At 48.2% G+C, this 127,352-nt stretch overlaps 9 protein-coding genes, 2 long non-coding RNA genes and 1 pseudogene across 35 annotated transcripts in view; 4 read left to right on the forward strand and 8 right to left on the reverse strand.

Annotated features, from left to right (window-relative positions):
* The window catches only part of LOC120658504 (putative multidrug resistance protein), an 8,220-nt gene extending 6,786 nt beyond the window's left edge, over positions 1–1,434 (reverse strand). The window contains exons 1-4 of one of the 2 annotated variants that reach the window (XR_005668707.1): positions 1,063–1,361; positions 896–950; positions 183–819; positions 1–103 (exon numbers count right to left, since the gene is read on the reverse strand). The exon at positions 1–103 is cut by the window's left edge and continues 438 nt beyond it. Coding sequence is in view for 1 of the 2 variants with exons in the window: in XM_039936752.1 (XP_039792686.1) it covers positions 1–103; positions 183–819; positions 896–950; positions 1,063–1,338 (1,071 nt within the window). In the remaining variant the exon portion in view is untranslated. Of the gene's footprint in view, positions 104–182; positions 820–895; positions 951–1,062 lie in introns of both variants that reach the window. The other variant, XM_039936752.1, reaches the window with a different exon arrangement.
* An 8,925-nt stretch (positions 1,435–10,359) lies between these two features.
* Positions 10,360–11,493, reverse strand: LOC120658658. The gene is made up of 4 exons (XR_005668796.1): positions 11,241–11,493; positions 10,734–11,166; positions 10,591–10,659; positions 10,360–10,509 (listed from the first exon to the last, which is right to left on the reverse strand). It is a non-coding gene; the product is annotated as an uncharacterized LOC120658658 (long non-coding RNA).
* A 2,901-nt stretch (positions 11,494–14,394) lies between these two features.
* LOC120658513 (pentatricopeptide repeat-containing protein At5g02860-like) lies at positions 14,395–20,712 on the forward strand. 11 transcript variants are annotated; one of them, XR_005668715.1, is made up of 6 exons: positions 14,395–16,665; positions 17,626–17,738; positions 17,849–17,954; positions 18,241–18,678; positions 18,794–18,952; positions 20,324–20,712. XR_005668715.1 is itself a non-coding variant. In XM_039936763.1 (1 exon), exon 1 carries the CDS (start codon positions 14,538–14,540, stop codon positions 16,938–16,940), a length of 2,403 nt encoding a protein of 800 aa, XP_039792697.1. In that variant the 5' UTR covers positions 14,395–14,537; the 3' UTR covers positions 16,941–17,177. The 11 variants fall into 11 exon arrangements, 1 of the variants encoding a protein (XP_039792697.1); XR_005668716.1 differs by having other exon boundaries at positions 17,897–17,954; XR_005668718.1 differs by having other exon boundaries at positions 17,916–17,954.
* An 8,997-nt stretch (positions 20,713–29,709) lies between these two features.
* On the reverse strand, positions 29,710–31,720 carry LOC120658609 (classical arabinogalactan protein 9-like). The gene is made up of 2 exons (XM_039936880.1): positions 30,988–31,720; positions 29,710–30,190 (listed from the first exon to the last, which is right to left on the reverse strand). The coding sequence occupies exons 1-2, from the start codon at positions 31,621–31,623 to the stop codon at positions 30,122–30,124; spliced, it is 705 nt and encodes a 234-aa protein (XP_039792814.1). The 5' UTR covers positions 31,624–31,720; the 3' UTR covers positions 29,710–30,121.
* Positions 31,721–56,352: 24,632 nt separating this feature from the next.
* On the reverse strand, positions 56,353–58,521 carry LOC120658543. The gene is made up of 3 exons (XM_039936802.1): positions 57,903–58,521; positions 57,412–57,771; positions 56,353–57,319 (listed from the first exon to the last, which is right to left on the reverse strand). The coding sequence occupies exons 1-3, from the start codon at positions 58,377–58,379 to the stop codon at positions 56,648–56,650; spliced, it is 1,509 nt and encodes a 502-aa protein (XP_039792736.1). The 5' UTR covers positions 58,380–58,521; the 3' UTR covers positions 56,353–56,647.
* Positions 58,522–62,349: 3,828 nt separating this feature from the next.
* Positions 62,350–65,512, forward strand: LOC120658627. Its single transcript, XM_039936900.1, has 3 exons — positions 62,350–62,482; positions 64,688–65,095; positions 65,203–65,512. Exons 1-3 carry the CDS (start codon positions 62,411–62,413, stop codon positions 65,215–65,217), a joined length of 495 nt encoding a protein of 164 aa, XP_039792834.1. The 5' UTR covers positions 62,350–62,410; the 3' UTR covers positions 65,218–65,512.
* A 603-nt stretch (positions 65,513–66,115) lies between these two features.
* On the reverse strand, positions 66,116–69,400 carry LOC120658647. Of its 8 annotated transcripts, none has more exons than XR_005668774.1 (6): positions 68,882–69,400; positions 68,595–68,715; positions 67,937–68,255; positions 67,537–67,624; positions 67,362–67,456; positions 66,116–67,272 (listed from the first exon to the last, which is right to left on the reverse strand). It is a non-coding gene; the product is annotated as an uncharacterized LOC120658647 (long non-coding RNA). The 8 variants fall into 8 exon arrangements; XR_005668770.1 differs by having other exon boundaries at positions 67,937–68,052; positions 68,163–68,715; positions 68,882–69,397; XR_005668772.1 differs by having other exon boundaries at positions 66,116–66,952; positions 67,122–67,272; positions 67,937–68,715; positions 68,882–69,396.
* A 1,641-nt stretch (positions 69,401–71,041) lies between these two features.
* On the forward strand, positions 71,042–76,440 carry LOC120658641 (peamaclein-like). Its single transcript, XM_039936912.1, has 3 exons — positions 71,042–71,269; positions 71,424–72,387; positions 76,110–76,440. The coding sequence occupies exons 1-2, from the start codon at positions 71,191–71,193 to the stop codon at positions 71,633–71,635; spliced, it is 291 nt and encodes a 96-aa protein (XP_039792846.1). The 5' UTR covers positions 71,042–71,190; the 3' UTR covers positions 71,636–72,387; positions 76,110–76,440.
* A 533-nt stretch (positions 76,441–76,973) lies between these two features.
* Positions 76,974–77,985, forward strand: LOC120662911 (annotated as a pseudogene).
* Positions 77,986–78,644: 659 nt separating this feature from the next.
* LOC120658528 (aspartic proteinase CDR1-like) lies at positions 78,645–86,617 on the reverse strand. The gene is made up of 12 exons (XM_039936785.1): positions 86,218–86,617; positions 85,991–86,111; positions 84,059–84,486; positions 83,818–83,974; positions 82,822–82,904; positions 82,619–82,715; positions 82,436–82,508; positions 80,762–80,947; positions 80,060–80,181; positions 79,779–79,880; positions 79,599–79,696; positions 78,645–79,170 (listed from the first exon to the last, which is right to left on the reverse strand). Exons 1-12 carry the CDS (start codon positions 86,463–86,465, stop codon positions 78,999–79,001), a joined length of 1,887 nt encoding a protein of 628 aa, XP_039792719.1. The 5' UTR covers positions 86,466–86,617; the 3' UTR covers positions 78,645–78,998.
* Positions 86,618–87,261: 644 nt separating this feature from the next.
* LOC120658525 (FRIGIDA-like protein 3) lies at positions 87,262–92,078 on the reverse strand. 7 transcript variants are annotated; one of them, XM_039936783.1, is made up of 5 exons: positions 91,701–92,078; positions 91,517–91,590; positions 89,545–90,636; positions 89,190–89,359; positions 87,262–88,236 (listed from the first exon to the last, which is right to left on the reverse strand). In XM_039936783.1, exons 3-5 carry the CDS (start codon positions 90,611–90,613, stop codon positions 87,622–87,624), a joined length of 1,854 nt encoding a protein of 617 aa, XP_039792717.1. In that variant the 5' UTR covers positions 90,614–90,636; positions 91,517–91,590; positions 91,701–92,078; the 3' UTR covers positions 87,262–87,621. The 7 variants fall into 7 exon arrangements, with proteins under 7 accessions (XP_039792717.1, XP_039792715.1, XP_039792716.1 ...); XM_039936781.1 differs by lacking the exon at positions 91,517–91,590 and having other exon boundaries at positions 91,868–92,078; XM_039936782.1 differs by lacking the exon at positions 91,517–91,590 and having other exon boundaries at positions 91,701–92,067.
* A 2,752-nt stretch (positions 92,079–94,830) lies between these two features.
* Positions 94,831–97,343, reverse strand: LOC120658531 (probable indole-3-acetic acid-amido synthetase GH3.8). Its single transcript, XM_039936788.1, has 2 exons — positions 96,786–97,343; positions 94,831–96,683 (listed from the first exon to the last, which is right to left on the reverse strand). The coding sequence occupies exons 1-2, from the start codon at positions 97,238–97,240 to the stop codon at positions 95,297–95,299; spliced, it is 1,842 nt and encodes a 613-aa protein (XP_039792722.1). The 5' UTR covers positions 97,241–97,343; the 3' UTR covers positions 94,831–95,296.
* Between the last annotated feature and the right edge of the window lie 30,009 nt (positions 97,344–127,352).

The raw sequence follows: 127,352 nt of genomic DNA on the forward strand, positions 1-127,352 counted from the left end.
AGAGTCTATCTTCGGCACCCGCCTGATCAACTCCATGATCCTCTCCGCCGCCGAGCTCGCCTCAGTCAGGTACTTGATGTTTGACAACGCCGACCCCAACGCTCTGCGTGGTTCGCGTCAGTGGAGCGTCGGCGAAACAAAATTTACGGCGAGGCATGAACAGAGGTGCGAGTATGACGAACCCGCCTCCGACGACGATGATGACGGAGACGATGTAGACGGTGCCGCCCTTGTAGCCGTGGTACATGACGAGGCGGCTGCCGTACCAAACATTGAAGGCGAAGATGGCGATGCGGATGCCGCCGCTGCCGACGGCGAGGCCCTTGGCGAGCCCCTGCCTGAGTCCGAGCCGCACCGACTCCTCCAGCGCGGCGGAGAACCGCGCCGCGGTGGTCCTCTCCGCGACGAACGAGTATACGGTGCGGACCGAAGACATGGCCTGCTCGGCGATGGCGCCCGGGCGCGCGTACTGCTCCCGCATCCGGCGCGCCAGGCCGGCCTGGACGCGGCCGTACAGGAAGCCGGGGACGATGAGCAGCAGCACGGACGGCAGCGACACCAGCGTGAGCCGCCACAGCAGCGCGAACGCGACGGCGTAGCTGGCCACGAACATGGTGACGTTCATCACGAAGTTGGGAACCTTCTCGCTCAGCGCGTCCTGCACGACGAGCGTGTCGCCGGAGACGGCGGTGACCACCTCCGACGTCGAGCCCACGTTGAGGTCGAAGTACTCAACGTCCTGCCGGAGCACAGCCCTCAGGTACCGTGCTCGCATCCGCGACGACTGCCGCTCCGCCGTCCGCGTCCAGCAATAGGCCTCTGCAAGGAAAACAATCCACGGTGTGAGAGGGCAGCACCCGGAGTAGCTAGCATTCATTTGGCCATGCTCGCTCACCTAGGAACGCCGCGATCAAGTGTGCGGCAGCCAGGAACAGGGTGTTCCTCACGTTCTGATCCAGAGACCAAATGGACGCGTCAGTGTTCTTGTCCATGGCCATCAGGGCATCAGGCCATGGATGTAACATTGTCTAGAACTGGAGGTCGTCAGAGATGTAGTTGTACCTCGTTCATCTTGGAGCTGAACTGCTGGAGGTGATCGGTGCCGCTGCCGGCGTCGTCGAAGACGCGGCTAGTGATGGCCAGCATCACCGGCGTCGACATGCCGTCGCCCATGGCGCCCATCAGGCCCAGCACCATCAGCGCCACGTCCGCCGCATCTGCGTGCACGAACACTGACGCGAACGACCGCAGAACCGAAGCCGCCGCCCTCTGCTCCACCGTCTCCGCCGGGCCGTCGTCTTTAGCCATACCTCCGGACTCCGGCGAGCTATCGGGCATACTCCAGAGCGAGTTTTATCATATCGGGTGGCAACAGTCAGCAGGTGCTAGTCATTGTCGTCTGTGCCAAACGATGTTGGAAACAATTTCTCTGACGTATTGTACTATGACGTTGGGTGGCTGACATGCTGCTGGTGGGACGTCAGAGATAGAAGACTCGCCAGTCACCATTGTTGGTAGTCTAGTCACCCTCCACCTCATCTCTGCTATTTCCCCACATAGGAGGAGCGCACTGATGCCAAATGCGCTTTTTCCAAATCACTGGACCACCATCAGAGAGGGATGCCAAATGTGCCTTTTCCAAATCACTGGGCCACCATTAGGAGGGGTGAAGTGAGAGGGTTAGTTTGGAAACTCAAATCCCCTTAGATCCCTGTTTTTTTCCCTGGGTGAGCAATTCATAAGGATATTATGTGAATAAGATATTTAGTTCTCGATGGGAGATTTTCCTTCCCTGGGTTTATTAGCTGCCCTGCTTTCAAATTAGGCCTAAGCGCTGGAGTGCTTTAGGAAGAAGCTTGTCGTTTAGAAGAGATAAGCGTTGCTGAAAGACACAGAGTGATTGGGCTGCCCTTGCTTTCATGATGTCTTAGGTACAAATAATATGTGCATATATCAGATTCAGAATATGGGCAGTTACCATCACTTTCTGCTTCCTGCGTCCTATGCCTCTGAGCGTGACATATCTATATCATGAAAAGGGACAATACACCAAGGTTAATCTGTGGAACAATCTGATTGGAGGGAGCAAAGTTTGATGATTTCTTTAGCATGATTATAGCAGACAACTGCGGCAAACATAGAGGATAGGATAGCACCGCCGGTCACAGATGTTGAAATGCATCGAAAGCAAAAGTAGAGAGCACGACTAACATGAAGACCCTGCTCACTGTATCTGTGAAACAAAGGTAAGTAAAACCACCTCGAGTGATTGTAAGCAGTTGCCTGACTGTGGGCGAAGGGGCGACGGAAGATGGAATCTTGAAATGGAGATCTTAAGCTGAAAAACTGACACATGGCATGGATGAACAGATGAAGTAGCTACCTGTAGCTACTCCGTGCTGGATGTACATCTATACTATAAGGAACCAAAAGAATTGAAATTACCTCCCACCAAAAATCTTACACACACTCTCTCACACCGGCCCCACTGCTCAGCAAAATTCTCGTCAACCAGAAGCACGACAGGGCGCGGACACAAGGAAGACCAGCGATTCTAAAATGTTTCTGCCTCTTCTCTTTTTTTTTTCTTTCACCGGCGCAAAAACTTACCCGCCCTCGCACACACATGCTTTCCGCCCTCAGGTTTGGTGCCCTTCCATAATCTACGCACGTACACTCCGTCGTGGTTTCCGGATCCTCTTCACACGCGCTTTCCCGTCGGTCTCCGGTACAAACGCATCATTCCAAATCATTCTCCCCATCAACCTTTTCCATCGTGCTCTAATGAAGGATCCATGTTTATCTTCTTCTTCCTGATGCATGCATGTAACGAACATGGCACCATTTATACTATTTCAAGTGATTTTGGTGATCGAATGACAACGCAATCAATGGGACTAATGGTATTGTTAAGAGAACATTTCTAGATCTTAGGGATGAAGTAAAAAGGCCATGCAAAGCAAAACACGAAGAAAGAACTCAAAGAAACGCTAAATTGGACGAGTTCTACTAAAATCAGTAGCACCGGAAGAACCGATGCTATAGGCAGCGGTGCATCCGATGGTTGTCGGATGATCCGACGGCCTGTCTTTTGGCACAAGTCTATGCGCCTCTGGAGATCATGTGAAGATCAAGTGAAGCACCGGTTGAACCGACGGCTTCAAGATAGGCATCAGTGCATTCAACGTACCATGTTCCAGAGACGATGTCAAGCGCGCAGAAGCCAAGTCTTCAGCACCAGTTGAACCGGCGAGGCATCGGAGTATAGCATCGGTGCATTGACGTCAGCAGAAGAGGGAGGCCCAATGGCTAGTCCAATTGTTGTGTATGACCGGTTGAACCGACGCCCTAAGCATCGGTCTAACCGATGGTCCCTGGAGTCGCATCAACTGTGTCAGTGAAGCCAACGGCTACTTCAGTTGCTTAGAGTGACCGGATGAACCGACGCTACCCCAGCCAGAGGCATCGGTTCATCCGATGGTACGCAGATTTCTGCTGACCGTTGGAGCAACGGCTCCACGACTTGGAGGCCTATATATATGGCATCCCCCGGCCATTTGAAGTTTGCTGGAGTTGCTAGAAGTCACACACACCCAAGATCATCTCCAAGCCATATAAGAGCACATTGATCATATCCTTAGCCTTTAGCACTAGCCTTGTAAAGTGTGAGTGCTAGATTAGCTCTTAGTGAGTGAGATTGCAAGGCCTTGAGCCTTTGTGCTGTGGTTCTTTAGTGAACCAAAAGAAGAGCTTGGTGCGCCGGCCCCTTGGAGCTGTGAAGCTTGCCGGCAACGTCATCGACCCTCCGACTTGGTGTGGAGCGGCGACGACACTTTGTGCGGGGGACGTGGAGACCCCCATCCTTTGTGGAAAAGCTCTTTAGTGGAACCCGGGGCCAAGGTGACCGTGATTGTGTTCACGGAAGAGACTTGGTGGCCGAGTAGCAATACTCTTAGTGAGTGCTACAACAACATGGATGTAGGTGTGACTTTGTGGCTAACCGAACCACAGGATAAACACCCGCGTCAAGAGTTTGCTATCTCCTATCCCGCTCATTAAGCTTCCGCATTTCATACTAGCAAATTATATGCCTTTATTTTCATATAGTAGTTTCTTGATAGGAAAGTCTATATGTTGCTAAACTCTTTTGGAATAGGAGTTTCACACTAGAACAATCATAGTTGCACATCTAGATAGCTTGTTTTAGTTTAAGTTTTGTGCAAACTAGTTGGAGCCACAGGTCTAAGTTTTTTAGAGTGCCTAATTCACTCCCTCCCCCTCTTAGGCTAGAGCACCCGAACCTTTCAAGTGGTATCAGAGCCGGGTCTCACTTGTCTTACAAACAAAGCCAATTCTATTGACAAATTTGTGTTTACCGGTTCATTAGATCGGTAGGCTTCACCGCCTAGTGAGTTACCTCTTTTAGGGGAAGAAATGGATTCTCTAGGATCTCCTCCACGTTTCGATGGCACGGGCTTCCAACGATGGAAGATTTTGATTCAATCTCACCTCCAAGCAAAGGGCCTAAATGTTTGGAGAGTAACGAGTAAAGGAACCAAAAGTAATAGTCAACAAGAGAAGCAATATGATGCTATAGCCAAGTGTGCTATTTTAAATTCTCTTGGTGAAAGTGTTTTCAACCGTGTGTTTGCTTGCGAAAATGCTAATGTTTTATGGAAAACTATTAGTGAGAACCATGAAGATACAAAAGATGTTGCAAATGAATAATATCATGTTCACATTGATAAACTTAATAGCTTTAAGCAATTTGATCATGAAAATGCCGAAACTATGTACTCACGGTTGAATATTTTTGTGAATGAGATTAATTCTTTAGATGTGAAGAAAATTGAAGATTTGGAACTCATTCGCAAGATCCTTCACTCACTCCGAAGGCCGGACTATGATTTGGTGACAACAATTCTATATGAGAAAGATCTCACAACACTGACACCAAATCAAGTCCTCAACAAGGTGATCGCTCATGAGCAACACAATGACATCAAGACAAAAGTGTCATCTTCTTCACCAACACATAGTGCACTTGCATGCAAGCAACTCAAGAAGTTGAAGAAGATGGCCATCAAAGGTAGCTCAAGTGATGAGGAAGAAGAGGATGCAAGAAACTCCTCAAGTGATGATAAAGATCCAATGCACCCCAACCTCTACAAGCAAGTAAATAAGATGAACAAATGTTTAAAGGAAATCAACTCAATGGGGTATATGGTCTTCTTCAAAGATGGGCCTCACCATCAACTTATGAAGGTTGAGAAGAAGTTCAAGAAGAACAAGCAAAAGAAGGAGAAGAAGCCCAAGCATGAATCATTTGCCATAATTGATGAATGGGTTAGCGGCGGTGAAGAATCAAGTGCTAGTTCAAGTGATGAATCGAACAAGAAATTCACCACCCGCATCGGATCATCATCAAACACCTGCCTTATGGCCAAAGGTATGGATAGCGATTTAAGTGATGACTCCGTTTCTCCTTCAATTGATGAACTTCTTGACCTTGTTCATGATCACCAAAAAGTCATTAAGAAGCAATCAAAAGAAATAAAAAAACCTTAGTGCTCTCAAAGATCTAAATGCTTCTCTTGCTACAAAATTTGAAGATTTGATGTGCAAATTCAAATTGTTTAGCAAGAAGCATGAAGAGCTCAAATTAAAATTTGAGAGCATTAATGATACTAATGACTCTTTGGAAAAGAAGCAAACTATCCCTTGTGCAATTTCTATTTCTAGGGTAGATGCTTCAACTTCTTGCATTGATTTAATCGATGAATCTTGCTCTAACCCTTGCAATGAGAAATGCAATGAGAATATTGTTGTAGAATCATGTGATGATCTCATTGCCAAGGAGAATGATGAGCTCAAGCAAGAAGTGGAAAGGCTCATTAAGGACTTGTATAGATTGAAAGGCAAAGGCATAGAGAGCAATGTCCAACCTTCTCAAGATAACCGTGTAGACATGGTGAAGAAGCTTGAGAAGGGGTCCACCGTGACTTGCTCAAAGTGCCACAAAGAAGGCCACAAGTCAAACAAGTGCCCTCAACAAGGAAGAAGCTTTCGGATGAGAAGAACAAGAAGAAGCTCACAATTAAGAGTTCTCTCATCTACACCAAGCCCAACTGGAGGAACAAAAGCAAAAGCACCTCCTATGTAATCAAGAAGAAAACCAATGGCAAGGTGGTTGCTCACAAGGTTGGGAAGCAAGATAGGAGTTGGAATCACTCCATTTGAGTGCCCAAGAATGTCATAACCAATATGAAAGGGCCTCAAATGGTGTGTGTTTCAAAGGAGACTTGAAGCCCAAGAATGGCTACAGGGGATTTGGAGGCTTAGCTTACAAGTTGAAATGAAGGTTCAAGATAAAATAAGCTAAGCTCACAACTTGTATATTTGTTGCCCAAGTCCCCCATAAGGTAATGGTAGCTAGATTTCAATTCAAGCATCATATAACTCCATTGCTCTTGCTAGGTTGTTTGCATTGCATCACCTAGTGTTATATATGGTGGGTTGCTTGTGCCATGACTCTAACCCATGAGCAACCTACATGGTTTGATAAGTGTGTAGAAAGCTACATAAGATTACCCTTCATGATACATGGACTTCATGAGGTATGTATTTCATATGTGTACCATGAGCACAAGCTATATGGTAAACTTCCCATTATTGTCAAAAACATTGTGCATATATTTGCTTGGTGATTCAAACACTAAGTGCACACATTTAGGGGGAGTTCATCCTATAGGTTGTGATTTTGAGACTAACGTGTTTTCAAGTTTATCTTTTGTAGTCTCACGTGGAGTTAACACTCTAAGAGAATGTTATTCACGCTCAATATGAACAAACAACTCTATAAGAGTGATTAGATAAATTATGCTTTCATACATATTGAGCCATGCTCTATTAAACTTAAATGCTCATATCTAAGTTCATAGGCTATGTGCTCATATATTTACTCAACCTTGGTGTACCAAATGCTTTTCTTCAAAAAGACTTACAAGTATCATATGCAAGTAACTTTCAAATTGGTACATGCAAGATAAACAAAGGCCCCCGGAGGTATGCAAGGTTCTAAATTACAACAAGTGGTATCATTGTCAATCTCTTATCATACAACATGGCACCATTTATGCCATTTTAAGTGATTTTGGTGATCGAATGACAACGCAATCAATGTGACTAATGGTATTGTTAAGAGAACATTTCTAGATTTTAGGGATGAAGTAAAAAGGCCATGCAAAGCAAAACACGAAGAAAGAACTCAAAGAAACGCTGAATTGGACGAGTTCTACTAAAATCAGTAGCACCGGAAGAACCGATGCTATAGGCAGCGGTGCATCCGATGGTTGTCGGATGATCCGATGGCCTGTCTTTTGGCACAAGTCTGTGCATCTCTGGAGATCATGTGAAGATCAAGTGAAGCACCGGTTGAACCGACGGCTTCAAGATAGTCATCGGTGCATTCAACGTATCATGTTCCAGAGACTATGTCAAGCGCGCAGAAGCCAAGTCTTCAGCACCAGTTGAACCGGCGAGGCATCGGAGTATAGCATCGGTGCATTGACGTCAGCAGAAGAGGGAGGCCCAATGGCTAGTCCAATTGCTGTGTATGACCGGTTGAACCGATGGTCCCTGGAGTCGCAGCAACTGTGTCAGTGAAGCCAACGGCTACTTCAGTTGCTTAGAGTGACCGGATGAACCGACGCTACCCCAGCCAGAGGCATCGGTTCATCCGATGGTACGCAGATTTCTGCTGACCGTTGGAGCAACGGCTCCACGACTTGGAGGCCTATATATATGGCATCCCCGGCCATTTGAAGTTTGCTGGAGTTGCTAGAAGTCACACACACACCCAAGATCATCTCCAAGCCATACAAGAGCCCATTGATCATATCCTTAGCCTTTAGCACTAGTCCTTGTAAAGTGTGAGTGCTAGATTAGCTCTTAGTGAGTGAGATTGCAAGGCCTTGAGCCTTTGTGCTGTGGTTCTTTAGTGAACCAAAAGAAGAGCTTGGTGCGCCGGCCCCTTGGAGCTGTGAAGCTCGCCGGCAACGTCATCGACCCTCCGACTTGGTGTGGAGCGGCGACGACACAACGTGGATGTAGGTGTGCCTTTGTGGCTAACCGAACCACGGGATAAACACCCGCGTCAAGAGTTTGCTATCTCCTATCCCGCTCATTAAGGTTCCGCATTTCATACTACCAAATTGTATGTCTTTACTTTCATAGAGTAGTTTATTGATAGGAAAGTCTATATGTTGCTAAACTCTTTTGGGATAGGGGTTTCACACTAGAACAACCATAGTTGCACATCTAGATAGTTTGTTTTAGTTTAAATTTTGTGCAAACTAGTTGGAGCCATAGGTCTAAGTTTTTTAGAGTGCCTAATTCACCTCCTCCCCCTCTTAGGCTAGAGCACCCGATCCTTTCAATGCACCTTCAGTTCGCCCATCTAAGAGAGATCACGACGCTCCTGCCCTTGACGATGCCGCTCGAAGCTTCGGCCTCATCGTCGACGACCCTCCTCCTCGCTGTCTGACCACAAAAACGGTACCCCAGTGAACTACTCGTCCTCCCTGTCTCTTTCCCCACACGAATCCCTTGCCGTGCCGTCGGGAACGGCCGCGCCGCTGCGCTGGCCTACCTGCACCGCCGGTGCCCACGCCGCGCGCCGGCTCCGCCCGGCCCCGCAGGCTGCCGCGCCTCCTCGCCCCGCCGCCGGCTGGCCTCGTCGCCGGCGAAAACTAGCACGCTACACGAATCGCTTGCCGTGTTGTCGGGAACGGCTGCGCCAGCGCACCAGCTTACCTGCACCGCCGGTGCACACGCCGCGCGCCGCCCCTGCACCCCGCCGACTCTGCCCGGACGTGCTGGCTGCCACGCCACCCCCGCCCCGCCGCCGGCCAGCCTCGCCGCCTCGCCGGCAAAAAAACGGTGCACTACGCCGCCGACCATGGCCATGGCGTGCGTGTGCTGGCTGGCCTGGCCCGGATATTATTTTTCTTTCCTCCTAATTATATGATCATTTGCTAATACTACTCTACCATATAATAGATATCGAGTTACTGATTCTTTTTATGTTATTGTCTCATTAGAATAAATTAGAGGAGTTTAAAAGTTTTTAATATGAAATTTGTTAGTTATTTTTTTGCGACAAATTACTACTTATCATGTAGGGAACTTCTATGAAGATTATTAAGTCTCATAATTAAGTTAACATGGAGATACGTAACAACTGACTGAAACAATTAAGAACGGACCAGTGTCTATAGCAGAACCTAAGTAAAATATAAGGTAAATATAAGTAAACATGGAGTTACTGATTTTGCAGTTAGGATTCTTTTTTAAAAAACTTGGTGACAAGTTAGGGGGTAAAATGGACTTTTCTCTCTCTTTTTAACATGTGCGTGCCGCACGTGCGTCTCTGCTAGTGTACCTAAAGGAAAAGTACAAATAAGCGAGACTTTTGTATGTATGGAAAGTATATTACAACTAAAAAAGATAAACAAAGAAAATGATATCTATACTATTTAACTTTTTTTAGAGGAATCTACGATTTAACTGACATTCCTTTTTTTTGTTCATCTATAGGAGTATTTTCTTTTTTTTTTGAGAAACGTATAGGAGTAGTAGTTTTTTTTGTTAAATGAGTCACTGGCCCGCCCCATAGGCCCATACCAACCCACTAGAGCACCATTCATTTACACTATTGGGCCTGTAAGCTGCCTTGAGAGAGATCACCGGCGTCTTTTTCATTTTTATATTTTTCAAAAACATTTTTTACATAAATATATTTTCGATTTCACAATTTACAGTTTTATACCCCTGCCGTCCGTCAGGGGGTGGCATGGACTTATGTGTAAATAAAAAAATTTATTTGCGCGGATGCCCTTGGCGGGAGCCTGCCGCCCCTCCACTGGGCGGCAGGGGGGCGGCAGGCTCCCCCTCCCCGCAAAATTACAGCAGTGGGCCATTAGATGTGATTTTAGATATTTTGGATAAAAAAACCATTAGTAAAGTACATGAATATGAAAAGTATAAGTTATCAATTCATACACATACGCAAATGAGAACGAAATAGGTGATACATAAGAATGAAATAAGTATAACATGACGATATGTCCATAACAAAAATACAGAAACAGCTAGAAGCACATCCTAACCACCCCGGCCACCCCGGCCATGTCGACCTCTTTTACGCTGAGCGTGGACATGGTCTGTAGAGTACGTGTGTCGCTCTGGAGGCCCTACGTCTCTACCTGGACGTCCGCTGGCCACAGGTGTCTGGAAGGTAGGATCGGCCTGCTGGTTAGGTGTAGAAAATAACCGACTCCAATCTTCGAAGTTCGCCTCAAAGGTATCCTGTGTGGGCCCTATACAGTAGCAATTAAGATATCTTAATCATCGTCTTATAAGTCATATATTTGGGTACATATTCATCATACGTACCTGTTGGTGATGGATACGAAGAATGACCCATATCAGGAAGCTGGTGGTGCGATCCTGTAAACCGTTCAAATTATTTAAAATATTCATAGAAATAAGAAGCACATGATAAATTCGGGTTACAGATTAGGTATTTACCTTGCGTTCCTTCTGCTGTCGCCGTAGGGTAATACGAATAAGGTCCAGCATCATATAATTGTTGTGATCCTATATGTAAATACAAAAGGAATTAGACTTCATACCACAATTAATTGAAATTAAGATATGGACTATATGTCTACCGAAAGATCGTGGTGGTGCCTGTGTTGGTTGAAATGACATCCCTGCAGCTGGTGCCATGGTACTAAACTGAGTCCCTCCGTGAGGTTGATAAGGTGGGTTTGCATCACATGTATGGACTGAGAATTAATTGTTGGCTTTAAAGTAGAAAGTCAGTAAGTATCCTCACGTACCTGGATAATGCTGCTGAGACCAATAAAGTGCTTGGGAAGGCTGCTGCTGTGTGGGACCACAAGGAAACGAGATCGAGGCTTGAGACGAACCGTACGAGTCATCGTACGATGTCCGGCCACCAAAGGCTTCAAGCATGGAATGGGCTCTTTGTGAAACTCGGGTCCAGGCCGACTCTTGCTCATTCCTGTCCATCATATATCCCGCTCGAATCCTCATCAAATTCGCCCTGGCATCTATGTCCATCAACCTGCACATTTCAAACTGCAAGCAAGAAAAAGAAAGACATTAACACTGTAATCCAAAGTATTTGAAAAGCGATGATAACTTTGACTCACCGCCCCAGCTAATGCCTCATCCCTATGTCGTGCGTAGCCATCCTGTGGTGTCGCAACATGCGGCTGTGGTTGCATGTCAGCATATATCAAGCGGCAACGAGTCTGAGGCTGGTACCAGCTCAGGTACGCCCTGTACGAAGCCTCCGTGTGTGCAGGGGTCGCAAGCGCCACGTTCTCCTCTGCCTGGTCCCAGCCATCGACCCAAGGCTGCACCCTTGTCACCCACATTTTGGAGAAGGGTTGACCAGTCCTCGACAAATTAAATATTAAAAACAATTTAGTCAAATATGATTAGTTAACTATACAATGCATAGTCACTGAAATGACATATGAATTGTTACATGTGGTCATGGCGTTCGACCCGATCCAATGCTGACGGCACAAGATACAACTGCCTTTGATCGAACTGTCTCCTGACTCTATCCGGGCAGTGAGCCTCAATGTAAACGTCGTACACCACCAACGCAGTAGTTGTCATCCAAAAGGCCTGGTCCTGAAAGCAAACCAAAGATATCCCGATCGGTGCACGAGTGTTTATAGCCAACTCGGAGTAGGGCTCCCACACGACGTCTTCATGTGTCAACCGATCAAAATCAGCCACAAATTCAGGATAGGCCCGACGAGACTATACGTGGGTCTAACTCTTCTTCACAAAATTAACAATAATATGTGCCAATAAGAAATACAAAGAGGGTCAAACAAAGCAACAGAATTGCTAACAAAATAGTACGAGTAGCAGTCATTTCCGTACCTGACGAGCGTACCAGAGAGTCCCCATGGTGGGCCTATCGTCCTCGGTGTCACCGTACATATCCAGCTCATACGGTGAGTGGTCGACAATCGGGCGACCAATTGCTATCCTCTCGTACGACCAAAGCTGTAGCAGAATCGGACATCCTGTAAGAATTGCATTGTGCTTATTTTGCACCGATGCCTTGCAGAGGCCACGGTACGTGGCTGCAAGTACCACTGATCCCCAACTGTATTGAGGCATTTCCTCCACATCTGCCTCTGTGATCTCCTGTGCGTAAGGCACAAGCACCCTATCCACATAGGCCCCGTGTGATTTGTTGAACATTATGTATCCAAACAACCACAACAGGTATACTTCAAGGGATCGAGTGACGCTATCCTCATCAGCATTATGTGCCAAATTGTCAGGCTGCATAGAAAAGATGAACATTTATGAGTACGAGATCAATTATAAAATAAAACCATAACTGCACTAGTCAAAAGCATAACTCTAACATTAATCGTAACAAAACAAGGTATGTACCTAGAACTGCAGGATCCATGACTTGGCAGGCCCTATTGCTTTTGGGTGCTCCTCTACATCAATCGTGATGTCAATATTTGCAAAACGCTCTTCTAGATCGTCCAACCACGTAGGCAGGACAACGCGAGGCCCTACGGCATCCCCACTGATAGGAAGACCCAGCAGCATCGCAACGTCCTGTAGGGTCGGTGTCATCTCCCCACAAGGGAGGTGGAAGGTGTGTGTCTCAGGCCTCCATCTATCAACCAGAGCTGTCAGTAGGGACCTGTCCAGCTTTACTGAACCACTCTCAGCAAGACGACCTATAATAAGAAGACCAGCCTCACTCAACCTGAAAAATAGAACGATCAAAGGTAAGTACATTATGTACGAAACGTATACGAAACAAACGTATTCTTAGAAACATAATCCGACGACATATCACCTGGGCACCCATCGTGGGTCAACAGGAATAAACTTCCGCTGGTGGACGTGGACGCAGCATGTTAAGTTTCACGCGCTGAACCACTGAAAGGAAGGACCGGTGCGACGAGTCTATGACTCCGTCAAGTAGAGCTGGCGTATCTTCGGCCATACCTAACACACAAAAAATATAAGTTTTCTGTATTTTCTACAATTTATTTGAAATTTTCATATAATTTTTCTAGCATTTTCATGCATTTCCTACAATTTTTGTATAATTAATTTTTATAAATATATTTTTCTAACATTTTCTACATTTTTTCTGCATTTTTTACAATTTATCTAAAATTTTCATAAACTTTTCTAGCATTTCCTATAATTTTTGTACAATACATTTTTATAAATATATTTTTCTAACATTTTCTACAATTTTTATGCATTTTCTACACTTTATCTTAAATTTTCATAAACTTTTCTAACATTTTCTAGCATTTCCTACAATTTTTGTACAATATATTTTTCTAATATTTTCTAAATTTTTCTGCATTTTATACCATTTATCAGAATGTTGGTAATCAATACCACAAAATTGGTTGGTAAACCTAATTAGTTTTTCGAAAAACTAATCTTAATTCTACCTAAATAATATTAAAAACATTACCTAAATCGCTAAAATATCATTACTGCTGCATACACTAATTATAGAATTAAACATAAAAAAATTATATTGAGAAAGTTGACAAATATTTATTACCTGCGGTTCAGATCCAAAATCTGGTAGGGCTTCGCCGTTACAATTTCCTCCCTCACCCCTCCTCTCTCCCTCACCCTCTCTGGATGTCGTGGGAAGCAAATGAGGGGGAGGGGGAGAGAAGCCTTTTATACAGTGTGGGGAGCCTGCCGTAGACCTGGGCATCCTCCGGGCCGGGTCGGGTTCGGGTCGGGCCAAAAAAAGCCCGGTGTTTTTTCTAGCGGCCCGTGCCCGACCCGACCCGGTGGCCGGGTCGTAAAATTGAGCCCGCACCCGACCCGACAGCCAGTCGGGTCGGGTCGGGTTCGGGTCGGGTCGGGCCGGGCCTATGTAAAATGTCGGGTTCCTTCGGGTTTTTCGGGTTTCGGGTCAAAATTTTTAGCCCATGCCCGGCCCGTCAGTCATACCGGGTCAAAAAATTTGACCCGAGCCCGCCCATCAAACTCTTCGGGTCGGGTCGGGTCGGGCTATTTTCGGGCGGGTTGGGTCGGGTCCGTCGGGTCGGGCAGCCCATGCCCAGGTCTAGCCTGCCGCCCCCCTGCCGCCCGGTAGAGGGGCGGCAGACTCCCGCCAAGGGTCTCTGCGCAAATAATTTTTTATTTACATATAAGTCCCTACTGGATATAAAACTGTAAATTGTGAAATCGAAAATATATTTTTATAAAAAAATGTTTTTGAAAAGTATAAAAATGAAAAAGACGCGAGATCACCGGCCGTCCGGCCCAGCACTCCCCACAGGCCCTGAATCCGCGTCGTCTGGCAGGCACATCCAATCCTCGTCTCCACCACGAGCGGCCGCGCCGGTGCCACCGCCACCACTCCGGCCGCGGATAACCCCTAAACCCCGGCGGTTCCCGCCCGCCTCGCCATGGCCGAAACGCTCGCCCTCCCGCTCCCCCTCCGCGCACCGGCGCCGCCGCCGCGCCCTACTATCCCCAACCCCATCATCACCCACCGCCAGCCCCACACACCCTCCTCCTCCCCTCCTCGCCTCTTCTCCCCGACCTCCCTCCTCTCCACCTCCCGCCCCAACCCAGCCTCCTCCTCCCGCAAGCCGCGTCTCGGCCGCCCACTCGACCCCTCCCGCGGTGGGACCGGCGGCGATGACCACCCGTGGCACCTGCCGCCGTCCCTCACCCTACCCGCCCGCCGCGCGCTCGTCGCACTCCTAGCCGACCCGGCGGAACACGCCTCCCCGCGCGACATCCTCGCCGCGCTCTCAGAGACCGATCTCTCCGCCGTCCTGAACGCGCTCGCCTCCCGCGGGGGGCACCCCAGCGTCGCGCTCGCCGCGGTCCGTGCCGCGCGGGACCTCCACGGTGACCGCGCCCTCCACCACCCGCGCGTGCTCCCCGCCGCCGTGCGCGTGCTCGCGCGCGCCGGCCGCCTCGCCGAGGCCTCCGCTCTCCTCGACGCCGCGCTGGCGCCCGACGCCAGCGCATACACGGCGCTCGTGTCCGCGTTCTCCCGTGCCGGCCGGTTCCGGGACGCGGTCAACGTGTTCCGGCGCATGGTGGATAGAGGCGTGCGACCGGCTCTCGTCACCTACAACGTCGTGCTTCATGTCTACTCCAAGATGACTGTCCCGTGGAAGGAGGTTGTGGCGCTCGTCGACTCCATGAAGGAGGACGGTGTTGCGATGGACAGGTATACTTACAACACGCTCATCAGCTGTTGCCGTCGTAGGGGGCTTTACAGGGAGGCTGCACAGTTGTTTGATGAGATGAGGGCTGCTGGGTTCAAACCTGACAAGGTCACGTTCAATTCCCTGCTCGATGTGTACGGTAAGGCGCGGAGGCATGAGGATGCAGTTGAGGTGCTCAAGGAGATGGAGAATGCAGGCTGTCCACCCAGTGTGGTGACATACAATTCACTCATCTCAGCATATGTGAAGGATGGGTTGTTGAAAGAGGCTATGGAGCTGAAAACGGAGATGGAGTTGAAGGGGATGAAACCTGATGTGGTTACATACACAACATTGATCTCTGGCCTTGACAGGATTGGCAAAATTGATGTAGCCGTTGGTACATACAATGAAATGGTGAGGAATGGGTGTAGCCCAAACTTGTGCACGTACAATGCATTGATCAAGATGCATGGGGTGAGGGGGAAGTTCATAGAGATGATGGCCATCTTTGACGAGCTCAAGTCTGCTGGGTATGTGCCGGATGTTGTCACGTGGAACACACTCTTGGCTGTGTTCGGGCAGAATGGTCTAGACTCTGAGGTTTCTGGGGTGTTCAAGGAGATGAAGAAAGCTGGATATATCCCTGAGACAGACACATATGTTTCACTGATTAGCTCGTATAGCCGATGCGGTTTGTTTGACCAAGCAATGGAAATATACAAGAGGATGATGGAAGCTGGTATTTATCCAGACATTTCGACCTATAATGCTGTTCTATCTGCATTGGCTCGGGGTGGTCGCTGGGAACAGGCAGAGATGTTGTTTGCTGAAATGGAGGATAGGGATTGTAAGCCAAATGAGCTAAGCTATTCTTCACTGCTTCATGCATATGCTAATGCAAAGAAGTTGGACAAAATGAAATCTCTGTCAGAAGATATATATGCAGAGAGGATTGAACCACACAACTGGCTAGTAAAAACATTGGTCTTGGTCAACAACAAAGTTAATAATTTATCTGAGACAGAAAAGGCATTCGAGGAACTAAGGAGGAGGCGTTGCTCCCTGGATATTAATGTTCTTAATGCTATGGTATCCATATATGGGAAAAATAGGATGGTCAAGAAGGTGGAGGAGGTCCTTTCTCTCATGAAGGAGAATTCTATCAACCACAGTGCTGCAACCTATAATAGCCTGATGCATATGTATTCCTGTTTAGGTGATTGTGAAAAGTGTGAAACAATCCTCACTGAGATCAAGTCAAGTGGCATGCACCCTGATCGATACTCGTATAACACTGTGATATATGCATATGGAAGAAAAGGACAGATGAAAGAAGCCTCTAGGTTGTTCTCTGAGATGAAATGTTCAGGTGTGAAACCAGATATTGTAACATACAATATTTTCATCAAGAGCTATGTCGCCAACGCAATGTTTGAAGAAGCTATTGATTTAGTACGCTATATGATTGCCCAAGGTTGCAGGCCCAATGAGAGAACTTGCAACTCAATATTGCAGGGCTATTGTAGACATGGAAGGATGGTAGAGGCCAAATCATTCCTTACCAACCTCCCTAAACTTTATCCTGGAATATCTAAACAAGAAAAACAGAAACTGTTAGAACTGTTGGCAAAACACAGTTCGTAAGATGGTTGTTGAGAATGAAACCATTTTTGGTATTCCTGAGGATGATAAGTAGATAGCACTAATTTCTTTTTTGTCCTTATTGGCATGTACATCAGAGTGGATTGTACAGATTACATGTATTATGAAGAAGAATCAAAAGAACCTGTTGAAATACATATAGTTCCTCTGCTAACTTTGCAGGGGAACTCATGTTGTAGAACCTTCATACTGGATAACCACCTTGCTTTTGTAACTGCATCTGCCATTTTGGATCTGATCTGTTGGAAGTTTTGCCTATGAACAATTTGTTACATGCACACATTTGTTGTCTTAAGTTTATACTTAAATAGCACTTCTATTTTTTTAGGTTATATGGTTCTAATTTTAATAGGATGTGTGTTCATTAACTGTTTTTGTAAGTTTATCTCTCTGGTTCTCTTTGCTGAAAATTTGAATTGTGTTTGCATTCTCACATACTTAAACTGGTACATCTTGTTTTCTATTTTGGTAAAGTTACTTTTAGAAGTTCTGCACATTTTTAGTCAATGTATGGATGTGAGGGACTGTACCACTTATAAGCCTTGAGTTGACTTGCTTTGTTATAGATCTGTATTTTCATTTGTGGGATTCTCTGAACTGTTATTAGTAGATCTGCAGGATCGTCTTATCAGCAACTTGTGGTTTTTCTCTTTATATTTCAATGCAGGTGAATGTTGATGCAGACTAGTTTGAAGAAGTTATTCCAAAGGCGTGTACGATGTGTCTACTGCACAGCTTTATTTGTCGGTACAAGAAGTCATGAACCTGTGCTAAGTCATGGTCAGACTCCTCAACATTTTTGTTTGTCTGATTTGCTAAATTATTTTTTCCATCGAAGTCCACAATTTCTTTTTTGTTGTTTTGATCCTTACATTTGAATTCTGGAAAAGGTTTTCTTCGATATTTATCCTGTGCTGAGGAAGCTCTTGTGATGACAGTTTATATCCTTACTGCCAGCTGATGGCCTGATGCAAGTCTGCCTACAGTGAAACCTGAGTGAGACCTCGGCATTAGATGCCATATTGCAAAATAACATAGTATACTTCTCTTGGATGTTACATGTACATTCACTTACCATACTGTTCTAATATAGGGAGGGATAATCCACTTTAGCCCAAAATTATCCCACATGTTTGGATGCATGAGGGATAATTTGGGGCTAAAAGGTGAGGGCTAAAGATTATCCCATGTATCCAAACAGGCCCCTAGCACGCTTCTTTCCATATGGTTCTTTGATTCTTTCCCTGTTAACTGACCACATATTATATATGTTTGATTTCAGGCTGCAGGCGGGGCGGGCTGTAAAACGAGCCCACTTAACCGCCCCGCAAAAACAGCTGTTGCGGTCGACGCGGCCCAGCTGCAAAATTTTTGTGGCCTAATAGTGGACAGCCATCCGAAGCCTGTGGACAAAAGTGCCAAGCCCGCAAGACCCGCAAACAACCCGCAGCTGCTCCTCCTCTCGTCCTCCCTCACGTAACCTAGTGGCGGCCACCGCCACCACAACCATCGATCTCCAGTTCTCCACCCACCCGCACCAACTTGCTGTGCTACTGCGCCCTGAGTGGACGTGCGCCTCGGCCTCCCTGCCGCCGCCCTGCGCGAGGCGGGCGAGGCCACTGGCGTGGAGGAGGGAGAAGGCCACCATTAGGAAGCCCAACGACTTACAGCAGCACTGGGAAACTCGTTGGGGCATCCGAAGCCCATCGACCTGCAGTATGTATGTTGTAATACATGTAGTTTTTCTTCTATATGAATTCCATATATAAGTTCCATCATCAGTTCTATCTGAATTCCAAATTTTGAGCATCATGGTGGTGTTGTTTCATCGTTAGGAGGTTCGCCGACTTGCTGGGGCACCCGATGGAGGCAGCAGACGGAGCCGACCTGTTCGGCTTCCATTCCTCCATGGTGGTGCCAGAGGATGGGGATGATGGGGAGGAGGAGGGCTCTGACGAGGAGGACCGGCGGCCGACCGGGAGCACCGAAGTCAGGTAATGAGGATTAAAATTTCAGTACCTCTATAACTACTTGTTTTACTGAATGTCTTACCGAATCCCTCAAGTAAAGCTAATGCTACACCACCAGTGTAACGAAATGTGAAAGAAATGATTTCTGAGCATGGCTACCATTTATGGTCAACATGAAATGTAAGTTCAGTCTTCCTGATAACTGAAGTACTCTGTAAGGGACCTCACCATGAATCAGCTGATCCATTTAGCGGAGGCATTTTATATTAGTAATCGAACAAGTGGTACATTGATGCAAAATCATTTTGTTTAAGTGTCAAGCTTTTCAGTACTTCTGTAGCTACTTTTCAGTACCTCTGTAACTACTTTTCTGTAATTTGTTTATATACTGAAAATCAGTTGCCTCATGTCTGCAACTAGCGCTTGTCAATTCCAGTCATAGAGCACTTGTCAAGCTTTATGATGCGTAATTCTATCCAAGCTTCTTAGGCTCTCTTCCTACTAAACTAAGCTTAAAGCTTATTGTTTACATATTTTTAATTTGTACCTCAAAGCTCACAGGCACAAGGTCTGAACCTAAAAGAAGACATTGACTATCTCTGTTCTGTAGTGTTTGTGATCACTAATTCTGAAGCCAGAAATTGTTGGGCTATTTAAATTGAAATGCCACTTTAGTTCAATTCATTTCAAGCCACAAAAATTCCCAGCTCATGCAATTTTGAAAACAAAGTGCTTCTTTGAAAATTGTTGGGTTGTTTAAATTGAAATGCCGCTTTACTTCAATTCTTAAAATGGTCTCGTTGTTTAAGTTTGTTCCACAATTCAGTTGTGCTCATATAAAGGATTGTTTCAGTGAGATCCCAACACAGCACCTGATCAAACCTTGTAGTTGTTGTTTCTGTAATTCTAGTCATAGAGCACTTGTCAATGCTTGTGGTCACTAATTCTGTGCATAGGTTCTATCAATGACTGTTATTCTATCAATGATTGTTCTGAAATCAGAGCTCTAAACTCTAAATAACTATGATCAGATGTACATAATTGTAGAATTTCATCTACAGATAGGTTCATTTTGATTGAGGTGGACTTTGACTCAGAAATGATTGAGGTGCTGACATCGTAAAGGTTCATTTTGATTGAACTTGATCTGTTGCCTTTGCGGTTCTTTGAATGTTTACTTAATTTTTCAACATGGAAAGAGAATGACTTAGGTGCTGCTGTTTGGTAGGCTGGCTGTAGAGCACTTTTGTTGTTTCCCATTGACCTTGATTAATTTTCTGAGATACCATCTATCTTATTTTGATGCATTTCCTACATGCATGTAGATAAACTATTGTTGTGCTTTGAGATTTTATTAAATGGAATACTGAAACCTGATGGTGTTAGTATTTACAGATGCAAATTGACACAAGCTGACCATTGCCCTCGGTGGTGAAGTATCGAAAGCTGCGATGGAGCAGACTCTCTCTCTCTCTCTCTCTCGCTCTCGCTCTCGCTCTCTCTCTCTCGCTCTCTCTCTCGCTCGCTCTCTCTCTCTCTCTCGCTCTCTCTCGCTGCGATCACATTCGCTGCGATCACATTCTCTGCTCTTGTTTGATGTACATGGGATCAGTTTGCTCTTGTTTGGTGCCACTGGGATTAGCCTGCTCTGCTTTGATAATTTTCTTATTGCCTATCTCATTTGACCTGTTTTGTAAAATAAGGAGAGATAACAGTTCCGTTAAGCATATGCTCATGATATGTGACAACTGACACTAGTATTAGCTTGCTCAGTTTTGGTGATATTTCTATATTTTTATGATTTTTTGGAAGCATTACATAATATTTTTTCTATTGGGCATGCAAGTGAAGCGTTGAGGGAAAATGAAAGCTAGCTAAGCATGCCTTGTATATCGTATTCATTGCAGCCACCTACGACGTGTGTGTAGAGAGGTATGATTAGGGTAAACACCAATATAAGAAGACCCTTTGTCATGATGTCAGCAAACTGATGCAAAGAAGGTACATGAAGAACCCGGACTTCTCCCAAAGCAACATTCTCACGCACAAAGTGAATGTCAATCTCAATATGCTTCGTCCGTCGATGATGAATTGGATTGGCAGTCATATAAACTGCACTGACATTATCACAATAGACGATCGTAGCCTTTGAGAGAGGAATGTGAAGCTCCTGAAGCAACTGACGTATCTAGCAACATTCTACAACAACATGCGAGAGACAGTAGTCTGTTGCTTCGAAGACCAGGAGACTAGAGTGTCACCAAGATATACACAGTAGCCAGAAGTGGAACGTCGAGAGTCGGGACAGCCAGCTCAGTCTGCATCAGAGTAGGCTGAGGGAGTCAACAGCGCCAACACCAATCTGGACCAGAGGACAGGGTACTCTTGACATAGCGCAGGATTCGCTTGACAAGAGCAAGATGTGGCTCTCGAGGATCATGCATAAACAAGCAGACTTGCTGAACAGCATAGGCAAGATCAAGCCGAGTGAGGGTCAGATACTGAAGAGCACCAGCTATACTCTTGTATTCAGAGGGATCAGCAACAGGAGGTCCATCTGATGCAGAAAGCTGGGACTTACAATCAACTGGGGTCGTGGTGGAATGGCAATCACTCATACCAGAGCGTTGTAAGAGATCCAATGCATACTGTCGCTGTGACAAGAATAGACCATCAGAAGACAGAGTAACTGAAATCCCCAGAAAGTGATGAAGAACACCAAGATCAGTCATAGCAAACTAAGAATTCAGTCGACCAATAATAGAGTGAAGCAGGGCATTGAAGAAGCTGTGAGTACTATGTCATCCACATACAGCAGAAGATAGGTCATCTGAGAGCCATCCTTGTAGACAAACAAGGAAGTGTCGGATATTAAAGAAACAAAACCTAGCTGTCGAATGTATGTGGAGCAGAAGATAGGCCATCTGAGAGCCATCCTTGTAGACAAACAAGGAAGTGTCGGATATTAAAGAAACAAAGCCTAGCTGTCGAATGTATGTGGCGAAACGCTGGTACCAAGCACGAGGAGCCTGTTTCAGACCATATAGCGACTTCTGTAACAAACAGACATGATCAGGATGTGCAGGATCAACAAAACCAGGAGGCTGCTGGCAGTATACTGTCCTAATAGTTGCAGGCTTCACCACAGAACTGAAAGTCTCGTCATAATCAACTCCATGTTGCTGTGAAAACCCTCGGACAACCCAGCGGGCCTTATGGCGAGCAAGAGAACCATCAAAATGATATTTATGCTTAAAGATCCACTTGACTGTAACCACATTAGCCCCTGATGGGCGAGGAACAAGACGCCAGGTTCCATTATCCATGAGTGCTTGATATTCATCCGCCATAGCAGCCCGCCAATTGGAATCAACAAGCGCGCTCCGATAATTGGATGGAATCAGAGAAGCAACAAGATGTGCAGCGGACAAATTCTTATAGCTCTTGGGCTGAATGGTACCTGTCTGAAGGCGAGTCAGACGCCGCAAAGCAGGAGGCGGCGAAGAACTGCACATAGGTGGCTGCGGAACCACACTGAAGGAACCAGCTGATGACTGCCACACATTAGCAGACCGCACAGGAACAGGTCCATTTACGGGGCGCCTCACTGGAGGTGGAGACGGCAGGCGATGAGGCGGATCAGCAGCCTGAACGGGCAGCTGTGGTCGTCGAATGTAGACCTGACCAAATCGGCCAGATGGAACAACAGGCTGCTGGTGAGGCCGACGAGTGTAGACCACGCCAAAACAACCAGGCGGATCAGCAGGGGGAGCAGGCTGCTGCGGACCAGCAGATGACCCGCTCGGTCGCGAAGAGTCTGGTGGGGGTACTGAACCACGCCCACCAGTACTGGAGTCGCTCGGAGAAGAGGCCAGTGGGGGTACAGGACCGCACCCACCGGCACTAGCGGCACCAGATGTCGACGAAGAAGACAGCTGCTCAACATCCAAAGATGGAGCGACCGTCGCCCGAACCGCTGCATTGTTAGTAGAGCAAGGCACAAATATATCCAAATCGTTGTCTTGTAGAAAGTCAAAAGAAGAAAACAGGACGGGATCATCGCGAGCAAACGGAAACGAAAACTCATCAAACACAACATGGCGAGAGATGATAATGCGATGAGTCGAGAGGTCAAGACAACGATAGCCTTTATGTGCCGAAGGATAGCCCAAAAACACACAAGCAGCAGACCGGGGGGCTAACTTATGAGGGGAGGTCGCTTGGAGGTTAGGGTAACAGAGGCACCCAAAAACCTTCAAGTGATCATAGGTGGGAGGGCTGCCATGAAGACGCACGTACGGAATCTCACCGGAGATGGAGGTGGATGGGCGCCTGTTCAGAAGATAGGTCGCTACAGATAATGCCTCGGCCCAATACTGTGGCGGCATGGAGGCATGCATTAGCAGAGTACGCACAGAATTATTTAGAGTACGAAGGATACGCTCAGCTTTGCCGTTTTGAGGAGACGTATAAGGGCAAGAATCACGAAAAAGAATGCCACGTGATGCAAGAAAGGTAGTGGTAGGAGTATTAATGAATTCTTTGCCATTATCAGTCTGGAAACATTTTACCGGCAAGCTAAACTGTGTCTGCGCATAAGAAATAAACTGGACAATATGCTCATAAACATCAGACTTATGATGAGGGGGGAAGGTCCAACAATAATGAGTAAAATCATCCAGAATCACTAAATAATATCTGTAACCCAAAACACTAGGAACAGGAGACGTCCAAACATCACAGTGCACTAACTCAAAAGGTGAAGATGTCCGAGAGGTAGAGGTACTAAAAGGGAGACGCGTGTGTTTGCCTAGCTGACAGGCATGACATAGGGAACAGTCTGCTTTAGTACAAGTGATGTGCTTATTCTGGCGAAGCGAAGCAACAACAGCTAGAGTAGGATGACCAAGACGCTGATGCCACAGGGAAGTAGAGGCTGCAAGGAGGGTGTGGGCAGTGGCGGGCGCTGCAGCAGTGATGGTCTAGAGGTCGCCATCACTATTGTAGCAAAGAATCACGCGTCGCGTCCTGAGGTCCTTCACAGAAAAACCAAAGGCATCAAATTATATTGAACAACTATTGTCGCGAGTGAATTGACGAACGAAAAGAAGGTTGTGAACTATGGAGGGAACGACAAGGACATTGTTCAAAACGAATTGGGAAGCTGTGGTGGGAAGGGTAGACTGACCACGAGACATGACAGGAATACGAGTGCCATTGCCTACAACAATATAAGAATGTGGTGAAGGGGTACGGGAGAGCAGTATACCTTCAGAATAGTGCATATGAGTAGTAGCGCCGGTGTCCAAGACCCACGGAGACGAGCCTTGTATAGACATCTGCTGAAGAGCAGCGATGAGGCCAGCCTGATCCCAAGAGGGCGCCGAAGGCTGGGAGAACTGGGATGGGGGCAAAGGCGGAGTGCACCCGCGGGGCAGAGCCGAGCAGGCCTTGCCCGCCCTAGCTGCCCCGCCCAGAGGGCCCAGCGCACGCGCCAGCACCCTGGTGGCCGGCCTGCCATCCCCCCATGTGCGACCCATGGGTTGAAGCAGAACTATGGGCCCGCAAGGGACGGAGGGCGTGCCTGCTGTGCCTGCTGCTGGGTGCCGCCGCCGTTGCGCCTGTTCTTCCTAGGGCGCCGAGGCTGCTGCTGCTACTGTGTGCCGGAAGTAGTCGAAGAAGATCGGCAGGCAGAACCGCAGCCAGTAGAAGGCGAAGAGGCGACCAGGGCAGTGGCAGCAGCGACCTGGGCTTCATTAGCCAGGCGCAGCTCTTTCAGGGCAAGCTGATCGAGGTCTGTGGTGAACGTCATGTCCTTCTACCCGGCGATGAAGTCGGCAGTGGCGCTGAATCGCCGGTTGATGCCGCGCAGGAGGTTGAGGACGAGGGTAGCCTCTGAAACAAGTTGTCCAACGTCGCGAAGCGCATTGGCGGTGACCTTCATCTTCTTGGCATAGTCTTCAACAGAGAGGTCGCCCCGAGTCATGGAGTGGAATTCATGACTTAGGTAGATGGAGCGGGACGCCTTCTTCGCCTGAAAGTGGTTTTCAATGGCGACCCAAAGCTGGCGCGCCGTCTGATGGGGCGCCATGGTGAAGTCGAGGACGGACTCGGAGACGGAGCCGTACAACCATATTCGAACGCAGCAGTCGTTTGGGCCCATGTGTCATCAACGTGTTTGGGAGCAAGGGTCCCGTCAATATGCTTGAGAAGCCCAAACTTGCCGCACATAGCATGGAAGAAGGCGCTCCACTTGGTGTAGTTGGGGGAACGAAGCTCCAGGGTGATGGGGATGTGAGCCTTCACGTTGATGGTCGCGAAGGGACTGATCACGTAAGCCATGGCTGGAGACGAAGCAGCGGAGGAAGGAGGAAGAGGAGCTGCTGTCCCCGGTCATCAACAGATTAGATCTGTTGGGACGAGGGGGCAGCCCTATGAAGGAGCGCCTGGTGGTGTGGCGGGGGCCCAAGGTAGGGCGCAGGGAAGAAGGGGAGGCGCCCTAGGGCTAGGGCGCAGGAGGAGGAGGTGTGGCGCCAATGGGGGGAGTCCCCTGGTCAGCGGCTAGGGCAGCGGAAGGGAGGGGAGGGGGCGCATGGCAGGGCAGGAGGGAGCCCGGACTCGTGATACCATGTAGAGAGGTATGATTAGGGTAAACACCACACACCCAAGGAGGGGGTAACCTCTTGTATATACAGGCCGTATAGGTTTGGAGTACAAGTAAAGTCAGTTACAAGACAAATACAAGTCAAATGCACCTATATACATCTAATAGTGCGGATGCCGTCGGCCACCTGCCAACCACTGAGTCTTTGCGGGACATGTGGGATTAACAATTTATCCCGCAAAGCCCACAAACGATAGTTGCCTGAATGGTTAAGACCATATTTAGTCCGTGGAAATTTTTAGATTTGGGTACTGTAGCACTTTTGTTGTTATTTAATATTTAATGTCCAATCATGGACTAATTAGACTTAAAAAATTTGTCTCGTCATTTACAGTTGAACTGTGTAATTAGTTATTTTTTAACTGCATTTAATACTTTATGCATGAGTTTGAAGATTTGATGTGACGAGTACTGTAGAAATTTTTTTGGAAACTAAACAGGGCCCTGGGCAGCTGCAAACCCGCAAAAAATCATTTGGGGCGAGCTTTGTGGGTTTGCGGTTGGCCACAACCCGCCCCGCCTGCACTTTAAGTTTGATTGATGTCCAAGTACAAATTATATCACTGGCATCTATCTGTATATCACCATAATAATAATTAGTTGCAATCTCCTAAATCATGGGCTGGACTCTGAATATTGAATAAAATAGGCCTCATGTGCTCCAAAATAGGCTGCAATGTTGCAGTCTTCCACTCTGCCTGCTCAGTTGTGCAGTAACTTTATAATGACCATAGCATCAGTAAGAAAAAGTTGATATATTTAGGCCCTGTTTAGTTCTAAAATTTTTTCCTAAGTATCCATCACATCGAATATTTGGACACATGCATGGAACATTAAATGCAGTTGAAAAAAAACTAATTACACAGTTCAACTGTAAATGACGAGACGAATTTTTTAAGTCTAATTAGTCCATGATTGGACATTAATTGCCAAATAACCACAAAAGTGCTACAGTACTCAAATCCAAAAAATTTCGCGAACTAAACTGGTCACAGAGGCCTTTGTTTGAACTTTTCAGTTAGGCCCCGTTCACTTCCCAAAAATTTTTCTACAGTACCCGTCACATCGAATTTTCGGACACATACATGAAACATTAAATGTAGTTAAAAAAATAACTAATTACACAGTCTAACTGATTAGCACGAGATGAATCTTTTGAGTCTAAATAATTTATGATTAGATATTATTTATCAAGTAACAACGAAATGTGCTACGGTAACTTTTCATCACCTTCTCGCGAACTGAACGGGGCCTTACATTCATGAGGTTCACAGAGGACGTCTGCTTTTGTGACAGGTCACTATAATTCACACAACAGTGTCTCGGTTACAGTAAGGTGATACAACTCAGTTAATTGTACTGGATCATGTGTTCCTGACTTTTGCAATAGTGTGCAATCAATACCAATCAGCCTTGCGTGCACCTTCAACTAAAGGCAACCGATTTCTCCGGCCCGTAAACCGTACACATGATCTATGGGAGTGCTCTACAGCTTTCGCGAGGAAGATAACTGATTTCTTCAGCTGGTAAGTTTTTCCCAACGCCATTGCCGCGCATGTTGATACTTCAGTTGGCCTTGCAAGGTGTGCTAACTTTGCGCAACGCACCCGAATTTGCTCCTGGGTTCACTCAGATCCTCCCGCAGCGCCGGCTGTCGCTTGCGTGCTGGCTTGGCCTGCCCCTGCTGGTGAGTGCCTAGTAATGGTAGGTTGTCAAGAGGCATCTTTGCCGCCTCAGATGATGGTGGTTGCCATCAGGCGTGGGATGGATGCGCTTAAATCCCATCATGGTGTTGAGCATCTACGCTAAACCATGATGGGATCTACTGTTCCAACCCAACTTTTTGCGGTGTCTTTTACTCCAGGAATTTTCAGAAAGCATCAATGTAACTTCGTCGCCAACTTTCAGAGAACAAATACCGGTAGATGATACTAAAATGTTGTTATTTAGGGGGCACCATCACAAACCCCATACGCCATACTGAAACTTCTGAAGTAAACAGCGACTGACTTCTCTGGCAATAAGCTGTTTTGCTCCATCCGGGTAGGGTAGGTTCTGAATTCTGATGGGTGTGGATCTACATCTCGTTCCGACAAAAATATTCCAGAAAGTGAGCGCCACATATATTCTCCCTTTTCCGGGGGCAAGTTGCAGCAACTGCAAATCCCTTTTAGGCACCGTTTAGTTCCAAAAACAAAAAAATTTTGGATGTCAAATCGACACTTTGACCAAATGTCGGGAGGGTTTTTCGGACACTAATTAAAAAACTAATTTCAGAACTCACTTGGAAACCGCGAGACGAATCTTTTAAGGATTTTGACCGCATCATTAGCACATGTGGGTTACTGTAGCACTTATAGCTAATCATGTACTAATTATACTCGAAAGATTCGTCTCGTCGTGTACATCATAACTGTGTAATTAGTTTTATTATTTAATTACATTTAGTACTTCATACATGTGTTCAAAGAGAATGTGAAAATTTTTGGGTGAAAATTTTCGGGAACTAAACGCACCCTTATTTCGCGCGGATTGACAATAATTGCTCCGGAGGATTTGTTTAACGTGGTACCGACACCGGTGGCTCCGAGGAAGGAGCCATCAATGATTCGCACGCCCCTCCCGTGAAAAAGGGTTTTCTTTGGTTTTTTTTCTAGAATAGGCTAGAACGTATTTTGACAATTAATTACGGTATCAAATAAAATCAGTTTATAAAACTAACTTCAGAACTCTTATGTTAGGAACCCTAAAGATTCTAATGATCCTTTGATCGCGTGATTTAAGAATGGTTACTGTAGCATCACTGTAGGTAATCATCGATTAATTACTGTTATTAGATTCGTCGCGAAAAGTTACACTCATCTCCGAAGAGATTTTGCAAATAGACTTTATTTAGTACTCTATGTATGTGAGATTCTTCTCTCGAAAAACATGCATGTTAGTAACTCTACAATGAAGGCGCCCCAAACAGGGACAAGGAATGCGCCGGCTGGAGACCGCGACATCACTACGGCTCGGCACAGCGCCGGCCGCCGGGCGCGCTGGAGGACTGAATTGGGGAGGAACCAGCCTGGAACCATCGATGTTGTTGCATTCTCGGGCAGGCTGGACCGGGACGGCGGCTTGCGTCCGGCGCAGGCAGGGGGGTCCCGGGGTTCGTGGTACGGTTCACGGGCGGATTCACCGGGATCCGCGGCGCCAGAGCGTCCGCGCGGTAAGATCTGGCGGTAACCTTTCCAGATCTGTGTGCGTTCAACAGCTTACCTTTCGAGTAAAAAAATGGACGCGTGAATGCAATCAGTGTCAACTATGGTAGCCAGTCGGTTTCCACGGCCAACGGCGACGGAGCAAAATGCGGTACAACAGCTCTCACCGTAAACTGATACCAGCGTTCGGTTGGTTGCGCGTAGCAGTAGGTGAGGCAAAAAGGCTCCGCTCGAGAGCGCTACTAGGGTAGTGCGGTGTGGCGGCGGCGGCGGAAGCGTCGTGGTGACCACCCTCGGCGCTGGCCCGTGGCTCACGCCATCCTACTCGTATGATTGGTACGGCTACGGCGCGCGGAGACTTGGAATCTACGTCTGTTGCCGTGTCACCAGCTATGTCACTTTTGTGTCTTCATGCCGTTCCAATTCCCAAATTTCTCAATCCGCCCGCCGTCGTGTACATGCAGCCATGCAGATGTGACCTAAGCGACCACGTTGAACTGCTGAAGCACCGCACACTTCTCATCTCAATGGCTTGATATTTGCACGAGCAACCGTAGCTAGCGTACACCGACAAATGGCAATGTAGTAGCTGGCCCGTCGCAATTCACACGCGCTGTAGATATCAAGAGGATTGGCTGGCAGGTGTCGCTGCGGGCAAAAACACAGCAGGCGGCCAGCTGCGTCCCGGAAAGCATTTGGCCGCAACCACACCTCTCGCCATCACGACGCCATTGACACCGCTTGTCCCTTGCAAAAACCGCAGATTCATTGAGGGCAAGCGAGCATCTCGACATTATATAAGCAGCAGTGTTTCGTCCGAGCAGGGAAGGCCAATCGACAGACGCGTACGCGTCCCAGCGAACAGATCGGGCCAGCAGGGCGCCGGTTCACTCCAGGACAGGGACCATGGGTGAGAGGAGACAGATCTATGATGAAATTAAACAAGGGCGGAATCATACAATGACAACGATATATAATAAAGATATAAATAAATCATCTCAATGGGGTAGCACCGGAGCAGCAGCAGCTGCTGCAGTACAGAAAAAAGAAGAAGAAGAAGAAGGAATCCGAGGTACGTGAGTGGAACGACACACAGCAGAGGCGTGTGGTCCCGCCCAGCCTGTTAGAGAGAAAAAAATGGACAGGAACACGGCGCGGAAACGGGGTGGCACGCGAGCTCCGGCCAGGCGTCGAGTCGAGCCGTCCGGCACGGCGGCGGCATAATTCTGTCGTTGTGGGCGTGTGGCGTGGCGCGTCGTCCCGGCGGCCGGAGGCGGACCCGGCCGTGCCGCTCGCGCGCGCGCGCGTTCGGCGTCCGTGTCTCTAGGCGAGGAGGGCGGCGAGGCCCAGCACGGCCGCCATGATGCCGCCTGCCACGGTCCTTCCAGCAGCCTACACATCCACCACGAACGGACGAGGGCATTGATCGGTCAGCCACGTAGCAGTGTGAAAAAAAATTACAGACCGTAATGCTCTCGCACTCTCGCAGTGGCTACTGTACATGAGTCTCGTGATCTGTCATGGTAACAGTCTGTACACTACTGTACAAACTACAGACTGACAGACTGTAAATGTGTATCTGACTTCTAATTAGTTACACGACTTTTGATTAGTAGTAAATATGACAGTCTACTGACGATTACTAGTCTGAGCAGAGGCTTCGATAATGCCCGGTTGTTTAGCAGTAATAGTACAGTACCACAAAAGCACTGTGCAAATTGCATTTTAATACTACAACGTACTAGTACTATCTATACTACAGTATGTGACGCAATACTTAAATGGCGGACGACTAATCTTGTGTGTCTCGGCATTCAAATGCCCCGCCATTAACAATGCCCGTGACACGGCTGGAAGCACATGCGTGCTGGCCGACATGTCGGTGCCATCTGGATCTAGTCGGTTAGGTGCTGCTGCTCTTACTAAACAATCAATTGTCAAATCAGTGGCCTTTATCGCAATAAGAATCCATAAATTACTTCACTGTCAGATGTGATCGCCACCACTACTCGCTTTGTTTCTACTCTGAAATCTGACTGCAGCAGCCAGCAGGCCAGTGATTAACTGATAATGGCAAGCAAACAATGGTAGTAAAGGCTAACGGTAAGATGAAGCGAGAGGATTTGTCAGGTCGGTTTTATTACGAGAGGGCGGAATGGATTGCTGTTGAGGTTCAGAGAGCAACTTACCGCGGTATCGGCGGCGACGCCGTCGCCGGCCGGGCCGGGTGCGTCGGCCTCGCTGGCCGCGGGTGCCTTAGCCTTGGAGTGCTTGGAGCTGGTGGGGGCCTCGGCGACGGGGGCTGGGGCTGGGGCCTTGCTCTTCTTCTTCTTGCTCTTGGAGGAGGATGACTTCTTCTTCTTCTTCTTGGACGGGGCGGGGGCGGGGACCTCGGCGGGCTTAGTGGGCGCGGCGGCGGGGGTGTCCGCGGCGGGGGCGGGGGGCGTGGCAGCAGGGGGCAGCTCGGCCACCGGTGGGGTGGCAGGCGGGGTGGCCTTGGCCTTGGGAGCCGGGGCGGGGGTGGCCGCCTTGGGGGAGGACTTGGGCGGCGCCACGGCGGGGGCAGGCGTGGTGGTAGTGGGCGGGGCCGCGGCGGGCGCGGGGGTGGCCGGGGTGGTGGGCGGCGCGGCGGCCGGGGCCGGGGTGGCAGGGGAGGTGGTGGGCGGAGCTGCGGCGGGCGCGGGCGTCTTCTTGGACGGGGCCGGCGGGGTGGTGGCGGCGGCCGGCGCGGTGGCCGGGGCGGGGGTGGCGGACTTCTGCGCCACGGCGGAGTGCGCGGCCAGGAGGCAGAGCAGCGCGAGGCAGAGAGCGCCGGCGCGCGCCATTGCGGGAGGCGTTGGTGTGCGGCGGTTTGCTCGGCTCCTGCGCGCTGCGGTTGCTGCTGCCTTCTGGTCGCGGCGGTGGGAGTGGCAGGGAGCTGGCGCAGAGATGGATAAATAGCAGCAGGCACAGGCAGCGGCAGGGAAGGAAAGCGAAGCCGAACGGCAATGCACAACTGGCGGTGGGCCAGCGGGGCCATGTGGAGGGTGGGTCGCCCGCGCCGGTTGGTGGTGGCACGCCTTCACGTGGTCGATGGGCCGATGAGTTGTGTTCGTGCTGTGCAGGGACGGCGCGACCGGCACCAGTCGGGACGCGCGGCCCAGAGAGAGAAGCGGAGGGGGCTGAGCCCATTGGCCGTTGGGTCGTGTGAATGTGAGAGATTTTTTACGGTTTTACCACTGGTGTGGACTTGGATACTGGGCTGGGTCATGATAGAACGACAGCTTCATCTTTTTATTAGATGGGCTGGCCCAGGACTGTGACCCTCGAACTTCTGGGGTATCATACCTGACGCTGAGTTTCTGACTGAGCTTCCTGGTCCGCATGACCGGCACCGACACAAATCGTCGGCAGTTGGCGAGTCCGCTTAAAGTTATATGATAATCAAATGGATCTGCTAGTGACAGAACATACGATTGGTGACGCTGCTTTTCTTAATCATCGATCCCCAGCGATTGTCCTGGCTGTCTGAACTCTGAAAGCCGAATGCTCCTCCGTTCGCACATGCCTGGACTATTCTTCAGCTATTCTGCTGTTCTGAACAGCCTGCTCCCAAAACAAAGCTCAGTTTTTTTTTAGGAAAAACAAAGCTCAGGTGAAGACCACTTAAAAACTGGTCCTGGACTCATGTATTTGGGCCGCTCAGATTGAGTGCACATTGATCCCACTAATACCTAACCCATTGGGCCTATGCATATCGACTACACTAGAGACCTGTTGGCTACTCGATCAAACCAGAGCGTGAAAAAAGTTCGACACGTTGAAGTGAAACACTGACAAAGGCCGCGACACAATCTTCGGCTGTGTTTAGATTCTGCAAAATTGGCACTGTATCGAATTGTAGCATTTTTTATTTTTTTGGTAAATATTATCCTACCATGGTGTAACTATATTTAAAATATTCGTCTTGAAATGTACATCTAAATTGTGAAATTAGTTATTTTGTTTACCTACATTTCATACTCCATGCGTCTTTTGGTACATTTAATGATTCGATGTGATAGGAATATTGGAAATTTTGGAGGAAGTTGGGGAAACTGAACACAGTCTTTGCTGAAGAGTCCTGCTATAATACGTCGAAATGGTGAAAACTGAAAAGGAGGTCGATGGGACAACAAACGTGACAGAAAACTTGAGCACTCGCGTCTGCACAACAGACGGGAGACGGCTGCACCTGCCCAGCCGCACAGGACCCGCTAAAGCAAAGGGTACTACCCCTACAGTCGCAGTGCCGTCATTTCTTCAGCTCTACTGAATTTGAGGCTTTGCCAGAGCCTGGAGAACACTCTGTTAAGTTCCCGAAAAGTCCATTTCGATTTTATTTGGCAATTATTGTCGAATTATGGAGTAATTAGTCTTAAAAGATTTGTCTCGTCATTTACAACTAAATTATGCAATTAGTTATATTTTTTAACTATATTTAATACTCTATATATATATCGTAAAATTTGATGTGACGTGCATCAACGAAATTTTTTGAGAACTTTTCGTACAACTAAACACGAGCCTGGAGAGCATGGGAAAATGTAGCCGCGCTTCCACGTCCTTTGACATCAAAAGCTGACCGGCCCAAGGTTGAAACAGACAGGCAAGGCAAGCTGGTCGATCTCTGAAAAAGTGGACCAAACTTTGTTAACTACTGTAAACATGAACATGACCTGAAATCGTGGCTTCGGAAATGGCTGTACCTGTACTATTGTTTGTTCGTTTGTTTGTTTTGCTAAGCAGACATCCTACCTAAAGAAGCTTTGTTAGAAAGGCTAAAGCTAGGCGCTAAAACTTGTGTGCGGTGTACTAAAGCCACTTTGGATCAGGATGCGCCCTTCCTGAAATCCGGCTTTGTTCTAATCAAACCGGAGGTGTAGCTACAGGAAAGATCACAAAAGATAAAGGGGCTCCTGCTGATCCGGTGAAGCTTCTGCTGCTTTTTCTTTGTCCTCGAAGATGGCCTGCTTCCAACAGAACAGACATAGGCCAACCTGTGAAGCAATGTCTTCAATTCAGATCTGCTAACACAAGGCTAAAGGTGCATGATCGCCATGGCAGATCGGTTAATAGTGCTACACACAACATAACGGAGGCCTTTTACTGGCTTTGGAAGATGATGCCAGAATTGATTTAAATCTGGCACTTAGATTCCAATTTTTGCTAACCTCTAATAATTAGCTGTACTTCTTGGTACATGTCTAAGGATGGTAAAAAAAACTTTTAACACAAGGCAAGAGAATATATACTGAACATATCTTTCTATTATTTTGTTCTGTAGATAAACTAATCGCGTAGCAGAAACAATGGAGCTGCTAATAATGCATCCGTTCAGAACCTCTAGGGCCAAGATCATTTGGACCATGGGCCATGGCACCGCTGTGGCTAGCCTAGTAGAAAGGTGACACAAAAAAAATTAGATTCCTTCCATCTGGGTGCCTCGATACACGCGAAGCAAATCAATGAAAATACTGTATATTTCGTATGAAAAAAAAATCTGCGACCTTGCTCCTTGTCAATATTACTATGTCGGATGGCACCGATTGGGTCCAAACGAAACAATGTGCATCAGAGTTTACGCGACATGAGGTGATGGATGGCACGGCACCGGCAGCAACCTTGAGAAAATGGCCAGGGCTGTGTTCACTTCCCCCAACTTTCTTCAAAATTTCCAAAATTCCCACCACATTGAATCATTAAATATATCAAAAGACACATACATGGAGTATGAAATATAGGTAAACAAAATAATTAATTTCACAGTTTAGATGTACATTTCGAGATAAATCTTTTGAGCCTAGTTACCTCATGGTAATAATATTTACCACAAATAAACAAAAAATGCTACAGTTTGCTACAGTGCCAAATTTACAGGATTTTGCAGGATATAAACACAGCCCAGATTCACGATGTACCATGTATTCTGCAGGATATTTTGCTGCATTTCCTGACGCGGCACTGCACATTTGCACAGGCCATCTTACTATTACTAATTGGCTCCAAAGGAACCTCCACATGAAGCAACATAGGATCCTAGGTTGATACTCTAAAAAAATAGAAAAATCCTATAAATTCGCACAAAAATCAGAAACATCTGGCCATCAATCTAACAACTCTAATTATAATAACCATCGGATCTATTATTTTCTATTAAATTACTCACCTCTGCCATTATGAAAATAGACTAAAGTAACCCCTAAACATGTATCTAAATTACCAATATCTGCCATTTAAAAAAAAATCAAAAATAACCACCTAATTTTTGTGTAAATTACCCACATATGCCATTATAAAAATAATACAAATACTCCCCTAAATTTGCCTACAAATTATCCAATTATATCTTTATTATTACAAGTTAAATTACTCATGAATCTGAATCTAAATTATACAATTATAACAATATATTAAAGTGCACCAATATAAAATTCTAAATTACTATTTCTATTATTATTAATATTATTATTTATATAAAAATGTTACCCATGATATATGTCATCATATATTCATGTATGATAGAAGAGATAAAAATACCAATTCACAAATAAATAGTTCAAATAAATATATATTGAATACATGTGGAGGTGTTGTAACATCCCAGTTTTCATTATGATTAAGGGGGAGTGTTGAAATTTATAATGCAAATTTCTAGAAGGTTCTATAAAAATAAGGATAAACCATGGCGTAATTTTGCTCACCATGACAAGGTTCTAGAATGTTCCACAAGAATCATAAGAAGACAAGAAGGTTGGATATTTTCTTGCCATGGTAAAATTTAGAATTTTCTAGAATTAGATATTTATAGGGAACTTAGATATTTGTAGGGAACTTCTTAGAGTGTGACAAGTGTCACTCATCCAAGAGGGTATGGGTGCCTATATAAGGAGGGTGCCACCCCTTGCCATGCCATACTACTCCACTCCATACCACACACATCCAAGGGCATGGTAGAAGTGAGCATAGGTAGATTGTGCTAGGTGTGTGTTCCTTTGTTGCTTCAATAAGGTAAGCGTCTTTATAAGTGTTAGTCTCCCGGTTAAATTTAAGTACTTAGTGTATAAGTTGTGATCCATCGAAGGTTGGCTCTGCCACCCGGGATCACAAAAGGGTTTGGGCTTCATCGAATGTTGGCTCTGCCACTCGGAAGCCAGCTTCATCTGTTGGTAGGCTCTGCCTCCCGGAAGCAAAAGGCGGCTCTGCCGTCAAAATGACCCGGTACACTAAGTAACTAGAAGCTGACCGACTCTGAAGTGAGTTGGTGTAGATCCTCAACTTAGTAGGGCCATCTCAAATTCCAAAATAAAACTTATGTTGCAATTAAACTAGTAACGTAAAATAATACTAACATCGTATGATGTATTACATAATTACTAGGCAAACTATTTTATAATCTTGCCTTTTGATAGTACATTCGTTCGCTCCTAGTAACCAGCATACGCATGCTTGCACCTCCGACAAAAGTCATATCGTCTTCATAAAAGCCTCTCGAGTCACCGTACCATGCCATAATTCCCAGACAATCATGACAGCACCTACCTCCTTTGCCATAACTTCATCATTCCCTGGAAGCCACAGAGTACCCACACTATTGACCATGAAAAGACCGTCATGGCAGCGCCCACCTCACTAAAAATCGGGGTCGCCACGCACAGTGCCGGCCGAGATTTTTTCCGCCGAACCGCCTCACCCGCTCGCCCTCGCTCACGCACGCGCGACACGCTGGCCCCACGACTGGACCGCGCACTGCCGCCGGCACCACACCGTGCCGCCCACCCCCACGTCCCCACCTCGCCCACGTCGCTGCAGCGCCCTCGCCGGCTTTGCCGCCTCGACGCCCGCGCCTTCAGCGCTGCCACTATTCGCGTTGACGACGAGCTGCCACAGCCCACGCCGTCGTCGTCCTTGCGTAACACCGCTGCTGCTCTCCTCGCCTATAAAAGGAGCAAGGCCGTGACGAGCCCCGTCACCAGCCCAAGCACACCGAGCCACTTCGCTCCGCTAGCTGAACCACTCCTCCCGAGCCCAGCTCACTCACGAAACGAAGCTCCAACAATTGATCCTCTTCCTCGAGCTGTTCCGCGCCAAGGTGAGATGGCAGGCAGCTCCCCCGACCATTAACTCCACTAATAAAGGCCCAAAACACCCCCAGGCCGTGAGCACTTAATCCAAATCATTCTACCAATCAATACTATAAACTCAAAATCTCCTTCATATCAACTCCTTTTCACGTAACTCTTTTTCCTCCTATTTTCATCTCCATTTGAGCTTATTGCTTGCTTGTGTTTGTTGCCGGTTGTGCCGTTCTCGCCCGTAGATCACGGAGTGACCAAGGAGGAGCCCGCCAAGGAACCAGAAGACCCGTACCACGAGCAGGAAGCCGCCGACGACGACGCGTACGCAAGCGAAGGCAAGTTTCATCGACCCCTACGTGAGCGGTTGCATCCATGTGAGGACGGATAGCTATAGCCTGGGTCTAGGATCGATTACATATACCAGTACTTGAGTGATTGAGTGTGCTCATGCATGCATCTGAGTAGTCATGCATATCCAGAACTGAGAATAGGATACGAAGGGATCTGGCTAAGACCAGGGCAGCTGGGTATGCTGGAGCCGGCGCTACCGTGGTGGTAGACTGGCAGGTGAGTGCTACCGTGGTGGTAGGCTCGAGTTGACATGTTGAGGGATGGTTGCTATCCCTGGTGAACCATAAGGACCGAGTTGTTTTGACATCTCACCTAGCTTACTTTAGTACGACCACAGGTTCCGGTATGGGCCGGACTTAGCCTAATCCCACTGGTTAGCCTGACGGTCGCAGGGATGGTTTACGGGTATAGACCATTGGGGTCAGGGCCCGAGGGTTTGTGCGGCCGGGCTGGGGCGTGACCATGGCTGGGTGTCGGCTATGTCGGTTGTCCGTTCGGACAGCCGAGCGTGTGGGTACAGTGTACGACCTCTGCAGAGTGTATAATCCATTCGAATGGTCCGTGTCCACGGTATGGACAGGCTACGGTGTGGTCATGACAACTAGTGAGCTACCTATTGTGGGTTGTGTCGGGAAAGAGTTGCATACCATTAGTTGCATTGTTAGTAGAATGTGCTTATTATGTGTCGTGCATGTCAGTCCCCTCCCGTAGGGTGAGGTGGAGCTTGCTGAGTACTTTTGTACTCACCCCTGTTGATTTTTCTCCAGAGGATCCTGACTTTGTGCCAGAAGACTACGAGTAGATCGTGTCCACACCCAAGCTGATCGAGTGGAGCCGTGATGGATGAAGAGCTAGTCCTGCATGTCGCTATGCTAGTTGTTATCCTATGGTTGTTCTGTGTAGCTTTGTGTTGTCACTTTACTCCTCATGTACGTGTTAAATAAAGCTCTGTATGACTCTGGACTCCACTTGATGTAATATGTATTATGCCGGAGACTTTATTCGGTAATTAATACATGGTTTAGCCTTGATCTTCGGGTCGGGGCGCTTCAGGTGGTATCAGAGCCATGCTTGGCTGTAAGACGCGAACCGGTAGTAAACGATGACCGTAGGAGCCCTAGGATGGTAAATCCTTGAAAGTATATTACTCCTTAAATTTTATCCTTGTTATGCTAACCCTACCCTTGAAAATCAGATGGCATATGACTGGACCACCACCTACTGTATCAACGAAGATGGATTCCCCAGGGTGCTTTATGCTGCCACGGTGCGACTTGGTATTCCGGAACGACCGGAGTACGTGGGTCGCGAGTTCGTGGAGCATGGCACCGAAAGTTGTGAGGTCACTATCCATATTGGTGCCAGTGATAAGTACTTGGAGATGCAACCCTGGAGCGTCACCGCCACTGGAGCCCGTATGCCTGACACCATTCAACTTGCAACTCGTAAGGCGCTGCGGTACCTGTGCCAGATGTTTGAATGGCACTTGGGTTCCACTCCCATGAAGTACTTTCCACCGCTGGACCGTAGCCGTCCTGCCTGGGCGGCGAGGATCCGCAACCTGGAGAGCCCCGCAGGGACAGAGAAGAACCCCACAGTTGTCGCTATGTCTGGCTATTTGCTTAGCCTCGATGATTTGTGCGACCAACTGCATCAGCGTGTGAGAGATTTAAACCAGCGTGCTGAGGAAGCGGAGTCCCAGTTGGCGTAAGGCTAAACTGGCCGTAGCCCAGGCAGAAGCCCGAGCAGCCGAAGCTGAAAGCCGCCTTGCCATGGCTGAAGAGAACCTTAGGGAGCAGGCAGATCGTCACAGTCAGCTCCTTAGGGGTGTCTACCTAGTGGACCGTGCCAAGCGCAAGGAACGCCATCCCAGGACTGCCGCGGAGCTGCCAATCCTAGAGGGAATTCCGCTATGTTCCTCGTCCCAACCACGCAGGAGGATTTGTGAATCAGTGCCGCCCACGCCTCCCGCATCTCCCCGAGATCCCGGAAACAGTGACCCCGAAGACCGTGTTGTAGGGCTCAGTAGTCGAGTCGTCCCGGCCGACCCTTAAAAGTCGAGCCGCATTATTGTAATCCGTCGTGTCATGTATCCCTGCTTGTTTGAATGAATGCTTGTGTGGTGCTTGAATGATTTGTTTGTGTGCATTGTACGGTACAAAATATTTTATATATACAAATATACCCCAGCATTATACTAGGGGAGTCACCTAATCTTGCCCTCCTTGACCGTAGATGTCTCGTCGCTCGAGCCGAGTCCAGGCACTCCATGCTCAGGAAGACGGTGACGAGGTCAACCCGAGAAACCAAGCCCCTCTGAATGTAGCCCCGGAAGCACCAGAAAATGGACAACTACCGCCGCTACCTCCCCGTGCCCCAGCACCCATTGACATGGCAGCCCTACTGCAGCAGCAGAACCAACTCCTTCAAGTTCTTGTGACCACTCTCACAGCTCAAGCTCAAGGCAATCTTGGCAACAATAGACCTGCAATGCAACATAATGGCAATGGCAGCAGAATTGCAGATTTCAACCGCTTGCAGCCACCTAAATTTGGAGGATCTGATAACCCGATCGAGGCAGATGATTGGCTGCGAGAAATTGAAATGAAGCTTGAAGTGGTCCACGCAGATGATAGAGACAAGGTTTTGCTTGCAGCACAACAGTTAAAGGGACCAGCCCTTGCTTGGTGGCAGAGTTACCAGTATATAAATGAAAACGCTAATGAGATGGTATGGGCTGACTTTGTCAAGATCTTCAGGGAACATCACATTCCCAGCAGTGTTATGAAGCTCAAGAGGGATGAGTTCAGAAAGCATCGTCAAGGTGGTATGACTGTGACAGAGTATCTTCATAAGTTCACAGAGTTGTCTCGTTATGCACCAGAGGATATCAATGATGACGGGAAGAAGCAAGAAGCCTTTCTTGGTGGGCTTAACCCTGAAATCAGGACCTTGGTTGAAGTCACCACCCACAGTGACTTTAATGCTATGGTCAACAGGGCCATCACCATTGAGAGAAACAGGAAGGCAGAGCTCAGTGAGCGCAAACGTCGGTTTGAAGGCAAGAAGCCCCAGCAGTTGGAGAAGTTCCAAAGGACCCAGTATCCTGGCTCACTCGGGCCCAAGGAGCCAGGGTGCCTTTTCATTCAAAGCGTAGCCCGGTTCTTTCCAGAAGCCCACTCAGTCAGCTCCTGCTATGAAGACCCAGAGTACCTTCCGCACCCAACAAACTGGCGGAAGTCAAGTAACCAATGTGAAGACCTGTTTCCACTGCCGCGAAGTCGGACACTACAAGGCAAACTGTCCGTATCTCAATCAGCCCGCCCCTTCTATTTTCTCCAACTCTGTTCAAGGACCAAAGCAGCCGACTGGAGCCAACCATGCAACACCAGCTAAGAGCCAGCAACAGTCCTTCGGCAAGGCAAAAGTGAATCATGTGAATGCTGAAGAAGCAGAGGATGCACCAGGAGTGATTCTCGGTGAGTTTCTGGTCCAATCAGCTCTAGCCTCAGTGCTTTTTGATTCTGGAGCATCGCATTCCTTTATATCCTCCCATTTTGTGGAAAAGCATGATATACCTACTATAGCCCTTATGAGGCCACTAATAACCCGTTCCCCTGGAGGTCATATACCTTGCCACTTAGGTGTCTTAGATATCCCTATAAACCTAAGTGGGGTAGTATTCCTTGCTGACCTAGTAGTCCTTACTTCCAAAGGGATAGATGTCATACTCGGTATGGACTGGCTCACCAAGCACCGCGGAAACATAGCCTGTGCTGAGAGAGCAGTGACAGTCACCAACCGCCAAGGGTTAACAGTCACATGCCAAATCCAGCCTAACCTGTCAGACTCCATGGTGAACCACATCCAAGCAGAATCCCCAGAGGAGGTGCCAGTAGTTCGGGAGTTCGCAGATGTGTTCCCAGATGAATTACCCGGTATGCCTCCAGAAAGAGATGTAGAGTTCACTATTGACTTAGTCCCTGGAACCAAGCCTATAGCAAAGAATGCCTATCGGTTAGCAGCCCCAGAGCTTGCCGAGTTGAAGAAGCAGCTTGAAGAGCTTCAACAAAAGGGATTTATTAGACCCGCTGCTTCTCCTTGGGGAGCCCCAGTGCTCTTTGTGAAGAAGAAAGATGGAAGCATGAGACTTTGTGTGGACTACCGTGATCTGAATGCAGTCACCATCAAGAACAAGTACCCTCTGCCTCGGATTGATGACCTGTTTGATCAGCTGAAGGGAGCTAAGTTCTTTTCCAAGATAGATCTAAGGTCAGGTTATCATCAACTCAGAGTGCGACAAGAGGACATCTCCAAGACAGCCTTCAGGACCCGTTATGGCCAGTATGAGTTCACTGTAATGCCTTTTGGTCTGACTAATGCCCCTGCCTTTTTCATGACCCTCATGAATAAGGTGTTTATGGAGGAGTTAGATCGGTTTGTCGTGGTATTCATAGATGACATACTGGTCTACTCTAAGAGTGCTAAGGAGCATGGACAACATCTCAGAATTGTGCTGGGAAAGCTCAGAAAACACCAGTTGTATGCCAAGTTTAGCAAGTGTGAATTCTGGCTGCAGAGAGTCAGCTTTCTGGGTCATGTCTTAACAGCTGAAGGTGTTGAAGTGGACCCAGAAAAGGTCAAAGCAGTATCAGAATGGAAGCAACCAACCTCAGCCTCGGAGATCAGGAGTTTCTTGGGATTAGCCGGCTATTACCGGAGATTCATCGAAGGTTTCTCTAAGATAGCCCGGCCTATGACCGAGTTGCTCCGGAAGGACACGAAGTTTGTCTGGTCTGAAGCTTGTGAGAGAAGTTTTCAAGAGTTGAAGAGGCGACTAACTTCTGCCCTAGTGCTAGTTTTGCCAGATAATCAGAAGAGCTTTGTCGTTTATTGCGACGCTTCCCGACAAGGATTGGGTTGTGTGCTTATGCAAGAAGGAAGTGTTGTAGCTTATGCCTCAAGACAGTTGAGAGCACATGAGCAGAACTACCCCACCCATGACTTGGAATTAGCCGCAGTGGTGCATTCCCTCAAGATTTGGAGACATTATCTGATTGGGAATAAGTGTGAAATCTACACGGATCACAAGAGCCTGAAGTACATTTTCACCCAGTCAGACCTCAACCTTAGACAGAGAAGATGGTTGGAGTTGATCAAAGACTATGATTTAGAAATTCATTACCACCCTGGAAAGGCTAATGTGGTGGCTGATGCGCTCAGTCGTAAAGCATATTGCCATCACTTAGTCACACAAGCCCCAGAGCTGAGTGAAGAAATGAGGAAGTTGAACCTAAGGGTTGTACGCCACTCTTGCAACTATAACCTTAGTGTCCATCCCATTCTGGATGATCAGATAAAGGAAGCTCAAATGGAGGATAAAAGATTGGTATGGATTAAAGGTCGCAACAGTGAAGGCAAAGCCCCAGATTTCAGAGTAGATAAAGATGGAGTCTTGTGGTTCAAGAAGAGATTATGTGTGCCTAAGCAAGGTCATTTCCGCAGGACCATCTTGGATGAAGCCCATAATTCAGCCTATTCCATTCACCCCGGCACTACGAAAATGTACCTGGACCTTAAGGAGAAGTATTGGTGGAATGGTATGAAGGGGGATATCGCTCGATTCGTCGCTCATTGTGATGTGTGCAAAAGAGTCAAGGCAGAGCATCAGAAGCCTAGTGGATTACTCCAGCCGTTGCCGATCCCAGTATGGAAGTGGGATGAAGTTAGTATGGATTTTATCACCGGTCTACCAAGAACCCAGAACGGTCATGACTCAGTTTGGGTGATTGTTGACCGACTCACTAAAGTGGCACACTTCATCCCAGTGCGTACCATTTATGGAGGTGATAGATTAGCCAAATTATATATTGAGCGTATTGTGAAGCTGCATGGAGTACCTAAGAGGATTGTGTCAGATAGAGGCACCCAGTTCACTTCGAGATTCTGGAGCAGGTTACACGAAGCACTTGGTACAAAGTTGGACTTCAGTTCAGCCTATCATCCTCAGACTGATGGCCAGACCGAAAGAGTTAATCAGATCCTTGAAGACATGCTAAGAGCCAGTGTTCTTACTTATGGCAAAAATTGGGAAGACAGTTTGTCATATGCAGAGTTCTCTTACAACAATAGCTACTAGTCAAGCTTAAAGATGTCGCCGTTTGAAGCCCTCTACGGGAGGAAGTGTCGCACACCTCTCATCTGGACCGAAGTCGGTGACCGCATTATTGAGGGCCCAGATTTTATTAAAGAAGCAGAAGACAAGATAGCAGAAATCAGAGAGAATCTAAAGGCAGCTCAATCCCGCCAGAAAAGTTATGCCGATAAAAGAAGACGTACTCTCAGCTTCGAAGTTGGAGACTATGTGTACCTTAAAGTTTTCCCCAATTCCCGGCACACGCAGATTCCAGGTACGAGGAAAGTTGGCTCCACGTTACATTGGACCTTTCCCAATTATCAAGAAAGTGGGAGCGGTAGCCTATAAGCTTCAGTTGCCAGCAGAGATGTCAGATGTACACGATGTATTCCATGTGTCCCAACTCAGAAAGTGCCTGCGAGTACCAGAAGAACAAGTGGCCCCAGAGACAATCGACCTGCAGGATGATCTCAGATATTACGAGGTACCAGTAAAAATTCTGGACACTGTGACGAGAAGAACCCGCAACTCAGAAGTCAGGATTTGCCGAGTTCAGTGGAGCAGGCATTCGGAAGCAGAAGCAACTTGGGAGAGAGAAGACGCGCTCCGAGCCGAGTTTCCCAGTCTCTTTAGTGGTGAAGCTGAATCTCGGGGACGAGATTCAACCTAAGTGGGGTAGGTTTGTAACATCCCAGTTTTCATCATGATTAAGGGGGAGTGTTGAAATTTATAATGCAAATTTCTAGAAGGTTCTATAAAAATAAGGATAAACCATGGCGTAATTTTGCTCACCATGACAAGGTTCTAGAATGTTCCACAAGAATCATAAGAAGACAAGAAGGTTAGGATATTTTCATTGCCATGGTAAAATTTAGAATTTTCTAGAATTAGATATTTATAGGGAACTTAGATATTTGTAGGGAACTTCTTAGAGTGTGACAAGTGTCACTCATCCAAGAGGGTATGGGTGCCTATATAAGGAGGGTGCCACCCCTTGCCATGCCATACTACTCCACTCCATCCCACACACATCCAAGGGCATGGTAGAAGTGAGCATAGGTAGATTGTGCTAGGTGTGTGTTCCTTTGTTGCTTCAATAAGGTAAGCGTTTTTATAAGTGTTAGTCTCCCGGTTAAATTTAAGTACTTAGTGTATAAGTTGTGATCCATCGAAGGTTGGCTCTGCCACCCGGGATCACAAAAGGGTTTGGGCTTCATCGAAGGTTGGCTCTGCCACCCGGAAGCCAGCTTCATCTGTTGGTAGGCTCTGCCTCCCGGAAGCAAAAGGCGGCTCTGCCGTCAAAATGACCTGGTACACTAAGTAACTAGAAGCTGACCGACTCTGAAGTGAGTTGGTGTAGATCCTCAACTTAGTAGGGTCATCTCAAATTCCAAAATAAAACTTATGTTGCAATTAAACTAGTAACGTAAAATAATACTAACATCGTATGAGGTATTACATAATTACTAGGCAAACTATTTTATAATCTTGCCTTTTGATAGTACATTCGTTCGCTCTAGTAACCAGCATACGCATGCTTGCACCTCCGACAAAAATCATATCGTCTTCATAAAAGCCTCTCGAGTCACCGTATCATGCCACAATTCCCAGACAATCATGACAGCACCTACCTCCTTTGTCATAACTTCATCATTCCCTGGAAGCCACAGAGTACCCACACTATTGACCTTGAAAAGACCGTCATGGCAGCACCCACCTCACTAAAAATCGGGGTCGCCACGCACAGTGCCGGCCGAGATTTTTTTCGCCGAACCGCCTCACCCGCTCGCCCTCGCTCGCGCACGCGCGACACGCCGGCCCCACGACGGGACCGCGCACTGCCGCCGGCACCACACCATGCCGCCCACCCCCACGTCCCCACCTCGCCCACGCCGCTGCAGCGCCCCCGCCGGCTTTGCCGCCTCGACGCCCGCGCCTTCAGCGCTGCCACTATTCGCGTTGACGACGAGCTGCCACAGCCCACGCCGTCGTCGTCCTTGCGTAACACCGCTGCTGCTCTCCTCGCCTATAAAAGGAGCAAGGCCGTGACGAGCCCCGTCACCAGCCCAAGCACACCGAACCACTTCGCTCTGCTAGCTGAACCACTCCTCCCGAGCCCAACTCACTCACGAAACGAAGCTCCAACAATTGATCCTCTTCCTCGAGCTGTTCCGCGCCAAGGTGAGATGGCAGGCAGCTCCCCCGACCATTAACTCCACTAATAAAGGCCCAAAACACCCCCATGCCGTGAGCACTTAATCCAAATCATTCTACCAATCAATACTATAAACTCAAAATCTCCTTCATATCAACTCCTTTTCACGTAACTCTTTTTCCTCCTATTTTCATCTCCATTTGAGCTTATTGCTTGCTTGTGTTTGTTGCCGGTTGTGCCGTTCTCGCCCGTAGATCACGGAGTGACCAAGGAGGAGCCCGCCAAGGAGCCAGAAGACCCGTACCACGAGCAGGAAGCCGCCGACGACGACGCGTACGCAAGCGAAGGCAAGTTTCATCGACCCCTACATGAGCGGTTGCATCCATGTGAGGACGGATAGCTGTAGTCTGGGTCTAGGATCGATTACATATACCAGTACTTGAGTGATTGAGTGTGCTCATGCATGCATCTGAGTAGTCATGCATATCCAGAACTGAGAATAGGATACGAAGGGATCTGGCTAAGACCAGGGCAGCTGGGTATGCTGGAGCCGGCGCTACCGTAGTGGTAGACTGGCAGGTGAGTGCTACCGTGGTGGTAGGCTCGAGTTGACATGTTGAGGGATGGTTGCTGCCCTGGTGAACCATAAGGACCGAGTTGTTTTGACATCTCACATAGCTTACTTTAGTACGACCACAGGTTCCGGTATGGGCCGGACTTAGCCTAATCCCACTGGTTAGCCTGACGGTCGCAGGGATGGTTTACGGGTATAGACCATTGGGGTCAGGGCCCGAGGGTTTGTGCGGCCGGGCTGGGGCGTGACCACGGCTGGGTGTCGGCTATGTCGGTTGTCCGTTCGGACAGCCGAGCGTGTGGGTACAGTGTACGACCTCTGCAGAGTGTATAATCCATTCGAATGGTCCGTGTCCACGGTATGGACAGGCTACGGTGTGGTCATGACAACTAGTGAGCTACCTATTGTGGGTTGTGTCGGGAAAGAGTTGCATACCATTAGTTGCATTGTTAGTAGAATGTGCTTATTATGTGTCGTGCATGTCAGTCCCCTCCCGTAGGGTGAGGTGGAGCTTGCTGAGTACTTTTGTACTCACCCCTGTTGATTTTTCTCCAGAGGATCCTGACTTTGTGCCAGAAGACTACGAGTAGATCGTGTCCACACCCAAGCTGATCGAGTGGAGCCGTGATGGATGAAGAGCTAGTCCTGCATGTCGCTATGCTAGTTGTTATCCTATGGTTGTTCTGTGTAGCTTTGTGTTGTCACTTTACTCCTCATGTACGTGTTAAATAAAGCTCTGTATGACTCTGGACTCCACTTGATGTAACATGTATTATGCCGGAGACTTTATTCGGTAATTAATACATGGTTTAGCCTTGATCTTCGGGTCGGGGCGCTTCAGGTGTGATGCAAAATAAAATCTATTGTAACTACATAATGATAAATATATATTTTAGAGTATGTGTTAGAATATTTAATAGATAAAAAGAATATGAGATAGACAATTATAATTATTGACTTCATTCTTATTTTTATTTTAATTATCCCGTGCGGGAGCCCGGGTTAATAGACTAGTGGATAAACAAAACAAATGGTGTGTTTAGTTGGTGAAAAAGTTTGGGTTTTGGTACTGTAGCATATTTCGTTGTTACTTGATAAATAATGTCTAATTATGGACTAATTAGATTTAAAAGATTCAGCTCGTGATAATCAGTTAGACTGTGTAATTAATTATTTTTTTTCAACTACACGTGATACTTCATGCATGTGTCTAAAAATTCGATGTGACGGATACTATAGAAACTTTTTTGGAACTAAACGCCCCCAAAGGCAGCTGCAGATTTGTAGCCTTTTAGGAACTAGACAACATGTCGGAGCTCAGATTAGGCACGCTGATCAAAATGGGCAAGGGTGCAAGACGACCGTATGATTGCAGCAAGCAGGATTAGCATGCGTTGGACCGTCATTATACAGGCAGTTGCCTGTCCTTTTCACTGTGTGAGTCCCGCCTAAATTAATCCGGTTTAAGTGCGCTAACCATTACCGAAACGGCAACTAGGATTAATACAAACTTAAAACGGAGTAATCCGGCAGTGCTGTAGGGTAAAATCCCGATTAAACCACTTGAAACAGGATCGACAAAGCAGTTCAGAGAACGTAATATTCCGCAAAATTTACAATACAGAGTATGAAACTAAATTATTATTACAAATTGAATTTAAATTTATAAAAGTGCACCAGAGTTCAAATGTGGCGGAAAATGAACGATAGTCTAGTAACGAGCAAGACGTCATGATGAAGCCCGTATATGACATCAACCACATCCTCAGATGTACCACCTGAAAAACAAAGCCACAAGTAAGGCTGAGTATACTAATACTCAGCAAGGCTTACCCGACTAAGGGTATACATAGTCTGTTATCTAGACATGCAAGGCTTTTGGTTTGAGGGGTTTGTTTTGCCGAAAAACAATAAGAGTATATCCTTAATTTCAGTTTTTAGCTTTCAGGTTCTAGTTCATTTAACCATTCTAAATGAGTATCTATCCAATAGCATACATGATAAAAATAATTATCTTTCATCATCCAACCAGCCATATTTATCATCATCATCATCTTCCACTTCTTACTATATATGATAAAAGAGTTAAGCAGTCTCATTGTCCGTGAGCGGCGGAACGATTCGAATCGATTTTGTTAACCTGGCCAGGCAGATCTAAACACAAGTCACGTGGTTACTCTCAGAGTCACACATGCAACTTTTCCCTTCAATTTCCGCTTCATGGAACAAGCCCACCGCCCTCGACTACAGAGCCCGGCTCTGCACCCGTCATCCCAGATGAGACCAAAGTCAAAACAGTGGGGAGGTATGTTCCGGCCTCGGTTCAATCCACTACTTAAGCTTACCGATTACCATATTCTCGGCATGTGTCTAGTACGTTCAAACGCTTAACCACCACTACCACACACTGCGGCCTTAGCATTTTCTTCACTAAACAGACGGGGTCTCATCCAGAAACATAGTACCCTAACCCCGCCCGTAGACCTTATATTCTGCAGTATGTAGTAGAGAACCTATCATCTCGCGAGCGGCAGGAAACCACTCGACTTTTACTGGTCCTAATTAGCACGGCATCTACTCGCACTTAACTTCTAGTAAACAGTACCTGGGTGCCTAGGATCATGCACCTAAGGTTCCAGTCAACTCTTGTAAACGTAAATGCACAGATACATAATAGGAACATAATAAGTTGCATAAATTTAAAATAGATAGGACATGCTCCGGGACTTGCCTGGAATTAACACCAGATTGTAGAGATTTTGATAAGGATTCCAAAAAGTCTTCATTTTCTATTTTAGGACTTTTCTACGATTTTTAGTTGAATTTCCAAGTTTACTGCAAAAATTTAAAAACAAAACTAATATTATGTTTAGGCCCCTGTGTTTTGCAGAAGGACCCCTAAAAAGAATTGGGAACTCGTGTTTTGGACCTTGGCCGGGAAACAGGGGAGGGGCGGAATGGGCCGGCCGGCTCGGCCGAGCTATGCTCGCCGGCGGCGAGGGGAAATAGGGGCAGGGGCACGAGGAGATCGGGGCAAACCTGCTGATGGCTTTGGAGCTAGAGAGGGTGGTCGGACGGGGGCCGGCCATGGAGCTCTGCTCCAGGCGGCGGCGGCGGGCGGCGGCGTCGCCGCTCCGACGGGCAAGGGGTGGCGGGATTGGGCCAAGGAGGACCAGCGAGCCAAGAGGGACCCGTTTCCAGGGGTGGCTCGGGTCGAGAGAGGACGGAGGAGGGGTCTCCACGGCGGGCTAGGGGCGGCGGCAACCTTGGCGGCAGCGGGAGGTGTTCCGGCAGCCTGGGCGGTGAGGGACCGGGTTGGTGGGCTTTAGGAGGAGGAAGGGAAGGTGGCTGAGTGGCTGGCGTGGTTGAGAGAGAGGCGGAGCAAGGAACTCGACGGGGAGGCGGCCATGGCGGAGGCGGCGGCGCCTCTGGGCGACGGGGAGAGAAGCTCGGCTCTGGAAAAGGCGAAGCTGAGAGAAGAAATCGGACTTGGCTCCCGAATGGATTGGGACGGCTTGAGCGGCGGCGAGATGCTAGACGAGGCGACGCGTGTGGCTCTAACGTCTAGAGCGACGACGGCGAGACGACGGCGTTCGGCGGCGTGTCGCACGGAGGGGCGCCGGGGGCGCGCGGCAGCCGCACGAGGTGCCAGGGATGCCGGTGTGGGGGGCAAACCGGGGGCGGGGAAGGCGGTTTCGGCTGGGGGCGCGACGCGTCGGCGGCCAGTGGCCGCACCGGCGGCGAACGACATCTTCACGGTGAGAAACAGAGAGGAAGGAGAGAGGGAGATGGAGGTGAGGGCAGTTCTGTAAATAACTCGAAGTTCCAAATTCCAGTTTGTAAACTAAATTTTTCTCCCTATTCCAAAGGTCAAATGAAAAACTTTTGAATATCAAACTTACTTAAAATTTCGAGATCTACAACTTTCGTTTTAGGCACTTTTTCATTTGAGGCGTCTTTTGAAAGATAAAATTTGAAGCTTGAGTGCATTTGAAAATGTCCTATACACTTTGAAATCTAAATTTTTCTCCCATTTTCGTGTGGCAACTCGAAAAACTTTGAACACGAAAGTTGTTCGTCATTTAAAACTCTATAACTTTAGTTTTTGGCAAAAGTTCATTTGAGCAACGATTTAAAATTCATTTTTAAAACCCATTTGTTTCAATTTGAAAGATATTTTAAGTATTTATAAACTTTGATTTGAAGAACTCGTCATTTCATGTGTAAAATTTCATTTAATGATGCATGATTTGATGCTAATAACTCTAGATTAGCTAATTAAATATCTGGGCTGTCACATTCACCACCTTGTACTCCTACTCTGCAAGACTACTAGCCGTGCAGGATCGAGTGTGCATTGCCATCGATTGGCGGCAAGGCGGCACACGAGGGGACTGAAAGGGGAGGGGGCGTGGCAATTGAATACAAGAGACAGGAGTTGGTGCTGTTACGTTTGCCCTGGAAATGGAGACCAATCAATGAGCTGGCCCAGGCAAGGAAAGGCGCACCAAGCGCCAAGCGTGGTTAGGGTTCGTAGTTTTTTTTTTGGAAAAAGGAATGATATGCATGCTGCTCTTTGTGTGTTTTGTGCTTAGGATTTCTGTTTAGCAAAAGAGCCTACAAATTAGTCAAAAGATGTTTGCACTAGACAAGTAGTTTGATACTCTACCAAATACTCCACTGGGAGAGCGAGTGGACGGCAGCCTGGAACAAGCACTTCCGGCTTTGCTCGCAGCAGCAGCACCCAAGTGGCCATGTCAAACCTTCGCTTTCCCGTCTCGCAAGTCAACTCCGGCATCAAAAGGGAGGTTTGACACAGACTGCTTCCACTTGACCCATGAGACTCACATTTCGCTTCAGCTGTGAGGTCCCTCAAAAAACTACTACTGTGCAAGCTGACCCTGCCGAGGAATACTGAAATACTCCGAGATGCACGTACTGGTTCAGCCTGCAGCTGACAATGTGACCGACCCATTCCACGTGCCGGAACAGTTTCATGTGCTGCTGTCGTGAACCTCGGCAACCTGCATTGCAAGTTGTGCATGAAAATTTTTTTAGAAGAAAGCAACTTGCAATTTCCCTGAACCGGTCTTATATTTTGCACCTGAGATTGCATTATTTGAGCTTGAGATGCATTTGACACCTGTGTAACCACAGTGCTGGATTTGTTCGTTCCGGGAACGCAAAAACATTGCCAAAATTGGTGGTAGAAAAAGTCGCATCAGACACTGTAGTACACTGTAGTACTTTTCGTTTGTTTGTGTTAAATATTATCCTACCATGATCTAACTAGACTCAAAAGATTCGTCTCGCAACGTACATCAAAACTATGTAATTAGTTTTTTTATTTAACTACATTTAGTACTACATGCATGAATTATTTGCTATATTTAATGTTTCGATGTGATTTCGATGTGATGGAAAGTTTGAAAAGTTTGGAGAAGTTTAGCAATCTAAACACACGCCAGGTGAAACCGTGGCGAAATTCACCGATCCAGGTCGCGCGAGACAGACAGGGCAGCATCATCATGCGAGTCACCAATCCGGGCAGCGCGCGCGCGTCCCGAGGCCACAATAATTCGCTCTGCGCCGAGCGGACGGGGCAACCCCAGCAGCTGACTTCCTGTAGTCGCCGCAGACTCGCAGTGGCGTGGCTAGGGCTCTCAGCGGCTGCTTCCCGGCGTCTTCGCTTCCCCCTTGTCTCTGGCTCTCTGCCTGTCCCAAACTCCCAACGCTGGAACACTCGAACACTGGAACAGTCGAACAGATGCCCAGCCGTTTGGCCGCTCCATAACCACGAGGAGAAATGAAAACCTGAATCTCTATGGCGGATGCAAAGGACTACATCCAAAACCTTTTTTTTCAGACAAAAACACGCATGAACTGCACTAAGGCTATCCGCACTGGGGGATGGTAAACCGTCCTCCAGTGCACGATAGCGTGCCGTTTCGCTGCACCGGCGTCCTCTAAGACCTATGGTACCATTGCGGACGAAAGCAGATCCGGGATTCCAAGCGTGCATGGAGGACGTCCGCGCATACGCGGGTGTAACAGCCATGGGAACATTGGCGGGCCGGGACTGTAGCTCGGTGCTGGAGCGGCAGCGTGCGCGGCGACTGGCGGCGACGAGTAGAGAGGATAGGGAGAACGAGAACGGCAGTGACGAGCTGTATCCGCCGCCGGCAAGTGTGGAGGTCGAGCCCGCTGCGCCCGGCGAGGAGCCGCTGCCCGGCGAGCCGACGTCAGGACGAATCCGGCCGCCACAACAGGTCACCGCGCCGGATCCGAATTCTTGGCCCCGCGCAGCCGGAGCGCGACTGGGAGGCACGGCGAGGGGGCTCCGCGCGTGGCGCGGCGGCCGGCGGGCCCAGGGAGAGCGCCGCGGCGCCTCGCGGTCGGGGGACTCGGAGCCCGGCAGGCCGAGGCGAAGCGTGAGGCGCGGCGCCGGCGAGGAGGAGGAGGTCGGCGTCGGTTGTCCGCGCCCACCTCTGCCCCCCCCCCCCGGCGCGGCCCTCCGCGTCCGCAGCCGCCCCGCGCAGGGCCTCCGCCGCCGCCGCCGCCCCGCTGGTTCTCGGTGCTCGGAAGGGTGAAGAGGAGGTTCGATCCAGCCAGCGGCGCGGAAGGGAGCTCCACCAGGACGGAGGAGGGAGGAGAGCCGCGGATCCGCGCGGAGCTGGCCGCCGGCGAGCTCGGGAAGGGAGGATGCGCCGCCATGGTGAGTGGCGCCGCCGCGAGGAAGGATCTGGTCGCCGCCATGGGAGAGGAGGGAGGAGGGACGCTCGCCGCGGTTGTAGCGAAAATGGCCTCTCATGCCATATTTCAATATAATGTTTTGGCGATTGATGACACACACAACACTTGGACTAATATGATTGTTAAGATGAACATTCTCAGGCTTTTAGGTTCAAGTGATGACAAAGAGAAGATAGGCGTACCTAGGCCCGAAGGGCCGCCCCTACGGTGGTTCCGCTTCGGTCCAAAGGATAAGAATTGAAGAGACCGTGAAGAAATCTAAGTCAAAAAAATCAAGACAGAGATACTTTAGTATCACCGGTTGAACCGACGCTGAGAAAATCACATACGTCGGTGCATTGACTTGGAGCACACCAGGAATTTTGGTTTCACCGGTTGAACCGACGTTAGGGAAGTTGAATACGTCGGTGCAATGGATCCAGAAGCTGAGGCAAGATCTATACACCGGATGAACCGACGATTAGGTCTTGGTGAACGTCGGTGCAGTTGTCCAGAGAGTTGGTTTTTTAGAGTTCACAGGACAAGTACACTCACCGGTTAAACCGACGCAGCATCGGTTGATTGCTCGTACACGTAATGGCTAGTTTTTTAGGCGGACAGTTTAGTATCACCGGTTGAACCGACGATGGCTATTGGAGGTGCGTCGGATTAACCGGCGTTAAGTATTTTTCTAGCAGCTTTTCTCCAACGGCTATATTTGTTTGTGCTGCCTATATATACCCCCAAGGCCGGGTCATTTGTGTGTGCTGGAGTTGCTGAAGCCTACTACACTTGAAGAACACCTCCAACCACCTTAGAGCTTCATTATACATCATATAGGCTTAAGCACACTTGTGAGAGTGCTTAGTGCTTGATTAGGCTTAGTACTTGAGAGAACTAGCTTGAGTGAAAGTCTTGCTGCGGCAAGCATCTTGTGTACTCGTCGTGTGACCCTCCGACTTGGTGTGGAGAGGCAACGACACTTTGTGCGGGGAAGAAGACCCCTCTTGGTGAGAAGCTCCGATAGTGAAGATGGTGCCGTGGGTGACGCTTCGAGAGAGACGGTGGCGGTGGCCTTGTCTTGGTGACTTGGGGTCACTTAGCCTTTGCTTGCCGGGAGCCTTGGTGGCGAACGCAAGACGGTGATCAAGCGGAGAGACTCGGCATCACACTTGTTTGTGTTGGACAAGTGGCCGTGGACGTAGGGAGGGACTTGGTGTCCTAACCGAACCACGTTAAATCGTGTCTTGGTGTCTTCACATGAGTTTGCATATTCTCTCCTTTACCTCTTTATTTATCGTATTACGTTTCCACATTTACTCTATCTTGCGTACCTTTACTTTCCTAGTTAGTTTGATTAGGATTGGCTATAGGTTGCAAGTCTTTTAGAGGTAAGTAGAGTAGTATAGATAAACCTTAGTCATAACTAGCATGTGTAGGACATGTTAGGTTTATCTCATGCAAATAGATTGAGCCCTAGGATAGAAAGCGATTAGCGACCCTATTCACCTCCTCCCCTCTAGAATCGGACACCCCCGGTGATCCTTACAGCCGTCTCCTCTCGGCCGCGCGCCATGGGAGCAGGAGGCCGGAGACACGTGTGTCGCATCCCCGGCCGCGTGCTCGGCTTGCTCGCCCGGCCGCGCACCGCGGGCTCCGCTCGGCCGCGCGCCGCGGCCTACGCCAGACCGCGTGCCCGGCTTCCTCGCCCGGCCGCACGCCATGGGAGCAGGAGGCCGGACCCTGCGCGTCGCAGAGGAGACCCTGGCGGAGAAGGCAGAGGAGAGAACGGAAAGGGAGGGCGACGTGTGAAATTAAAAAAAGAGAGAGAAACCTGACGCTTGGGTCTCGCACTAGGTAATTGGTATAGAGGGAGATATAGAGTATGGATGAATGTGAAAAAACTGGAGATAGAGTAGAGAATCTTGGTGACCGGGATAGAATATTTCTTTTAGAGGAAGAATATAGAGGAACATGAGTGCAGATAGCCTAAGGGGTTGTTTGGTTTGAGGGGCTAAATTTTAGTCCGTGTCACATTAAAGAGAATTTTTGTATTAAGAAATATTAAATAAAGATTAATTATAAAACTAACTGCATAAATCTAGACTAAACTGCGGGACGAATCTAATGAGATATATTATTTTATGATTAGCGAATGGTTACTGCAGCATCACTGTAGCAAATTATGGATTAATTTAGCACATTAAATTCGTCTCGCGAATTAGCACTCAGCTGTCAAAAAAATTATAAACAGATTTTATTTAATACTCGAAAATAGTAAGATTTTTTTTTGATGAAATAGGGACTTAAAAAAGACTGTGGAACCAAGCAAGTCTAATAGTGTGTGGTGCAGTGCAGGTCGGGTCGCCCTCGCGGTCCTTGGTCCAGAAAGGTGAAAATAAAGGCCGGCACGGTGGATGCCGTTGCCACCTGCGATGCCAGTTTCGGAGCTGTTTAGAAACTGGGACTTCAAAAAAGTCATAGGGACTTTTTAGTATTTAAAAGTATTAAATAAATATTAATTATAAAACTAACTGCAGAACTCTGGGGCTAAACTGCGAGACGAATCTAATGAGGTATCTTAATCTATGATTAGCGAATGGTTACTGTAGCATCACTGTAGCAAATCATCGATTAATTAGGCTCATTAGATTCGTCTCGCGAAAAAAGCACTCAGCTGTCAAAAAACATTTATAAACAGATTTTATTTAATACTATAAAATAGTAAGATTCCTTTTGATGTGATAGGGACTTTTGAAAAAAATTTCAAAAGTCCCCGAGCCAAACAAACCCGAATCACGTCGTCATGCCATGGTCTGAAACTGGGCCCTCCCTGCTCTGAGTAACTGTGTTGACTGGTTGGTCCAGCCAGGAGGTCCTGAATGTGATGGGAGGGGAGAGCAAGGCCGTGTTTGGTAAACTGTCCCATCAAATTTTTAAAAAAACAAACGTCCGCATGGAGTGTTAAATGTAGTCTATTTGTAAAATCTTTTTGGGGATGGATGTAATTTTTTGAGATGAATCTAATGACGGTAATTAACTGATGATTTGCTACAATGATGCTACAGTACCATCCTCTAATCGCGCGGTCGAAGGCCTCATTAGATTCGTCTCGCGATTTACACAGAGAATTGTGGAGGTGGTTTTGTAATTAAACTTCATTTAATACTCTAAAATAGTGATCAAAGACTAAAAAGTTTTGGCGGAATTTTTTACAGCCTCAACCAAACACGGCCCAGATTCGCTGCTGGGTCGGGCATGAGCAAGCTGAAACGGAGGGAGACCGCCAGCGCCAGGACAAGCGCGTTGGCGATCAGTGTGATCCGCTCCCAACTCCCAAGCATCCAATGCTGCTAGGTGCTTTGTGCTAATGGGTTAGTAGCTTGCAAGCAAGATCCAAACCTGTTGTCTTCGTACAAGTAAACCCGGGAGAGCCCGTCTCCCCTCTTTTGGAGAGGTTCGCAGAGGCCGGCGCAAAGCACAGATTGAGCATTAGTACGAGGAATCAGGTATCAGCTGTCAAAGTGCCAATTGTGAAGAGACCTCGATCGACGATCGGTACAGGCTACAGAGCTAAAACTTCTGCATTCTGAGGATAAAAGATTCATCCAGACCGGCCAGGGCTGGGATCGTTTATGCTCCTATTTACAGAAATCTAAACCAGCTCTAGATGCAACAGGTTAGTGATCTGATGGACTGGTTGATGATTGGGCTGCGGAAAATTAAACTCTAGTATGAACAGATTGGACTCGGTTCAATTCTCTAGCGCTGCTGCTGCTGCTGCTAACTAAATGCATGCGATTCTTCACACTTCCACTCTCCACATGATCTTCTCGCCGCGGCCGCCGGCGCCGGCAACGCTGGCATTGGCGCTGTGGGGGTGGGGGTGGGCGTGGGCGCGCTCCATGGCGGCCACGCGCGAGGGGTGCACGGCGCCGATTCTGGCGCGCTCGCCGTGGGACTGGGACGGCAGCTCGCAGGCCTCGCCGACGGAGCCCGACCGGATGTCGGCGGGCGGGATGAAGCAGTCCATGGACAGTCCGGGGACGTTGAAGGCCACCTCCTCGATGCTCCAGGCCTCCTCCATCCGCGTCTTGGTGTGGCTCATGGCGGCCTCGCCGAACCGGAACAGTGTGACGGCGGAGCGGCCCGAGTGCGCGATCATGATGCCCTCCACGGGGCGGTAGTCCTCCAGGGCGGAGCTGATGGTGGTCTCCCAGTACACGGCGTCCCCGCCGGCGTGCGGCTGGATGCGGGTGAGGTGCGAGTCCTCGATCTGCACGAGCAGGCCCGTGCGCTGGCTGAAGTAGCCGAACAGAACGTGGCGGATGATCTCCGCCGGCCCTTCGCTGCGGAGCTTCAGCGTCTGCGGGTCGGCGGTCAGCTTCAGGATGAAGCAGTCCTCGCCGTTCACCTTCTTCTCGCCCACGCACCGCGCCTCCGCGAACAGCCCAGCCGTGGTGAGCGGATCCAGGCCCTGCATTGCAAGTTGGAAAAGGAAATGGGATCGTGAGGTGATTTGCTCGAGGCGGAGAAAGAGGAAGTGCGGTTTGGAAGAAATGCTGGGACCTGGAGGACGCGGCGGAGGGGGCGAACGGGGCCCTTGGCGGCGTGCGCGCCGAGCCAGGGGGTGTGGCGCCAGACGAGACGGCCGTTGGAGCCGGCGTGGACCTTGCTGCCGCCGACGGCGAGCTCGACGTACCACATGTCGGGGGCCATCTGCCAGAGCACGAAGCCGCCCTGCTCGACGGCGGCGGCGCCGCGGCCGGTGGGCCCGCGGTTCTTGACAACGCGCGTCGCCGTCTCGAACTCGGACGCCACCATCCGGACCTTGCCCATGGCGTACGCGTTCCGCACCGACTGCAGCAGCTTGTAGCCGCCCGACGCCGCCGTGTACTGGTGCAGGATGTACTGCGCGGACGACGACTCCTGCCATTGCATTTTCTCAGGGTGGTGAGCCAAGAGTGCCAGATGCACGGACCCAGACCGCATCTCGTGGGAGCGACGCCATAGCCAGCGAATGGAGGGGAGGGAGAACGGGAGTGAAGAAGCGGGCGTACAATGGGGGTTCCCTTGATGGAGAGGAGGGGCAGCGGTTCGGCCGGCTTGGACGGGATGGGCGCGAGCGGCGCGCCCATGACGCCGAGGAGGAGCCGGAGGTCGGACCGCCGGAAGGAGGCGCCTGATCCGCCGGGGCCGGTAGCGGCGGAGGCCATGGACGGCGTGCGCGTGAGGTGGCCGCGCACCCAGTTCCCGAACCCCTCCCGGCGGCCGGATTCCTCGGCGTCGGGGTCGCCGGCGGCGAGGCGCTCGGCGTCGGGCCCCTCGATGAGCGGCGCGAGCGCCTCCCCGCCGGGGCGCAGGCTGCCGGAGCGCGCAATGAGCTGCTCCCCGAGGTACTGCTGCAGCACCTTCTCCGGCGGCGACGCGCTGCGCGCCGGAGCCGGGGACTTCCCCCTCGACCGCGCCGGCGACAGCCCCCGCACCACCTCCTCCTTGAGCACCGCGAAGAATCCCTGCTTCCTCTCCTTCTCCATACCCCGCAATGCCGCCGCCGGGACCAAGATTAGGGGGAGGAGCGGTAATGTAGAGAGGTGATTTGGTTTGCTTCACGAGGAGGGCATGGGGAGTGCGGCGAGGAGTGGAGTAGAAGAGGGGGGGGGGGGGGGGGGGGGGGGGGGGGGGGGGTTGGTGCTCACCGCGCGGTTGCGTTGGAGTGAAAGGGAGGAGGGGGAGGGGACGGAGGAAAAGATAAAGCCGTGGAGGGGAGGAGAGTTGGGGGAAACCGTTTGACGTGAGAGCGCAGGTGGGGGAAAGGAAAAGATCAAAAGAGCGCGAGATGGGATGTCGGGAGGCGGGGAGAGAGAAGAACACCTCCGAGCTCCCGTGCTTTTCGTCGTGTCGACGGTGGTGCCGTGCCGGTTCATGAACTTGAACAATGGCGGAGGAGGCTGCCGAAGCTCAAGCGAAAGAAAAAGGTCTCGCATTTCGATCCGATGATGCTCCGGCTTTTGTTTCTCACACACGGATTTGAAAAAGGAAATGGCTTGGGATTTGGAAAGGGAGGGCACGGTTGGAACCCAAAAAAACCGGGTTAATTTCCAGCAGCGTGTATCGTCGAAATTTGCACCTCGCGGTTTCCAGCTTGTCGTGTCCAAATTTGTACCTCGCGAATCGCGCGCTTTGCCAAGTTTAAGCTTCTGTGATTGAAATTTCTTCCTCGGAAATCTCGCGCTCGCGAGGTTCACGTAGTACATGCGTGTGGCGCCACGCCAAGGGGTGGAGGGAGTAGGTGAATGTGAAGGGCATTTGGTTTTTGGACCTTATTAGCGCTAGTGATGGTATAAACCTGTAGGATTTGTGTCAATCTGTTTGGCAAATGGCACTCATCAACATGATTTGGGGGCATCATGCGCCGTACTACTTGCACTGTTCCCCGAGAGCAGAGAAAAATGGCCGCCACTTCCTGTTCAATAATGTCCGAACTGGAGATATTCAAAACGACGACTATACTTGCAATGCTTTTAATAAAGCAGCGGTAGTAGCAACCAACCAATATTCCTGATATATTATAACCCTAGAATTTCGAACAGCTTTACCAACACCTTTCGCTCTCAAATCATGGCCTGATCGCCCAGCTCGGCACACAGGGGCTGTGTTTAGATTCATGTAAAAGATGGGAGAAAGTCACATCGAACATTATAGCACATTGTAGCATTTTTCGTTTGTTTGTGGTAAATATTGTCCTACCATGACCTATCTAGGCTCAAAAGATCCGTCTCGCAACATACATCAAAACTATGCAATTAGTTTTTTTATTTACCTATATTTAATATTTCATGTATGGGTCATTTAATATATTTAATGTTTGGATGTGACGGAGATGTGATGGAAAGTTTGGATTTAAGAGGGGTTTGGGATCTAAACACGCCGCGGCGGGCCCCTCCGCCCTGATCCACCGTGCAACTATCGCTTTCCCCGGCCCCACAGAGCTCGCGACAGCGCCACCACCCGCCCTCCCCAACCCCAGCACGGCGCCGAACGGGGCGGGGCGGGCGCCCGACCCGAACCAGGGATGGCGGCAACCCGCGCGGCCGCTCTGGTGGCGCCAACCAACGGGCACACCGCACACCCCCGCCCCTCGCATCGGCGGCGAAGATGCCAAAAGCGCCGCGCGGGCCACGTGCCCGAGGGGGGCGCGCGGCCGAGCCCGTCCGGTTGGCCTCGCCGCGGCCCGCCGCGCACGGCAGGAGAGCCGAGCCGGGGGCGCTGCCGTTACGCTGTCGCCTGTCGCTCGCGCGCCGGGGCCGCGGGCACGTCCACGTGCTCGCGCCGCGCGGGCAGCGCGGCGTCCCTGAGACCCTGACCTCCCCCCTCACTTCCAAGAGGGTGGCCAGTGCCAGTCCAGGCCGGCGCGGCGCGGTGGTGCTCGGCTGCTCGCTCGGCTGCCAGTGGTGGCGTGACCGTGTGATACATGCCGGGATGATGACGTGGGCGCGGGGGGCTTTGACCTGCCTGTTAGGCTGTCGGTCGGCTGTCGCCGGCTCGCCGCGGCGTTTGTCCTGCGCTGCCGCTGCGGCGCCTTGACCGGGGGCTCGGCGCGGCCGCCGCGCGGGGGGCCGCGGCACGTGAGCGGCATCAAGATCGTGTCGCGCCCCGCGATCACGGGAGGCCGTCGCTGTTTTATTAATTGCGCTTTGTGTGGTTTGAAGTCTCGTAAATAAGAGAAACCACCAGGCCAATCCCTTGTTTAGATGTAAAATTTAAAATTCTAAAACTATCACATCGAATGACAATCTTATATGCATAGAATATTAAATTTAAATGAAATAAAAAACTAATTACATAATTTGCTTGTAAATTACGAGACGAATCTAATGAGTCTAATTAGATCATGATTAGACATTAAATTGCTACAGTAAACATATGCCAATGATGAATTAAGTAGGTTCATTAGATTCGTCTCGCGATTTACAGCTCATCCATGCAAAAAGTTTTGTAAATAGACTTCATTTAGTACTCCATGCATGTGTCCCAATATTTGATGTGACTTTTTTTTACGTTTACAGGGTTTACGGGTAAAAATCTAAACAGAGCCTTTGTTTGTTTGTTTGTTGTGCTCGGGTGTTTGGAGAGTTAGCCCGTTAGGTTTCTGGCGTGTCGCGGGGCGGCATGTGTGACTGGGAGCGGCGGAGTGTTGCTCGGGATGATCTATTCAGATTGTGACGATCCATGCAAACGCTTGTTCGTAAAAAAATACTGTGCTATTTCGACACAGACAGATGAAAGTTGCGGCCACAAGGAGTTACCAGTGCCGAAATCTATAAGCATTTAAAGGCGAAAAGGCAAATATCATCGAGATGAGGTCCTGAACAGTGAAAAACAAACGTGCAACAATTTCGCAAGGAAAAACCTATAATGGAAATCGAGAACAGATTCTGGCATTCTGCCTAGTGGTTAATGGGCCTGAGTTTTCACAATGGCATCATGGGCTGTAGGCCCACTCCATGGCTACCCCCACAAAGCCTACTGCACACTCTTCTTCTGCCACCCTCAACAACATCACTGAATGAAGGTGAGCTTAGCAAGAGCCCAGGATGAAATCGCTCCTAGGCCCACTATTCGTGGTATGCAGCCTAACGACGGCCCACGAGTTGGACCTCGTAGCCCAGATCGCACAACGACTTGAAAAGCTCGATGTGCGCCGCCGCGCTGGGCTGAATGCGTTGGCTGGCCTCTTGAGGACTCCGTTACCGAGGCAAATTTCTCGACGACGAGCGGGGGCGAATACACGGGCACGACTTGGCCCCAACGACCGGGGTATGCGAGCGAGAGCCTTGGCGCTTGCCGGCTTGGCCGGAGCTCGACGAGGTGGCCACGAACGCGGCCCTGCGGTGAACCGTTGGAGGGAGAGCTAGCGCGGCGTCGTAGCCGGCGCGCACCGCATTTCTCCGACCACCGGCGCGGGCGCGTCCATGCCCGTCTCCTTATGACCTTGTGCATGCTGCTGTTGTCGTGTTCCATTTTCAAACAGGAGGATGCCGCGGCAAAGCTGCACTAGTTAGGGCTGCAGCTAGTACTGGCTACTCCAGAGAGTCCAGATTGCAAAGTGCAAAGCATTGCTCCTTTTCTTTTCCGCTTTACTGCCCGCGTTCAAAATGACCAGATCGCACCAGGACAAATGGAGTGGAGTTTTCCCTAAAAAAAATGAAGTGGGGCGGCACGGTTGCCTGACAAATCAGCACGATTTGCGACAGAGAGGAAAGATGTTAAAAAGTTAAAACCACGCACAACATTAATTAAGGTGTTGCTACATGTTACATGAGATAACATTCTGTTTAATTAACAAGTTGCTCTAGGTGAAATCTCCGTGCGGCACGTGTCAGCGCGAAATGAAACATCGACACCAGACGAACAATGAAACCACGACCACGCATGGACCATGGCCACGAAAAGCCTATAAAAGGCCCTTCCGCTCCATTGAGGTCTACCCATCTCTTGCATAGAGCCAAGGAGTCAGTTTGAGTCTGCAAGCAGAGCAGAGTAGTAGTGTGGGTCTCATGCTAAGATGAGCGCCACCATCGTCGGTGCTGCACGCAAGATGGAGGGTCACCAGGCGAAGGAGGAGAAGGACGCCGCAGTTAGTTTCTCGGATCACCTCTGCCTTCTTCCTTCCTCGGCTTCTTGTTCTTCAATCATCTATTATATTATTAAAGTAATGTTAAAAGAAGCCACCACGTTCGTCGAGAGGGTCTAAAAATTCCCACGTTAATCTTAAAAAAAGAAAGATTTGCACCGTTGGATTTTATAAGGATCTAACGGTTCAATATAACTCAAGAGTCCATATTAAATACGATTAAAAATAGCTAATTTCGGATTTAAAATATTAAGAAAAATTAGGACATGACAAATAATTCTTGCCGAATTTGATTAGTAAATAGCTTAATTTGAAATTTAAAAATAAGGAAATTAGGACTTAACCAAAGATACTAAATAGGCAAATTTGAAATTATAAAATTATAAAAAAATAGCATTAGCACTCGATAAAAATGATATTAGCCGAATAGCTAAATTAAATATTTAAAATATAAAAAATTGGCATCGAATATGACTAATAAATAGAAAAATGCAAGAATTAGAATACAAAAAATTATTGTTGATGTGTATAGTTATTAAGAAGCATATTAAGAAGGAAAATAGCTAAATAAATAGTATAGGTCAAATGCAATAATAAATACCCAAATTTGAGTTTCATGCCAAATAAAGTTAATAAATACTCCAATTTAATGGAGATCTACATAGTATTTGTGTATAGGATTTACACCATTCGATTTAATGAAGATCTAGCCATCTAAATTGGCAGAGTCCATGTCTAATTTAGTGAAGATGCAATATTCTAAACTACCCAAAAGTGTTTGTATCCAACTAAAGTTAAATATAGAGGTCGCATGACATAAAAACTCATGTTACCATCTATGTCTTGCATTAACCCTCTTTAAAGATACAAAAAAAATGACAGCAGCATAAGCGTGACAGCGCGACCATAGTTGTATTGTGTTTGTACTATAGAAAGAGATAATTGCTTTCAAAAATCTTCGGAACGCCCTGCACTACGGCGCCACCATAGTCTTAGCCCTAGATTCCAAATCACAACTTTTCGAGTCTCAAGAACGTCCTGCAGTACATACAGATGCATGAAGCACACTAGATTCTACTCAAAATCATTGCTGAACTCAATCAATCCATTTCTTCTAGAGCAACCAAACATCAAGATAGGGATGAAAAAAATAATGACAATGCGTAGAGTTTCAGATATTGCAATCTATTGCAAGACCATCAGCACCTTTATGATTGTCAGTGTGGGCCAATGAATATGCATGCCAATCAATGTGAGAGAAATATCCACCGAAGAATCAATGCTTTCTCCAAACAAGGATTATCATCATAAATGTTGCATATTCCTGAAAAACTTTAGTTATACAAACTAATCTGATGGTGGTCAACGAAGATTCATGATTATGTGGGCATACAAATAGTTCCATACAAGTAATAATCGCTGGGATGAAGAGTAAAGCATTGGGAAAAATCAGAGACTTAGTCGTGTGAGGAATCAAATAGCATAAATAATTCTTAACTTTGTTATCCCTGTCTAATCTTCTATAAATACATGAAAAAACACTAGGCACGGAACACAAATGTGATTTATACCTCTAAAAAAGTATAGAGAAAGAGAATAGAAAAGGATAAAGAAGCAACAACGTTGAATGGGTAAGGAAACTAGAAAAAGGAGAATAGAAAAGGCAGGCAGGCATAAATGTTGCATATTGCTGAAGACCTTCAGTTATACAAACTAATCTGATGGTGGTCAACAAAGATTCACGATTCTGTGGGCATATAAATACAGATATGTACAATATGCATCCATATTCAAGGTGACCCAAAATTAAATTCAGTCCTCAAATTAAGATTTTGCAGGTTAAAAGTACTAAAATATGCAACTATAATGTATAACAAAGCAACATAAAAATAGAATCTGTTCCACTAAAAGATCCCAAAGTTAGATATATACCATCGTGATCTACATGTCATTGACTCATGTGAGCCCCACATGTCAATGATCTAAAATTTAATGATTGATATGAATTCCTATGCATAGAAAGTTGCAGATAGTATTCAACAAGACCAAACGAGAGATAAATAAATTACCAAATACATCTCTTCTGCCAATGTAAAAAAATTTTAAAATAAAAAAAAAAAAAAATAGCTACCCGCGCTATTAGCGCGGGCCACCTTCTAGTTGCCACTAACTTCCCTGTTTCTCTCTGCTACGAGTTTCCCCACTCAGGAGAAGAAGCTCCTCAGCGCAGTGAGGAACTACAGCATCTTCCTCTACGTCGTCTTCGTGTTCTCCACGCTCGCGCTGAGGGTGGCGGCGAAGGCCGCGCCGGCCGCCGTCGCCTCCGCCCAGTGCTTCCTCGCCGGCGGCTACGGCCTCACCGTCACCGTCGCCTCCTTCGCCGCGGCGACGCTGCTCCTGCAGGCCCTGCTCGCGCGCGTCCTCAGGCCCTCCACGAGTGCGCGGCTGACCCCTCTTGCCGCGTGGTCCCTCGCCGCCGTCACTTGGTGCTGCATCACGTCCATCTTCCACAACTGCCTCACCTTCGGCGACGAGAACCTGGGCGGCTACGGCGAGTGGGCGGCCGCCGCCGGCGCCTCCGTCGCGAACCTCGCCATGTCCGCACGCACCGTCAGGGTGAGTCGCGTGCGATCCGTTCACTCCTCAGACTTGGGCTTCATCGATTTTCTTGTGTGCTGCTGCCACTAACACTGCACAACATGGTGTCATTTTCTTATTTCCAGCGTCACCTCGCTTGAGGAGGAAGAGGAGGAGGATGCTTCGCCGGGAGAACAGGGCACTTGCAGAGGGGGCATGCCTGCAGGCTGCAGTATCTTCGTTTAACTATCATGTTTTTCTCTTTTCGTAGTGTTAGAAGCTGGCGAGCTGCTAGGTCGCAGAAGTGGCCCTGTCAATGGCCGTGTGGTGCCTTTGCCTGTCTACTGTGACAGTGTGGTAGGGATTTTCTTTGCATGGTTGGAACCTGAGTCTGTTCTCGATTACTGGGATGCTGTAGGGATTTTCGTAATGTTGGAGAAAAACTTGTGATGGGAGAACAAGGCGTCCTGATTATCTGTGTCTGGTCTCTTGTTATTTGGAATGCATCGATCGCGTTCTTGCATTGCAGGCCTGCTATTCTGAGATGATCCTGCTCGTTGCCATTCTTTTTCGTTCTTCCTTCTGCTTCTCTCTGTCCCCCCACCTGATGCGTTGGGTGAGCCACGCTACAGGAAAGGACACCGCTGCAAGGCTGCAACTGCAAGCATGGCCCGGGGACCGGGGCCTAGCTAGTACTCCTACTTGCTACTCCAGAGTTCAGACTGCAGCCAACTTTTTCTTTCATCTTTAACTGCCTGAGAAACCTGTGCCATTGGCCCATTGGCTCAAAGTTGCTCGAGGTGCAATATCCGTGCGCCACGTGTCCTTGCAACAGCGCAAAACAAACCATCGCCGCAGACGATTAGCCAAACAACGACTACAGTTTTTGTTTCATGGAATCAGGAGGGCTAGGCTATCGTCCTCATCTCGCGCTGCATCCGTCTCTTCTTCTTCAGACTAGTAAGTTGGCCCGTGCTAACGCCACGGATAAAATAAACAAACATATTTAAGTGTAGCATCACGTAATTCTACTCAGAGAGAATTCATATAGAGCTGTGATAAGATCAGGAGCCCGAGCAAATAGCTTGCATCTCTTCTCTTACAAATCCATCTATACAATTCCACACATTGACTGTGTTTTAGTTTAGATGTGAATGAGATATGTTGATAAATTAACTGGAACTAACATCACATGCATGGAAGAAATATGCATTTTCACCAAATCTGCATTTTATTCTACTTTAGTAGTTGAAAGCTACAAAAACAGCAACTGAAATTCCTAAAATCTCGTATCCGCCGCCCATGAACTTCAAACACACCAAGAGCACCATTGACTAATGCAAAAGCAAAACTTTCACATTTTTCATCAGAATTTTCTGCACCAGCCACCTCTGCAAACAAGAATAGATTCTGTCATCTAACATTATAGAGTTCAGAATTTCTCTTCAATAAGACAGTTTCAAAAAAAAAAAGGATTAAGGCAATCTATTCTGTTTATATAATTTTGCTAGTTGAAAACTGCACTTGATGATCGCTCCTTGGAGGTTGACGACTGCTTTGATGATGCATTTTGACCTGGCCGAGGTGCAGCTGGCAGTGTCCATTCTAACACTGTAAAAGGAAGCGCCAAGGACCTAAGCAACAATTGTCGTAAAGTCCACTGACCGAACGCCTTCACTATGCCCACTGACCAACCATGGTTCAGTGCCAGTTTTATCCCATAATCTTCCTTTGTGAGCCCACCAGTTTCATCCTGATAAAGAGTTTAAACTGACCTGGTAAGTTCTATGTATTTTTTACACGTAGCTCTAACGTTAACAATAACTACTTAATACATATCTCATCAGTATTCCCCATCTAAGGGTACACGCCTCTCACTGCAAAACATTGCCTTGCCTGAAAGTGATTCAAAAATGGTCAAACAAAAGTATGCAGATCCTGCTTCATGGTGAAGAAAAATACTATGTAAGTGGTTTCATATTAACGCCACTTTGATGGATCAGACCCTTCACGCGGGAAGATAATTGCTAAAACTGGCATTATCAGCCTGTACTTAGAAGCTAACCTGCACAACAATAAGCATGAAATAATTCGATTGCTTCATATGATGTGAACTTATCTAGAGAGGTGCTGATCTCAGAGTAAATATAGGGCACCTAACAACTCTCCCTGAACACAACAATTGCAGCAGCTTTTACTTTAATCGCAGAACCAACCTAAGAAAAGCAAACAATGGTTCATCACTAATATTCTAGATTAGAAAACCTCTATTTGTACCCAATGAAAGATACGGAGTAGTATTTACCGCTGCTGATGCCACAGATTCCTCATGGGGCATCGGGTGACCAACATGCCACATTACTTTCTTGAATTTAAGTGGCTGGTTATACACAGTCTAGTCTAGAAGATTTAGAACTGATTAGACAAATAATTTGGATGGTTCTACTAAAGTTTATTCTTATAAATAGGTAGAGACATACTTCTGCACATATTCTGCCCACAGTACTCACCGCATCAACAGGATAGAGCCCTCATCGTGTCTCTGCGCTGAGCAAAATACCATCAGTTCTGGAATTTGAACAACGTGAAAAATAAGCAAGGCATTCATTAAGTGGCCAAAATGTAGTAAATGTTAACTGATCATATAGCACATCATTTCAACATCAGTGGCCAAAATAGAATATCTAGAATGCTAGGATTTTAACAAAATAGTGGCCAAAATATATCATATTCTAATAAAGTGAAAAGCTAGGATTAAGACATGATTGTATATCAAATTAAAAGATTTGGATGAGATCATAGAAGCTCTCAAGCTCAAGATGTTCTGAATACACTATCACAAACAATGAAACCTGACAGGGAAGGGAACTCTAATAATACCTTTAGTGATGATGGCCGCAGCTAAAATCTTAAAGACACAGATTATGAATTCATAATTTTTGCTATCCTCGGCTTCTTCATGACCATGTTATTTTATGCACTGATAAATTGGTTCCCTACCAGATTGCCAAAACAATGTCAGGTTCTTAGTGCCCTAATAAATAAAACTAAATTGTACATAAATAAGTTGCATGACGATATAGGTCATTGAAGTAGGGCATCTGACCTCGAATTTATTGGCAAATAATCTGGTCATGTAATCTATTTTTTTTATCAGTCCTTTATTTGAGTTCGTTTACTTCTGTGAATTAAAATTCACCTGACACGCAACAAGTATTGGCCATCAGCAATTATCAATAGAACATGGTAATGGCCACCACTTTGCTCCCCAATGGTCATAGCCATCTCAATAATTGGTGCTAATGTGTGTAAACTACATCCATGGAAGGAGAATTTCGCTGATAATGGAAAATAAATCATTAGCATCGCTAAGCGAGGCATTGCACTGAACTATTGCATTAAGCAATAAAACAAACAAATAGTCCATAAGACCATAAGCGCTAACTTGTCCACTCATTGCTCTTTGTGAAACCAATGCCGACAATAAGATTCAACGATTCAAGCCCAGCTTGAGCTAGGGCATCAGTCTGAATTTGACCTGTGTGCATGACCCATTTAACCCGCCATCACAATCTGAATTTGCGCTGCATCAAATCGGCTGATCCACGACAGAGCATTTTAATCTCCTTTGACATTTCAATTCATTGTAGATTGAGGAACTGCAGAGGAGGAGAAATCAATCATGGTCTCCAAACTTGGGTGCAAGATGGGAAAATGCTTGGACTTCCGACATCTAGACAAGGCCTCAGCGAGCCAGCAGTGAGTTCAAATCGATCTGATTCACCGCAGTTCAAATCGATCCGAGTTCAAATCGTAGTTACATACCTAAATGCTCACGCTCGGCACGAGCCCCCGCAGGAGCATTTTGTCGAACGCCTACTCGATGGCGTCCAACGATCTCGTACGCTTCGGCGGCCATCCCCTCCCGTAGGAGCGCGACGCTGCGGTCTCGCGGGCCCCCAGGGCGCGGCTAACTGGCGGGTCGCCGTCGGGCCCCTAGGGCGCGGCCGCCGGGCGGGCAGCCGCCGGTGCCCTCGGGCAAGGCCTCGGGACGGTTCGCCGCCGGTCCCCTGGGCGCGGCCACGGGGCGGGCCGCCGCCGGCGCCCTCGAGCGCGTCCTCGGGGCGGTTCGCCGCCGGCCCCCTGGGCGCGGCCTCGGGGCGGGCAGCCGCCGGTGCCCTCGGGCGCGGCCTCGGGGCGGTTCGCCGCCGGCCCCTGGGCGCGGCCTCGGGGCGGGGCGCAACCGGCACCTGGGGCGCGGCCGCCGGGTGGACCGCTTCCGATAGCACGGGCGCCGGATCTTGGGGAGAGAAAAGAGAGAAGAGAGGGGAGAAAAAATGCTACCTGTTGGACAGATCGGCGGGAGGCGGACGCGCGCCTATGCGCGAGCGGGGCAACGGGCTGAAGGGGTGGGATGATCCCACGCAGATCAGCGTTGGATGGGATGAGCCACTCATCAGGAGTGTATCAGCCATTGATTTTGAATGAGTTGCTTTCCTGTGTACAGTTTGTTGGGTGCAACTCAGGTTTTGGATCTCAGCGGCGGACACAAATGTGGGTGGCCCAAGCCAAATTTAATGGGTGCTTTAGGGGATTGATTGATGATTGATTGATCGATGGCGACAACGAAGTACTGCAGTAGTGGATGAAAACAGAAGGAAATGGGCGGGGAAACCGCTCAACTATTTCCGTTTTCGTTTTTATTACGGGAAACATGAACGAGAGTGGAATAGTCGGGTACGAGAGCGAAAACGAGATATTACGGTTACGGAAAACAGGCGGGAACCGGAAAATCTACCAGAATGCATTATTATTTAATCATCATTCACTTTTTATGAATATAACACTAGACACTCATTTACACAAATTATTTTTCAAAAATATGATCAATGTTTATTGTTTCTTACGTGAAGCACATATATTAATGTTGATGAACATGTATTGATGTTGAAGAATATGAGAGGATATATGGTGTGTCTATTATTTTTTCCGGATTTTATAAATACGGGACAGGATGGTCCTGGCTAAAAACGGAATCCCGCAAATTCAGGCGGGATACATTCTTTCCCGCTTCTCATCTCATTTTCGTATTTTTCCGTAAATACGAAAGCGGACAGGATAAATATAGAAATATGGACAGAACGGGACGAGATTTTTTTCGTCTGTTTTCATCCATGGTACTCTAGTCTAGGTAAGGCGGCCGCTTATTTCATATCTGCCGGCGATTTCGACGCTATTATCTGCGCCATCAGTACATGGTTTTGCCGCGTTGGAGACTTGGAGCCGGAGCTGCGGACGGTGCGCGTTTGGCACCGAGCTCCCAGCCTGCCGCCGGCGCCGGCGAGGATGCAGTCATGCTGGGCTCAATAGCCTTTTTTTTTCTTGGGCTAATAGCTATGGAATACGGACGGTGAATGGGCCACGTTGATCGCTTGGTCCGTGTGGCGGACCCAATAACCATGGATTCGGCTCTATCCACCTGCTGGGCTGAAGCCTCTACATCACGCATCTACAAGGGCCGCAAAGTGACTACTGCCCCATTTAGCCTTAACGTGCAGTAGTGGCAGTAGCGCAATTCACCTCCAGCAACGGCGCCGCCCCTGCTGAGTGCTGAACAACTCTTTCTCGTTTGCACATCAACAATGGCCGTAGTGACTAGTGAGTGGATATGCACTCATGCACTGCAGCACGGGACCTAGGAAACGAAGAAAAGGTGGTGCAGTGGCACATGAGCTAGGGTCCCTCGTGACTGCCTGTGGCTGGGCATGCCGACCAATACACCTGTGACTGAGACCTGTTCCTGTTCGTCCGCTAGCGCTAGGGCCACAGGCGCAGCGTGCGTTTTGGCGTTCATGGCCGTCCCAGTCCATCAAGAATTCCTGTAGCTCACACCGGGCTTCGAGACAGGTGGTGGTGCATTGAAACCGCGTGCGTACACGGTGGCCCGTGGCCTCGGAACCTTCGTTTTCACAGCGCGGTTATAATAAATCGGGCCCATCCAGGACTCGTGTGCGCTGTGCCATCCTCCTCGCCACTTCACTCTCTCTAGTGTCTAGTGTAGCTTTGCAGTGGTGGTTGGTTGGTTCTGTGTCTTGAGCCGTGCTGAAGATCTCGACGAGCAAAGGGGAGAAGAGATGAAGGGGATCCCTGTGGCTCTCCTGCTCCTCGCCCTGGTCGCCGCCTCCTCGCTCCATGATCTCGCCGCGGTTGCAGGTAATTGAACAACACGTCGTCCCGGGCGTCTTGCTTCGTTCGTTTCCGCTTGCATGATTCCGCAGAGCTTGCAGCGAGGAGCGAGCAAAGTTGCAGGACGATCGAGATCGGCGTCGGTGTATCCCCCTTAACCTGTGTAACCTTGTGGGCGCAAACAGCTCCGGCGCCGCCCCGGACGGTGTGTGCGACGGCAAGTGCCGGAGCCGGTGCTCGCTGAAGAAGGCCGGGCGGTGCATGGGGCTCTGCATGATGTGCTGCGGCAAGTGCGGTAGCTGCGTGCCGTCGGGACCCTACGCCAGCAAGGACGAGTGCCCCTGCTATAGGGACATGAAGTCGCCCAAGAGCCAGCGCCCCAAGTGCCCCTAGGAACTTAGGAAGGAGCTCCCCTCACCGCCGTCGATCTGTGGTTCTGTTCGTGTATCCAGAGAAGTAGTGTGCTGCAATAAACAATGCTAGATCTGTAGTGCTGTATGTCCTGTGAGATCTGAGGTCCCAGAGATCCCAAGCACAATCTATCTCTTCTGTTCCCCGCGAAATTGCCTGTCACAGATCGATGTCCAGGATCGCCTGCCCGTGGGGCACCGTTTGGTCCCCGCGCTTGGCGGCGATCCGCGGAGGGCACCGGCAGCACAACCGCGGGAGCATGGGGGAAACTACGGGCCGGCCGTGCGGATGGCACCGGGCCAATCGTTCACGTGGGGTGGACCGTGCTGGACGGGACGTGTTCGTAGTTTGTGTGACACGCCCAGGTTATTTGCGAACTAAACAATGGAGCGAGCGGTCGCCAAGGATTCCGCACCGCCGGTGTTGGCTGCTCCCTCCCGTACGGCCCCGAGCCGCAGCGCGGCGCCATTCGCCACCTCCGCCTCCCCTAGCCGCCGCTGCGGGGTTCCTGCTCGTCCTTCCCTCCTCGAGGATCCAAACCCTAACAAAGGGGCGCGATCGATGGGGAACGGAAGTGGGCGGCCTCTGGGCCATCGCCTCGTCGCCGTGGCGCAGCTGTAGAACCGCAGGGACTACGCGTTGCGCCTCCGCATGGTGCTGTGGCTGCGGTGCGGCTGGAGGACCACGGCGACGGGCCGTGACGACTCCCCCGCCTTGCCGTGACGTCTCCACTGGTACGGTTTGCCGTTCTGGAACCCGATGTTTGTTTGGTGCTAGAATTATTGTCCTCAAACTATGGTGGTGATTTCGTTGCGGGCTTATGTCGATAGGGCCGGATGTTTGGCTCCGAATTGAGTTAATTTGTTGTCTACGACGTGATTTGTGTATCCTGCTGTTGCACTTGGCAGCTAAATCGGATGTGTGATCTTAGGTTCAAATTAGTCAGGACCGCATCAGGGTTTCTGTTAGGTGGTATGCTTGGCACACTCACCTGCCTTATGATTATACTTGTATATTAGCCTTGAAATATACGTAGAATATATGGATAATGAAGGGTAAATGGAGAAGTGAAACAAATCTCGGAATTCTGACTATTAAACTGGAAGGAAAAGACACTTTGAAATGTTTTAAGCCAAAAATTGAACCTGGGATGGATGAATGAACCCTTCCAAAAGCCCAACCCAGTGTGCTGAGCAACGACCACCTGTTTTATGCCGGTTTATACTGATATATGCTCCGTTTCAGATGTTTGGGCCTTTATTGTAACTTCTGTGTGGCTGAATAATATCTGAAAGAAATTGAGGTTTGCTAGTTAGATTGTCTTATATAGTAGATTTTTCAATTGAAGTTGGTATTCTAGGTGCTAAATTTGTCCATTTATAACTTCTTTCCTTGGTTTTAGGAGATATACTTGGACCAAGACTTCCTGTTGTGTGATTCAAATGTTTGGTCAGCACATTTAGATGGAGCATTTTCTTTGCTTTCATAATTACTGCAGCTCTCCAATGTATTATACTTCTGTAAGATTAACTAAAAAAAGTTTGGCCTTAAATTGCTAATGGTGAATTGTAAGAAACCATTTATTCACTAGTAGTATTTTTGCTTGTGGTTAATTGTTGGAAGGTATCATGTAGGCAATTCTATTTCAAAATTGCTCTCACATGCCATGTTTACATTCTTATTTACCTCTACTGCGATGTGCAAAGTGTGTTTAAGAACGTTCATGAATGTTGCTATTGATTTTGGTTGGCAGATTGCATATGCATAGTCTCATTGTAAACTACATGATAAGGTATATTTCGTTTTATGGAAACTTCCATGTAAGATGCACCCAAATAACACTTCTGGTCTCCTCATTTCCCCTTTTGTTTCCCTTCTTTTTTGTTTCCACTTCTGTTATGGCTCATTAAGTTACTGCTTACCACGCACCTACCATGTTGTTCTTTCATCAGTACATTCTTATCTGCTATGGGATGCCAACTTCTTAATAAAAGGGGTGATAGAGGAATCTTATTGGGTGTTTTATGGTTAAGACTATCCTGCCTAGTTTAAGGATTGAAGCTTTTGTGTTGTTCAAAAGATAGTCGACCTTTGCTTAACTAGATAAATTTTTGGGAACTCAAGGAAAGTCGATGGCTGGTAATTTTTCATGTCCATCCAATACTGCAATATTTTATTGGCTGATGATATAATTTTTTCTGGTCCATGAGCACACTGATGGTGATATCCTGTTTGACTCTCATTTACGTGGTAGGTCAATTTAGGTGGTGCATGCGTATGGTGGGGGGTTGTGTTCTGATCTGACTCCTGGCAAATGGTAGCTTGAATCAGTACAACAACATAGCCTTTTTTCTCAAGCAAGTTGGGGTAGGCTAGAGATGAAATCCGAAAGAAATAAGTTCAAGGTTCAGGCACATTGATAGCTAGTCTCCAAGCGCTCCTATCCAAAGCTTGAATCAGTAGTAATTGAATTTAAATGATATGGGCAGCAAGAGGAAAGAGCAGTGGCATAGTCACTTGAATTGGTACTTTTGATCTAATCTCTTCTTGCCACAAATTGACTAGAAGATTACAGATCTGGAATGTTTCTTTCTAATAACACTTGATAAACAGCTACTAACTAACTAGGTACCAACGCTCCATTTTCTGATTCCTGTTGTTCTGGGACGGGACGAATTGGGTTGCCTTATGATCTGTTACTTTAGATTTTTGGTATGTTCAACACTTCAAATGACTTAGTTTGGAGTCCTTGATTACTTTGCATTTCATGATGCATTTTGATTTGCTCTTGGTGCCTAAGTTCTTACAATGAGTAGCTAGGAGATTCTCTGGTTTCTATAGAAGTTCATGGATATGGCTGATAAGGTGGCAACCATAGCATAATCCTTGGATACTCTTGCTGGTATCCCTAGGATCATCATTGGCCATCATTACATGTCGCACCTCGAATTTAAAGCATGGCATGTCATGGATGGTAAACAACAAATCCAACAAGCTTAAGATACCGAGTGCTGACTCGCATCTTAATCTCTAATGAATGGTTGCAATGGATGGTGTGCCATCCTTTTAGGATGTACACAGTGAAGACTCGCCAGCTCAAGCATATTTTTTTTTTGAAAGCACTTAGATGCTTATACCATAGGATTTGTTCATTGTGATAACAAACATGAGGGCAGATATGTATGTCTTAGTGCCTCATCTTTCAGTTTTTTTATTGTTAAGGATAGTGGTTCACCAAGACACGAACTAAAGCTCTCTTTACCCAGTTTTTGATCTATTGCCCTCCTCTAACATACTGTTTGACCCTCCTTTGCATAGTTGTTATCCTATTATGAATTTCTTGCTGAAAGATTCAGCAATGTTCTGGCTTTATATATTTAGTCACTAAAGGGCTTGATAAAACAAGTTACAACGGTTGCAGGACAAGGCTTTATGAGTGATAGCAGGGGGTGTGAGGTGAGAGAGTCTTGATCATTTGTCACACCCACTGCGCTTCACTTTCTGAACTAATAACAAGCTCAACAGCTTTTTTCAGCATAAAGGTTATAGGACAATACCACAAGGGTGAAAACATCTTGAACCGCTGTTTTTAAAAAAAATGATTTTTTTGGAATTTTCACCTATGATAATATAGAATGGGGAGGGGGGGGTACTCAGCGCTTGCCTTTTCTTTCTCTTCTTGCCCGTTAATACATTTATCTGCAAAAACTACCTTTTGTTTCATGGTATTTTTCATCTTAGAGAAGGCAACAGAAAATCATCATGAGGATTGAATTTTTGTGGAGGGAAAAGGGTTCAGATTGTGGTAGTTGAGTTGAATGTCCTCCTTTGATACAAACCTACGAGTTCCCAGGTATTCTGAATTCTTTACTCTGTGACAATGTGGAAGAACCACTTTTAGCATAGCTACTTGGATGGGGTTACTCTGATCCACATATAGCTATGGTTGATCTGTGCACATTCCCTTTGTTCTGAACCGTGGGTTTTTAGGAAAAGAAATCATCTTTGCTCCTCTAGCAGCATTGAAAAAACATTAGTTATGATATCAGTATTATGCAACATTGGCTTTGATTGAATCTGTACTAGGTTGGAAATGCTGTGCCTCCATTATGATATCAGTATTGCACATTATTCATTATATTATGAAGTGCCTCCATAGCACATTGCCATGATATTCTAAGTTTTAATAGCACATATTCACTGAAGTTTTTTTCATCCCTAGTTCATTGAAGTTCTAAGATTCCGCCATCAGTAAATATGGATTCCCTGCTATTCTGAATTTCTAATAGCCCTCTACAATCTCAAATCAGTGCTTAATTAATCAATAATGTTGAGAACTTGAGATACAAGTTTGTTCTGGTGGCCAATAACATAACTTTCCCTCTTGCATGTTTTGTTGTAATTTGATTTGCTCCATTCTATGTCTTTAACTCTGTTTTCCTCTCTGGATTTGCAGGAACCTAATGGTGGAGTTGAAAGAAGTGGTCGTTGGTGGTTCTTTGTTTTCACTGTCATATGCAAGGTTGGGTACTATTTGGTTACCTCATTTATTTCAGCATGTAATCTTTTGTGTAATGGGCCTTTCTATTTGTTCTGGTTGCATGAGGTGTTTTTTTTTTGCATGCTAGATTTAGGAGTCATTACACTTCAACTTAGTTTCATTTTTTCTTAGGAGGATGAGTTTGATTAGTTAGTACGAGGTCAAAAGTGAGTGTCGCTTCTGATGTACATGAACCGGTAACTGTGATGCGTACAGGTAAGGCTTCTAATAAGTCGGTTATAACTTTCGTGCTAGTTTTTTTTAACCCAGCACTTCGCCTATAGCGGTTTCGTACTAGGCTTCTAATACAACCTGTCTATCAAAGCCCAATTCGTCAGACCAACAAGGACTAGAACCTGTCCGAGTTTTGAGCCTACAGAGGTAGAGGTAGACGTAACGTAAGCCGAGGGACGAGTTAAAAACAAAAAAACATAAGCCGAGAGAAGAAAAAAAAACTTACAATTGGCATAAACACAGCCCACGAAGCCCATTTAGGCCAGGCTATTGGGCCATAGATGGGCTAAACAGGGCCTAGTTTTGGCCCTTTAATGCTAAAATTTGTTCGAATGGGCTCCGTTTGGCCCATTAATGCTTTTATGGGCTTCATGTATTCAAAAGCACTATCTGGACCTCCTGAAAGCCCATCAAAGTCTAACCATGTAATCTTCAGAAGGGCCGACGTGGGCCTAGTATGGTCATTGGAATATTAATGGGCTCCATGCGGCCTAAGAAAGCACTAACAGGCTATATCAAACAGTCGTGAGCCTTTGTTAGTTCAACATGAACCAGGGCATCGACGATCTGACGTCTGCACGCACATCTAACATGAACCAGCTAAGGTTTATCGACACATTACATCGGTACCATACATGGTATGATAAACCTCTAAATAGCGGTAATGTGTCGGTTGCGGTGTGTGAGCAAATCGAAGAGGAGCTGGGCGGCATGATGGCACAGAGACTGAGACCATAACGCGTCCTACGCCCGCTGCGACGTCACGGACGAGGCCCAGATCGCGGCCGCGGTGGACCTCGCCGTGGCGCGCGACCTCGCGGACTTCGACCGCGTCATGTCCGCCAACGCGCGGTCGGCGGTGGCCTGCCTCAAGCACGCCGCGCGCGTCATGGTCCCCCGGGGCAGCGGCTGCGTCCTCTGCACGGGGAGCACCACGGGTATGCTCGGCGGCGTCGCGGCGCTGCCCTACAGCCTGTCCAAGGCCACGGTCATGAGCGTGGTGCGCATGGCGGCGGACGAGCTGGCGCGCTCGGGCGTTCGCGTGAACGCCATCTCCCCGCACGCCATCGCGACACCGCTGCTGGTCCGATCGCTCGCCAGGCAGCACCCTGGCGTCCCCGACGAGCAGCTGAAGCGGCTGGTGGAGACGGGCATGAGCGAGCTCCGCGGCGCGGTGCTGGAGCTGGAGGACGTGGCGAGGGCGGCCGTGTACCTGGCGTCCGACGAGGCCAAGTTCGTGACCGGGCACAACCTCGTCATCGACGGCGGGTTCACGGTCGGGAAGCGGATCGGCGTGCCGGCGGCGAGATGAGACGCCGGCTAACCCTTCTGATGGGATAAGTCAATGTCATCCGTGTATCGGTGAATGGACAAGCTGGTTGGTTCTATGCGAACGGATGTACCTATCAATGCTGTCGCTATCATTAGCCTGGGAGTTCAAAACAAAAACTGGCTACATACCATCAAACAAGTCAACAATTCACTAGACATAGTCGAGACTTGGAGATGATCAATGGATATTTTAGTTGAACAATGGATGAAATTGACTTGTTCCTTGTTGAATGGAGAATCGCCTGTAGCTGATGCATTTGACTAGCATCTCTTGCGTCAGTTAAAATCTTGAAAAGAATTGCACGTCACAACTTTCAAACCCATTCCCAGTTGCAATTGAAGAATGAAAATAAGCCGAGACTAAAGGAAACCAATGCCAATTTGCATGCCCCAGAAAATTCAGTTATCAGAGCACACTCGTATCAATGAAACAGCCATGGTCTCCACACTACCAAAAGAAACCGAAGAGGTTACAGTACAATTAATAGAGATGTGCAAAATGACACGCAAAAACTAGAAAGTTCCTAATAAATCATGTCGACCTCAAACTACCTGCAAGTACATGGGGACAGATTTTTGATCGGCTCTGCACTTAAGCAGGCAGAAGCGAATGCGAACGAGATGATTTGCCTTGACAGATGACGGACATCATTCTCAACCACCAGAGCTACACGAAACGAAATGAGCACCAGCCACATCTCTGGCATGCTTTTTACTCCTGCCAAACCTTATCCTAGCAAGGCTGGGCACCAGATCCTTTCCCAAAAAGGCAAATCGGGTTCATTTGCCAAACCTACGAGGGTCAGCAACCTGGGGTGGCATCGATTTTCTTCCTAACTAGCAGATCAAGAATAGCCAATGGAACCAAAAAAATAATGCACCGAATCTTTGAAGAAGCCAGATACCCTCAGCACTTATCAAATAGATATTACATTGTTCCGTTCCACGGGTGTGCTTGTCCCTTCTCTACCCTACTTAATCTACATTACATGAACAAAACCTTCTTCTACCATAAGCACAAGAGGAAGCTCTTGATCTGAATCACTACAGTTTATGAACAACACCTTGAATCGAGAAGTCATGTAATCATATTGTGCTTCTTCTGTAAGCTTGTAGCTTGTGTTACATACAAAGAGGGCTACTCCAGCAGCAGATGCGTGCCGCTGTGATATGTAACCCCACACGACGGTATCTCTACCAAAGAATTGTCTATATGTTGCTCCGCCAAACAGCTTTGGATCATAGCGGCTGGAGTTCTTGCTCAGGAGCCACTGAGTCAACAGGTCTGTAGGCAGTTTGACCACTAAATTTCTTTCTCCAAACAAGTACTACTAAGAAGGCTGACAAAGTGAACAGAACAACTAATAAAATCCCAAGCAGTATGGAGACTACATGTTCTTGAAACCATGACCTGCACCAAAACAAATCGGAAGTTAAATGTAACTTCTAGCTTTTCAAAAAAAAATGTAAGTTCTTACTGAAATCCAATTCAAGCGAATAAGATGGATAGCTGCAGCAGAATTTACTTAAAGAGAACTATCGATTTACACACTACCATGAAGTTACCTCAACGAACATTTCTTTTGGTGCTGCAGAGGGAAGGGGTGTAAATATAACAGAACATGAGAAATACTGAGACAATGGTGTGCTTCTTTGTGGACTTTTAATCTTTTCAAAGCATATGTATAGCTGATTCTAGATCAGGGGAAACTGTGTTTTTTTCTCTAAAAGATATAACACTTTCCTCCATTTTCTGGAGGAAGAGATGCCCCAAACAGAAAATATAGATGCTATCAGACATGATGCGAACACTGCAACTTATAATAGACACTTCCTCACCTTCTGGTTAAAGGTTGCACATTCCACTCGAGCAACTGATAACTGCCAAGATTTTCAGGCAATTGAACATGATGCTGAGTTAACCGGTAGATGATACCCTGGCATAAATCAACACAACAAATTAATCCGTGAAAAAAAAGTGATGCTGAAGTAGTTCTAGTAGGTTCGAGTGGATGCTACCATTGCTGTTGTGTTAGACATAGCATTATCAGGTCCTGCTGGGAAAATACCCCATCTGATCAGAGTAGAGTTTCCTTGGCTTGTAACATTCATAACTCGAACCTGTCAAATTAAAGATCAACTTCAGCCAAATCACCATGAAACAATCTCCAAACAGCTACGGCATTGGCACAAACTGAAGTAGATGAAATTATGATACCAAGACATTCACCCTTGACAGAAAAAGAACTGCGCGCATAACTAGCACAACCAAATAGTCACATACTATACTTCATCCTTACCTGACGGGAGTCAATTTCCAATTCTTTAGCTATCAGCTCGGACAGCTCATGGAGATGAGGTTTCAGATTTGGGTAAGTAACATTAATGGACATATCAATGGTTATGAGACCAACATCAAATTCTGCAAGTGGAAGATAAAAAGGTATGATAAATCATGTCAATCAGTGCAGTAAGGAAAAATAATGGGTATTGGGACAGTCCATCGCTCCTATCTAAAAAAATGATATTGATTTCAAATACGTAATGTACAATAGAAACAAAGCAAACTATTATTGCAAAAAAAGTGCAACTACAAATCTCAGAAAAAAATGCTTAGCTTTAGCTCGCAATAATCAGCCTGGTTATTAACAAAATTGCTAGGCATATGAAATGAGACTTAGAACTAGATTATTAAGCAAGAAAGCAAAGAGTGATGAGTGTGCCAAGCCAAAGATCTAATTAGATAAACAAAATTGAGAAACATGGATAGAGTCCTGGTTCGAAGAACCTTTCAGAGAGGCCAATTGATTGTCTGCTTCATTTCATACAAAAACTAAAGCCCTATCAAGCTCATATTCAGAAGCACGAAACAGCTGGCAACAAAGCAGCCAAAAGGAAAATTACATCACCTAATACTTACAATTGCACTAATATTCATTTTTTGTTATCCATCATATGATACACATGATTGAATAGGAAATATAAAATAATTAGGCACAAACCTGGTAAACCACTAGGGGCAGGAGCAGGTGACATATCAGCTTGTGAACCTGTATCACTTGAAGGTGCTGGTGAAGAAGCACCGCCGATATGGAGCCTCTCCCACAATTCCGAACAGTTAGTTTTCCAAAAGCCAATCTTTTCATTGTGACGGTCATAGGTCACAAGTGTATTACGAACTATGATACCTGCCATTAAGCTCACTACTTTAGCTACTTACAATTGCCAAGTATCCAAATGCATACAAATAATGTGATGTTGTCATGATCCTGTAATTTCCATAGATTATTTTACTATGGCATTTGAATGAATCAAGAATTCAAGATCTTTATCATTTTAGACAGTAGTCATATCAAGGGGTAATATACAATACATCAATAAACAAACAGCTAAATTAAAATGTATTATGCACGCAACCAAAAGAAACTTTAGAGCTTTTCTTTGCCATTATGGAAGAAGAAACTAAAGTTTTATGCCCTACACTGTTTTAGTTTTCAACGTGCAGCTTCCATTACAGAGAAAGTCACATCTGTAGGCTCAAGTTTTGCCTGACAACTCCATAAACATATGGCTCCAAGTTATCTACAATTCTGAACTAATGTCCTGCTTATTTCCTTTTAACAAAAATATTTGTTTACGCTTTTCATAATGAAGACTAAGCTTGTTCATCTATGCTGGTCCGGTTTTGTGCTAAAACAATCATGCTTTTGTAAGTGCAATGTACACTACTGGATTGAATGATGGCCCAGAGCTACTTCTCTGAAAAAATTAGCAAATATTCGGGATAGGGTCGGGGTGGCACCAATTGAAGAGAAACTTACCCAACATCGGTTGAGATGGTTTGGACGTGTCCAACGGAGGGCTCCTAAGGCGCCGGTGTGTAGTGGGGTTCTAAAGCGGGTCGATAATGTAAAGAGGAGTAGAGGTAGACCTAAACTGACTTGGGACAAGTCAGTTAAGAGAGACCTTAAGAAGTGGAATATCTCTAAAGAGATAGCTTTGGATAGGAGCGCTTGGAGACTAGCTATCAACGTGCCTGAACCGTGACCTTTGTTTCTTTTGGGTTCCATCTCTAACCTACCCCAACTTTGTGGACAATGAAACACAAACATCAGATTTTATCATTTTAATTAATCACTCATCTCATGAAAGTTTGAATAGATCAAGTAAATAGTAAACACAAATAGCTCAGATATAAGGGGAGTATTCTAAACATTTCTTCCCAAGCCATATTTAGTTTTCTAATGAAGTTTCCAGCAAATGAAAGTGTATAAGCAGGTCAGAGTACAGCTGTTCATAGATTCACTCAGCCTATGCTACTAATACTTTTTATGTGAGATAAGATTAGAAAGTGCTGTATAAGGATGGCAGACAATATTCGGGTGTAATGCTACAGAACAAATATAGTAAGCTTGTGCACTTTATAAGTCAATACACATAAAGGTCTAAAAATTTTTCAGTACACATGAAAAGTATAAAAAAAAGTCAATGCACATAAAAAGAGAGAGCCCAGACTGTATGAGAAAAGACATTATGAAGTTGTAGAATAGATAAACACTCGAGATGGCGAATATGCCAGCACATGTTAAGAGAAGTAAAGCAAATGGCAGTAATAAGAAATGTTACAAGATCATAACACAAATTGCTTAACACTCTATGAAAGTTGAGTGTCTAACCTCCTAGTAGTGTTGTTGGATCTTTCCCATTTTGGAATACACCCAAACAATAGGCCCCATCAACTTTGGAGTGCTTCATTTCAGAAATGAAGGGAACATGAGTAGAAAGCATAGACAGGCAAATTAAATAAAATCTATCTCAATTCATTTAGATAGATCTAACATCTAAGTAATTTCTCATACCCGAAATAAATAATTTTCTGGTGTAAGTGAGAGCTTCTGTCCATTTCCAAATACCATGTCAACAGCTGGAAATACCTCATGTAGTTGTGAGACGTTCCTGGAAGTAAGACAATAAATATATAAGTTATGCACAAACAATATGGAGAGTGTTATAAGAACATTGAGAATGAGAAACAAATTCATGATAATGATGTGAAAGTCACCTTCCAGCACCTGCAAAGCAGATATCCTTGTAATTTGGATCAGGGCCACGGATTTTCTTGAGAGAATGGACTTTGCTAGTCACCTATTAATTGAGCACATAAAATCATTCAGCATAGTTTATATCAGCATAACCACCACCAGTTCATTTTAAGTAAAATACACCAGCGGTCCTTGAACTTGTCCTGCAGTGTTCTCTAGGACCCTAAACTCTTAAATTGCAGATCTGGGTCCTTGAAACTTGTTATGCATATCATTTAAGGTCCAAATAAATATAATCAGTGAACATGCAATCCAGAACCAACTGATGGTGGACCACGCAAGCAAGTATATGTAGATTATTGAGATTTGGGCCTCCAGTGGCACAATTAAGAGATTTGGACCTCAAGTGGCACAAATAACAAGTTCAATGGCTCAGATTTGCATTCCAAGACTTAAGGGACTTAGATGACACAAGGCAAGTTTGAGGACTGGTACATGTTTCTCTTTTTAGAAGAATAAAGTAGGATGAAACAAAATCATTTATCTTTCATGCAATGCCATGCGAAAACAAACAAAACAAAATATATGCAGGTGAAGCAGTAACCTTGTAGGTCGTAATCCAGAAGCACATTTATAAAGCAACAAGCAAGAGAATAAAGAGGGCAAAAGGTGCACTGGTTAGTTAATAGACGTTAAAAAGCCGATGGTGCTTAAGTAGTAGTAGAATTTTATCTAGGGAAGTATACACTTATTTAGGAGTCAAGAGTCACAAAGTTCATTTATGCAGGGTAGAAAAGTTAAAATGATGACAAGTGTTATTTTAGTCCACAAAAACTACTGTTCACTTATGAAGCTAGACATGACCTATCTTTTTTACATGGTAAATTGCAAAGCACAATCACAAGCAATAGATTCCACATGTAGGGGACCACATGAAGGAAAAATGACTAGAAAAGAACAAAGATCCAACAAAATCAATTCAGGAAACAAATGGAGGTGGATGGCAAATATCTTACAGCATCTTTAAAAGACACAAAAGCTTGCTCTGGCAAATAAGCATATGTGGTTCCACTATCCAAAACAGTCCCGTGTTTGCTGTCAAAGACCCTTGGGTCTACCCGCAATGCCTTTCCACCAACATGTATTTCCCTTAACTCAATGTTGTAATACGGGCTGTCGTCATTTAGAGATAAGCAAGTAAAAATACATCCCACGAAAGGAAAATTATCTGCTGCCGTATACAAAACTATATATTACCTGCGGACAGGGTCCGAACGTGAGAAAACCATGTCAGAAGGAGAAGGCATTCCACCAAGGACCATAGCACCACCACCAACATCCATTCCACCATAGCACAAAGAGAACGAATCACTTATAACACCCTTATCAACAAGCTGATCCATTATGCTAAGTTGACCACGACCCAGCCCCATTATACCATCAGCATGCTGGCTGAACAAATCTCCAGTTTCAGAATTTTCACAGCCAAAAACAGCACGCTGTGGCTTAAGTTCACTCTCTCTACCAAAAGACACAATGTCCTCACCAAGAACCCCACTGCTGGAGCTCATTTCAGCATACTGCCTCTCGTAAGTGCACTGATTTTTGTCATTGTCACAAGTACAGTCGACATTGCATTTTACTGGTGAATATGTACTGGAGAGATCAGGTTGAAATCTTGGATCCTACATCAACCAAACTTCAGATTATCTTACCGTAGATGAATTAATCTCTACGCAATTAAAAATATACAAACAAGGAGACTAGATAATAACAGCAATCTCCAAGATAAATAGCTGGAGCAACTCAAGGGCTACCGCACTTTAGGGAGCTAGCATACTTAGCAATGCACGGCAGCACCCTCGAAAGTGCATAAAAATTTTGATAAAAAAATATGAATAGATTGATGTCATCATTAACGATCATGCTCAAATTTTGCATGATGGTAGATGATGACATGATCTATCCACTCATAATTCTTATTGACTTTTGATGCACCTTTAGGGCCGCTACCGTGTGTTGGTAGCACGCTAGCACCAAGGCTCGGGGTATTACAAGCCATCAATGCAATTACAAAGTTGCATCAAGAAGATTTCGGGAAGCTACAAAAGAAAAATCTATCATCTAAGTACTAGCAATATTGATAAAGGAAAGTCCAATTTGTTCAAGGATAAGAATGTAGTGCCCTCAGGTTTCACTTACGATAATATATCGTGCTGAAATGACACACAAATGTAAGGCCCCGGACCAATGTACTGGCTTGCCAACATTATTACATAGTGGGCAAGTCAAGTATATTTAGTAGTCAGTTTATATTATCGTTTTTCTTTCAAAAATATATGATAATTGACATGATATCAAACATCAATGGGAGGTTTCTAAGATACTCTACAATATAAAACTATATCTCATGGCTAACAATGAAGAAGACGGTGCAAAAGAAGTCTGAACATGTACTAGAAAATATGATGTAAGATATTTTCCTTTGTGCAGTGATGCATTAATTCTATGTATTTGATAATGATATGATCTGCCTACCCCAACTTGCTTGGGAAAAAAGGCTATGTTGTTGTTGTTGTTGTTGTTTTATATGATCTCTCAAATTTTGAAATGGTGAAGCAAGTTAATGGATCTACTAAGTACTAACACAAAGGTATGACAAAACCAAACACTTGTTGGCAATATACACAGGACCCACTTGACATGGAGCGAAAGATAAGCAATTGGCTGACAATTGTTAATGATAAAAGCAAGGCCAATGGCTGGCAATTCAATGCTATAAGTTGCTACCAAGATTGACGTGGTGCATGTCGGGACGTGTGGAACATAGATTATGCATTTCAGGAATTGACCATTAAGAAAAGCATATAAAGTCTAGCCTGCAGGTTGAAGCCACACCCTCAGTCCATACTACTACAATTTATCAACAACCCATGACTAAATGGGAACTCCCTAGTTTACCTATATATCGATGTTCATCAAGTAAAACTAGAGTTCCTATATATCGATGTTCATCAAGTAGCCTCACAAACCCATCTAATTCACATAATCATGAATTAGATAAGTTCACTAGTTCAGCTTCACAAGTTGGTTTCACAAATACATGTGTGCTACCATCCTAATCAATAATAACATCACATGCAGCTCCAAGCTAATAGCTGAGCAGAAAGCAAAAGAATCCAGCCCCACCTGGTGATTGCCGCACTGCTCGCAGGAGGCGCAGGGCACGTACGTGACGGTGCTCCCGGAGTCAACGATCAGCGCGAACTCCTGCGGGGGCGTCCCGATATACAGCCTCGTCGTGTAGTACCTGAACCAGAACGACAGCACGCACCGAGCTCCGCGCCTCAGATCCAACATAGCATCCAAAGAATTGGGCGAAACCAAGAGCATTAAAAAAACCGAGCTGTACCGACCCGTTGGTGAGGAGATCGTCGTGGAGGCGCATGCGCGCGTTGGGGTGCGCCCCTTCGCCTAGCCCGCGCCGCAACGAGCCGGCGAGCCGGTTAGCGTTGGGGTAGGAGCGCGTGAGCGGGAGGAACAGCGGTGGCCCCGGCGCGGGCCGACCGGGGGATCCGGCGGCGGCCGCGGACGCGGCGGCCAGGAGGAGGACGGCGGCGAGGACCTGGAGCGAGCCGGGCCGAGGCCGGCCGCGACTCGCCATGGAGCGGCCTCGTCGCGCGGGGAATGGGGAGGAGAGCTGGAGAGGGGAGGGTGGGGGAGGTCGTCGCGCCGAGGGGGCCGAGGCCGGGTCCAGGCGACGACTTGTTAGAAGAAGAGGGAGGGTGGAGGGGCAATCCGGTAAATGCACGGCGCCTTCCCGGGGCCGCCCCGATCGGCACGTCGGATATATTTCGCTTACCGCTGGAGATGGCCGCGTAGATCCACACCGGCACACCGCAGCTGCGGGTTCAAGTTTTGGACCGACAGGTGGGGATCACTGGTCCTAGGGCCCACGTGTCTGAGTCTCCCGCATCGGATTGGATAGCGCGGGTAACTGTGTAATGACGGGTCTCCTCTTTTCTACTAGTCGCTGTTGGAGTGAACAGTAGATATTGGATTGGAACTGTGGAACGAGGGGGCGTTGACGAGCTGGGCAGTTCTTTGATAATTACGAGATGAGCAGTTGAGCTTGAACACGACACGATCTCACGAATGAAAAATCCAAGGGGGAGCCGGAGACTGGAGGGCGATGTCTGCGGGTCTACATTGGACGGAGGCTAAACTCGGGGTACGGCACAGTGCACACGGTTCAGCGAAATTATGCACAAATTTTGTCCAGATCGGAGAAAATTGTCAGTCTCAGATGGGTCTCTTTATTCTTAGGAAAGACAAATGTTACTGTATCATGCTTTTCGTGACAAAAAATCGTAGGCATGTCGGATTAGCAACTCCAAGCTACGCCTGCTGCAATCTGCAAGTTGAGAATATTATTTTCGTAAAGACTGTCTGCAAAGTGCTTAGACAATTTTGCACTCAATGGACCTTTTGGCTTTTGCAACTAAAACGCAAAACCAGCAAAATATTATCCCAGGAGACTGGGTGACGATGACAGAAGATACAAAACACTCGACAAGTCAGGAATACAGCACGAAGGAAAAAACTGAGTGCAGCGTGCAAGGGACATGTAGCAGGACATGAGTGCGCTTAGAATTTGATCGCCGCCTCACAGGCTTTGAGCGAAACTCTACATCAGTTACACCTAAAACCCACTGCAATGGACGAGGAACAGAATAAGTTACATCCCAGTTTGACGGAAAGTCGGGTTGCCATATCCTGGTATCCTGCATCACCGGGAGGGCATTTTGAGAGAAGTCAATCTATGGCTGCTGGGTAGGGCGATAACCAGATCCTAAATAGTTTGCGTAGCTTCTGGAGGCAGACGGCCCTGAAGCGCCCGAGTAACCTGTATATCCGCTTGCACCTGGCAGCGCTCCTGGGCCACCGTATGCAACTTTATAGGGACTTGAATTGTATGATGCTGCCACTGACCCTGGGGTGTACTGAAATGGTTTGGGGGCACTGAATGGTTCACCGTAAGAAGAAAATGCCCCCGCATCATATGCAGTGGGTGGTGGAGTGTAGTGGTACCGGTCAGCAGCTCCATATCTTTCAGGAAGAGGAGCCATTGGCGCAGGAGTACGGGAGGGCATTGGAGCAGGAGCACGCTGCCAGTTACTGACTGGAAATGGAGGTCTGCGAGCAGCTGAACCAACAGGACCAGCTGGTCTCCGAGGAAATGAAGTGCCAGGGCCTCGAGGCTTCTTTGAGAAAGCACGCCCAGCATCAGATGATGGCCTTTTCTCACTCTTAGGCTTCAGCTCAGAAACACGCTTTTGGAGAGGGCCAAGTGAATACTCCTTCTGAAGCTTATACTCTTCGATGCACTTTATTACGGCCCTCAAAGCAAGTAGCTCCTTGGTCTTAGGGTCATCCTGAAAAATGGATTAAGCAAGCTGGACAGTCAGCTAAACAATATACTCTAACAAACAAAAGTAAAAAAAAAAAACAGAGGACCAAAAGGTGAACATGAAATTATCCAGGCACACAAAACAATATTTAAAAAAGAGTTATACGAATCAGCACTAATACAGTGTGGTTGTTATCCCACAATTGATAGGTGGAGGCGTGGAGCATATGTGCCGACAAAATGCAAGTGCGGTACCAACATTCACAGATAGAAAGTTCTTGAGGTAAAGTTCTCAAATCTCAGTTTGACAAACTTACCAACCATGACTTCCCAGTTTGAATTGTTTTACCAGTAATAGGAATCGATTTTTATCCAGATTTTTGTTCTCTCGCTATTTGTCAACAGATGCTCTCTTATTCAAATCATTAACCTAGACAGGATTTCCTTTTTTCTAACTGGTTCTCTATATTACATGGTGCAAAACCAAAATTATTCAGAAAATCTAAACAAAAGTTGATTATACGTTCAAGGGGTTCCCAAATCAAACAAAATAAAGAAAATAAAGAATTTAATAACCTGAAGTTTTTATTTTACAGTATGTTAGAGAATAATGTATGCCTGTATGGGCTGTGCTTGGGTTGGCCCGTCAGGGCTCATGGCGCCTGGCCACACCATCCATGCTGGATGTATGTCCCGGCCCTAGGTTAGGTGCATCCGGTGCTCCCTTTGTGTACATGGCAAGGATCCCTTGATTGGTGGTATTCTATAAACCATTAGGGTTCAACAGGCTATTGCCCCTTGGAATGCATCTACAATCCCTGGCCATACTCTCTTTCACGGTATTCAAAAAATGCTGAAAATCTGCATTTAAACCATCCTAAAAGCATTCACCACAGAATCAATTCTGCCAATGAAGCAGACTATGCCTATTCATAAGCATTTGATAGTCTCATCAACTCGAAGGATGATAAAACAAACCTTTGAAGAGGTTGCACTGGCATCCCCATTATTGTCAAATGTATCTTTCAATTCATCTACATATGTCTTTAACAGAGATGCAGGGGGAAAGGTCTCCGAAAGCCCAAAAGCTTGTATGAAATGAACTGCATCAATTTGCCTGTGCCTGTTAACCAATTCTTCAATGATACCTGCAAAGATACAAAGTCAATAGAACAATTAAAACACCGACTTCATGCAGAAAATCAATGCTTTGCACAGAACAGTAATGAAATTTCAGTTCCCTAGATGGTCGTGGGGCTTAGCGATATGAACAACAGCAGCCTAGCAAATTAAGGGATGAGAACACCTTGTGGCATTCTGTGTGGATACCAACCTGGTATTCTCTCATTAAGACCAAGAGAGCGACAGGTCACAGCAGTCTGCTTGCGACGAGAGACAGCAACTACGATCTTGCATAGTTCATCTTCGTCAAGCACCGAATCAACATTAAAAGTTGTAAGAAGCTGCAGGAGTGCCTGTGCTTCCAATGAATAGCCATTAGAAGCATCTAGGTCAACCTCAGCTAACTTACTCTTCCACTCTTCGGCAATTGCCTTGGCTTGCTCCTTAATTTCAGAGCTCCAAGAGTCATTGCCACCTTGCTCTTTAGCCCCTAGTGCAGGTGATATAGCTTCCATTAAAACAATACAGCTCCTGCGCTGAACCTCAAGGGCATTTTGTTTATTCCCAGGCGAATCGGTTTGGTCTGGTGGGAAGAAACCCTCCAGGGAATCAAGCACAAGGCGGGCAGGGTCAGTTGCACATCTTAGTGCAACAGGAAGTTCATCACGAAGACTAGCGAGTTTTTTACAATTTTCTGAAAGGAATTTCAGAAGGCCTTTGGTGTCCATCTGCTCACATAGTTCCTTCAATACAGGACGAGGCTTAACCTCAACAGGTGAAGCTTCAGATGGGTCGCCTGACCCACTAGCAGGGGTATTCGCCTCTGAAGCATGAGATGCATTGTTGCCATTGGTTGAGGTACTTACCTTTTTGTCTTTGCTTCCACTGGCATCAAGTATCTCAGCAAGCTCCACCTTATATTTTTGGCGCACTTCAGCTAGAGAAGAGACAGCAGCATCTCTTAGCTCCTGAAGCTGGTTCACAGAAACTCGCTCTTTTGCAGAAACATTAGCCTCTTTTTCTGCAATCAGCCTACCAGCTTCGGTTTTCTTTTCTTCTAATGCCTTCTGCTTCTCTACTAGTTCATCAAACTTGCTTCTGTACGACTTATCAACATTGAGGAAATATTCTTTGATATCACCCCAATTCATGCCATTCTGCAACTGCAGAGATGCTTCAGTGTGGGATTTCAACTTGCCAAATACTTCAGCAAGCTGTTCCAGCATAGACATTGTAGACTCAGAACCACCAGAATTGTTCAAAGTAGCTTCTGTGGCCATTTTGCAACAAAACCAATAATTGCCTGGAGAGACACATGATAATATATTGTGAGTTTGAGAACAGGAAGTGACTGAGAACACATACATATTGTTAACACAACATGACAAGCAAAAGGTCAAGTAAAGAGTAAAAAACAAAAGGTGGAAAGCTTTAGTACAAATAATGTAACCAGAACATGGAATTTTCGTTCTAGCTTTGCCTGCTAATCTGTTGGAGAAAAACACAAACTTGACAGTATCCGCAGTCAAAGAAAATGATATGATATCCCCATATTATTAATATATTATACTGGTGAGTGTTTTCCCTCATTTTGACAGCGAAGTATAGAATACCTACCTTACAGGCTGGCATGTGTAATCTAGAAATTCCTCTTTTATATAAAAAAATTGGTGTTATTGCACCATTAATTTGCCATCCACTGTTAAAAACGAAGGGCATGAGATTGATGCTGATTGCTAAAAAAGGGCCAAACTATGTTCTCTCCTTCCAGTTCATGTACAATTTCAATTTCTACTTAGTCATTATACCTATTTTTTTCACGTATAGCCAACCGGATTGTACAAAAGAACTAGACTGGCTGATCAGGGATTAATTCTGGGTTGGATTGAGTGAAACGTTATAATTATCCTATGCAAAAATAACACAGAAACAACTTTGTAATTAGATTTTGTAGAAGTACTGATAACAGCAAAGTGGCATCTGTTCAGCCAACCCACCATGTAGCCGTCACACAAAAATCAGCCTTGAAACTGGATTTCTGATTTTTGAGCATATATTTTGAAACATATGGTTCCATACAGACAAACTCAAAAATCCAATGCATCCTTCTGTATGATTACAAAATGCAAAGCTGTCCCCAACGATTCATCAAAATATTAAGCACCTAATCAACAGTTCAGTACCAGTAAATGAGAGTAAATGACTAGATCAGTCAATGAGACCATTACTACTCTTTCCCGGATGATATGCAGGAGAGCTGTGCATCAATATATTAAGAAAAAAATTAGAGCTTTACACCCACCGCCATAAACCTAGAAAATTAGTACTCCTGCAGATAAAACAGTGGAGATGAGACAGATAACATACCAGGCAGCGCGACGGGGTGCCAGTAGCCTGCGAGGAGAGAGAGGCATAGAGATAGACTGATAGAGCGGCGGCACTACTGCTCGAGGGGGGAGAGGGGGGAGGGGAGCTGTCCGCCTGCCTGCTGCCACGAGCGAGGTGGGGGAGAGATGGATGGATGAAGGGGGTACCTGCAGGCGCCGCCGCGCCGTAGACGGATGAAGGGGAAGGCCGGTGAAGCCCTCGGCGGTCGCGCTCGCGCCGCCAAGCCCTCTGCCACTCGCCGTCGCCCGCGTGCCGCTGCTAGGGTTAGCCGGTACGGAGAGGCCGAGGCTCGACGAGAAGGGACGGCGTTGGTCGATCGACTGGGGCGGGATCGGGAGTTGGCTGCGAGTTCTGGGCTGCCTGTCGACCGAGTCACGCAAGCCTCGTTTTTCTTTGCTGGTCAGGAACGCCGACTACTAGGAAGTCTCGGTTTTCTCTGCTGTTTACGGCCTACTAGACGTTCCCGAAGCCGCTCGGCCCATGTAATGCAGCCCATAGAACAAATAGGCCTCGTGTCTTCCTAAAAAACAGGCCTCGTGGAATGGCCCAGTAGAACGCCCATGTCCACCTAGAATTTCATTCATTCATGTGGAAGGATAGAATAGAAAGTGAGAAACGACGACAAAACACGTGTTACAAGGCCGTCGGGTCCAGCTGGCTTCCACGACGGCAGGACCAGAAATGCTGGAGGCCATTTTTCGATTCGCGTGGGAGGGAAACAGGGAGCGTCAGAGCCCGAGACGAGGAAGCAGGGCGCTCCAGTCTCCGGCAGACCGGCAGCAGGGCGCGGGCGCGGCGAGGGAGCTCGATCGCCTCGCCCGCCCGGCGCCGGCCCCTCCTCGTGCGTCGGCTCGCTCCCCCCGCCTTGCTCCGCGGATGAGCACGGTTGACCGGCCGGTGGTACAGCGGCAGCGGCACGTGGGCCTTTTTCGCTCTTCGGGAGCAGCGGCGCCTGCGAGCACGCGCTCCTGTGTCCTGCCGAGCTAGCACACCGGCTAGCCCAAACGCCAAACCGCTCCCCGGCTGCTCAACGGCAGAAGAACGCCGGGTTTCATCGCTGCCGTTGATTGGCCATCGGTTAGCATTAGCTGTCTTAAAATTTTTGACCCGTTCCCAGGAGATGATCATGCACTCACTGATGCGCACTGCAGTGCAGAGCACAGTATCGCGTGCACGTTTTGGACACTCACTCGTGCGGCCATGCAAACGGAGTCAACGCAGGCTCACAGTCACAGGAGGCACGGTCACAGGCATATTATCCAGATAGCAACCCGTCAGCTGCGACTGCGAGCACCCTGCATCCACATTCCCCGCGTTTGGCTTTCTGCGCCGTGAATGGAACCAATAATCCGGACGATCTGGACGGATGCACAGCTTGTCTGCTTCTCCGACCCCGACATTCCGCACGCCTCCCGGCCGCGGCAGTACGGGGTACTCTGCGCCGCACGATGCAGCAGCTCAGCTCAGATATCGCTTGGCAAGACGACAAGCACGGGACGAGGACGAGAAGGGCATGGGTCAACGGTCAAAGGCGGCAGCGGCGCGGCTGCCACGCGGCCCGGCCGTCGCGGTCGTGCGATATCCGTCACGAGCCCCGACGACCTCCTGCACAGTGTCTGCGGAGCCCCAGCGCCAGTGCCGAACTTGGCCGCGGCCGCACGCAACGGAAACGACGCACGCCTATCATGCCTTACCGGCAATACAAAACGGCACGGTCCGCGCGACGACGCGCCCTGGGGTGGCGCGGCGGGCGCAGGAAAAGCGGCGCGCGGGACTCCGGCCGGGAGACCCGCATCTGTGTCCCGGCCGGGCGGCGATTCCGACGGCCACCGAGCTCCCAGCCGTCTTCTCCTCTCGTCGGTCGTCCGCCGCTCCCCGGACGGGTCGAAAGGCAGCCAGGCAGGCGGGCGCGCGTGGACCTGCCGCTATCGCGGACGCTGGCCACTCGCAGTCGGACGCGGCCAAAGCCCGCGATTCGCGCGTGATCCGCACTGCGTTCCGCAGGGTTGACCTGACCCCCAACTTGTGTGCCCTGCCCTTTTGACAACTTGTGCTGACTGCTGAGGGAGCTGAATACTTCCACGCTTCGCACATCACATTGCACTACTGCAGCTGTGCAGGCAGGCAGGGCGAGGTCCTTCAAAACGCTCAAGCCGGAGGCGTGTCCGGCAGTGGGCACGACACGACAGATATCCTATCCGCCGGCCAAGACCGAGCTCCTCCCCCTTTGTCAACGAAGCGAAATTGACAAGTTGAAGGTCCTGTCACGGATCATGCAGCCCAATTGTAAAGAGCTCGACCGGACACGTAGGGGTGCTGGGGGCTCCAGCCTCTCTACTGGCCGGCAGCCCATGGAGTTTATGTGCACTATCATCTTATCTTCCATGCAAATAATAGTGATTAGCCCCTCTAAATATAATATCAAGGTTGCTCAGCCCTCTAGCAGTTCAGCCTGGCTCCGCCATTGGATGAACCCAATGCTCGCAGGCTGTCGCAGGCCTTTCGGAGAGGGGAGGGGAAACCGATCTCGCTTTTTGACTCGTGGAAAGTGGGCACGAGGAGCAGAGGTGCAAGTCCTGCAGCAGGAACAGCACCGTGCAGCCACAGGGAAAGTGTGCCGGTCCGTCTCTGCAGCGAGCGACGACCAGACGACCGAGCGGCGTGCCGGATCGTGCACCGGTCCGGCCACCATGACGAGGCACCTCGCACTCTCTCCATTGGAAAAAAATGCCCTGATTAGTTTAATCACGCGTCAACGTCGCGGAAGGGAGCATTCGGCCAGACACTTCGCGTCAGGCTCCCAACCACTCGAAAGACGGCCATCAGTCGCGCCGCTTCTGAAGCGGAACGGAGGTGGTTGAGCGATGGCAATAGCCAATAGGCATAGGCGAGCACTGCCCCAACGCCTGCCTGTGTTTGCCCTGGAGGCCTTGACTGAATCCGCGTTGCCTGAAGTGGAATGTCTGAAGGCTGAAGCCCCCATGGTAATTCCGTTCCGTTACCACAGCCACAGGCGTAGTAGAGCAGTGGCATGCACTGCATCCACGGCTGTATGTAGTGTGTTGTACTATGATACTATAATGAGCCAATGATGGGGGCAGTTTTTACCATAGTGAAGCACCTGACTGAATCGCGTTGCCTGAAATGGAATGTCTGAAAGCTGTAGGGCTCGCCAGTGGACAGCAAAGTGGCAAGCTCTCGTGGACGGTTTTGGTAATCGGGGGATTGCAGGAGGATCTTGTGCACAACTCGTACAGATTTGGAGGAACGTTTAAACTAGCCGCATACTGCACTCGTACGGATAACAGTACCACTACTAGAAGAATCCGCGACTCTTGCAGGCATCGACTACTCGCTTCAGCTGGTCAGCTCAGCCACCTCTCTTCACATCACATCCAAGTTACCCTCACGCCACTAACTGACAGTACTAAAAAATTCTAAAATTAACAAATATTTAGGTGCAGCACGGACATGCTACCTCTGCCACCGAGCAATGCCAACCAAGGACATCGGATGCAGCAGATGGTTCCAGTCTAATTAAGCGCGCCGGAGAGTCCCAGCTCCTCGCCGCCGGTCTAGTCGTCGTTGCGCTGGCCGGGGGTCCAGTGCGGCAGCGCGGGGCTGAAGTGGCTGGACACGACGCGCGAGTCCAGCAGCTCGATGATGGGCGGGAACGTCACGCAGCGGGGCACCTTGTACTGGTTGATGGAGGCGCCGCGGGAGATGGCGTAGTCCATGAGCTCCTCGAAGGTGCCCGGCCGGACCACCCGGATCTCCAGCGGCCCGATGGAGCCGTCCGCCACGCGGCTCTGCCGGTACACCGAGTTGAGCGCCTCCTCCATCTGGAGGCAGCATTGGTCCAGCGTCTCCCTGTCCACCGCCTCGCCGTCGGCGGAGGCGGAGATCTTGGCGAGCAGCAGCTCCCAGTAGATGACGTAGTGGCCGGGGATGCTCTTGGTGTAGGCCTGGCTGGTGTACTCCACCACGGTGGCGCCGTGCGGGCGGAGCAGCGCGGACGCGCGCTCCACGGCGCGCTGCAGCTCCGCCTCGTCCGTCTTGTCCGACTCGATGGAGAGCAGCACGTTCTTGCGGCGCACGAACCGGAACTGCGGCGCCGAGTTGTGGAACCCGGTCACCTGGAGGACGTCGCCGACGCGGTACCGGTTCAGCCCGGCGTAGGTGGAGATCACCAGCTCGTACTCGCGCCCGAGCTCCACGCGGGCGAGGTCCACCAGCTGGCTCGCGTCGCCGCCCGACGCGGCGGCGTCCATGGGCAGGAACTCGAAGTAGCACATGTTGGGCATCAGGGTGTAGGACACCTCCGAGGGGTCGCACATGGGCCGGAGGTTCAGGCCGAAGTAGCACTCCGACGACGCGTACATGGTGCACGCCATGGGAAGCCCGCCGCTGTAGTACTTGAGCGTCGGGATGTACTGTGCCATGGCGCCGGTGACGATGACGTCGAGATACTTGGTGCTGGGCCAAATGCGGGTGATGATGCCCGCCCAGTCGCCGCTGGAGCACTCGGCGCGGATCACCGCGGCGAGCTCGGGGTCCGGGCGGAGGATGCCCGCGACGGCCTCGCGCACCGACGGGTCGGTGACGCGCGGGGTGAGCGCGCCGGTCTCGACGTCCGCGGCGAGCTGCTCCCAGTTGAGCTGCAGGAAACGGATGGCGCGGAGGAGACCGGACGCGAACACGGCGCCGACGCGCAGCACGTCGTGGCGCTGGACGAGGCCGCACACCATCTGCGCGTACATGCTCTGGAACGCGTCGGCGCAGAGGATGGCCGCCGTGGGGCTCGTGTAGTTGTTGTAGGCATCGAACGGGCGGTTCTTGAAGTGGTTGCTCTTGTAGTAGCTGGTCAGCACCGGCCGCGCCGCGAGGCCGCCCGGCGTCCTGGTCTCCGACTTGACGAAGAGGAAATGGAGAGCCTTCCCCTTGTCCATCCCAGGCACATACCTGCACGCAAATCATTGAACGCCATGGCCGCCGTTAATAACTTCACCGCGCACGTGTATGCTGTCGAGCCAATAACTGCTGGTACCGGAGAAGAAAACTTACAGGTTCATGACGGGCATCTGGAGGCTGTAGAGGAGCTGGCGGCGGTTGAGCTCATCCTCGATGGTGGGCATGAGCTTGCGCTCGCCGGCGGACGTGCCGGAGCTGGTGAGGAACTCGGAGACGGGGTGTCCGGACAGGATGGGCGAGCGGTCGCCGTCGGCAATGCGCCGGATGTACGGCTGCAGGTCCTCGTACGTCGCCATCGGCACCTTGGCGCGGAAGGTGGCGCGGTCGGTGGCGCCGGCGAGGCCGCAATTGGTGAGGTACTCGGTGTCGGCGTTGCGGGCGAGGATCTCCGCCAGGACGCGCTCCTGCACGGCGTCCACGTCGGAGGTCATCTCCTCGATGAACCGGAGCTTGTCGGCGTCGCCCTCCTTCACCGGCGCCGGGGCTGGCGAGGCCGGGCTGCGGAGCGCCGCGCCGGTGGTCGTGGACACTTCGGCCATCACCGCCATAGCTGCTGCGTGGAGTGGAACTTGTGGGGGTCGTCTGGACTCTCGATGAGGGAGGGATCGGAGGGGAAGGACAGAAGATGTTTTCTGCTGCTTGGTTGGTTGTGTGCTTGGGTCGGAATGGCGGGGGCATGGCGAGGTATTTATAGTGGGAGGCGAGCTCGGCGAGCTGGGGCGGGCGAGGCCGCGAGGGGCGAGGGGCATGGTCACGCGTGGAGCAGTCGGACGGGGAGAAGGGAAGGACACGGGGTGACGTCGGGGCTGTCGCTCCACGGCGCGCAGCGGCGGGCCCCGGTGTCCCGCCTGGGGTGGACAACCGCCCGGCAAGGTGGGCCGTGGCCGGACGGCCACGTCGGAGCCGGAGCGGCCGCTGTGATGAGGCCACGGAAGCGTGGCCGCTGGGCCCTGGCCGTGTCGACTCAGCTCGCCGTGGTCTCCCGACCGATGCAAATTTCCCTACGACTTGGCCGTGGATTTTGGCAATTTGGCGCATGCACAGCCGTGGCACACTTGGTGATTGATCTATCGTCCAATGATCCCGTCCGTTACGAGTCGTTATCAAGCTACCGGGCAGAGACGCAAGCGCCCGGATTTGGTGAGAGTCCAGAGCCGGGCGAGTTGCTGAATCGAACGCGCCATCTTTTCTAGTTTCCTCAGCTCGTCGCCGAATCGAATGCAAAATCCCCGTTGCCTGCCTGCCGGCCGGCTCGCTCGAACATGCGATGTCGTCGAGCGGGGCGAGCCCAGCACGCCCTTATCCGCGACGACTTTTGCAGGCGCCAGCCTTTGTCGTGCCGCATTGAGCACGACACGGCGGCGCGGAATTCCGTGCCGTGCTCAGCTCCGCCGATCGCCGAGCTGGGAGGGAGCGCGCGCCAGCTGGAGGCCGCCGCACGCCAAGCCGGCGCGGCTGGTTCGGGAAGCGCGAGGCTCGGCTTCCCCTCCCGGGGGGCGCACCGATGGCGACGCCCGGGCGTCACGACGCGGCGCATCGCCGGCTCCGGCGCGGCTGGGCGGTTACGTTGCGCGCGGGCGCCGCTAGCCTGCCGAGGTGTGGTTGTGGTGCATTGAATGGATCGCCGCGGTTGGGGAGGTTCGCGGGCGGAGACCGGTGGGGCTGGGCCTGCGGTCTCGACGAGACTGGCTCGACTCGGTTACGGCTGGCGGCCACGTGAAGGGTAGCCGGCGGCAGCAAGTTGGAACATGCTCGTCGCCGCTCGCCAGGGGGTCCGTCGATCCGGTCCACGGCCGGGACAGACGATTCCTGCCTGGGTGGACGGCGTGGCAATCACCGGCTCACGACCTCCCACAGCGCGCGCCGAGGCGCTGGGAGCAATAAGATAGAGGTGGAAATTCTATCCCGGGCTGCGAGCGAGAAGCGTGCGGAGATCCGGCCGGGATACGGTTCGCGTCCGACGAAACTTCGGATCACCGGCCGCGGCCGCGAAATTTTATTGCAGCACGCGGGGCGGAGGCCGCCGCCGCTCGTGGTCGCCGGCGCCCGGCGTACGTGGCTCGTGCGTGCGCGCGGGCTGGCCGCGATCGTGCGCGTACGGTGTACCTTGTGCCGCCCAGGCATGCGGTTGCCGCCCGTATCGTTGGTTGGTCGGGGGCGGCGGGACTGGCGGCCGTGCCAGCCTTGGGGGGCGGTGGCGACGCGAGGCGGCCGCCGCGTGTGTTGGTTGCGCGGCCGCGTAGTGAGCTAGCACATCACCGTTCGAGCGGCCAGGCCTGGCCACCGCGCGCCGCGGCTGCCAGGCGGCCACGGCGCTGCCAGCCTGCCAGGCCGTGTGCGTGCGTGGCGACTAGCGAGGCGGGCAGCCAAGCCAAGGGCGCAGGGTCCGTCAAAATCCGCACCGGTTGTTTGGACGCGCGGTTAGGAAAAGGAGAGCCGGGGAAGAGTACAGCGAAGCTTCGCTTTTGCGCGACAGGGGGACGTGAAAAAGGCTGGGGTTTTCCGTCACGTGAACCGGAAGGGAACAAGACACTTGTTCGGCATCTTGTCCGCACGCCCGTGCCGAGAATTTCTAGGGGCGGGCACCCCGTACGCGATCGCGGCAGTCGATTTGCCGGTCGTCGCCGTCGTCGATTGCCGGCCGGCCGGGGGGGTGGCCCTGGCCTCTGTAAAAAGCGTGTGTGAACTGTAAAGCCCATGACCTTTGCTGTGTCTTGGCATGGTGGTTGGGTGGCGAGCTTACCGGCTACCTTGGACTTGGGTGACTGCCTGCAAGCGTGCGGAGCACTGGAGCTGTTAATTTTTCCTTTTTACAAGTAGGATCATCTCTGCAAGTAGTAGTATAAAACGAAACGTAATCCACGCATCAGCAACGAAGCCACGCTTGCTGATGCGATTCGATCCGGCTCCTGTGTTTGGAGCGTATCGTACCAGATGCTTACATAGATTAACGTGCGGGAGCTAGAAAATTAGTTGGAAGCAAACAAGAAAGCCGTAGAGAGACAAATCTATGATATGAACTCTCAATTTCTTTTCCATTTTTCTATACCTGGAATATATAGCCTCCCTACATATAGACAATGGTAAAGGTAGCCATCTTTCTACTATCACGTGGTGGCTTTCCACTTCATAAAGAATCCGGTGCCCCTATACACGCATCCATGTTTGCTGTTAGCATATTACTTGCTCTATGTATCATGCATCCAGAATCCAGATGAAGGTCAGCACCGAAAGCTGTTTTAAGTTGTTGGCATGCAAATCGAGTAACTTCCACCGCAGTTCTTCTATCAAACCGGTGTCAGACCGTGATTATTGACCGATGAGTGGTGAAGAAGTTTCTGTCCAGCTTCCTTAATTTTCCTTAGAAAGGGAATCTACTGATTTCATTCGGTAGAGATCGAAAGGAATCAGCTACGGCATTCGAAGGCACAACTATGTTTGTTGTTTTTTTTTTCGAAAGACAAGCCGGCAAGATTTGCCAGGTTTTGTATTAATATGGTAGAGATACGTTTGTTGATTCGATCGAATTGAATCTGTCAAATTTCACAAAAAAAATAATGAAAATCTGTCAAAAGATCGAGCTCGTATATCCTGCATGACGACGCGTGTCCGTATGCGAGTATTCAGCCGGCGCACTTGCACAGCAAAAATATACGCAGGCAAAAACAAACGGCTGCTGCGACACTGGAGTAGTTATTACCGCGCCTCGCAAGAGGAAGTTAAAATTAAACAGTTAAAAAATTCTAGTGTTAACATTGCATTTGATCGTCGATGCTCTTTTAAAATTTTTGAAGTTAGGAATGGCCTGTGCTTCCCCCTCCGTGTGGGCCTGTTGTAGCTTTGAACCCGTTTTTCTTTTGTAGTTAAACAGCCCGGTAGTTGGTGCTTTGTTTAAACTCTTTTTCCAAGTTCGTACTGGTTCTCTGTTTGAGCTCGAATGTTGCTCAGCCTCTGGTAGTCCAGATTGAAGCAGGTTAGGCTGGGGTGTGAGAGGTTTCCCCCTCTCTTTCTTTTCCGTCCTTTTTTTGTGCTCTGTTGGGGTGTACCAAACTTCTATATTTCCGTTGCTAAATGGAAATGGGTAAAGTCTCGATCTGAGAAAAGAAAAGGAATGGCGTGTGGTAGCATTATTATATACTTCAAGTAAAGCAAATTAGACACCGAACAGCATGCAAGTCTCCGTCTTGACCGACCAGCAAGTCTATCGTTGGGCAAAGTAGCATGTACAGACACAAACTACACAAACAAGGACTGTAAAATCACTTCCACGAATGTGTCGCATACGGCGGCCGTTCAAAGATTTACAGTAGTAGACAAAAAAAAGGTGAAGAAGTCCCATCCACTTGGCTAGGTTTCAGAATGGTCGAACGTAGCTACACGCGGACACGTGTCCCCCAGTAGACGGTTTATGTTTATTGCGGTCTGAATTATGGGGATTTGATTTGAGTTGGAGGTACTTGGATCCCAAAATTCCCTCCGGCTAAATACGATGCACATTTATAAAAATATAGTCCATGCTTATAAGCAATTAATGTAATCGTTTAAATTGCGAGCACATATATTCACTGCATAGAAATTAATATAGTTGTCTTCTACCAACCAGTACTAGCTCCAATCCGATTTCTGGGACGAAAGACCGTTCGTGGTTCGCCGCAGCAGCATCGGGTTCATATCCGTTCATTGGTGTGTCATGCTGGCTATAATAAGATGATGAAGCATGCATTCGATAAAATTAAAGCGAGTGAAAGTTATTTTTTTATAGAAAAGAGGAACTACCTAAAGGATATGGTCGTTTAGTGGAAGACTATTTGGTCCCTACATACTTACCATTTTTTATTGCATCATCGTCGATCGGATCATCACTAATTTCGCTCGCTACAAAGAGATTACAAACACATCGTTACGGTCTGAACATCGTGCCATCGGTCAGTCTCGTTCTTTCTCGTGGTAAGTGCCATCGAGAAGTAGCAATTATTACACTGAACTTTCTCCTCATGTAAGATTGACCCCAACAGAGGGCAAATGCATTTTTGCCTCTCCAAACCGCACTGTTCACTCTACGCAACGCCTCCAACAGAGCACGCATACCCGAGAGGCAGTTTGCGTTCGAGGAGAGAGGCGATGTAAAATTGTGTCGCCTCTCTCCTCGAAGGCATACGAGCCCGCAGGGCCAGGCGAGCTCCTGCGGCGGCGCGGCGCGCGATCGCCGTGCCCACCATCGCCGTCCAGCCGCACGACCCCGACCGCCTCCGCCCCCTTCATCCTGCCCGGCATCTCCCGCTCCACCTCCGCCCCTTCCTCCTGCCCGCGCCCTCCCGTCCTCCCACCGCCCACTCTCCGGCTCCGGCGCCTCCGCTCTCCCCTTCACCGTCGCAGCCGCCGCGTGCTCTGCCCGGTTCCGGACGTTGTCGGCCTGCGCGAGCCCTCCGTCGTGCCGGACTTCCTCGCGGGGCTCGAGGCGGCCGGTTGGGTGGCTGTGCGCATGGGGAGCGGCCGGAGCGGCGCGGCGTACCCGGAGCTACTCCGCCGGCCGCCGGCCCCTCCACGGCGGCGGAGGGAGGAGCAGCCTGGGCCGCCTCTCCCGCGCGCTGGCCGGCGGATCGAGCTTCCTCCGCCAGCCCGTCCTCTCGCCGCATTCCTCCCTCTCCAGGCCGACGGAGGAGCAGAGGGGCGAGTGGATCCGGCGGCGGCGGCACGTCGATCCGGGGAGGGGTGGCGGCCGCGAGCAGGAATAGGGGAGGGGCTGCGGCGGGAGAAGGGGACGGCGACGCGGGCCTGCTCTGCGGCGGCGGCAGCCGGGGCCGTTTACCACAGCCACCTCGTCTTCGAGCGGCTCTGACGGGCCATGCGCGACGACGCCACGCTCGCCGCGTCCGCCTCGGCCTCCTGGCGCCGCAACAAGGTGAGCAGCGCCGCCCCGTGGGCAGGCGAGCTCCGCGCGTGCCGCACTATGCGCAGGAGCAGAGGACGCCGAGGAGTAGGGGAGGCTGTGTCTTCCTCCTCTCCGGCGGATCCCGGCGACTGCGCGGCCCCTTCCCCTGCTGTCGGTGTTTACCGCCAAGCCTGCTCAGGGATACCCTTAGCAGTAGGGTTTGTAGGTAGGGATCGACGGCTCTGGAACTCGATGATGCAAGGAACACAAAGATTTAGACAGGTTCAGACCGCGAGTTGCATAATACCCTACGTCCTGTGTGGTGGTTTGTATTGCCTTAGGTGTAGATGTGTTTCGAGGGGGTCCCTGCCCACCCTTATATATCCGGGGGGACAGGGTTACATGGAAAGTCCTAACTGAGTACAGTTGGAGTTCTTCTACAACACGATCGGGTAGTTTCCTTGTACTGCAGCTAGTACTACGCCTATTCGGGTAGTTACAAAGAGGTAAGGTACATCCATAAGCTATCCCTTACTCTAGAACATTCTATGCCTGTGAGCAGTCCTGTTGTCCCGGGTCTGACAAGCCCCCGAGCTTTTCGTAGCCGAGTCCTGCAGGCGTCGAGTACTTGGACGGCGTCTTCGAGTACTTCAAGTAGTTAGAACATCCTTGTTGCTTCTGGGTCTTCCTTCTGATGCGCCGAGAAGTCCTCCAAGTACTCGTAGTTGCTCCGAGGCTGTGAAGTGCTCAAGCCCCGAAATCTTGATCATATATGATGCGCGAAGTACTCGCGCTTCATATGGAGTAGCCCCCGAGCCTTAGGTTGAATTGCAGAATCAGGCCGAGGGTCACTTCAGTCTTTTTTCCTTCATTATTTTTCAAAAAATTTGAAAAATAAATCTCTGATGCACATATTCCGCAGCCCCCGAGTCTTGAATTTAAATTCCTCCATTTAGATTTAAGAATCAATGTAAACTCGTGGCAAAAACTGAAAACTTTCCTAAGAAGGAAAGAATCCGTTGGCATCCCAAATATTCACAAAATTGCCCTTGAAGACCGTATAAAGCCGATTGAAAACTTCCAAGGGTTTTACCCCTTGAACTCCTGGTCGCCGTCAAACTCAGATTCACATTTGCCTCTTCTCAGTCAAAATCCAAAAGCCACTATCGTAGCCCCCGAGCTAAAACTCGTGACTGTGAGATGGCTCCCAAGAAGAACAAGTCCAAGATTGAAGAGGGAACGATCGCCAACATGTCCACAGGTTGGCGTAAAAGCAAGATGTCTAAATCACTGGTCCGGGAGTTGGAGAGTATGGGTCTCCTCCAAGAGCAGGGCGTAAGCCAGTGGCGCGCTGGTGAAGGAGAAGATTACCCCATGGAAGGTACCCTTGAGACCATTATGTTTCGCGATTTTGTAGAACGTGGTCTCACTCTTCCCGTGTCAGAATTTTTCTATAGACTTCTTCAGTTTTGGGGAATTCAGTTACACCATCTCACTCCCCAATTCATCTTGCATCTTTCAATTTTTACTCATTTCTGTGAGGCATTTCTTGGAATTCTCCCACATTTCCACCTTTTCCAACATTTCTTCTTCCTTGTTCCAATCCCTAATGCCACAAATCCCGCCGTCGTCGGGGGATGTGAATTGGTACTCCGCCCTGAGAACTAAGGCGAGTACTTGGTTTATGATCCGGCGGGTCAAGGAGCCGAATGGAAGAAATTCTGGTTCCATATTGGGAACTTTGAATCCCCACTTCCAGAAAGGACTGCTGGTGCCCCCAAGTCTAGGAGAGTTGGTCGAGTAGAGGACCTGGTGGCAAGCAAGTTGAAACCATTCTTCGTGCGATTGCCATTATTAAGAAAAACGGGGTCACTGGAGATCATGTGGTCTTCTCATTTATCAGTCGCCGGACGTAGCCTCTCCAGCTGCGAAAACATCCTGCCTTTAGATATGAAGGTACGCAGGATCCCACTAGGATGTCCTCAGAACCAATGGCTCAGTCTGAAGTAATAAAGAGATGCTGCAAAGTACTCGATAACTTCGACAAGTCTTTGACGCTTCCAACAATCTTCTCGGCACAAAATCCTCCCGAGAATGCCTGGGTACGTGCTTTGGATACCATGTCGAGTACTTGTAGTCAACCATTTTTGATCTTCTGACTAAGTATTAGCTTCTTTCTACAGAAGAATTATAAATCCTGGTATTGTATGCCTCCGACTTCTGCAAATGCTGATTCTGACGACAGCAAGAAACGGAAGGTGGCTCTCGGATCAATGTTGCAGAGGAAAATTCCTCGTCTCAATGCCGACCAGTAAGTATATAATATTTTGTTGATTGTATCCCATTTGCCTCAGCTTTCTTATTCTGAATTTTGCTTGGCTAGGGTCCAACATCTTTCAGCGCATGAAAAAGATCAAGTCCAAGACTTCCGCAACTGGGTGTCGAGTGTTTCGGAAGGAACTAGTCGATCAACCCCAGATTCTCCTGTAATTGGGTTGATCGAGACCCCGGCTGCCAGTTTCTCGAGTGCAGACATAGCTGAGAGACCAAGCGAATCAAGCCCTGAAACATCTGATACTCCTGCGGCTGCTGAAGGAGCCTCTAAAGCTGGTGGATCTGTGAGTAGTGGAGCAGAAGGGTCAAAAGGTCCTTCCATTCGACTGGTACCATTCCAGTCTATGCCTCAGTCAGTCCAGGAAGAGTTGGGAAAGGAACTATTTGATGATCTACTGTTGTCTCTAGACAACATGAAAAAACTTGCAGATTGTATGCAATGGAGCTTTAAATTTACCAAGGTGAGTCTTTTGCCACTACTTGTCTTTGTCGAGTAGTTGTTGATGTCTGACCAGATTCACCTTGTATGTCTCAGGATGTAGCCAATCGATCTTTCTTAAAGTCTCATATTTTATATAAGACTGTAGACAATTGGAAGATCTTAGAGGAGCAAAATGCCATGATTGCCAAATGACTAGATGAAGCCCTTGCTGCTCGGAACAAACTTTATGAATTAAGTCAGCAACATCATCTGGAAGTTTGTGACATGAAGCACCAGATTAAGAGCCTTGAAGAAGAAAAATCAAAGCTTCAAGAGGAAAATTCCAGGCTTCAGAAGCAATTGCAGTCTGCCCAAGCCTGTAAGCACTGGATCTGATTTTGCTTTGTCATATTAATTTCTGAGATATCTTCCCATCAGGTTCTCCGGAAGGCTATACTCGATTAATAGCAGCAGCTCAAGCTCTTGTGGATGTGGTTGATACTGAAGAAGAGTCGTCAAGTAGCAAGTCTTTGGTGGAGCGTTTGGAAAAAGCTCCCCAGAAAATTTTTGATATCATGATGGCTACTTCCAAGAATTATCTAACCTACATGATAGGAGTTGTCAAGTCATACTTGCCTCAGTTTAATTTAGCTCTAATAGCTAAAGGAATAGCTCCCAGTTGCTCTGATGAGAAATCCTGAGAGTATTGTAAGGAATCAGAAGTGATTGCGGAGGAAATTCTGAAGAACATGGCAGAGTAGACTGCTTGTAACAACTCTTATAATCTTCAGTGAGCTCTTGTCGTTGTTCATAGCTTGTATCCTGTTGGTGTGTCTTCAGAAGCATAATCTGATACCGTAGGATAAGTATGAGATAGTCGATCAATAGAGTAGAATACCCGCATGGAGTAATCCTTAAAGTTAATCAGTTAGGATGAGTCCCGTCGGACTATCCAAATAGAAAAAACTTGTAAAGACATCCAAAAACTACTCGAGCAAGCGAGTAGTATGTCCTAACCAAGGACTGAAGTAATCTGTAAGACAGGACTGTTAGGTACGAACCCCGTCGGGTTGCCCAAGATGTAAATGTCGAAGGGATATCCAAAAATTACTCGAGCAGGGCGAGTAAGGTGTCCTTTAACCAAGGACTGGAGTAATCCTTAATGCAAAACTATTAGGTATGAACCCCGTCGGGCTATTCAAGACGTAAATGCCAGAAAGATATCCAAAACTTACTTGAGCGAGGCGAGTAAGGTGTCTAACTTGTAAACTGGAGTAACTACTAAGATTGACCTATTAGGGCGAACCCCGTCGGGTTGCCCAAGATGGACAAAATGCAGTAGTATCCATAACATACTCGGGCGAGCGAGTAGGTTTGCATTTACAGCAATGCTGGAGTTCCTCATAGTTGACCTGTTAGGATGAACTCCGTCGAGTTACCCAAGATGGACAACTAGTAAAGGTATCCATTCACCTTCTCTAGCTGGGCGAGTAGGTTGTGCTCTTTAAGGGAAAGAATGTGGCTTGTGTAGTTGTTCTGATGGAAAACTGTGTAAGCTTATCCTGAACTGGTGATGCCGTAAAATTGCCTTTAATGTAGTCGATATGCCAATAAGGATCCTCACTTTATTAAAGAAATCAACTGACACCACTAAGCTACTTGGATCAGGGATAAAACTTGCGCAGGTGCTCGATGTTCCAGGAATTCGGTACCTCATTGCCATCTGCATCAGTGATTCTGTATGAACCTGGTCTTGTAACCTTAGTTACGATGAAGGGACCTTCCCATCTAGAGTTTAACTTGTGCAATCCTGTCTCATCCTGAATCCGGCGAAGTACTAGATCTCCAATGTTGAAGGATCTTTGCTGGACGTTGCGATCATGATAGCATCTGACTCCTTGAAGATATCTAGCCGATTGAGTTAAGGCATTGACTCTGGCCTCTTCGACTGAATCTAACTCCAATTGTCGAGCTTCATCTTCTTCTCCCTCTTGATAGGCTTCTACTCTTGGGGATCTCCACATGATATCAGCGGGTAGTATAGCCTCTGACCCATAGGTAAGGAAGAAAGGAAATTGTCCAGTTGCTTTGCTAGGCTGGGTTCGCAGCCCCCAGACTACATGAGGTAGTTCTTGAATCCACTTGCCGCCTTTCTTGGCGTTGGCGTCATAGAGTCTTTTCTTCAAGCCGTCGAGTACTAAACCATTGATGCGCTCAACTTGTCCATTTGCCCGAGGATGAGCTACTGAAGCATATTTGACCTCAATGCAGGAGTTATCACAGAAATTCCAAAAAGATTGTGACGTGAAGTTGGAGCCAAGATCTGAAATAATGGTATGAGGAAAACCAAATCGATGGATAATGTCGGACATGAAATCCACTGCTCTATTTGATGAAATCTTGACAATGGGCTTATACTCGATCCACTTGGTGAACTTGTCGACTTCTACCAGCACATGATTGAATCCTCCTGGAGCGACGGTTAATGGTCCGATCATGTCCAAACTCCAACAGGCGAACGACCATGATGGAGGGATTGTTATCAAGTTGTGTGCTGGGACATGAGTCTTCTTGCCGAAGAATTGGCAGCCAGGACACCGTCTGACCAGGTCTTCTGCGTCCGATACAGCTGTTGGCCAGAAGAATCCTGACCTATACGCCTTACCGACTATTGTCCTTGATGCAGCGTGATTGCCGCAAACTTCTTCGTGTATTTCTCGGAGGATGTCTTTGCCTTCTTCAAGGGTAACGCATTTCATGAGGATGCCTGAAGCAGAGCGCTTGTATAGGTTGTCGCCAACAAGAACCAAACCCTTGCTGCGCCTGATAATGCGGGCAGCTTTAGCGCTTTTAGGATCAACATGTGGTGGGAGCTTGAATTCCTTGATGAAGTCGATAAACTGAGTTCGCCAATCTTCTTCAATCATCAGCACTTCTCTGACTGTGGCCGGGGCCTTCGTGTCAGTGGCTTGTTGGATTTGTTCCTTGGCTGATGGGTGGTGAAGTTCATGGACAAAAACTCCTGGTGGAACAGCTGCTCGAGTGGACCCAAGTTTGGAGAGGACGTCAGCTCCCACGTTGTTGTTGCGATCGACGTGGTGGATTTCCAATCCTGAGAACTTGTTTTCGAGCTTTCTGATTTCAGCAATGTATGCGTCCATTGTATCCTTGTTGACGTCCCATTCTTTATTGACTTGTTGAACGACGAGTAGAGAATCGCCGTAGACAAGTAGTCGCTTGATGCCGAGAGATACTGCAGGTCAGAGGCCGTGTGGCAATGCCTCGTATTCAGCTTCATTGTTGGAGACCTTGAACAAGATTTGGAACACATACTTCAATTGTTCTCCTTTGGGGGAGATGAACAAAACTCCTGCGCCGCCTCCATCGATCTTGAGTGAGCCATCGAAGTACATCACCCACTGCTCTGGAATGCTCTGGGGTGCTGGAATTTGATTTTCCCGCCATTCAGCCAAGAAGTCGACTAGTGCCTATGACTTGATTGTTGTTCTTGGCTTGAAGTTGATTTCCAAAGCTCCCAGTTCAACTGCCCACTTTGAGATTCATCCAGTGGCATCCCGATTGTGGAGTATATCCCCCAATGGGAAGTCAGTTATGACTGAGATCTTGTATTCGTCGAAGTAATGCCGGAGCTTCCTGGAGGTGATTAGAATTCCATACAGAAGTTTCTGAATTGATGGATATCTAACCTTTGATTCAGAGAGTACTTCGCTGATGAAGTAGACTGGCCTCTGAACACTGTAAGTGTGGCCTTCCTCCGGGCGTTCAACTACTATCGCCGTACTGACTACATGGGTAGTCACATCGATGTAGAGGAATAATTCCTCACTGGGTAGTGGGGCTGTTAGAATCGGCGGTGACTAGAGATGATGCTTGAGGTTCTCGAGTGCTTCCGCGGCTTCTGTTGTCCACTCGAATTTATCTTGTCGCTTTAGGAGTTTGAAGAAGGGAAATCCCCGTTCGCCAAGCCTAGACAAGAATCGATTCAAGGCTGCCATGCAGCCTGTAAGCTTCTGGACGTCCTTGATGGTAGCTGGAGCATCCATGGCGATGATGGCATTGATCTTTTCTGGATTAGCCTCAATTCCTCGGTTGATGACGATGAATCCGTGTAATTTTTCAGAGGGTACACCAAAGACACACTTGGTTGGGTTGAGCTTCCAGCGGAATTTTCGAAGGCTGTTGAAGGTCTCTTCCAGGTCAGTAATGAATTGATCCTGGGTCTTCGTTTTGACAACAACGTCGTCAACATAGGCTTCAACGTTGCGATATAGCTGATCGGAGAAGCACAACTGTATCGCACGCTGGTAAGTAGCGCCAGCGTTCTTCAATCCGAAGGACATGGTCTTGTAGGCGTATGCCCCGTAAGGGGTGATGAAGGTCGTCTTGATTTGGTCTTCTTCTTTTAGGGCGATCTGATGATACCTTGAGTTGCAGTCGAGGAAGGATAACAGGACACATCCAGTTGTCGAGTATTACTTGATCAATACGTGGTAGCCCGAAAGGATCCTTTGGGCAATACTTGTTTAGATCAGTGTAGTCGATGCACATCCTCCACTCGTTGTTCTTCTTCTTCTGGACGAGCACAGGGTTGGCTAACCAATCAGGATGGTAGACTTCCTTGATAAACCCTCCTGCGAGTAGTTTTGCCAGCTCTTTCTTGATGGCTTCTCGCTTATCCGGTGAGAACCGCCGTAACCGTTGCTTTTTTGGTGTGGCTTTAGGGTCGACCTTCAAGGCATGCTCGATCAACTCCTTGGGCACCCCTGGCATATCCGCTGGTTTCCACGCGAATACGTCTCGGTTGGCCCTAAGGAAGTTGACGAGCTCGAGTTCCTATTTGTCGCCCAGTCCCGCTCCGATGATGGCTGTTTTAGAGTCGTCTCCCTCTTGTAGCTGGATAGTCTTGGTGCCTACACCATTGGTTGGTTTAACCGATGATTGGCTTGGCTTCTTGGAAGGCATCGACTCCTTGAGTGAGAGTTCTTTAGCAGCAACAAGTATTTCGCTGACAAAACTAGGAACCCGAATAGTAAAAGCATGATCTATTGCTTCCTTGTCGCACTCGAAGGACTTGAGGAGGTCTCCCCGTAGTGAAAGGACTCCTGTGTTGCCTGGCATCTTGAGGAGAAGGTAGACATAGTGCGGCACTGCCATGAACTTGGCTAGTGCAGGTCTTCCCATGATAGCATGGTAAGAGGACTCGAAGTCGGCTACTTCGAATTTGATGTACTCTGTCCGGAAGTTCTGTTCTGTACCAAATGTGACTGGGAGGGTGACCGAGCCAATTGGTGTAGAAGAGTTTCCAGGAATGATGCCGTAGAACGGAGCCTTGTTTGGAGTAAACAGACTCATATAGTTGAGTCCCATCTTTACCAATGTTCTTGCAAAGATCAGGTTGAGCCCACTTCCGCCGTCGATGAGTACTCGAGTAAGCTTGGAGCCCTGAATGACTGGATCGAGTACTAGCAGGAACTTTCTAGGTTCGGAGAAGCTGGTCCACTGATCCTCCCTGGAGAGGGTAATGGGGACCTCGCTATATTTGAGTGGCCTCTGAATTGCTGGCTCGACTGAGAGGATCTCTCTGAGTAGGAGCTTCTGAGCTCGCTTGGAGAAGCTAGGATCTCCTCCAAATATGACGTTGACGACATTTTGCTGCAGTTGGAAAGCATCACGGTCTTTCTTACCGTCTTCATCATCTTTGTCTTGTTCTTTCTTTGGAGCGGTTGCAGGTGCCGACTGGAAGGATTTGCGCAGGATCGTGCACTCCCACATCGAGTGGTTGCTCTTGGGGTGGATTGGACATCTTTTATTGTGAAGGATCTTGTCGAACTGGTCCTGCGGCTTATCGCCCTTCTTACCATGCGGTGTGCGATCCATAGTGCCGACAGTGTCGTCAGGCTTACGCTTACGCGTGGGATCCCGCTGGTTGCTGGGCCCTCCACAGTCATTGTGGCGCTTCCCGATGTTGTCGTTGTTGCGGCGGGTAAAGCGACTGCGTTCTTGCTCCTCTTCATCTGCTCAGCGCTGCATCATGTCACGTAGATCTACCACCGTTTTGGGCCAATTACGCCCAAAGTCGCGGTATAGTGAATGGACGGTGATGCCGCTCTGGAAGTAGTCGATGACGTTGTCGTCGGCGACGTTGGGGATGGTAGCTCTTGTGTCGAAGAAGCGCTTGACGTAGGATCTGATAGACTCGCCTTGCTCCTGCTTGATCATGGATAGGGCGTGGCGAGTAGCTACTCGGTGTAGCGACCCTTGGAAGTTGTCGACGAATGCCTTCTTGAGGTCCTCCCACGAGTGGATTGACTCGCGTGCCAAGCTTTCGAGCCACGTGAGGGGTGCGGGCTCCAGGGCCATCGGGAGGTAGAGGACCTTGGTGTTGGTGTCTCCCCCTGCAACACTAATAGCGGTCGAGTATAATCGTAACCATTGAGCAGGGTCTTGTTTACCATCGTACTTTTGGATGTTCGTAGGCTTGAAATCCTTCGGGTACTCGATGTTGTTGAAAGCCTTGCTCAGGACTTGGAAGCGGTCGGAGTTGTCCGCAAGTTGCGCTCTACATCTTGCGTTGATGATGTCCCGTGCGTCCACAATGGAATTTGCTACCTCTTCCCTATTGTTCCCATGGTTGTTGTTGTTGCTGTTTGGCTGAGGGCCAGGAGCTTGATTTGCTTGTGGTTGGCCACCTCTGGGGCGATGACTACTCGCAGCTTCCTGATCCTCTTGGTTTCTTCGGTTCTGCTGTTCCTGCTGCTATTGAGGCTGGTGGCCTCTGGGGTACGGCTTGCTTGAGGTATTGCTGTTGCAGTAGCCCTTGATCGCGTACCGTGAAGCGAGGACAGGGGGTTCTGTCTCTCGAGTTGTTCAACAACGTTTTTGGTGAGATTTATGACTCGTTCCAACTCGGAATTCTGGGGCATTGTCATGAGTCGCAGGGTTGCTTCTGTCATTTCGGCTATTGGCGTTCTGAAGATGGGATCCACAGCATTGTTGAATTCGTTGTTGAGGTTGCGTGGCGGGAGATGAGCATGTTCGGCCGCACGAGTCCTGCGTACTTCTTTGCGTTGATTCCTTTCCCTACGGGCTGTACGAGTGACTTCGTCTTCATCAGCTGGAGCATCTTGGATCAAATTGTCTGCTGAGATCTGATCCAAGGCTTCGTTTGGATCATGGTTGCTTGGAGCACCTCCGGGCTGGATGATTACCGGAACCAAATGCTCGTGAGAGAAGCTTTCCAGGTCTGATTCGTAATCAGCTAGGACAGTTCCACTGGAGCCAGTTTCCCTCTCAGTTTCGAGGGGAGTGCCGTGTTGGAACGGGAGATCGTCAATGCTGGCGACTTCTTGCAGGTTGTCGAGTAGTTCTGCGAGGGTGTCACCTCGGCAAGATTTGAGTTGCATCTTAGCCAGCGCATTGGTGATGAAATCCAGGCTGTCTTGAGGTGACTCGACTGGATCTGGGTAAACGTCAAAAATGGGTGCCTCCCGATTAGTGGTGGTTGATTGGTTTTCGACGTGAGGTAGGCGATCCAAGCTATTTTCATAGGAGGATCTAATCATCTGTTTGTAAACAGACGATGAGTTGCGCAAGCCAAAGACGGGTTGCGCAATAAGAGTCCCAATCCGAGTGGATTTTGGTTTGAGATTAATCTGAGCCCGAATAGAACTCGAGTTGTATTCGAGTTTCGGCTCGATCTACTTGGCGAGGTCGGAAAGCAACATAACGCCGCGATCATGAGATCTGGCGAGCTTGTTGGAGTCTTCCGACGTGGAGTTCTTCGGCGCGGGAGAGTTGGTTAAGTGACTATCAAAGCCACCTGAACCATTGGCGACGCAGACCCACGAACCGAAGATGAAGGTGGCGCCTCTAGGAGGCGTCATGGTGCTGAAAGCGAAAGTGGCCATTGAACTCGCCAATGAACTCACCGAGTCCCCTACCTGGCGCGTCAGCTGTCGGTGTTTACCGCCAAGCCTGCTCAGGGATACCCTTAGCAGTAGGGTTTGTAGGTAGGGATCGACGGCTCTGGAACTTGATGGTGCAAGGAACACAAAAAATTAGACAGGTTCGGGCCGCGAGTTGGGTAAATACCCTACGTCTTGTGTGGTGATTTGTATTGCCTTAGGTGTAGATGTATTTCAAGGGGGTCCCTGCCCGCCCTTATATATCCGGGGGGACATGGTTACATAGAAAGTCCTAGCTGAGTACAGTTGGAGTCCTTCTACAACACGATCGGATAGTTTCCTTGTACTGCAGCTAGTACTACACCTATTCGGGTAGTTACAAAAGAGGTAAGGTACATCCATGAGCTATCTCTTACTCTAGAACATTCTATGCCTGTGAGCAGTCCCGCTGTCCCGGGTCTGACACCTGCGCCACCGTGGCGGCCGCCGAGGCCGCGGCCGGCCGCGAGAAGCAGAGCGTGCGGCGTAATGGGCGTGCGGCCGAGAAGCAGGCGGAGCAAAGGAGGCCGACGTGCGTGCGGTGCTGCCCCTCCTCTTCCCCGCGGTTTTTGCGTTCGCTGCTGGAGAGATGAAGTTTTTTCCTCTCCAAACTCTACTGTTCACGCGAGGCAAACTCCCTAATGCCTTCCCATTTTGCGCTCTATTGTTGGAGTCAGTCTAATGATGGTCGATCCAGCCTACCGAAGCTGACAGAATAGAATCGGAAGACCAAACCAACATCGACGAACGTTTTCACGAGCGCATCACACCTAACGGCGAACGCAATACTACTAGTATAAACGCACGCGGGCAAAACTAAACCCCCCATTCTTGGAACTAACTTTTACATCAAGCCTTGCCGATCGACGATCGTATCGGATAATTCTCACTGTCAAGCACGTCCACACATTATTATATACTAGCTAATTGTGACACCCTAGGTGTCTGCACAATAAAACTACATTTATTTCCAGTGCTTCAAGTGTGAAATTGTTTGAGCAAGGGCCAATTTTAAAATTTTAAGGACCTTTGTGTAATTATAAATTGTTCCAAGGTCAACTTTATAGTTTTATTTGAATAGGATGTGTGATTCTAGCTTTTGTGGAGGGTTTATTTGCAAAATGTAGTGTAATCATTGCTTGGCAGGAAATCTTTCATTTCAGCCTAGATTTAAAGTGATTTTATATTGAAAAAGACAAAAGTCCTTTGAATTCAAATCCTCCTTATGTTTTCAAAAATAACTCTTTAACCTTTGATCAAATAATTTTTTGCACCATATCAAAGTTGTAGATCTTGAAAAGTTGAACAACTTTCATTTTGGGCACTTTTTCATTTGAGCCTTAGATTAAAAGTTATTACTGGTTTACAGTAAGGTCCCTGACATTTCGAAAATTGCAAACTGGTCCCTTTTCTCCTTCCTCCAGCCTGCTTGCCTGCTCTGCTTTCCTGCTCACCGGCGCAGTGCCGCCCGCCGCTCTGGGCCGCCTCCCCGGCCACCTCCTGCTTGCGATGGCATCCACGCGTCACGCCCAAGCTTCCACCGCCGCTTTTGCCTCGCGCCGTGCCCTCTCCTCTCCGTGCCACGCGCCCAGACCCACCCGCCGGCCGCCACCTCGCCGCCGCCGTGGCCCGTGCAGCGCAGCACCTCGGACCCCTATCTCGCGCGCGCATGAGCACTACAAGTACCCCAACAAGCTGATATGAGAGCTCTTTCGCTTTTTCCCTACTCCGACGCCCCAGAACACCGCCGCCGCCGCACAGAGTTCCGCCGCCGCCGCCTGCTCACCGTGGAGCTCATAGCTCCGGTCCTACTCTGCTCAATCCAACCCCTCCAATAGCTCCGCCTCACCTTCGCGCATCTTTCCGACCACTTCTCATCGACCATCCACCACCGGAGCACCCCCGCCGACGAGCGCCTCCGCCGCCGCGTCCCTGTCCGTCGTGGACCGCCCACCTCCGGTCATCTCTTCGCAAACCAAGGGTACCCAGAGCTTCGCCTCGGTCCCCTTTAGCTCCTCCACCCCCTATTCCTCGCCGCCGATGACCCCTTCCGCCGGAATCGCCAGTCAACCCCCGCTCCTCCTCTCTGACCACAGCCAGGGGCCTCGTTTTAAAAGGAACAAAAGTTCCAGGGGGCTGTCTGCGAAGCCCGTGACTCATGTGAATAGTGCTTTTAGGGACCTCTTTGTGATTTTTGATGTAAACTTTGAAATTCCATAGAAATTCGTAGAAAAAACAGAAAAAGGAAAATCTTGATGTTTTGGAATCCTCATGAAGAGATCTTTGCAGTAGAATCATAATATGTTGGGTGTTAGTTGAGAGTTTTTGCTGTAAAAATATATTTGTGTTACTAGTGTTTAAATGCTAGTTGTTTTTATCTTTTTCTTAACCGATGATTGAAACCATGTCTTATTGTGAAATTTTTTATGGTGAGATGTTCATGTGACTCTAATTTTTATATAAAAATTTCGTGGTCAGTTCTCATGTTTAGCTATTTCTTTGATTTAATAATTCTTAAGTGAGCTTTAATCATGATAAATAGTTTCCTTGTTTAGAAAATCCTGATAAAATTTGTAGAGCCTTTTTTTAGTCATATTTTACTTTATGTAAAATTTGAGCACCAGTTCATGACTAGAACAGAATCTGAAAATGAATCTTGTTAGTTTTCTGTCAATTTTGTTTATTTTCTCAGAATAAATTCTGTGTAGATTAAATCTGGAAAAATTTACAGTAGTTAAGTTAGCTCTGTGTCAACCTCCTGTTAAATTTCTAGCTTCTAGGTTTCTCTAGTCTAACCTGTATAATTCAATCTTTTTCTAGGAGTTGTCTGAATAAATGATTTGTCCTGAATAAATGGTTGCATGTTTTGGTATGAAATTTGCAGGGTAGATCACTCTATTTACCTTCTGTTTGTTTTAAGTTTTGATGAATTTACTACTGAATGTGTGCTGAGTTAGGTAATTATTAGCAAACCATGAATTGCAAGCTATAGGATTCAACTACAACTTGTTTTATGAAGTTAGTGAGTTTTTTGTGTGCTGTTGATCAGGATGCCTTGTGTAGTTAGAAATATTAGTTATCTACTCTATAAATGATTGCTCATATTCTAAGTTGTGTTGCTGTTTGTAGACTACAACTTTACCATGAAATGAGCATATTTGTAATTTCATTTATTGCATTACATATAGATACGACTGCTCTATCAGACGGAACATACGAGCTAATCTCGGAGTCCGAAGGAGGTGATCACGAAGTTCAAGTGAACGCCGCTGTACTGACTGAAGACTCGGACCAAAGTTTGGAAGAGCCTAAGGCTGTGTTAGCTAGCGACTACCGAGAAGGCAAGCCCCGGACATAACCTATATTTCAAATTATTACCAATTATTGTTATTACTTATTTGTGCATTTACAGTTCTTAGGATTTGAATTGAAACCCTAGATGCATGATCCTAGGAACCTATGTACTGAACACTAGACCTAAGTTCGAATAATTGCTAAGCTTATAGGACCGGTAAAAGTCGAGTGATTGCATGTCACTCGCGAGCTCTATAGGAATTGCTTGTTTACTTTCTGTTATCAATATAAGGACGACGGACGGGGTTGTGTTCGATATCATTACCTTATGTGAGACCCCGTCTGTGTTGATGAACTTGCTAAGGTCGCGGTGTGTGGTAGTGCTGGTTAAGTTTTTGAACGTACTAGCCACATGCCGTAAATATGGTACGCGGTAAGCCTAGCCGATTGGACCGGGGAGTGGATATACCTTTCACTCTCTCTTAGGGATAGGTTTTATTTTTATGTTGCAAACACTGCGGCTACGAGGGACGAGGTTGGACCTTGGTGCCATGTAGTCGGGGAGAGTGACCCTATCCACAAGACGGAAAGAAAGGTAAACGGTTGTTTGGGAACGACCCGACGGTGTTCCAAACGTGTGTGTTAGGTCTGCCTGGCAGGTTAACAAATTCGATTCGAATCGTCCGCTTCTCACGGTTTGGGACTGCTTGATCTCTTTGCCACACAGAGTAATAAGAGCAATATTATTATGATCAATCTTGATGATTGCTTAAAGTTCCACCATGGTTGAATAGTAGTTGCTTACATAGAATGGTTAATCAACTAGAATCCTGGAAGCTAAAGGTTGAAAGTAAGGACCTACTCTTTATTGCTTTTCAGCAAAAGAAAAACCAGAGCCTCATAGAACCCTGCATAGTCTAGTTAGGTGGGCTATGTATACCCGTTGACGGTTAAGTCTTGCTGAGTATTAGAATACTCAGCCTTGCTGTTGAAACCCTTTTTTAGGTATGAGTTTTGAGGACCAGGTCGCTAGTTTGTCTTGGCCCTGCTCTTTGCCTCCTGGCTGGTCCATAGAGTGGGATCCGTCTTCGGCCGACATTGACCCTGACGAGTGATACCTTGCTTGGGCTAGCTTGGTATACCTTTGCGACGTGTTGTAGCCGTCGTTGTCTCTTTCCGCTGCTTTTCAAACTCTGAACTTACAGTTATGGTTTGTATAACTGTTTTACTAAGTTTGGACCTGTAATGTTGTTTTAAACTAGTTTGTAATCACTACTGAGCTCGTGTTGTAAAACATGTGGTTGTAATATCTCTGGACTCGCCTTCGTGCGGAGTATGCTTGTTCGATCCGAGAACCGGTGGTTGTATCGGGACGTTACCCGACAGACCAAGAATTGTTCCGTTTGAAGTGCGTTTGAGCCGGTGTTGCCTTTATGGTGATGGCCTGCGCACTTGAGCTGGGATAATTCAGGTGGTTCTGCCACAGCTGGTATCAGAGCCGACTCTCGCGGTTTCACGGGCACGTACGGGCGTAAGTGCATGGGCATGTGGACGGGCGCGTGGGGGCGCAGATGCCACCGGCATGTGGACGGGCGTGTGGCGGGTCAGTGCGCGGGCATCTGGGATGCGCCGTTGGCACTAGACGCACGGACGTCGCACAGGGACCGTTGGCACTAGACGCACAGACGTCGCACATGGGCCGTTGGCACTGGATGTCCGAGACGTGGCCAAGAGAGGACGTTCCTGACTTGAGATTGACCGACGAGGACGTCGGTCTCTTAAGGGGGTGAGGATGTGACACCCCAGCCCAAGGGCTTAATAGAATTGATAGAATACTCATATCAACAAGTTGCAACTTCTTTTCCGGCAGCCGATCTCGAAAGAACTCCAAAGTTAAGCGTGCTTGGCCTGGAGCAATTTCGGGATGGGTGACCGACCGGGAACTTCTTCCCGGGTACGCACGAGTGAGGACAAAGTGCGCAGAAAAGACATGTGTTGGTCTGTGAGGGTAGTCTATGTCCTAAAAAGCTGGCAGATGTAAGCGGGCCTGGCCTCGGGGAGGCGGGACGTTACACTAATATCCCCATGCGGCCGTGTGTTGCTACGGGAAGTCATATAAACTTGGTGCATGGCCCGCGCATTTGAGCGGCTAGTATTTAAAATTAAAAAATTGGCACGTCGTTGTATCCTTACTATTTTTTAAAGATTATACTATTTGTTACCATACATCACCATATTTATTATCGTAAATTATGTCTTATTGTTGGTTAAAACAATCCAAATATGATCTATCTATAATAACAATTTGATTTGTTGAGCTTTAATAATATTATGCATATGATTATTCTTATTTTCTTTTTCTTTTGATTGATTGTTGTTAACTTTAGTTTTTATTAATAATATGTTTGTAACTGATACATACTAAATGATATTTTATATTTATTTTTTCATAATAGCACTGGTGAGTAATTTATAATTAGACACATGGGTATTTTAGGCTAATTTTTATTGTAATGGCAGTGATGGGTAATTTTATTTTTCTATTTTTCTCCGATTAACGTGGGAATTCTAGGTCTTGAGAGCGAATGTGGAGGCTTCATTTGTGGGCCAAATAATAAGATAATAGATATATTGATTAGTATAGCATGTGTCAATCGAAGACTTTAGTATTTTTTTCTATTTTACTCGCCAAATGCTAATTCTAAACGGTCTCGAACCCTTAACTCAACAAGCAGTCACTCGGATTCCGATTAGAATTCTGATGATGGACCAAGGAAATAATCCGTATTTTAGAAATAGGTAAAGATTCATGCAACAAGAGTCCATCAGAATATTATAGTAGGAAACTGATCTAATAACGCTCTACTACCACCACTATACACTGCTGCATGATGAATTGAGGATCGAGTGGGCCGACCGGAACTCACGACAGGATGAAGGAGGGGCCACCGTGCCAAAAGAACTTGTGTCGCATTGCGAGTCTCCCCTGTACCGCACTAGATCTCCCTAACTTGACGTGGGTGCGATCGGCTCGATCGGTTCATGTTGTTCATGCATGTATGGGCACACCGCACACCGAACACGTAGTAATAAGGGGGGGGGGGTACGAAGACGACGACAATGTGACGGAACCGCCAAATTAAAACTCTAAATTAAGCGTAATGGCCGTCATTTGAACACATCGGGCGTATTAGTTTAATGGTTTAATTTGGCGATCCTTTCTCAACCCACGCCCCGATCGAAACATCACCGGAAGTCCCACGCGAAGGCGGGCGCAGATGGTACAAACACGACAAAATACTTGAAAATATACAAGGATGACAACCGATAACGAGAGTTTTACAAATTTAGTTCAAAACACAAGCTCACGTAATTTACATAAATTACATAATTTACAATTTTTACATAGCGTAGCCAAGCTCAAATGGAAAAGAAAACATACAACTACATTACTTCACTGGTTCAGTTCTAACACCACCGGTCAGACCGGTGCTACCTGGCCTAACCAACCACCGGTCAGACCGGTCCACTGACCGGTCGAAACAAAATTGAGGGCTGCACACCTTACCCTCAAGTGTGCAACCTGCCAAATCCCTAATCTAAGGGTCTCTCTCCACCACTTCCCACCCCTCTGCATCTCGGCGGATGAATTTAACGAGCAGGGGCAGAAGTCAACGTCCGGGTGTCCTGTAACAAAAATGTGTGGCAACAAACCCTGAGAAACTAATACTCAGCAAGACTTACTCGACCAGTGGGTATAACTTAGCCCACATACCTAGACATGCACGGCTTTTCGGCTGGTGGTTGGTTTTGCAGAAAAACGCTAAAAGTGAGTCCTTGTCTTCCAAATTTTTGCTCCCATTTATAACAATAAATTTACTAATCATCTATGATTTGCAACTCTACAACACTCAAGGTGAGCAATCATAATTTAATATCACAGCCCTCATTGCATCTTATCTCCTTTCTATTCCATTTTTTTCTTTCTACGATGTGACCAAGAGATCAAGGCTCTCATAACCGCGAGACATGGTGAATCGATTCGATTTAACTTTGCAAGGTGGACCTAACCAACACGGCACGCAAAAGTCCCGTCGGACCCCACGCACCAACCTTTCCCCTCCCCGCCTCGAACTACAGAACCGCCCCACCTACATATAGTCAGTCGAGCTCAACGTGAGACCACCAAAAGTAAATACATGTATCCCAGTTCTCCGCGACTACTCGACTCGCCCTAAGGGGTGGTGATGAAGTTCTGTACTTTCGAAGCGAGGCAGTACTCGGCTTGCCAGTTTCGACTACCTCCTACTCCCGGCATGCGGTTAGTACAATTCAATCCCGGTCAGCACAGCCGACAACGGAACGGTCCTTAATCAACACAGATGGGGCAATGCCTTCCCCCATCCGGTCTCACATCCCATACCTTCCATCTTGAATATAATATTTCATATACTGTAATATAAAGACATCCTATATCTCGCGAGTGACAGAATTATCACTCGACTTCTATCGAGCCCTATTAAGCATTGCAGTGCTAACGACATATTCATACTAGTATGAGACCCAGGAAAACCTAGGGATCATGCAACTAAGGTTTCAAACAATTCCTAAACCTAATGCACAATTATTAGAGACATATATAGGTGTCACAATTTAAAATAGTAGGATGTGCACCGGGGCTTGCCTTGAGTCTGCTGCTCAGCACTAGGGTGAGTTGGGCCTTGGGCCGACTCCTCGCGAGCCTCCTGCCGCGGGGCTTGCCCCTGGGGTTCATGTGGCTTCGCAACCACTTCGTATACCACCTCCTCTGCCGCGGCTGCTACACGTATGCATATGATATGAGTTAATGCAAATACAATTTATAATTACAATTAACCATCGACCGAGTACAACTACTAAAGATCTACCCCAATTGCTCTTGTCCACCCAGAAATACACAAAAACCCGGAGTTTCCGGGTCTATACCCAGAGTTTCTCCCGGAGTGTTCCAATGTCCGGAGTATCTGGGCTTATTCCCGGAGTTTCCCCCAGAGTGTTCCAAATCTGGAGTATCCGAGCTTATACACGGAGTCTTCGGGCTTCACACCATTTTCGTCCCAAAAACTGAAATCTTGATTTTGGCAAAACCAACCCACAAAATTTGAAACCCTTTTAGGCCCAAATAGAATGGTTCATAGGGAGATGATTGACCCCAAAAAATCGGTTTAAACACCCTAGATCAATCAATCCCTTTTTGCCCTAGCTCTTAGTACCTTGAGCAAGCTCTCCTTGCAAGAAAACTCAAAAACGAAGCCACCCCATGGTGGAATACCTGGAGAAGATGATCCCCCACGCTGATTGGAGCTTCCTTGGTCTTGGGATTGATTTGGAATGGGGATTTTTGAGTTCTAGAGTTTTGGGAGGGAGAGAGGGCCCTTGAGGGAGTGAGAGGCAGAGAGAGTAACGAGAGAGAGTGAGAGTGAGAGTGAGCTGTGAGAGAGATGAGTTAGTTTTAATGGTTGTGGGGCCCAGATGGAAAAAATTAGATGACTTAGAAACTCCATGTCCAGAGTATCCGGGCCTAGAGCCGGAGTATCCGGGCGGGGTGTAACAATCCTTCCCCCTAAAAGAAATCTCGTCCCGAGATTTAGGGTGAAAGTGCCAATTTGAAAACAATGCGGAAATATCATGTACCGTGGTGAGTTTGGAGCAATTTCGGACATTTTGACTGAACAAACTCCTCCGTTTCCCAGGTAGCTTCTCGTTCGGAGTGATTGCTCCATTGGACTTTGTAGAAATGGCTGATTTGATTCCGAGTAACCCGAGTCTTGTGATCCATAATTTTCATAGGATGCTCTGGCTAAACAAGATCGGGCTCTAGTTGGATACTCTCCGTATCAATCACCTCAGTGGGGACACGAAGGCATTTCTTGAGCTGGGAGACATGGAAAATGTTGTGGACTGCCGATAATTGTGTGGGAAGTTCCACACGATATGCCACCGGCCCACAACGCTCAATGATAGAAAAAGGCCCAACATAACGGCGTGCTAGCTTTCCCCGTTCTCCGAACCATTGGACACCCTTCATTGGAGACACCCGAAGGTAAACATGATCACCAACTTCAAATATCAGAGGCCAGCGTCTCTTATCTGCATAACTCTTTTGGCGGGATTGAGCGGCTTTCAAATTTGCCTGTATAAGACGAACTTGGTCCTCAGCCTCGCCAACCATATCGGGCCCAAAGAAATTCCTTTCACCGGCTTCCGACCAGTTCAATGGAGTCCTACACCTCTGTCCATACAAGGCTTCAAAGGGTGCCATTTTGATACTTTCCTGATAGCTGTTGTTGTAAGAAATTTCAACGAGTGGCAGACACTCATCCTATTTCTTACTATAAGAAAGCACACAGGCTCGCAGCATATCTTCCAGAATCTGATTAATCCTCTCGGTTTGACCATCGGTTTGTGGGTGATAAGCTGAATTGTGGATCAATTGTGTACCCAAAGTGGCATGGAATTGTTCCCAGAACCGTGCAATGAATTGTGCCCCACGATCAGAAATAATGGTTTTAGGAATCCCATGAAGACTCACAATACGGTCCAGGTACAGTTGAGCATATTTCCTTGCCGTATAAGAAGTCTTTACCGGAAGAAAATGGGCTACCTTTGTAAATCGATCGACTATTACCCAAATAGAATCATACCCTTTTGAGGTGTTGGGTAAGCCGACAATAAAATCCATACTGACATCCTCCCATTTCCCTGATGGAATACTCAAGGGTTGAAGCATACCGGCGGGCTTCAAATGGCTTGCATTAACCCTTCTGCAAGTGTCACATTCCGACACATACCTAGCGATTTCCCGCTTCATCCTTGCCCACCAAAATCATTGTTTCAGGTCTTGATACATTTTATTACTGCCGGGATGGATGGAATACCTAGAGAGGTGAGCCTCATCAAGAATCTGCTCCCTAAGCTCCAAATCTTTAGGTACCACTAATCGATTCTTGAACCATAACACCTCCTCATTATCTTGATGAAAACACTGAACTCTGGGATTTTTTTCACTGAGCCTCTGTCTAATCTTACCCATGCCCACATCACTTTTCTGAGCAGCACTAATCTGATCTTGAAGTGTAGGGATAAGGGTAATATTAGCAATTGTGCCTTCAGATACAATAGCCAAATTCATCTTCTCCATTTCTTGGCACAAAGTTTCTTGTAGAACTGTAGCTGAGACACAGCTGCAACTCGCCTTGCGACTCAGTGCATAGGCAACGACATTAGCCTTGCCGGGGTGATAATGAATATACAGATCATAGTCCTTGATCAATTCTAACCACCACCTCTGGCGCAAATTTAGCTCACTCTGGGTAAAGATATACTTGAGACTCTTGTGGTCTGAGTATATATGCACCGGATTGCCCAGAAGGTAATGGCGCCAAATCTTTAAGGCATGTACCACTGCTGCCAGCTCCAGGTCATGGGTAGAATAATTCTCCTCATGCCGCCTGAGGCCTCGGGAAGCATAAGCAATTACCCTCTGATCTTGCATGAGTACACAGCCGAGACCCATACCTAATGAACGACAATAAATATCAAAGGGCCCAGGAATAACGGGCTGAGTCAAAACAAAAGTGAGAACGCAACGAAAACTCGTACCTGATGCATCACAATACACATCAAAAGGTCGAGTAATATCCGGCTGAGCCAAGACAGGGGCCGACGTTAAGAGCTTTCTCAATGTTTGAAAAGAACGTTCACATTTGTCGTCCCAATTAAATCTCACTCTTTTCTTGAGTAATTCAGTCATGGCCCTAGCAATTTTTGAGAAGTCCGGAACAAACCGCCAGTAATACCCTGCTAGCCCAAGGAAACTCCGGATCTTTGGAACAGAGGTGGGAGCGCTCCAATTCAAGACATCCTGAATCTTGCTAGGATCAACAGAAATCCCCTTTTCCGAGATGATGTGGCCCAAGAACTGGACTTTCTTGAGCCAGAAATCACATTTATTGAATTTAGCATAGAGTTTGTGCTCCCGCAGGCGTTGAATCACAATGCAAAGATGCTCTGCATGCTCCTCTTCATTCTTGGAATATACAAGGATGTCGTCAATAAAAACCACGACAAACATATCCAGTTCAGGCATGAATACCGAATTCATGAGGTACATGAAATGAGCAGGGGCATTAGTTAGTCCGAAAAACATGACCAGATATTCATAAAGCCCGTATATGGTAGAAAAGGCCGTCTTCGGAATATCTTCAACTCGGATTTTGATCTGATGATAACCCAAGCGGAGATCAATCTTAGAAAATACCTTGGTCCCGAATAGCTGATCAAACAGGATATCAATCCGGGGAAGTGGATACTTATTCTTGATTGTGACGGCATTCAGAAGTCTATAGTCCACACACAACCTGAGACTTTGATCCTTCTTTTTAACAAAGAGTGCAGGATAGCCCCAAGGTGACATGCTAGGACGGATATAGCCTTTATCAAGCAGTTCTTGTAATTGCTTCTTTAGCTCTGCTAGCTCATTGGGTGGCATCCGGTAAGGTCTCCTAGATATCGGTGTCGTACCCCGTTGCAATTCAATGGCAAATTCCACATCACGGTCAGGTGGCATGCCTGGCAGATAATCCGGAAAAATATCCGGATATTCACACACCACTGGTATATCGGCGAGGCTTTTGCCCTCAGTGTGGTGCACAGTAGGAGTCACTGACTTATGGTTCATCAGAGATAATGCCATGGAACCATGAAGAGGAGAGTTTACATGCACCACATACGATATCGTATCTAGGAAAATCCCATGAAATTTCATCCAATTCATTCCAAGGATAATGGCCACTTTCTGATTCGGTAACACAATCAGATGAGTGTCAAAGATTTTTCCTTGGAACTTCAAAGGCACTTGCTTAACAGTTTGATTAGTTATTAATTGCCCTCCAGGTGAATAGATATTGTATGGAATCGACATATTTCCTATTTCCAATCCAAGTCTAGTAGCACAATCCTTGCTAATGAACGTGTGAGATGCCCCAGAATCAAATAATACCGTAACAGTTTGATCGTTTATGGAAAACGTACCCGCCATCACTGGAGCTCCCTCTGGAATACCCTCAAGGGTGGTGTAGTGCACACACCCGGGTTTGAAGTGAGCCACTTGTTGCTTTTGGTTCTGCTGGCTCGATGGCTGGCCTTGCTTTGGTGGCATTGGGCAGTTACGGGCGAAGTGTCCCGATTGCCCACAGTTGTAATAAGGGAACAAATTGGGGCGCACCCCCAGCTGCTGCACCCAGAGCTTCTGCTCATTCTGCTGAGGAGCAGGAGGCCTGACGGTCTCCTATGACTGTGTGTCCTGAGGTGCCTGATAGCTCCGCTGCTGCTGTGGCTGGTGCTGAAAAGGGGCTCGCTGTGGGCCCAACTGCACCAGACGGAACCTCTGAGGAGCACTGCTAGAAGATCCCCCTGCCGGTGCCTTTCTCTTCTTCTCCGCCTTGTGAGCTAGATGGGCATCCTCCTGAATGATAGCCCCATTGACTAGCTCACTGAAAGTGTCAAACTTGATCATGGCCAGGCGATCTTGGAGCTTGCTGCTAAGCCCCTGCCGGAAACACACATGTTTCTTTTCATCAGTATCCACGTGATAACCGGCATACTGAGACAGTGTGTTGAAGACCTGGGCATACTGCATCACACTTTTATTACCCTACTTCAGGGCTAAGAACTCCGTAAGTTTCCTTCTGATCACCCCTGCAGGGATGTGATGCGCCTTGAATGCTTCTCTAAATTGTGCCCATGTGAACCGGGTACCTTCAGGGAATATGGCCACGTGATTGTCCCACCAAGTACGTGCGGGACCCCTGAGCTGCTGGGCTGCAAATCCTGCCTTGTCCCCATCATTGTATGGGTGCAGAGTGAACTTGGACTCAATGGTCCGGAGCCAGCTATCTGCTTCCAGTGGCTCATCTGCTTTGTGGAACAGTGGCGGTTGAGTGCTCAGAAACTGCTCCTATCCGGGGACAGCGAGCTGTTGGTGATGTTCATGCCGCTGCGTTTTGCCCTGCTCCACAATCTCCCGAAGGAGTGCCGTCTGCTCGTCTCGTCCGGTGAGCATGGCCGCAATGGCCTTGGCCAAATCAGGAGGGTTCGGTGGGCCCGCCATTCTGCATTCAACCATGATTGGATTAGTTACATGATTCTTGATTACAAGATAATCCACCATGGAAGAATGTAGAAAGCATAAATTAAACCAAAAAGCCGGAAGTTTTGCAGAGACAAATCCGAAATGTCCGGATTTTTATCCGGAATGTCCGGACACAAGTCCCGGACTATCCGGAACTATATCCGGAGTATCCAGATATTCATGTCGTGTTCACAACGCCCCCACCCTTAAGATGCAGAATTTTTTAAAAAAACAATGAATGACATGATGCATGATCGCCCTACGGTACCTTCTTACGCAGAAACTCCAAATAAAAAGATAAATTAACCAATTATTATATAGGCAATAGCGAATAACTATCCCACCCGATTTATTTTAAGCCAGAAATTCACCGTTAACTTAAGAAATCTTAAAATTAGTCGTACTCGTACCACCCCCAGTGCGTTTCGGCTCTGATACCAGCTGTGATGGAACTGCCAAATTAAAACTCTAAATTAAGCGTAATGGCCGTCATTTGAACACATCGGAAGCATTAGTTTAATGATTTAATTTGGCGATCCTTTCTCAACCCACGGCCTGATCGAAACATCACCGGAAGTCCCACGCGAAGGCGGGCGCAGATGGT

Source organism: Panicum virgatum, chromosome 2N, assembly GCF_016808335.1.
Source record: "Panicum virgatum strain AP13 chromosome 2N, P.virgatum_v5, whole genome shotgun sequence".
NCBI classification, from domain to species: Eukaryota; Viridiplantae; Streptophyta; class Magnoliopsida; order Poales; family Poaceae; genus Panicum; species Panicum virgatum.

Bases quoted from the DNA above. Each gene is read 5' to 3' on its own strand.
- LOC120658513 (XM_039936763.1), top strand. From the start codon at position 14,538: ATGGCCGAAACGCTCGCCCTCCCGCTCCCCCTCCGCGCACCGGCGCCG.
- LOC120658609 (XM_039936880.1), bottom strand. From the start codon at position 31,623: ATGGCGCGCGCCGGCGCTCTCTGCCTCGCGCTGCTCTGCCTCCTGGCC. The intron at 30,191-30,987 runs GTAAGTTGCTCT...GTGGATGTGTAG, and splicing joins GCGTCGCCGCCGATACCGCG to GCTGCTGGAAGGACCGTGGC.
- LOC120658627 (XM_039936900.1), top strand. From the start codon at position 62,411: ATGAGCGCCACCATCGTCGGTGCTGCACGCAAGATGGAGGGTCACCAG. The intron at 62,483-64,687 runs GTTAGTTTCTCG...TTCCCCACTCAG, and splicing joins AGGAGGAGAAGGACGCCGCA to GAGAAGAAGCTCCTCAGCGC.
- LOC120658543 (XM_039936802.1), bottom strand. From the start codon at position 58,379: ATGGAGAAGGAGAGGAAGCAGGGATTCTTCGCGGTGCTCAAGGAGGAG. The intron at 57,772-57,902 runs GTACGCCCGCTT...ATGCAATGGCAG, and splicing joins CCATCAAGGGAACCCCCATT to GAGTCGTCGTCCGCGCAGTA. The intron at 57,320-57,411 runs GTCCCAGCATTT...CTTGCAATGCAG, and splicing joins CCCTCCGCCGCGTCCTCCAG to GGCCTGGATCCGCTCACCAC.
- LOC120658528 (XM_039936785.1), bottom strand. From the start codon at position 86,465: ATGGCGAGTCGCGGCCGGCCTCGGCCCGGCTCGCTCCAGGTCCTCGCC. The intron at 80,948-82,435 runs GTTAGACACTCA...GCTTAATGGCAG, and splicing joins TCCAACAACACTACTAGGAG to GTATCATAGTTCGTAATACA. The intron at 79,697-79,778 runs GTAGCATCCACT...GATTTATGCCAG, and splicing joins TGTCTAACACAACAGCAATG to GGTATCATCTACCGGTTAAC.
- LOC120658641 (XM_039936912.1), top strand. From the start codon at position 71,191: ATGAAGGGGATCCCTGTGGCTCTCCTGCTCCTCGCCCTGGTCGCCGCC. The intron at 71,270-71,423 runs GTAATTGAACAA...TTGTGGGCGCAA, and splicing joins TGATCTCGCCGCGGTTGCAG to ACAGCTCCGGCGCCGCCCCG.
- LOC120658525 (XM_039936778.1), bottom strand. From the start codon at position 90,700: ATGTATGTGTTCTCAGTCACTTCCTGTTCTCAAACTCACAATATATTA. The intron at 89,360-89,544 runs GTTGGTATCCAC...GTATCTTTGCAG, and splicing joins TCTTAATGAGAGAATACCAG to GTATCATTGAAGAATTGGTT. The intron at 88,237-89,189 runs GTTTGTTTTATC...TCCATTTTTCAG, and splicing joins CCAGTGCAACCTCTTCAAAG to GATGACCCTAAGACCAAGGA.
- LOC120658531 (XM_039936788.1), bottom strand. From the start codon at position 97,240: ATGGCGGTGATGGCCGAAGTGTCCACGACCACCGGCGCGGCGCTCCGC. The intron at 96,684-96,785 runs GTAAGTTTTCTT...ATTTGCGTGCAG, and splicing joins CAGATGCCCGTCATGAACCT to GTATGTGCCTGGGATGGACA.